At 39.6% G+C, this 110,316-nt stretch overlaps 2 protein-coding genes across 12 annotated transcripts; one reads left to right on the forward strand and one right to left on the reverse strand.

Annotated features, from left to right (window-relative positions):
- Positions 1-31,360: 31,360 nt before the first annotated feature.
- On the reverse strand, positions 31,361-80,914 carry Rimklb (ribosomal modification protein rimK like family member B). Of its 10 annotated transcripts, none has more exons than XM_020181555.2 (9): positions 65,400-65,730; positions 56,066-56,296; positions 49,476-49,706; positions 47,049-47,135; positions 45,803-46,006; positions 42,363-42,508; positions 38,037-38,246; positions 35,215-35,380; positions 31,361-32,029 (listed from the first exon to the last, which is right to left on the reverse strand). In XM_020181555.2, the coding sequence occupies exons 2-7, from the start codon at positions 56,238-56,240 to the stop codon at positions 38,148-38,150; spliced, it is 942 nt and encodes a 313-aa protein (XP_020037144.1). In that variant the 5' UTR covers positions 56,241-56,296; positions 65,400-65,730; the 3' UTR covers positions 31,361-32,029; positions 35,215-35,380; positions 38,037-38,147. The 10 variants fall into 10 exon arrangements, with proteins under 10 accessions (XP_020037144.1, XP_073932214.1, XP_073932213.1 ...); XM_074076113.1 differs by having other exon boundaries at positions 35,215-35,898; XM_074076112.1 differs by adding an exon at positions 35,821-35,898 and having other exon boundaries at positions 38,037-42,508.
- A 12,238-nt stretch (positions 80,915-93,152) lies between these two features.
- Mfap5 (microfibril associated protein 5) lies at positions 93,153-106,807 on the forward strand. 2 transcript variants are annotated; one of them, XM_020181548.2, is made up of 10 exons: positions 93,165-93,356; positions 94,045-94,104; positions 95,050-95,085; positions 98,363-98,398; positions 98,742-98,774; positions 99,225-99,260; positions 101,719-101,748; positions 102,558-102,645; positions 103,156-103,229; positions 104,453-106,807. In XM_020181548.2, the coding sequence occupies exons 2-10, from the start codon at positions 94,047-94,049 to the stop codon at positions 104,563-104,565; spliced, it is 504 nt and encodes a 167-aa protein (XP_020037137.1). In that variant the 5' UTR covers positions 93,165-93,356; positions 94,045-94,046; the 3' UTR covers positions 104,566-106,807. The 2 variants fall into 2 exon arrangements, with proteins under 2 accessions (XP_073932215.1, XP_020037137.1); XM_074076114.1 differs by lacking the exon at positions 101,719-101,748 and having other exon boundaries at positions 93,153-93,356.
- Positions 106,808-110,316: the final 3,509 nt, after the last annotated feature.

The following is a 110,316-nucleotide window of genomic DNA, read 5'->3' on the forward strand; positions in this document are numbered from 1 at the left end:
TTGCCATTGGTTCCCTGGAAGACTCCAAGGGAAAGACTTTTCTTTGTCAAATCTGAAACTTTCCCAAAGCTAAATGCCTGTGTGTGTTGGGGGAGCTATTGTTAAATGTTTTAACATCACAGTTGCTTGGGATGATTTATAGCCCTGATACAAACAGACTAACCAAAAAGCCTAAAAGGAAAAACAGAAATGAGCTATCCATAGGGACTTTGAAAAACCAGAACACTGAAAAGTTATTTTGGGGGACAGAATCGTGGCTCAACTGGAAGAATGCTTGCCTAGAAAGGAAGGCAATGAAAGAGGGAATGAAGGAAGGAAAGAGGGAAGGAAGGAATAAAGGAAGGAAAGAGAGATGAAAGGAGGGAGAGAAGAAAGGAAAGATGGAGGGAGAGAGGAAAAGGAAGGAAGAGACGTTATCATGGAATTAATAATGAATAAACTAATACCGACAACTCTAGGAACAGCAGCAGCAGCAACAAACTGTGTTAATGCCGGGGAACCTGACTTCCTGTCACTTCCCTATTGCGTAAGGGGCTGGGGCTGGGGCTCAAGCCAAAGAGGGCCTGCTTAGCACGTGCAAAGTCCTGAGTTCAAAACCCTCCTGCCAAAAAAAAAAAGAAAAGAGAGAGAAACCTGTTTAGATTTCATCAAAAGTTATGAGCTATGCAAAGAAAAAGAGGGACATTTACTAGATAAAGTCTCAGAATCAAGTATTTTCAACATGGTCAAAAAGCTAAAGGAAGCCATGTCTAAAGAACTAAAGAAAGTGTGAAAACGATGTTTAGTCTAGTAGAGAATATCTGTAAAAAGAGGGAAAAAATTAGAGGAACCAAACAGAAATTCTGAAATCAAAAAGTAAAACAACTGAATAAAAACGTGAGCAGGTAGAAGAATCAGTAAACACAAATAAAGGTCACTTGAAAATTTTCCAAGATGAGGAACAGAAAGAAAAAAGAATGGAGAAAAATGAACAGAGCTTCAGAGACCTGTGAGACATCATCAAACATAGCAACATACTCAAATGGGAGAAGAGAAAGGGGAAGAAAAAAATATTTGAGTAAATATAGTCCCAAATTTCCCATATTTGATTTTAAAAATCCACATCTCTCAAAAATTCAATGAACTCCAGATTGGACTAACTCAAAGAGAATCACATGCAGATACATTATAATCCAACCATTGAAAGATAATAGCAAAGAGAAAACCTTGAAATCAGCAAGAGAAAACAATTTATCATGTACAAAGTATCCTCAATTAAACAAATGGCTGGTTTCTCAAAGCCTGGCACCACTGGCTCACATCTATAATCCTAGCTACTTGAAAGGCTGAGATCAGGAGGATCGAAGTTTGAGGCCAGTCCAGGTTTAGTTCACAAGACCCCATCTTCAAAATAACCAGAGCAAAATGGTCTGGATGTATGCCTCCAGCTGTAGAGCATCTGGTTTACAAGTGTGAAGCCCTGAGTTCAAACCCCAGCTACCCTCTCCCCGCAAAAAAAAAAAAGCAGTGATATGAAAATGCTGACAGAAATAAAGCCTGCCATCTGGAAAAAAATATACCTCCTGAATGGAGAGATTAAGACATATACAGATTTGCTAAGGGCATGGTTCAGGTGGTAGAGCCCATGTCTACCAATCGCAAAGCCCTGGGTTTGAACCCCAGTACCACCAAAAAAAATTTTTTTAAGACATCCCTAGATTTTAAAAAGGGAGGAAGATTTCATTGCTGACAGGAAATATGATAGGGAGACTCTCAGGCTGGAATAAAAAGCACTCTAGAAATAATTTAATCCACATAAAAATGAATAGCACCGGTAAATATAACTATACAGATAAGTATAAAAGTGTAAAAATATACTTGGTTTGTAATGCTTTTCTCCTATCTAATTTAAAAGACAACTGAATAATATACTAAGTCTAAGTTGTTAGGTGCACATATAGAAAGATGTAACTTTTGACAATGACAGCCTAAGAGGCAGAGGCCAGAGCTACAAAGGAGCCCAGTTTCTGCATACTATTTAAGTTGGTATTAACCCAAACTGGATTGATATAAATTAACGTTAATACCCAGAGCACCCACTAAGAAAAAGGACGAAATATAAATTTAGTGTCAAGTCATTGTGAGATATCAATCACACATTGTATGAATTTCTCTTGAACTTGCTTCTCTTCTCTAATGACCGAGAAGTCAGCAGCAGAGATCTCCCTTTGGAAACTTGCCTGTGTGAATTCCAAGAGCATCCCTCTAAAAGAACATCTGCTATTTTGTCTGAATTTATTAGGCTCTTTGGAGAGATTTGGTGGAAGTTTTAAAAGATGAGATTGGACAATGTTTAAAATCCAAGGAATGTCACCAACATCCTAGTTTATGAATAGTAAATTCTACATTCCCAGAAGACTGAGGAAATTCATTGCTATTCCAGACTACTTCCAGTAGGTGGAGGCAGAGTACAGGAGACCCATCCAATGAGGGGGCGGGGTTAGGTGTTAGACTAGGATAAAACAAGTATTTTAAGAGCCATTAGCAGAAATAGGTCACATGCACACAGCTATTAGGAAGCTTCTTCCCAGACAGACCACCTTTGGGCTAGGATACAATAGGGGAAGTAATGGAATCTTTGTGAAATAGGTTTTGACAAATTAAGCTAGTATCATTTTTTATTAGTGTATATTCATTGTACAGAAGGGTATTTCCATACATGCACAGATTGTACTTTGATTGATCGGATTAGCCTCCTTTTATTGCTCTTCCTTTTCCCTCTCCCTCCTCCTCCTATTTATTAACAGATTTTTAGTGGATTTCTTTATGCCATCTTCATACAGACATAATGTACTTTGAGATCATCCCCCCAAATGATCCCATATTTATCTTCATACATACACATTTACTTAGGGTTTTCAAAAACGTGTTTTAAGCTGCAATTACACATCTGCCCACAAGAAAATAACTGCTATAAGAATTGCCCCATAGCTACAAACAACTGAAAAAACAGACAAAATATGTGAAGCATAACTTCCAGCACTGGACAGCATGGAATGGATGCTCAGAACTGTGACACTGAGAAAAGGGAGACAAATCCGATGGACCCTCAGCTTCTCTACACACCCTTTGCAGGAAATATCTAGGCTCCAATATAAAAAGGGGAACTGGAACAGAGTCTGATGATCTTACTGAAATAAAGAGTCAGAGACTGGATTTTATGGAGTCTGAGTGACTAAAATTTACAGGGACAGGTACCAAAAATGAGGGAAACAAACAAACAAATATCTCAAGAATCCTCTTGAGATTGTGTTAGTCATCAAACTGAGCACCCATGAGAGGAAACTAGCCATCAGAATGCAATTAGCTGAAAAATTCAGGGTCAGACACATCTGAGAACATTTCGTGATCCCACCAGTCAAAGTGGATGGCTATCATAACACACACATCCTTGGAAGAGACCTCAGAAGGGCTTTTGCATTAGTGGTATGGACAAATTAAATAGTTGCAGGAAAAAAGTTAATGGACCTTCCCTAACAAAGCAGAAAAGCAGGGTGAGGGCCGTAGCTCAGCGGTAGAGTGTGTGCTCAGCATGCACAAAGCCCAGGATTCAATCCCCATGCCATGCACCCTCCCAAGAAAAGCATGAGAGCAAGACTCAAAAGAATCAAGTACATTCTAAATAACTGTACCCTAAATACAGTGCAACAATAATTTAAAAGCATACAACAAAATCCACTATAACAATAATGCAAAATTTACAGATCTGGTATCAATAATTTCCAGAAATGTCAATAAGCAAGAAAATACAATTTGTAACTAAAAGAAAAGAAACCAACCAATAGAAATAAACATATAGTTGAAAGAGATAATAGAATTGTTTAAAAAGATCCCTTAAGAGAACAATTAAAATTCTTTTAAATACCCTAAAAATGTAAAGAAAACCATAATGAGACAAAAGGAAAATAGAAGGTATAAAAAGGATCAGATGAAATAGTCTCACTCCTATAATCTTAGCTTCTTGGGAGGCTGAGGTCAGGAGGATCTTCTTGGTTCAAGACCATCTTGGGCAAATAGTTTGTGAGACCCCCATCTCCAAAATAAGCAACATAAGACAGGGTTGGTGGGGTGACTCAAGTGGTAGAATGCCTGCCTAGTAAGCATGAGGCCCTGAGTTCAAATCCCACTACTGCCAAAAAAGAAAGGAAGGAAGGAAGGGAAGAAGGGAGGCTCATGCTTGTAATTCTACCTATTCAGGAGGCAGAAATCAGGAGAATCACTTTTTGAAGCCAGCCCTGGGCAAATAGTTCTTGAGACTGTATCTCAAAAAAAAAAATCAATCACAAAAAAAAGAGCTAGTGGAGTGGCTCAGAGTGTAGGCCCTGAGTTCAAATCCCAGAACCAAAAAAAAAAAAAGCTACAGGAATCAAGACAGTGTGGTGTTGATGAAATAAAAAACAGAAAGATCAGTGGGAGGAGGAGAGAGCCCAGAAATATATCCACATCTGTATAGTCAACTGATCTTGTGGTAGTTTCTTACAAAAATAAGATACTCTTACCATATGATCCATCAAATGACATTCAAGCCAGAATTGCAAAGTCATCAAGCAACTGCACTGCAGGGCAGAGTTCTGCTGTGTGTCCTCACTTCTGCATCACTACCTCATCATGCACCAGCCTACAACAGCAGAACCGTTACGTCCTGTAGCCCCTCCAGAGCCCTCTGTGAGGAAGCTCAATTGTGTGGTCACTGTAAAGCAGAGGTGCTTGTGGCCATGGACCACTACTAGTCACGTTCTGTCCATCCTTTCAAGATAATGAAACATCTGATTTTGGAGTTCCAATGGATTCTCCTACTTGGTAAATACCCCTTTCTAACTAATAGAGAGATGCCAAATATAAAGCTTTCAAATCAACTGAAACTTTTTAACATTGTTTGTATGGTATTAATATATGGCTAAAATTTATTTTTGGCAAGTAATTCTGGTTTCCGTTTATGGTAGATGTGGTAGCCAAACTCTAAGATGGCCCCCCAGTGATCTCTTGCTTTTGTTATTTGTACGCTTGTATAGTCCCTTCCCAAACCATACCAGGATTAGTCTGTGACCAGTAAAATATAGCAGAAGATTTGGAATGAGGTTATAAAAGAGATGGTTCTGCACTGGTTACACTCTCTTGGCAGATTTACTACGAAGGAAGCCATACATTGAGAACAGCCCTACAAGAGGCCAAGAGGGTGAGGAGCTGAAGCTTCCCACCCTAAGCCACGTGAGTGAACTTGGAAGTGAATCATCCAGCTCCAGCCAGTACCACCAAAAAAAAAAGTGATATTGTATTTGTTGAGATTTTTTTCTCCCTCTGTTGATCTGATCACACTGATTTTCTTCTTTAGTATAATGAGGTGGTGGACCAGTTTAATAGATTTTTAAAATACAGAGCCAGCCTTATTAGACATCCTGTATCAAGTCAAGGGCGTTTCCTTCTATTCCTAATTTATTAAATGTTTTTATCAAAAAGGTATGTTGGAGCCAGGCGCTGGTGGCTCATACCTGTCATCCTAGGTACTCAGGAAGCAGAGACCAGGAGGATTGTGATTCAAAGCCAGCCCTGGCAAATAGTTCTCGAGACCCTATCTCAAAAAAACCCATCACAAAAAAGGTCTGGTGGAGTGGCTCAAGGTGTAGGCTCTGAGTTCAAACCCCAGTACCACACACACACACACACACACACACACACACACACACACACACACACAAAACAGAGTTAGTGGAGTGGCTCAAGTGGTAGAGCACTTGCCTAGCATGTGTGAGGCCCTGAGTTCAAACCCCAGTACTGTTGAAAAAACAAAAGCATTTTTGCCAAATGCTTTTCTATTGAAATGATTATGTGGGTTCTACCCTGACTTTAGATATCATTCCTGGAATATGATTTAGATTTGCATTCTGGGATAAATCCTATGTGTTCATTGTGTATAATTTTTTTAAGTATAATGTTGCATTCGATTTGCCAAGGATTAGTATTTATTAATAATTTTTGAATCTATAGTCATAAGAAGTGTTTCTTTGTGATGTCTCTGGCTGACTGTGATATCAAGGTAATACTGTTTTCATAGACTGAGTGTGTCCTGCTCTTCTGTTTTCTGTGAAGAATTGGTGTTAATTCTTTAAACATTTGGAGGCTTTATCAGCAATCATCTGGGCTTTTCTTTGTGGGAAATTTTTTATTATTAACTTAATCACTTTGCTTCTTAATATGCCTAACTCAAATTTTCTATATTATCTTGAGTCCATTTTCATAGTTTGTGTATCTCTGGAAATTTGTCCACTTTTCTAGATTATATTTTTTATTATTTTCATAATATTTCCTTTCTTTTCTCTCCTTTCTCCTCTCCTCCTCTTTTTCCTCTACTCCTCCTCCTCCTCCCTCTCTCTCTCTTTCTCTCTCTGTCTTTCATGGTGCACACACATGCTACGCAAATGCTCTCCCACTGAGTTTTACTCCCCAGTACCTCCTTATCTTTTGTAAGATCAATAAAATCAATAGTACATCCTCTAGTTTTCTTCATTGATATCCCTTATTTGAAGAGACATTGTGTCAAACTTTCACTTTTTCTTTAGACATATATTTCTCTTAGTTCTTTAACATATTTTACATAGCTAATTTAAAGTCTTTGTCTAGTAAATTTAATACCTATTCTTCCTCAGGAACAATTGCTAGTGAATGTTTTTTCCCCCTCTGTGAGGCCATATCTCTTGCTTCCTTTCTTCTTTTCTTTCTTTCTTTTTCTTTCTCTTCCTTCTTTCCTTTCTTTGTTTCCTTTACTTTTTTTTATTTTTTTTTTTACATGTCCTCTAAATAGTTTGTTGGAAATGACATTTCAGTGATATAATGTGACAACCCTGGAAATCAGTCTCATTCCTTCCCAGGGTTGTCATTGCTGCTTATTCTACAGGCAGGTTGTTTAGTGACTTTTCTGAACTGATTATTTAAAGTCTTACTGTATTTCGTGTGCAGCCACTCTGGTTTCTCTTCAGTTACTTTAGTGAGAAACTAGAAACTGGAGAGTGATTTCCTTAAATACCTGAAATCAACAAATCTCCCAGTGTTTGCTGAAGGGCTCTGTGGGCAATCAACCAGGCCATTGATAAATCTGTCTTTGCCCCCACATCCTGCTTTTGCAGAGTCCTAAGGTCAATCAGAGGAGAGAGCTTAGAGCCTTCCCAGGTCTTCCCTGGATATGTGTATATGACTACCTAGGTCCCAGGAATATGCTGGAGTTTTCAAAGTTCCCATCGTCTCATTTTTCAATTCAACCCCTGCCAGCTTTTCAGTTAGTCTACTGTTTGCCCCAACTGTTAGGGAGGCTTGGTTTTAAGTTTTGTTGAGTGTGATCAGGCAGCCTTTAGTCTAGGGCAATTTGTTTTCCCTCATTCCTGAGGTAATACTTGGCTTTCTACTTTTTTTGGGTTTTACACTCTGGCTAATGAGAATACAAACTATTCTTGCTCATTGGTGAGTGAGTCCCAGAAACTGGTCGCGTGTGATTTCAGGTGGTTCTTTCCCTGGCCTTGGGTAGTTCTTCACATACTTGTGCTACATCAGTACTCAACCAATACTTCTGGGGATCCTTCACTCATCCTGGCATTCTCTCCCTCTGTGACTCTTTCGTCTCCGGTACCTGATAATTCTAGCTGCCATCATCCTCTGTCAACTCCATTTCTTTCTTTCTTTCTTTTTTTTTGTGGCCCTGGGGTTTGAACTCAGGGCTTTATGCTTGCTAAGCAGGTACTCTACTACTTAAGCCACTCTGCCAACCCTGTTTTGTGTTGGGTATTTTCTTTTTTAAAAAAGCTATTTATTTATTTTTCTTTTTTTTGGTGGTACTGGGGCTTGAACTCAGGGGCCATGTGCTTGCTAGGCAAGTGCTCTGCCACATGAGCCACAGTCACAGCTGTGTTGGATGTTTTCTAGATAGAGTCTTAGGAACTATTTGCCCAGGCTGGCTTCAAACCTCAATCCTCATAATCTCTGCCTCCTGAGTAGCTAGGATTACAGGTGTGAGCTGCCAGTGTGGCCTCAACTCCATTTCTGAGACCACTAAGCTCTGTCTTCCACTGCACTGTGACCTGGCAAATGTCTCAGGTAGTAAGCTGTGGTGAAATGCTGGTGGTCACCCTGGACCTTCTGTAGGGGATCACCACCATGTGCTAGTTTATGTCCAATATTTTAAAAACATTGTTTCATATATCAGATGCAGGGACAATTCAAGCTCTGCTACACCATCTTGTCCAGTCTCCTTTTTTCTCCCTGTGATTTTCCAGAGTCTATGACCGATATTTGGTCATAGACTAAATATTTTGGTCATAGACTAAAAATATTTTTATGTTATGTTTTACTTTATTTTGGCTTTTATTTGAGAGAGGATCTTATTCTTGTGACCCAGGCTGGCCAAGAATTCGTGTTCCTCCTGCCTCCACCTCCCAAGGGCACTACCTCAACCAGCTTTAAAAAGATTCTTTTCAAATGTAAGTTAAACAGTTTTTAATGATTTTCAATGTAATAGAGGGAGTTAATTTTATCAAAGTACATCACATGCATATATGGAACTATAACAATGAAACCACTTTGTACAATTAATACACTCTAATGAAAAAGAGAGAAAGTAAAATGCAAATTAAGCTGGGCACAGTGGCTCACACCTGTAGCCCCAGCTATTTGGGATGCTGATGTAGGAGAATCACTTGAGCCCACAAGTTTGAGATCAGCCATAGAAACATAGTGAGACAGCTGTCTCAAAAAATAAATTAATTATAAAAAATGTAAGTTAGGTTACTATTTTCCCACTCAAAAATGTCCAGTAGCTACAGGCATGACTCAATCAGTAGAACACCTACCTCTCAAGTACAAAGCCCTGAGTTCAAACCTCAGTACTACCAAAAACAAAGCAACCTCTCCCTGAAAAAACCCAACTGTCAATATGCCTCCTGATTTCTCTCAAAATGAACAATGTCTCTTCAGTGATCTTCCCCCTGGTTAATCTGGCCCTTCACAACCTCTCTGTGCTTTTTCTGCTTTTTCCACACTGGCCTCCTTGATGTTCCTCAGACATGCCAGGCAACATCTGGCTCAAGTTCTTTAGTCCCGTTATTGCTCACTGCCATACAGTGAATGAGGGCAAGGTGTTTTGTTTGTAGTGACTTAACCCAGTCACCTAAAATACTGCCGCACATTCAGTAGACATTCTCAACACTGGTTGAAAGAAAGTCTAAGCCAATCACAGTGCATTTAAAATACTAGCAAGGTTACCAAACTCAGCCAAAGGAGGCACAAACAAAATCCAATAGCCAAAAATGAAGTAGAATATCAGAGTCTTGACAGTCACGAAGGTCATTCAGAGCCAAATGCTGCTGTTGAACAAGAAATACTCAATGCATTTTACCAAAGATCAGAAATTAATCCAGACAGTGGGCTGAGGTGGGGATCAAGAAACTCAAAGTATGGGAAGTAATACTACGTTCAGCCCAAAGTCTCTAAAACCATCACTGCAAAAAGGAGTCATGATTAATAACAGAATGTCAGGAGTTTGGATGTGTATTTGGAAATACTAATTTTATCAAAATTCATTAAAGCATTACTGTATAATACCATCATTCCTTTCTTTTAACATCAATTTGTCAAGACTTTTTTTTGTGTGTGGTATTGGGTTTTGAACTTAGGGTCTTATGCTTGCTAGGTAGGTTCTCTACCACATGAGCCATGGCCCCAGCCCAATTTGTTAAGATTTTTTAATGTTGATGAAGATGTGATGGAATGGACACTTTATAAACTAATGACAGAACTGTTGTAATTTAAATTTTTTAATTGTAGTAAAATTCAACAGAAAGCTTACCATTTCACTTTTTTTTTTTTTTGACAGCACTGGGGTTTGAACCCCAAGCCTCACGTTTGCTTAGGCAGGCGCTCTACCACTTGAGCCACTCTGCCAGCCCAAAACCTACCCCTTTAACCATTTTAAAGCATTCAGCTCAGTAGCATTAAGTACATTCACATCCTTGTGCAATCATCACCACCATCCCTCTCCAGGATATTTTTAATACCATCATTCTTTTTTTTTTTTTTTTGGTGGGGGGAAATGAGATATTTTGTCATAGCGGAATAAATTCAACTGAGTGAACATGGAGAAGAGGAACCAAGGCCTTCTAAATGTTTAACACAGGAGAATGGTCAACCAGCTAAACACCAGAGAAAGGAATATTGAAACCAGGACAGAACATGCATCAGACATTAAATCCACAACCCTAAGGGTGGGCAGAGCCCCATAGAGCCTGTGGGGAACATCTACTGAAGGAAACCCCCAGAAATGCTCTCGGGGCCAAGAGTGTGGCTCCATGGTGGAGTGCCTGTCTTGCATGCACAAGAACCTGGGTTCCCTCCCAAAAAGTCTGTAAGAAATGCTCGCGTGCAACATAACTGAGGGCTGTCCAGCAGGTTTGGGAAGACGCTGTATTCACAAATCAGAAAGTGTTCATCGGTATCCGGTCCCACGTGACCTGCAGGAGCCGCAGGCACAGATCCTCCATAGATTTAGAATCATCCTGGACCTGATTCGCCCTCAGTCTGCCATGCTACCTCCATCTTGGTACCCAGGTGCGGATGCAGACCCAGAAGTCTCTGGAAGGCCTCTAGGGCTAAGGGGAGCTCCACAGAGCCGGGGGACAATGCAGTGTCTGACTAGAGGTCAGAGATGGAGAGCCCCAGAGACCACGGTGGGGGTGCAACATCGAGGAAGCCCTCGGGGCTCCTCTTGGTAGAGGCCTCCCGGAGGCCGGGTGGAGGGAGGCTGCCCAAATCGTCCCTGCTACCCGAGTGTACTCTAGCTGCTTTCCAAATACTCCATACAAATGGAAGTATGGGATGGTGAAATTTTTTGCCTTCGGCACTTTACCTGTGGTTGTTCAGGTTGTGCCCTGGTTATCGTTGGCGCTCCAGCGGAGTGTATATGCCTCTGGGACCACACCTGCCAGCATGTTCCTTCAGGCTGAGCCTGGTGGTCGGGCACCCATCCATCTTGAAATGCTTTTCCAGCTCTGGATGTTGCCTGCTGCAGATATTGTCGTGGGGAGCCTGGGGCATTAGGAAATCCAGAAAGTCACTAGGATCCCACCAATACCATCATTCTTAAATGTAAAAAAAAAAAAAGTTGGCTGGGGTGTGTGGCTCAAGGGGTAGAGCACCTGTCTAGCAAGTGCAAGGCCCAAAGTTCAAACCTCAGTACCAGTCATTTTTATTTATTTATTTATTTTTTTTGGTGGTACTGGAGTTTGAAGTCAGGGGCTCACACTTTCCATCTACCACTTGAACCAATCTCCCAGCCCTTTTTTTGGGGGGTGGGTATTTTTCAAGACAGGGTCTCACCAAATTTTTTCCCTGACTGGCTTCAAACCTCGATCCTCTTAATCTCTACCTCCTAAGTGCTACAATTACAGGTGTGAGTCACCAACACCTGGCAGCAATCTTTTTTTTGCAAATAGGTGTCTAGCAACCTATATAATCAATGAATTGAAAGGAAGCTTCCTAAACCAGGCATAGTGAATTGCACCTATAATCCCAGTACTTGGAAGTAGAGGAAGAAGAATCATAAGTTTGATGGTCAGCCCTGTCTCAAAAAAATTAAACAAATAAAATAATTAACCTATTTTAATGACTTCCTTTTCCAGGTGAGATAGATGAAGCCCAAAAAAGATTAAGTGATGTATCTAAAACTAGCTACTTAGTGGCTAAGCCAGCACTAAAATACTCTTTCCTATCTTCCCATCCAGGCCCTTTTCACTATAAAATACTACTGTCTTAAATCATTAACATATACCACACCCCTATTCCTGTGAAAGTTATGTCAAATACATGCTACCCCACCTTCAGACAAGGTAGCAGAATTCTGCCACAAAGTCTGTATCTTTTTAGAGGATAACATATAGCAGATGTTATAAATGACATACACACTACGTATTTTATTTATTATTTTTGCAGCACTGGGGTTTGAACTCAGAGCCTACACCTTGAGCCACTCCATCAGCCCTTTTTCCTGATGGGTTTTTTTCGAGAAAGGGTCTTTCAAACTAATTGCTGGGGCTGGCTTCGAAACTTGATCCTCTTGATCTCTACCTCCTGAGCAGCTAGGATTATAGGTGTGAGTCACCAGCACCTGGCCACAATGTATAAAATATGTGAAAATATTCATATTAATATGTATTAAATGTACCTGATAATAAAGGTATATATCATATATATAATGTGTGTGTGTATTGGTTTGGTTTGGTTTAGTTTTTTGAGACAAGGTCATGTCCAGGCTGGCCACAAACTTGTGATCTTCCCTACAGCCACTCAAGAGCTGGGATGATAAGTGTGAGTCACCATTCCCAGCTATATAAAATTTTAAATATATTGTAAGGAACCTTATTTAGTTTTCTTTCTTTCTTTTACTTTTTTTGGTATTAGTTTTCATTTGGTTTTGGTTTTGTTGGTACTGGGGTTTGAACTAAGGGCCTCATGCTTGCAAGGCAGGTGGGTGTTTACCATTTGAGTCACAATTCTAGCCATTGTATGAATTTTCAATTGCTGTATAACAACCACAAATTTAGTGTCTTAAATCAACACAATTTCATCAACTTCTTGGTCTTCATGGGTCGAGTCTGGGTACAGGTCTACTCATGGACTCATCTGAAGCACCATTCCTCTTCCTGGTTCATGAAGTATTGGCTGAATTCAGTTCCTTGTGATTGTAGGACTGACGGCTTCCACTCAGAAGTCATCTGGTGCCCCCACCACACTGCCCTCTCCTCTTCTTCATATCTTCAAAGCCAACGGGAGTCTGCTGCTTCAAGTTTCTGATTTGTCCTCTCTCTGACTTCTAAATAGTCTTTTGAGGCTTTACCAAGATAATCTCCTTTTTAATTATATCTGCAGAATAGCTTCCTTGTTATTATATAACATAACCTACGCAGGAGGTGATGGTGCATCTTGTTCTGAGGTTCCATTCGAGGAGAGGAGATACAGGGCATGTACGCCAGGGTTTTAGGATCTTGGGGGCGATTTTAAAATTCTACTACTGTAATATTTAATGGAAGATATTGTCATTCTTCTCTCTTTCTGATTACCCAGAGCTATTCCAATTGATTTCTCTTTAGCAGTTCATCACAAAACAGATCAAAATGCTGGAAACTGTCACTTTTAGAGCAGGGTCTAAGAACTAAGAAAAAGACTTTCTTAAAAATCACTTTGTCATATCATGTGACCACTGGAAGATCACATGATATTTCTCTAAATCTATGTCTTGATCTTTCAAATGTTATTTGTCTCCAATCAGAGACTATTATCTGTTTTAATATTCCCCAACCATTTTCTATTCATTATTTCTTCTGAACCCTTCTTTAAAAAGTGCCTTGGCTCTTTTTTCTTGTGGGAAACTCATTCTAGGTGTATCAAGAGGGGCTCACCTAAGCCTTGCTAATCAGTAAAATTCACCCTCCTGGCCACATAGAGCATGGGTTCAGGCAAGGGCGTGAGACCCAATTCAGGACAAACACAAACTCCTTCCAAGCCCCTTCCTAAGTTTTCTGACAAAGAACTCTGAGGAAAATAACTAAAGCTTTAAGCTTAAATGAGGGAGACCAAGAGAGGCCAGACGTCATTTTCCTGCCTAAGAGAAGCCTATCTGATGAGTAAAATGAAGCAGAAACAAGCAGAGCTAAGAAATGGAAAGAGATATAAAACCCTCTGAACCCCAGCCAGGAGTGAACTTAAGCCAACAGAAGCAGATCCAAGACACAGAAAGAGAGATAGATAATTAAATCTCTGGATCTAGATGTTCCTGAAGCCATTACAATCTTAGAAATCTAGATGATACAAACCAGTAAACAAATCCTTTTTTTTTTTTCCCTTTCTTGGGTTTGTCATTTCTAACTGAAAGAGTCCTGATTAATACAATTCATCCATCTGTTATAATTCCTGATCAAGCTTACCATTTTACTGGCAAAAGTATTTACAAACAGGCTGCAGCTGGGCAGGTACTGTGTATGAATCCAGTTTTGGAGTATACACCCTGATGGTGTCAGGAGGGAAAGAGAACAGAGGATACAGTCAAAATCGTGACCAGTGGTTCGTATAGAAGGTGGTAGGATATCTTGGTCATTAACTAATTACTGACATGACCCAAAAATGTGAATATGAAACCTCTTCTCTTAACCATTGCCTCTGCAAAACTGAATCCCTTATTTTCTTTTTCAACCCTGTGTCCCTGTAACTACAGAATACACCAAATTTTTCACTCTGTTCTTTACTTCTATGAACATAGTCTACACAGGTTATAATTACTTTAGAACATACAACTTGCAGTTCCAAATTTCCAGATGTGTTTGTTTGGTTTTTCGTGGTACTGGGGTTTGAACTCAGGGTCTACACCTTGAACCACTCCACCAGCCCTTTTTTTAATGTGTGTGTATTAGGTATTTTTGAGATAGGATCCCTCAAACTAGTTGCTGGGGCTGGTTTCAAGCTGCAGCCCTCCTGATCTCTGCCTCCTGAGCAACTAGGATTATAGGTGTGAGCCACCGGCACCTGGCTCCAGAAGCTTTTTATAATCCATTTTGTTTAACTATTTTTTTGGTGGTTTTTTTTTATAATTAACTTATTTGTGCTAAAAAAAAAATTGAACTCAGGTCTCTGTGATTGCTAGGCAGGCTCTCTACTATGGAAACCACTCCTCTAGCCTACTCCCCATCTTTTAACATCTCTATACTTTATCTTTCACCTGATTTTATACTAAAATTTGCATTAACAGACTTTACCTGATGTACTAGTTTGGATAGTGTTTCCATAAAATTCCTGCCCTTTCAGAACCTCAGAATGTGGCCTTGTCTGGAAATAGCATCTTTTCTTTATTATTATTATTCTTTTATTTACATGTGCATACATTGTTTGGGTCATTTCTCCCTCCTGCCCCCCTCCCCCACCCTCTTTCCCCTTCCCCCCCTCAGTTCCAGGCAGGTCCTGTTCTGCCTTTATCACTAGTTTTGTTGAAGAAAAGAGACAAGCCTAATAAGGAAGACAAAGCGTTTTTGCTAGTTGAGTTGAGGATAGCTATACAGAAGTATTCCTAGCATTGCTTTCGTGTACACATGTTATGACCCATGTTGATTCATCTCTAACTGATCTTTATCCTGGTTATTGATCCCCTTCTCATGATAACCTCTGTTGGTTTAAGGTTTCTATATTAGCTCCTCTGGAGTGGGGACGTCAAACGCTTTCATGTTTTGGGTTTTCTGCCTATTTCTATATCACCCAAATGTGCTTTCCCCTTATCATGTGATCCAAGTCCAAAGTCCAACCACATTGCTGCATTTGCCCTAGTTCTAAAGTCCACATATGAGGAAGAACATACGATTTTTGGCCTTCTGAGTTTGGCTGACCTCACTCAGAATGATGTTCTCTAGTTCCATCCATTTACCTGCAAATGATAAGATTTCACTCTTCTTCATGGCTGAGTAAAATTCCATGGAAATAGAGTCTTTACAGGTGTAATCAATTAAGATGAGGTCATGCTGAATTAGGGTCAGCCCTAAAGCCAATGACTGGTGTCTTTATGAGGCCATGTGAAAGCATAAACACAGGGCTGAGAATGTAGCTCAGTGATAGAACACTTGCCTAGTATACTTGAAGCCCTGGGTTTGATCCCCGGAACCATGAAAAGAAGAAAATAGACATAGACACGCAGTGTAGAAGGTCAAGTGATAGCAGAGGAGAGTTTGGAGAGAGGCAGCTATAAGCAAATGTTCCCTGTGAGGAAGTAAGGAAGGATTTTTTCCTGGAGGCTTCAGAGGGAAACTGACCCCTGCTAACACCAACACCTAAACTTCTAGACTCTAGAAGATGAGAGAATAAATTTCTGTTCTATTAGGTCACTCAGCTTGTGGTACTTTGTTACAGCAGTCCTAAGAAACTAACAAACTCATATATCATATCTTTTTGGATATTTTCACTTGTTAGAAATCTGAAAAGCTTTTTTTCAACTTTCTATAGGTCAGTTCTCATGTCACCAAGTCAATCTTCCTGTGAAATGTTGACCTTTCTGTTTTCTTCATACATTTTTGTTATAAGGAAAAAAAAATCTATCCAAGCTAAAAAAGTAGGATGGGGGATTATTTACTTTGTAAATTGTCTATTGTCCCACAAAACTGTAGGTCCTGATGCAGGAGAGGCCTATTCCACCTTTCTTGCTCTTATCCTGTTCTAGATAAATGGAAGACCTTTCCACTTTCCTGTACACATATGTTGCTTTGATCACAGGGGCTTTCTCCGACAAATGTTCCCGTTCCTCTCTAGAAATCAGGACACATTAATCTACGCTGTCCTATGCAGTTCTGTGCTTTTAGCAACACATAATTTCTCACAATGGCTTCTTAACATGATCCTAATATATCCTTTTTATAGGTCTAATTCTAGTTTTATGTCCCTCCCACCACCACCCCCATACTGGGGATTGAACCCAGCACCTCACTAATGCCAGGCAAGCTAGCTCTCTACCAATGTGGTGACTTCCCTAGTCCTCTTGTCCTTTTTAAGGCTTTTCTATATTCTTCTTAAGGTATTTCCCTCTCCTCCATGAACTCCTGTAATACATTACCACTCAACTTTGCATCTAATTTTATACTATCTTGCAAATTGTGTTTTGTTAACTTTTCACAAGTATTTTCCTTCTCTTTACATACCAAGAGATTTACAGGCTAATGGAAGCAGAAGTAGTCATCAGTGGAGTTTCTCCTATGGTCCTTTAGTGCAAAGGGGGGAGAGAAATTCTAGTCATCCTTAACTTAGTATCAATTTTTGTTCCAAATGCTACTAGAATTACTTAACTCTCTTAAAGAAAACCTGATTACCTTTGGCAGATACAAAAATTGGTGTATGGAGAAGTTCTCTTGCCCACAGTCACAGAACTGGCATGGGCAAAGTTGAAATTTAGACTCAATACCAATTGGAGTTTACCTATCACATACTTAGGCAGTTACTAAAGATTATGGTCCAAAAAGACTTGTTTGCTTTTATTTCTTGGTTAGCTTCACTGTAAACTCCTTGAGTTGAGAATGCTGCAAAAATCTGTTCCAGGGATAGTGAATTTATGTTATCAAGATATAGTTCTGTTCAATCCAGAGTAAAAGCAGTTTATAATTATCTTATAATTATATTTTAGGCTCTTAGTCAGAGATTCCTTATGTAAAGTGGCTAGAATAGTACTAATTCCTCTGCTTGAATGTAATCTGAATTTATGCTCATTGCTTATGTCCCCACAAAAATATATTTTTATATTATATGTTATATAATTATGTTATATAATAAATTGAAATAGATACACATATGATGTTTCTGACTGGCTAATTTTGGCATAGGTGTTCACTCAATTAGATTTTCCTGTCAATTTATGGATGGATGGAATGGGAAATACAGTGAAATAAAACTGATGACTATAAAAATTGTTTTAGAAATATTGAATTATTAAATTGTTGGCAGACTTTCTTTCCTTTGGGCTTTCATTATGATCTCATATTCTAGTTAAACTAAATATGTGTTTTGATTATATTCCCCAAGTATGTGTGTAAATATTCAACTGATTTTATTAAACTAGTGCAAATGACTTTACTACTCTTATTGGTACTTTATGGTCCCCGGATGTTACTTAGACTGGGCAGTTCTTCACTCCTCTGTGTCCCTTTTATCCTCCAGGTATCGCCACTAGATCTAGTGCCACTCAAGAAAATCCATTACTTCTTCCAGCTTGTGAAACCATTGTTACATATTTTTATTAGCTCATGCCTTTTCTCCCAATTTTGATAATGAACCATATGATCAAGTTTGGGGGTTCTTTTTGGATAATCATGGCATGGTTCCTGTGCCTCCATAGCTTAAAATGTCACAGCTACTTTTTAGTGTTCGTGTACAGATACCCAACCCCATCAAAGGATTTCTCTCTAGCTATGATCAATGTGTTCAAGTAATTTCAGTTGGTATCCTAAGCAAATTTGTCAAATAAAGCCCATCTCTTGTTCCCAGTGTCTCTTTCTTTATATTTGTTGTAACAACACACACACACACACACACACACACACACAAATTAAGCAAAGGGAGAAATTTTGTTGGAAGAATACTGGGATATTTCAGGCAATTAAGCCAAGGAAATAAAGTGATAGAAGCAAAAAATGTATTTTTTGTAGTTGTTTACAAAATTGAAAAAGGAGAACATTTGCTTGTATGCCAAGATATTCAAGAGATTGTGAAGGTATGGAACACTGCCCATGCAATGACACTAGTGGGTTAAGAAATGCTTCTAAATGAATGGAAGACAGGCAAGAAAATGTTAACAATGACTGCCTCTTGAGTAGGGATGGCAGGAAGGGAAAAGTGTCAGTGGAATTTACTTTGGTGTGTTCTCTTCTTGAGAATTGCTTGTCTACCACAAGCATTACAGTAGCCAGATTTGTGCCACTAAGACCCACCCGAAAATGGTGTAGGTGCCATGGAGTCTCCTGAAAAACTTAGAAATTACAGCTAGCACAGGAAAAAGTGAACAGTCTTGAAAATTACAAGTAGATTGGCTTAATAAATGGGATATGAGAATAAAAAAGGTAGAGCAAACTAAAGAGACCAAGACTCCTGAATAGGAACATTTGCAAAGTATCAGTTCTCATTTCTCTCAGTTTAGTAAACAGAATCAACTAATCTCGGTTTTATAAGTTCTCTGAATCTGCTCATTGTGACCTTTGTTGCTTACCCTTCTGTGGGTTCTATATCGCCAAATCATGTCCCATCTTTAGAGGTCCTCCGTGTTTGTTAGAACATCAAGTTCAAAAGCTGGATAAGAGTCTTAATCAGATTATTTTTTAATGTTCATTTCTTTGTTGTGGGGAAGAAAGGAAGTTAAAATGTCACAGTATTCAAAATGTCCATGAAACACACTGTGTTGATAACTTGATGAACTGGGAATGATATTTTCTCATTAGATCTTTGCAAAATTTTCTGAATAAATTAGTAAGATAGTGGAGGAGGTATTGATTGATGCATGGTCTACAATAAAAAAGTAGAGCCTGGGGGCATGACTCAAGCGGTAGAGCACCTGCCTAGCAACTATGAGGCAGAGTTCAAATCTCAGTATCACCCCCCCCAAAACTGAAATACACAATAAAAATTGACTCAATTCTTGCAAATTTTTCTCAAAGTATGTCTTTCTCAGTAGATATTTCCAAGCTCTCTGTGAATTTCCAGCTTTGTAAACTCATCATGGTTTTAATATTCTTCTGGATTTCATATGCTAGAGATATCATGAAACCCTGTTGTTTTATCTATTTATGTCACTCATCTTGTTTATTGATTATTAGTATGAAAATTTGTACTTGTGCATATTTAATACATACTATCTCAGGATTTGGTGTACATCAGCCCCAGAGCTTTCATGTGCTAAGGGCTTTTCAGAGAGCTGCAGTCCAGCTGACATCTGAAGAGCTCTGGAAATGGGCACATGGGTGAAAAAGACAGAAAGCACTTAGAGCCATCCTCAAAGAACAACTGATAAAACACTCTTCAGATATTCCTGTAGAGAAAATTAAAGTTTACAAAGGATATTTTTTGAAATGTAACAAAAGTCAAGAGTGCCTGGTTTTCATATCACCTGACAAACGTGATTTTTTTCTATGTGAACATGCAAAGTGAAATTGGAAATTTGATTGGTTATGAATTATCATATATAGACTGGCCTATATATATATATATTTTTTTTTTTTTTGAGAGGGGATGACACTGGAGTTTGAACTCAAGACCTCATGCTTGGGAGATTCCAAGATGGCAGCTAGAGGGAGGAAGCAGAAAGCGAGCTTCCTAAAGTAAAATCTTGGAGAGATGCTGGAGATACACCTTGCAGGAAAAACCACCGAGAAGGGGCAAAACTTTGACTCCTCCACAGCCCCAGCCCATGCACAGCATCTCCCACTCCACGTTAAATGGAGAAACCAGGAGGGCTCCCATGCTGCCACCAAACAGCAGTGCCCAGACCTCTTGGGAAGAGGCAGGCCACAAGGTGAGCTAAGAAGCATGTGGTACTCCCACAGACAACCCTGGACCAGATCAGCATAGCCCCCAGGACAGAATGACCCCCACCCAGGGAAAAGAGAGAAACTGAATAAAAAATAATGACAAAAAAGACATGTAGCAAAGAGGGTGGGGCACCCTGAGTGCCGAAGGGGGGAAGGGGCAATCCCTCACGGAACTGTAAACAAACACGGCCGGCCGGAGAAGGCAGGAGCAGCAGAGGCACCCACCCAACAACCAGGAGCAGGAAAGCTTGTAAAAGCAGTGGTGGGAGGAAAACTCCACAGGAGAGTGGGGAAGACCCACTTCCCACGTGAACTGTAAATAAACACACCAGCCTGAGAAAGCAGGTGCAGTGTCACCTCCCCCAGTGGGCTTGGAAAGGGGAAAGCTTGTAACAGTGGTGGGAGCACCCAGGAGAACTCTAAATAAACAAAGCCTGAGGGGCCAGGTGAGTGTTAAGCTCACTCCTGAGATCTGCATAAATAAAGCTTCCAGCAACAGCTGGTTGTCAGCAGCGGGCAGGTGAGCTGCAGCTTCAGATAGCCATTCACAGAACTGTCTCTAGACTCTTTTTTTTTTCTCCCTTCCTTTGATGAGACAACAACCTAACTACACCTGCATGCTGAAAAACTTACTGAAACGGTATTGCATTTGAACATGGGACACTTGGTGGCATTTGAACATGGGACACTTGGTGGTTTTTTTTTTTTTTTGCTTTGTTTTGTTTTTTGTTTTTGTTTTAGTTTTGGTTTTTCCCCTTTGATGAGAAAACAACAGAACTACTTCTGAGACACCATCTCCAGGATTGGAGGCTGAGGGACTAACACCAAAATTATTAACACTGAAATTTTATTACATTTGAACTTGGAGATTTTTTTTGAATCTCTCTCTGTCTCTCTAATGCCTGTTTAGCTTACTGTTAATTAGTGTACTACCTCTCCCTGTTTATATCTTTGAAACTTTTTTATTTGTTTCTTTGTTTTTTTACTTATCTGTTTTTCCCTTTTTCTTTAACTTCTTTGCTTTCCCTCTCCTTTCACCCTTCCATTCTAAATATCACCATTGTTATTATTACAAGCTAGAAATTACTTAATTCCACACAGTACAGGGACAATAACAACACCAAGGGCAATGAGGGGAAGACAGAAAAAACAGGGAAACCAGTTTCCCCACAGCAAAAAATTAGTACAGGAACCTGAGGGAACTGAAGAAAACAGATACTCAGATCCAGACTCCAACAAAATGAAGATAAACTATGCCAAAGAACCCAATGAAGCCCACAAGAATAATCTAAAAGAAAAAATTCTACAGGTAATCAATGAGAATTTTACAGAGATGATACTGGATATGGTCAACCAAAATGTACAGGAGACACTCAAGAAATTCCAAGACAACAAAAATAGAGAATTTGAAAAAGCACAAGAAGAAATAAAAGAAACCATAGAAGCACTGTACAAACACCAAAGTAAAACAAAGAACATGATTAATAAAGAGATAAATGAACTCAGGACGAAAATAGACAACATTAAAGATGAAGAGACTCAAGATCTGGAAAAACTCAGAAAAAAGAATAAAACAGAATTGCAAAACAAAATAGAAGGTCAATCCAGCAGAATAGAACAAACAGAAGTCAGACTCTCAGAACTTGAAGATGAAATGGTAATTAAAGGTAAAACTGAAGAACTATTAGTTAAACAACTTAAGACCTGTGAAAAGAAAATGCAAGAACTCACTGACTCCATCAAAAGACCAAACCTGAGAATCATGGGCATTGAAGAAGGAGAAGAGGTGCAAGCAAAGGGAATGCATAATATATTCAATAAAATAATAACAGAAAATTTCTCAAATCCAGAGAAATGTATTCCCATACAGATGCAAGAGGCCTCCAGAACACCAAACAGACCAGAACAAAATAGAACTACCCCACGGCATATTATCATTAAAACAACAAGTACAGAAACCCAAGAAAGAATATTGAAGGCTGTAAGAGAGAAAAAACAAATAACTTACAAACATCAAAATCACAGCAGACGTCTCAACAGAAACATTAAAAGCAAGAAGAGCTTGGGGAGAGAGCTTCCAGGCACTGAATGAAAATAACTTCAACCTTAGGATACTCTACCCAGCAAAACTATCATTCAAAATAAATGGAGCAATAAAAGTCTTCCATGATAAGCAGAAACTAAAACAATATGTGACCACAAAGCCACCACTACAAAAGATTCTTCAAGGGATTCTGCACACAGAAAGTGAAACCCAACATAACCATGAAAGGGCAGGCAGCACCAAACTACAGGAAAAGAAAAAGCAAGAAAGTAGAGAGTAACCTCAACTTAGGTACACACAATCAAACCTTCAAACAACTAAGACAACTGAATGACAGGAATCACCACATACCTACCAGTAGTAACATTTAATGTTAATGGACTTAACTCCCCCATCAAAAGGCACCGTTTTATGAACTGGATTAAAAAGGAAGATCCAACAATTTGTTGCTTACAGGAGACCAATCTCACTGACAGAAATAAGCATAGGCTTAGGATGAAAGGCTGGAAGAAGATTTACCAAGCCAACAGCCCCTGAAAACAGGCAGGAGTAGCAATACTTATCTCTGACAAAGTAGACTTCAAACCTACATTGATCAAATGAGATAAAGATGGACATTCCATACTAATAAATGGGGAAATAGACCAAAAGGAAATAACAATTATCAACCTATATGCACCTAATGTCAACACACCCAATTTCATCAAACATACCCTGAAGGACCTAAAAGCATATATTAACTCCAACACAGTGGTTGTGGGAGACTTTAACACCCCATTATCATCAATAGATAGGTCATCCAAACAAAAAATCAATAAAGAAATCCTAGATCTAAAATATACCATAGATCAAATGGACCTACTTGATGTCTACAGAACATTTCATCCAACTTCTACACAATATACATTCTTCTCAGCAGCCCATGGAACCTTCTCCAAAATAGATCATATCCTAGGGCACAAAGCAAGTCTCACCAAATAAAAGAAAATAGAAATTATACCATGCATTTTATCTGATCACAATGCAATAAAACTAGAACTCAACAACAAAAATAAAGGCAAAAAGCATGCAAACAGCTGGAAACTGAATAACTCATTGCTTAATGAACAATGGGTCATTGATGAAATAAAAGAGGAAATTAAAAAGTTCCTGGAAGTCAATGAAAATGAAAACACAACCTACCGGAACCTATGGGACACAGCAAAGGCAGTCCTGAGAGGAAAGTTTATAGCCATGAGTGCATATATTAAAAAGCCTGAAAGATCCCAAATCAATGACCTAATGATACATCTCAAACTCCTAGAAAAACAAGAACAAGCAAATCCCAAACAAATAGGAGAGAAATAATAAAAGTAAGAGCTGAAATCAATGAAATAGAAACCAAAAAAACCATACAAAGAATTAATGAAACAAAAAGTTGGTTCTTTGAAAAAATAAACAAGATCGACAGACCCCTGGCAAACCTGACTAAAATGAGGAGAGAAAAAACCCAAATTAGTAGAATCAGGAATGCAAAAGGGGAGATAACAACAAACACCATGGAAGTCCAGGAAATCATCAGAGACTACTTCAAGAACCTATATTCAAATAAATTCGAAAATCTTAAAGAAATGGATAGATTTTGTGATACACATGATTATCCAAAACTGAACAAAGAGGATATTAATCACCTGAATAGATCTATAACACAAAATGAAATTGAAGCAGCAATTAAGTCTCCCCAAAAAGAAAAGTCCAGGACCTGATGGATTCTCTGCTGAATTCTATGAACCTTTAAAGAAGAACTGATACCAACCCTCCTTAAACTGTTCCATGAAATAGAAAGGGAAGGAAAACTGACTAACACCTTTTATGAAGCCAGTATTACACTTATCCCAAAACCAGGCAAAGACACCTCCAAAAAGGAGAACTATAGGCCAATCTCCTTAATAAACATTGATGCAAAAATACTCAATAAAATAATGGCAAACCAAATTCAACAACACATCAAAAAGATCATTCACCACGACCAAGTAGGCTTCATCCCAGGGATGCAGGGGTGGTTCTACATATGAAACTCAATAAACGTAATGAACCACATTAACAGAAGCAAAGACAAAAACCACTTGATCATCTCAACAGATGCAGAAAAAGCCTTTGATAAGATCCAACATTATTTCATGATAAAAGCTCTAAGAAAACTAGGAATAGAAGGAAAGTACCTCAACATCATAAAAGCTATACATGACAAACCTATAGCCAGCATTATATTTAACAGAGAAAAACTGAAACAATTCCCTCTAAAATCAGGAACTAGACAAGGATGCCCACTATCTCCACTCCTATTCAACATAGTACTGGAATTCCTAGCCAGAGCAATTAGGCAAGAAGAAGGAATAAAAGGAATACAAATAGGTAAAGAAACTGTCAAAATATCCCTATTTGCAGACAATATGATCCTATACCTTAAAGACCCAAAAAAGTCTACTCAAAAGTTCCTAGACACCATCAATAGCTATAGCAAGGTAGCAGGATATAAAATCAACCTAGAAAAATCATTGGCATTTCTATACACTAATAATGAACAAACTGAGAAAGAATATATGAAAACAATTCCATTTACAATAGTCTCAAAAAAAATCAAATACCTAGTTGTAAAATTAACAAAGGATGTGAACGACGTCTACAAGGAAAACTATAAACTTCTGAAGAAAGAGATTGAGGAAGACTACAGAAAGTGGAGAGATCTCCCATGCTCATGGATTGGTAGAATCAACATAGTAAAAATGTCTATACTCCCAAAAGTAATCTACATGTTTAATGCAATTTCCATCAAAATTCCAATGACATTCATTAAAGAGATTGAAAAATCTACCATGAAATTTATATGGAAACACAAGAGGCCACGAAAGCCAAGGCAACACTCAGTAAAAAGAACAACTCTGGAGGTATCACAATACCCGACTTCAAACTATACTACAAAGCAATAACAATAAAAACAGCATGGTACTGGCATAAAAACAGACATGAAGACCAGTGGAACGGAATAGTGGACCCAGATATGAAGTCACACAACTATAACCAATTTGTCTTTGACAAAGGCGCTAAAAATATACGATGGAGAAAAAGCAGCCTCTTCAACAAAAACTGCTGGGAAAACTGGTTAGCAGTCTGCAAAAAAATGAAACTAGATACATGTATATCACCATATACCAATATTAACTCAAAATGGATCAAGGATCTTAATATCAGACCCCAAACTCTAAAGTTGGTACAGGAAAGAGTAGGAAATACTCTGGAATTAATAAGTATAGGCAAGACCTTTCTCAATGGAACCCCATCAGCACAGCAACTAAGAGATAGCATAGATAAATGGGACTTCATAAAACTAAAAAGCTTCTGCTCAACAAAAGAAATGGTCTCTAAACTGAAGAGAATACCCACAGAGTGGGAGAAAATATTTGCCAGCTACACATCAGACAAAGGACTGATAACCAGAATATACAGGGAACTTAAAAAACTAAATTCTCCCAAAACTAATGAACCAATAAAGAAATGGGCAAATGAACTAAACAGAACTTTCTCAAAAGAAGAAATTCAAATGGCAAAAAAAAAAAAAAAAACACATGAAAAAATGCTCACCATCTCTAGCAATAAAGAAAATGCAAATTAAAACCACACTAAGATTCCACCTCACCCCTGTATAACAGCCATTATTAGCAACACCACTAACAACAGCTGTTGGCGAGGAGGTGGGGAAAAAGGAACCCTCTTACACTGCTGTTGGGAATGTAAACTAGTACAACCACTCTGGAAAAAAATTTGGAGGCTACTTAAAAATCTAAACATTGATCTACCATTTGATCCAGCAATACCATTCTTGGGGATATACCCAAAAGACTGTGACACAGGTTACTCCTGAGGCACCTACACACCCATGTTTATTGCGGCACTATTCACAATAGCCAAGTTATGGAAACAGCCAAGATGCCCCACCACTGACGAATGTATCAAGAAAATGTGGTATTTATACACAATGGAATTTTATACAGCCATGAAAAAGAACGAAATGTTATCATTCACTGGTAAATGGATGGAATTAGAGAACATCATTCTGAGTGAGGTTAGCCTGGCCCAAAAGACCAAAAATCATATGTTCTCCCTCATATGCCGACATTAGATCAAGGGCAAACACAACAAGGGGATTGGACTTTGATCACATGATAAAGCGAGAGCACACAAGGGAGGTGTGAGGATAGGTAAGACACCTAAAAAACTAGATAGCATTTGTTGCCCTCAATGCAGAGAAACTAAAGTGACAGAGGCCAATAGAAGGGGACCAGGAACTAGAAAAAAGGTTAGTTCAAGAAGAATTAACCCAGAAGGTAACACACATGCATAGGAAAGCAATGCGAGTCAACTCCCTGTATAGCTATCCTTATCTCAACCAGCAAAAAACGCTTGTTCCTTCTTATTATTGCTTATACTCTCTCTTCAACAAAATTAGAGATAAGGGCAAAATAGTTTCTGCCAGGTAGCAAGGGGTAAGGGGGGGGTAAGGGAGGGAGCGGTCGGGGCGGGGGGGGGGAGGGTGTGGGGCAAAGGGGGGAGAAATGACCCAAACATTGTGTGCACATATGAATAAAATAATAAATAAATTTTAAAAAATTAAAAAATAAAAGACCTCATACTTGCAAGACAGGTACTCTCACCATTGGGCCATTCCCCCAGTCCTTTTCTTGTGATGGTTTTTATTTTTTGTTTTTTTTTTTTAGATAGGGTCTTTTGAGCTATTTGCTGTGGCTGGCTTTGAACCTCAATCCTCCTGATTTCTGCCTCCTGAGTAGCTAGGATTACAGCGGTGAGCTACCAGCGCACCTATATCAGTGATTTTCAAACAAGAACCTGCAGACCAGATCCTCCAACTCCACAAAGACACATGCATCAGAATGAATCAGAAACTTCCTGTTAAGGGTCTAGGAGCCTTTGTTGCAACAGGTGCGCTCCAGATTGTTCTAATGCATAGTAAGGTTTGAGAGCCACAGGTGTGGATTATTATCACCAAATCAGGATCAGTCTATGAATCCATCTTCACTTTGTGGTATAAATAATAAAGGAATTAGTTATGACTTTTAAAAAATAGAAATACAATTACCTTATGATATAGAATTCTCACTTTTGGGTATCTATCCAAAAGAATTGAAATCAGGTTACAGAAGAAATAGCTACACGCTTATGTTTACTATTGATTACTGTAGATAAGATCTGGGGACAACCTAAAGTCCATTAGCAGATAAAATTTTTAATGTGGCCTATACATGCAATGGAATACTTCTCAGTCTTATAAAAGGAAATCCTGTGATATGGAAAATGATGAGCCTTTCAGACATTATGCTAAGAGAAACAAACCAGTCTCAAAAGAACAAATATCATGTGATTCCACTTACAGCATCTAAAGAAGTCAAAAACATAGAAGCAGGGAATAGAATGGTTGCCAGGCGCTGGGGTTAGGAAATAAGGAGGTGATTGACTAGGGAGTGGTTCAAATGTTAGAGTACCTGCCTGGCAAACACAAAGCCCTCAGTTAAAACCCCAGCACTGCCAAAAAGAAAAAAAAGAGTTGAGTTGCTAATCAATGGGTATAAAATTTTATTTATGCAAAAGTTCCAGAAATCTGTTGTACAACAGTATGGCTATAGATAGCAAACATCTCATGCTAATTGCTCTTGGTAGAATAAGAACAAGTTAATGTTAATGCATATATAGTTAAAATTATTTTTAGATCATGCCAAAAAATAAAATCACTGAGAAGTAGTTGGCTAGGATCCACCACATTACCACTCCTTGGATCAACCTAAGTCCCCACACCCACTTTGTCAGGTCCCAAGGCCACTTTCTTCTTGGTTTACTCTGAGCCAATAGATGCACACAGCAGGCATATTAGGTCTCAGGTATATAATAAATGTACAGTCAATGATTTAGTAAAAGTGGACTCTTATCTCAATTAAGAAGGAGAACTGAAATAGTTTGTATCCATGTGGGATAGACAGTATTTAGTTTGCCCATGAGACATGTTACTCTTTGCAACTCCTCTACCCACCCCACTTTTTTTTTCTGATGGTACTATTTTATTTATTTATTTTTTTTGTTGGTGATGGTGATACTGGGGGTTGAACTCAGGAATTTGCACTTGCTGGAAAAGTACTGTGCTCGGCAAACCCTTTTTTGATAAAAGATTTTGCTTTGATAAAGGATCTGGGCCAGCCTGGACCACAATCCTATCTCTGCTTCCCAGGTAGCTGAATGGCAGGTGTGCACCACTGCAACAAGCCATTGGTTGAGCTGAGCAGGTCATATAGACAAAAACAGTATATAAGGACTGGTACTGTATGTAGTTTCAGACATCCACTGAGGTCTTTGAACACTAGCCCTTGGATAAGGGGGATCAATGAAATCCATTACATTGACATCATGCTAATTGGGCAAGATGAGCACAAGGTAGCTAGCACAATAGAGATCCTGCTGAGATGTGTTCCAGAGGATGGTAAGTTAGCTGTACAAAGATGTAGAGATGTCATTCCTGTGAGTTTTGTTAAACCAGTCAGTGGTCAGGAGTATGCTGGAATATTCCCCAAGAAGTAAAAGACAAATTGCCACTATGAATCCCCCCTGTATAATGCATATATCCTAGTAAAAATTTATTTTAAATGTTTAATTAAAAATTTTTTTTAAAGACAAATTGCTACATTTTGCATCATTTGTTACAAGTAAATACCACCTGGGGGTGTCTGTCTAGATTCTCAGAGGTAACACATCCCACCTAGAGACACTGCTTCAACCATATACTGCTCTGAAAAACTGCTAGTTTGGGTATAGTTCTAGACCAAGAAAAAGACCTGTAGAAAACTAGCTGTGATGCAGGTAGTCCTGAAAATATGGGCTGTATGTAGCAAACTCTAAAGTATGGAAGGTGTCAGTGGCACAAAAAGATCCAATGTAGAATTTACATCAGAGTCATGGGACTGTGAGGGCAGCTACCCACAAGTGAAGTGTGTCTGTGGAGCCTTAAGGGGTAGAAAGTGGTTGTCATAGAGATGACTCACCCAGGTCTCTCCACGAAAAATGTATGCAATTAATCTACTGGGCTAACAGCCTCCAGCTCCCACTCCCCGGCCAGAGGCAGCATTCACAAGGAAGCTGTTTTCTCCCCAGGCTGCTCCCCACATACAAGTCAGGCCACTCCTGCCCTACCCAGGACTACTCTAGTAGGAAATCTGCTCTGAGATGCCCCATCAGATTGGAAGATGCTCAAACAGCAGAGGCCCAAGGGTCTTCCTACTCAATTTTCCTGTTTCTATTCTCTTGTATCATAGTTGTCAAACATTGAACACTGGAGGTACTCCCTCAGTTCATCTCTGGCACATCTGACTTCACCTTGATGTTGGTCTTTGGAGGATCCAAGATGACCCTAGCCTGTATACTTTAGCAAACTTGATAAAATAACCAATGAACAAGTGTGGAGTATTTTTTTTTCAAAACCATTCGTATCTCTTGACTTCCAGCTTCCAGGAAAACAGGGTTCATTGCCGTCATCCACTCATGCTCTCTCAAATCTATGCCATGTTAGTTTTACTTATTTTTTTGGTGACACTGGGGTTTGAAGTCAGGGCCTCACACTAGCTAGGCAGGTGCTCTACCACTTGAGCCAATCTGCTAGCACTTTTTGTCTTGGGTATTTTTAAGATAGGGTCTCACGAACTATTTGGCTAGCTTTGAATGGATTCTCCTGATCTCTGCCTCCCAAGTAGCTAGGACTACAGGCATGAGCCACCAGCACCCAGCTTTTACTATGCTTGAATCTTATGAACTCTGAAGGATTCAGTGCCTTGATACTTAGCTATACAAATCCTACTTTAATGTGAAGGGTGACTTTCTGTTCAGAATCTCAGGCTAAATTTCCTAAGAATATCAACTCCATTTTCCACCTTCCTGAATTACCTCACTGCACAGAATTTCAATATATCCATTCTCCTGCCATAATAACCTCAAACTGCTGCTACAAAGTCTCAGCTTAGAGAAGTATTGATCCATGGGTCATTGCATAAAGTGCATGCTATCCTACCATCCTTCTAGAGCAAGAGTCAACATGCTTTCTATAGCATGAACTAAGAATGTTTACATTACTCCAGAGACCACATATAGGTAGCAACAACTAAAATATTTACTATTTGTCCTTTTAAGACTGCTCTTAAAAAGACTGCTCTTTCAAGAGCAGTTTTTGGTTGCTGTTGTTTGGTGGTTTTGTCTGTTTTCTGCAGTGCTGCATACTGAACCCAGGCCTTTGCACCAGTGCTGACAAAACTTAAGGCAGTGGTGGTCAAACACTAGTATGCCACTTGCACTGCATCAAAATGCAGTTTTCGTAACCCAAAGACTAAGTTTAATAATGTGAGGACAACAGAATCTACATTCTAAACAAATAATCCAAGTGATTATGACATAGCAGTTCTAGGACACTGAGACATTTCTCCAGACATTCTCAAATTTATCACTGAGTCAACTTCAAATCATGAAGAGGACTTCTTACTAGACTACCTTTACTGGTCTGTTATTTTAGGGTTATGCTGATCCACACTGTTATCTCAGTATCAGAAAATGTTGTTTGTGGGTTTTTTTTTTTCCTGTTTATTTTGAGATAGGGTCTTGCTAAATTGCCCCAGCTGGCTTTGATCTTCCAATTCACCTACCTTAGCCTTCCAAATGCTGGAATTACAGGGATGAACCACCACCCCACAGGAAACAATGCTTTGCACAAGCAATACATTTGGTTTTACCTTAAGGATGCCATGGATTTTCTAACTATCTTAACAACTTTGTTCCACCTCTTTGCAAATGCACATGCACTGATGACGCATACTTTCAAGATTTAATCTTTGCTTCACCCTATTTCCTATTGTCTTTATCAGGACAAACATATGTAGGGAGGAAAAAAGTTTTTCTTTTACATAAAATTCAGTAGTCAATATAATATGGAAAGAATTTAGCAGTCTAGGAGAAATGCTGCAAACACAGATGTCACAATGTCCCTTCTAACCACAAAATCTTCTGAAAAGAATTTAAATAGATAAAGTGAAAGGAAACCAAAATACCATATAGTCCACATGTAGAATTAAAAAAAAAAAAAAAAAAGATCTAGGAGCTTGAAATAAAGCTCTGACAGCCAAAATTTACAGAATGGACATTATTTATTGAATATTCAACTATGTGCTGACCACTATACATTCTATGCTAGTTAATCTTTACACATTCAATAAGCTGTACAATTTACATTTTAAATACTATATGTTGCAAAGAGGATGATATATCCAAATGCTATGTCACAAAGGATAGAAATGGAATCTGTTATCAGTCTGACTACAAAACCCATCATTTGTTAAAAGCACTCTTCAGACACTTAAAAAAATTTATAGCAATGACTATTCAGCATGAACAGGTACAGTGTGATGAAAGGGCTGGGGAGAAATCCATCAGTACATATTTTAATGCTGCCTGTCTGCCGAAGGAGTGATCAAGTCAGAAGATGAGAGAACCAAAGGACTGGAAAGCTGCATTGTAGAAAAGAATACAGATATTGTGGAGCTTCACTCTTAGTCTAGATGTGCACACTATAAAGTGGATTCAGATAGGATGGAGCTGACACAGCTCCAAAAAAAAACAAGTCATACTCCAAATTATTCTATTTCCAGTTCGTGTTTTTATTTTAGAAAACACTAAAATAGGTTAGAGTTATAGCTTTCTTGTTCTGTGTATTTCTATTCTTCGCTTGAAAAAACAGACTCAAATCTTCTTCATCCATCCTGTTAGCGAGGTAAGCAAAGGATCTCTTCAAGAGAACCTGGGGAGGAGAAACACATGTAACTCACTTAAATTACAGACTGAAAGTCTATAATCATGGAAAAAAAAAAAAAACTAATGTTATATTAAAATATTACAAATCAGCTACATTATCAAAAACCACACTCAGTTTTGTTATTACCATTTTCTGTCTTGGTGATCATGGCTAGTGAAGTCTAATTCTAACCTGGAAATATTTAGTGTTCTTGTCTACAGAAAAAAAAATCAATGATACTGTTTAAGAGCAAACGTCCTTCACAACCTTACTGGATCCTCTCCAGGACAGACTCTTCATCTCTGGAGTTTGCTCCCTACAGCAGGTGAGTCACTGGTTCAAGTTATAGGTCCGTAATGGTGTCTCTTCATTAAGATGCTGCCAACACATTAGCTTACACTTTGCTTTTTTTTTTTTTCCTTTTTCCTGAGTTTTACAACCTATTTTGGACAGGTATCTAATTAAGGGATTAATTTAAATTGCCCATACAAATTTCTAAATTTTTTTCTTACAAAAATCAACCTAATTGCAGATATTAAAATTAATAATTTTAAAATCATGTAAAGATGTTTTGGTAGTACTGGTCCTTTAAAATTCTGTAATATAGATTATGCTTCATTTTATTCTTAAAAACTGTATAAAAAGGGAAAAGCTAAGAACAAAACTTCTTACATCAGGAAAAATAAAATTAAACTAAAAGAAGCAAACAAAATACAAATTAAATGCTCTTATTATAGTGTTCTAGACTAAATTTTCAGCAAATTAAGATTCAAGTTGATCTTGTTTTCAGCTCAAAAATATTAAAATTTCTACATACTAACCAAAATTCTTAAGACAAAACTGTTCAAGGTAGTATGTTCTTATGTTGCATACTAATATACATTATGTTTTCACCATTAGGACTTCTTTTTTAAATGCAAGGAAATTCCTTTTACAGTTTTAAACAAAATCCAATGCATATTTAGACAATGTCAGTTATCAGTGTCATTACTATGCATCCTATTACTCCAAATAAATGCAATTGTGTTATGTAACTATTCACTTGCCCCTGTACTAGCCTAAAAATCTATAAGAAAAACATCAAACCCTGTAAATAATGTACACATAATATTGTTTAATGTATATAACAAATTAATGGACAGAGGAAACTGGAGCAATTATACATGCAAAAACATCTAAAATGATCACCTACAGCTTGCCTTAATATCCATTTCGAATAGACTCCCCGGCCATAGAGCACCACAAGCATAAAGAATGACTACTTTCTGTATGACATTACAGTTCACACTGCAGAGCACGTGCTCAGTTACTACCGATTTTGGAGAATTAATAACACACAATGCAAAGACACTAACAAATAGACTTGGATTTTTGTCCTGGCTCTGTAATCTTGGGCAAGTCACTTACTTTTAATCAACTTTAGTTTCTTATCTGCAAACTCAAGACTATCTCAAAGAACGAAGTTTCCTAAAACTTCTCTGGTATGCCTTTGTAGGCCATTCAATCTACTACTAGTATTAACAGAAGCCAGGACTCACTCTCTTTAATAATCACGTCTCCCTGGATAGCCTATTTTTACCATGATAAAACTTCTGTGCTTATGACAGCTAATAGAGGCAAGGTACGATGGTGAACAACGATGACCCCAGCACTCAGAAGGCTAAGCCTCAAAAGTGTGAGGCCAGTTGGACACTAGTGGCTCATGCCTGTAATCCTGTCTACTTCTAGCTATTCGGGAGGCAGAGATCAGGAGGATCATGGTTTAAAGCTATACCCGGACAAATAGTTCAAGACCCTATCTCAAAAAAAACCCATCACAAAAAAGGGCTGGCAGAATAGCTCAAGAGGAAAAAGTGCCTGCCTAGCAAGTGTGAGGCTCTGAGTTCAAACTCCAGTGCCACAAAAAAAAGAAGTGTGAGGCCAGCTTAGGTTACATAGTGAAGCCCAGTCTCAAAAAAGATAGATAACAGAAAGGCTTCTGATATGTTCACATATATATCCGGGGGGTGGGGAGGTGGGAGATTTAGGTTAAGTCAGTTAGTTTTAAGCTTTATTTAAAAGGCTGGTAATTCATCATCTCCAGTACATATGTCTCTAAAACATGGCTCCTCATCTTCTGATTTCATTAGAGACTTAAAAAATTAGTTAGGGCTGGGGTCATGGCTCAAATGTTAGAATCCCACCCCAGCAAGAACAAGGCCCTCAGTTTAAACCCCAGTATAGCTGAAAAAAATTTCTGTAATTCTAGGGAACTTTAACATACCATTTACTTTCTTCCATTCACCCTAGTCAAATTCTAAAACATAAGGAATGACAACGTTGGTTCTCTGATTCACATATCTAAAATCAGTGTAGATGCCTAGGTACATATACACATAGAGAATTCAAATGAAAGTGGAGAGGAGAACAAAACATACATTCTCTATCCTAAGAGATGAAAAATGGAAACAATGGATAAACAAACTTTGGAAGGTCTTGGTGAGGGAACAAGAAAAGCACTCAAAGAGACCAAAGAGAGTGTAAAAACAAGGAGAGAAAATGAGGGGAAAGAAGGAGAGTCAGAAAAGCGAGAGAGGGCCAGGAGGCAGAAATCAGAAGGATTGCGGCTAGAAGCCACCCTGGGGCAAATAGTTCAGGAGGCCCTACCTAAAAAAAAAAATCATAAAAGGGGCTAGTGAAGTGGCTCAAAGTATAGGTCCTGGGTTTAAACTCCAGTACAAAAAAATAAAAAAAGCAAAACAGAAACGTGAACCAGCAAAGTAGAACTTTCAGACATGCACAGTGACAAGGAAAAGAGACTAGATCAAAAAGACAGCCAGAGGAAGAATAGATCTTATTACTCGTATAACTTTTTCAAATTACATTCTTTAATTATTCCTCCTGTACTCCTACTAAAAGAGGGAGGAGTCTTCTTAATTTCATAAAATGATCAGTGTATATTTCTCAGATTTAAAAATCAGATTTACTTACAAAATAATTTTTGCCAGCATTAAAGGTGATAATATACTAGGTTTAAAAAATATTTTTTATACACTGCTATTCAAAATGAAGAATGACAGTATACCAATTAAGTGTATTCACTCTAGGGCAAAAGACTTATAGAGGTCTATGGTTATACACCACAGCATGACATCTTAGCTTATGTAACATGGCATCAAATTAAAAACATCTCTGGGTTGCAAATAACTTACCATTTAGAGTAAAAATCCTGGTGTCTGAGGTCTTGTTTCTACTTCTGATCCCATTCCTTCACTTGGTATGCCATACTCTATTTCTTCTCCTATGCAGATTTTATGTCAATAGCCGTCAATCTGAAGAATTCCTTTCTCTGCTGCCACCTACCAGTTTATTTCTCTGCTGCAGCAGAAGGGTATATAGAAAAAGTTCTTGCTTACTGTTTAGATTAAACAGAAAAACTTTCTCTTCAACAGTTCCTATCTTCACATGTGAGCCAACTTTTTCATGTCTACCCCAGGTCTCCCCTTCCTCAAAACTCAGGGTTAAAAAAAAAATCTCAACCACAAAAAATCAAACAATGTTTGATCAATGCTCATGCTAAGCTAGGAAAATTAAAACTAGAAAGAAGAAAGAGCAATTATTTAAACACTGAGCCATTGCCATCTCAAGGAGTCATTTTCTGTTGTTTCCTTCTCTACCTATTCCTATAATCATGAATACATAATTTTACAACCTTAACTAGACAGCTTGTAAGCCTTGCAAATTTAAAGTTTAGAGATGCATCAATATAAAAGGTTCTTTAAGTAATTCTAGAAACTAAGGGTTGTGAGGTGCTTTACCTGCTTGAGTTTTCAATGTTCTGGACTGCTTATTGCCCAATGGCTCTGAATACATTAAAACACGAACACATACGCCACCTACATTTAAAATAGGGTAGCATTTGTATGCCCATTGCAGCAATGGGATTTTTTTTTTTTTTTTGGAAAGAGTAATAAATTCATTAAGTCCTTTAAAAAGGACTGACCATGAATGCACATTTCCTCAAACTATATACATACATAGAAAAATAAGGGTTAGGGGAGAATGGGAGACAGAATGACAAATGTAGTTCAGTTGTAGGCGAACTGGGAACTAACACAGCATAAATATTTTCTGCTTGCTGAAATACAAGATTCATGTCTATCCCCATTCAGTTTGCTATTGGAGTCTGCATTTCATATTTATTCTCTACAAGATGTTAAGGAACTGTATCCAGTAATAATAGTAATGGCTTATTTTCATTCCACCCTCCCACTACTTTCACCCCCAATAAGTATGTAGTTTGCCAACGTTAAAAAAAAAAAATCAGGAAATAAAACAAACACTGACATAAGCACCAAAAGCTACTCAACAGTGGCACCGCAATGACATTGTTTCTACTTTCTCATTCCTTCCCCCGATCTCAAACCCCACCCTTTTGACCTCTGTATATGGGATGCGCCTGAGCAGGAGAAGGTGGTGATGCCAGGACTGCGAGGTTCCCACGGATGCTCCTAGAGGCCTGCTGTGCTTCTGGGAAGTGGGGCACAGGGATGTCTGTCTGACTGAAACCTAAAACAACAACAGTTCACCCCACCCCTCATGTTCCCAAATCCCACAATAGCATCCAGGTATATATGCTATATAAGGTCCACCTAGTAAGTTTGAATATGACAAAAATCTAAAAGCAAGATTATTCCTTACAAGTATTCAATGGGGACAGTTGAAATGGAGGTTCTTAAACTCTCCGTACACTATGCGATCACGTGCTCCAATCATTCTAATGGTGGCCATTCTCCTCAGGAGGAAGACAAGGGTCTCCTGAATGAGCCCTTTAGTATTATGCAGTTGGAATTCCTTCAGTAGTAAATTTCAGTTTAACAGAAAATTATTTTGTCTTAAGACACTTAGGGACATGACAATCCTTAAGTCAACTGAAGTACAGAATGGCTAATAACCTTTTACATACCCCCTTTAGCTATAGAAAGAGCACTCTGGGCCAGGATTTCCTATTCACTAGTGAATCCACTAGTGTTAGACTTACAGCCTCTTTGGACAGCACACATATAATTCAAGAATAAAATCATGCAGAAGCATATGTAAAAGAGGTTCTAGCCACTTTCACTGGAACTTACTAGAAAGAGGATTAACTCCAAAAATTGTAAAAATATGAGTTTCAGCTCTCATGTTAGAGCTAAAACCTTAGGAAAGACAGGAGACAGGATAGGTTGACTGGAAAGAAAAGGAAAGGGAAAGTCTTCTAACAGGAAGGCTATCAAAATGGACAAGCTGTATTCCTATTCTTCCACTAACTCTGTTTTATGATCTTAACCTAGCTAACTGTACTGCACTTGAGAAATGCTCTCTGTTCAAAACTATAATTTTTGAATGCTTAAAATCATGATATTTACAACAATCCAAATAGCTCACATCTACCGCTAATGGAACTTGTGTGTCAGAAATACTAGAACAATTAGTTCTGATACCACATTATTCCTAAAATAACTAAAATGCTTTCCATTATCTGTTTCCCCATTCACTTTTAGAGTGATGTTAACAGAAAGAGAAGCACCAAGGTCACCTGACCACTATATGTTTTTACCATATAGCCTAGAACCTAATTTTACCTTTTTACCACTCTAGTTTTCCATACCTGTCCACTCCTAATTGATGTCTTTATACTGTGAGCTCACTGTGTATTCGGAACACCAACCCCTGAAAAAGCTTAAGCCAGAGTAGCACAATGGAAGAAACAAACCCAAAACAAAAACAAAGCCAAAAGTCACACTCTGAAGTACTTAATTATAGACATATATGCAAGGAATGGAATCATCTGAATGGTTAAGCAAAATCCCCAAAGTCCTGAGTTCATCTCAATCAGCTCAAACTTTATCCCCAAAAGCTCTTTAATCAAATCATTACTAGATATTTTTTTTTAAACTGACGAACTCATGGTTGTCTTTAAAGTGCATAAAGAAAGGAAACTTTAAAGAAAGTAAAGTTAGCCTGGTGATGGAAAAAAGGAGAGTCAAATTACCTGCAAACAGGCCGGGTTGTGCCTGAGTCCAAACCGCTGCATTTAGCATTCATTATACAGCTGCATTATTGGGGGGAGGGGAGTTTAGAAGGGCACTGACCCCGAAAGTTCTCAATACTTCTCACTCATCATCAGGAAGGGGGAAGAAGGAAAGTTTTTTCTCTGGGTATTTTTGTTTGTTTGGATTTGGTTTTTTGGCTCCTGAAAAGGCTGGCAAAGAACAGTAATAGTGCAAGCAGTTAGAATATATCTTCAAAACAATTTTTAAAATGCAAACATTAAGGAATTTTAAATCCCAAACTTTGTTAATATAGAAAAACTCTCACTAAAGTTAGGCAGCCACCACAAATGGCATGGCAAAAGGGCACTGGTATAAAAGAAACAAAATACCACACAAAGATCCAAAACAAAACTAAAACATTTCAAATTAAACCTGGAAGACTAGAAGATTACAACAGATTTCTGTCCACTACTCAAACATTCCAAATCCAAGCTTCAAAGGCGCCTAAATTGTACTTTAAATGAATTTTTTTAAAAGAAAGAAAACAAAGCAGTGAACCTGGTTATAGTCCTGCAATATATTACATTTTTTAAAATCCTAGTACAATAAAAACAAAATTTAAATAAAATCAAACGAACAAACAAATAAAAACAGTAGCAGCAGAGGTTACCTGTCTGAGCACCTACATTTTCTTAGGAGGGGATCGTGTCTCACCAGCCAAATAGCCCATAAACCTTCTCAAAAAAAGCGAGCCAGGAGAAAAATAACACAAGATTTGATTTCACAATGTCTCTAAGCCCCCCAAGCCCCATGTTAGGGGTTCACTGAATGAAGAGATTGTTTTCCATTGCTTTGCTCTTGAGAAAAAGAAGAGATGATTTTGAAAGTCAGTGGCTTTTTTCAACACCTTCAGTATCTTTTCTTAGAGTCCAACAAAGTGCTCGGTGAAAGCCAAGTCTCCTGTTGGATTTTTCTAATGTTCCAGGGTAGTTTTCTTATGGATAACATATACAGAAAGATTTCAAAGTTCAATGAAGAAAAACCAGCAGAAATGACACTTATAGGCATCAAAAAGAAAAATGACTTAAAATTTTAAGTGGAAGAGTTCATATGTATAGATATATTAAAAGTCCAATTTTCATCATGGATGACATAAAAACAATACCAGAAAGAATTATTTTAAAAATACAATTTATCATTACAATTTTAACATATACAAAAAACTTTACAGCAATTCAGATTTTGGCATAATTACATATATTTGACAAACACATTTTCTCATGTTAATCAAGATTATACAGGTTATTAAACAATTATGAAAATAAGTTCAACTATCACTTAAATATCTAATGCTGTTCCTTCTGAGTTCTTTCAGAATAATCTGATCTTATTCTTTACCTTAATGAGAGAATTCAAGAAGATACCTGTGTTTAAAGATGATAGTTCCTGCCCTTTTCATTCTAATATGTGAGTGTAAAACCCAGAGAAAGATTGGTAAGCTGCGTTCTATCTAATATACTGTGAGTGCGCAGAAGATGGAAAAACAGTGAGTGAAACTATAGAAGAGATAATTTCAGGTATTTCTTATAATTGGTTAATTTGGTAAAAGTTTATAGACCGCTAACTACATTTTTCCTAGACACTTACCCCGCCAACACAAAATGAGTTTTTTCATCACATAAAAAGGATATTCTATTTGTTTTGTAAATGCATGAACCTATAGACATGTGATATTATGGTTCAAAGAATACGTATCAGTGTGTGGCAACCAGATGGTCTCTACATGAGCGTATGGTAATTTAATAGCCAGTTCATCATTTATTTCTCTACACCAAATAGGATATACCCTCCAAAATATGATCCTTCAGCAAAATTACCAAGTATTTCTTTCTGCTAATGGTCTGAAGTACTTATGTGGGTCCCCCAATAACCCTGTGAAGTCAAATTCCTTTAGATGTGATTTGAATATCCTAATGGTAAATTATAAACTCTTTTTCTGAGGTGAAATGAGACAGTTCACAGATTAGAGATACTATTCTATTTGTCAACAATCAACCTTTCACTCAATTTTAATATTATTTAATTCTATGGAAAAAAAAACAAATTTTATTACATTCCTTTTTAAAATGGGGCAAAAACTGTACAATTAAGCATGATCCAATCTGTCAGAGCTGGTTAATACTGATCTTTTATTATTGCCTCGAAGTCTCTTGAGTAGTGTCCAAGAAATAACGTTAAGGTCCATCTGAAGGAATATAGCATTGAAGAGGCAAGAATGGGCTTCGGTAAAAGCTTCAGAGGATTTGTAGGGAGATGGAACTTGCTGCTTAAAAAAATTATGCTGAGTTCTGTAGTGCTTCCATTTCTTAACATACCTTCCAAACCCATCGTTGGGATACTTTTACCCATGTCTCAAAGGCTCATATTATATGCAGTTTTGGGGCTTTTATAAATTCCGAAAAGTAAAGGAATATAAAGAGTGGTCAGTATTGAAGGCTTGCTTAAAGGTAGGGCTGTATGAGACTCAATATGGTTAAATAAACCCCCAAACAAAAGCATCCAGTTCACCCCACCCAAAATCCCATGTGTAAAAAGAGCAAATGCATAGCCATAAGCATTGAAGAAAAGCACATAGCCTTGAATAAATCATATGCTGAACAGTCTCGAAACAAAGAAAACAAACACCCACACACAAAAAGGTCTAAAAAACAACTATATTCCTTATGTCTTTAGGTGACTATCTCTACCCCAGTGGAGTCTAAGTCATGAAAACAACTCATCTTGTGTTTTAAAGTAAAAAACTGTTTCCCATCATGCTCCATTCGCTAGAATCTATTCTTTTTGTTTGGTTGTGTAAACAAAAAGCAAAACACATACACATGCATGCGTGCACACACATACATATATGCTCCCTTGTAAAATGTGAAAAATGAAATGTATAATGCTGACTTTAGAAAACTACTTCAGCTTTATACTTAAGAACTTAAATGACTTTGATGTGCCTTCTAAACAAGTTTTCCTTGTCCTTATTCTTTAAATGTCCAACCCACCAAAAGAAAAAAAAAGGAAAAAAGAAAGCTTTTAAATATACATGTTTCAAGTCAGTGTCTTGTTAACAAAAAGGGCAGCACTTTCTTCACTTTGGCCACTACTAAAGATGCAGGCATAGAGCAGGGAATGTTAGACTAGCATGTATTAAAAAAAAGTTGCAACATTAACAGAGCATAGCTTTCAAAAAAGACTAAAACACTAACAAATACAAGTCAATGCACATATTTTAAACTAGTGTAACTTTATCTACATTAAGTAAATGTTATTTTCTATACCAGACATTGCAATACTGTTCATTTCCCTTCCATCATGCAAACATGCCAATTCTGTCATTAAAAAGCCTTTATTGAGTTATAGTCATTTTGCCCACCCACCCAAATTAAGGGAAAAAAGAAAGACAAAACATAAAAATGAAAAATCCCAATAAAATAGCCCCTTGAGATTTAATAAACTACGAGCTTTAGCTTTAGCTGCTAGCCAACAGGGAAATGGCAGAATTTTCAGATTTGTATTATTAAAAAATTTCTGTAATATAGGCAGATGTTTTCCTCTCTTTACAAATTTTACAACACAATGTAAAGTTATGCTATCAGATATCTGAACCAAAATAATTTTGTATAAAAAAAGCAAAGGACCATGAATACAACTGTCATGTTCCTCATGGCCTGAGAGCATAACATTTCTTAGTGATTTAAAAGATTAACTACAAAAGCCTGCCATATTTCTAAATCCCACCTCTTCTGGCTTTCTGTAGGATCTGTAAGTGAAAGTCAGTAACATCTTACTAGCAGATGTCTCATGTGTTTCCCCCTTCTTCTAACCAATCCTACTACTTTTCTATTTCTCCTGAGCATCCTCCATGAACAGCATTGCAAGTTGGTTAAAAAAGAAAGGGTGGGGGGAAGAGAAAGGAAAGTTTTACAAGAGTTTTGTTGATTAATTATTTACCGGTGGAGTCACTCCACCAGGAGTTTGATTTCATTGGCTAGCAGCTGGTTCATGTTGAACAGGCCCCCTGGGAGCTTGGTAAGCAGCTCTCGCTCCGTGCTTTCAGGGTCACTGTCGACAGAGCTGGAACTTGCGCTCATGTTGTCAACAGCAGTGTTGGCTGGGGGACCCAGCTCCGGCTCACTAGTCTCACTGGCTGTGGACACCACGGAGAGCAGGGACATACGCCGGGTGAGCCGGCCAGAGGGCAGAAGGGAGGCGGCATAGTCCGCTATGATACCAGCTACATCTAGATTACAAGCCTTATCAAAGGCGATGAAACCTACATTTGCATTGGCCTCGCAGACACAGAAGGAGCCGTCATCTTTCATCAACAGGTCAATGCCACACACATCCATGCCCAGAATATTAGACACCTGGATGGCTAGCTGCTTCCCTTGTTCACTCAATGAGCACATCATCCCCACACCACCTGTCAAAAAGAGAGACAAGGTAGGGGAGTTACCAAAATGATAAACTTTTTGGGTTAAAATTAATGTTAGCCTCCATGGCTAATCCTATCTTCTCAATCAGTATTAAAAACAAGAGTGCTAGTCTGGTGTTAAATTGGGATTCTGAAGTGTAGACGTCCTTTATTAGGAATCCTCTTCCTACCTAGACTCAAGGAATTCATGACTAGGTAATTTAATGTATAATCTACACACATCTTCCTGTATATGCTAAATTTGTATAACATTTAGAATACCTAATACAATGTTAAACTATGTAAGCAGTTATTATATTGTATTGTTTTGTACATGTTTAATACCAATGCAACCATCGAAGACCTAACAACATAAAGCAGAGAAATTCGAAGTGAACAATGTTCCAACAAGAAGTGCTTGGGAGAGACTGAGGATCAGCAAGAGGCTAGAGCATAGTCCAACTACAGATCACTTAATTCATGAAGATTCAGTGTAGTGCTTGGCACAGAACTTTCTTGAATTTTTCTTCTTTTTAACATTTTTTATTCTTGATTAACTCTCTGGAGGCAGAACTAGCAGATTTGCAGGGCTTTTGTATAAATTCAATCAAGTCATTCTATTTTACATGACAAAAATGTTGATTTTGATTTTAAAAATAGAGATGCAAAATAAGGACAGAGGTTGGGATGGATTCTGGGAATACAGTGACCTGAGTAATCATGATTCTCTTCCTTTGTAGGCCCTGTGCCAATTTATCTGACATTCCTAAGAGAAAAGGGCTTCTGGATCTTTAGGTAACTAGCTGAATGTGATGAAGTCTTAAGCTTTGGTAGTATCTGAGAGAACGTAAGTAGGATTACCTCCTCACTTGGAGACTAACTTCAGTAGCTGAATTAAGACTAGAAAGGGTTGTGAAAGTTTACTCAGGCTCTCTGAGTCACGAGTTGTAAATATAAAAATCTCACACACAAATACAAAAAAAAAAGATTAGAAAGCAAAGAAGCTTGAGAAGAGTTTGGATGAAACAACTACTAAAAAGTAACAGAACTGTGTGAGTATGACTACTGTCTGTGACTCCAAAGAGGCCCAAAAGTAGCTGGACAGGTGAGCTGAGTCCTTCTGACCATGAAGGCTGGAAAAATAAGAGGTACAGGAAACAGGAAGAATCCCAACAACTCTAGGACAGAGGTCATAAGGAATGTTCTATATAACCAAGCGAGCCCTGATGTGCCAACAAAATAAAAATCTACCCCTCAAATTAAAGAAAGAGGACATTTTAAAGAAATTCAAGTTTAAAGAGATATTAGTTGTTATTTCTTCTGAACATATAGGTGAATTTGGTGAATTCTTATCTTTTAAAAATGCCTCCCTAGGAATAGAATAAGAGGACATTCAATTTTGATAAACAAAGGGGCTCTATCAAATATACAGGCATAATGCCAGAGGAATTAAGATTGGTACACACTTTTAAAAAAATCCATAACTTCAAAAGAGATGCAAATTAATAACAGCACAATATAATTTCACACCAGCTTGATAAGAAATCTAAAATCTATTCGATCTTATAAACTGGCAAGAAGGTAAACAAAATAAGCAATCCAAAAACTTCAACTGTGCGCCATTCTAAATAATGTGAATAAATGTTGCGCCATTCATGCTGTCCTGCTACACTACAAGAAGCAGTATTTAGAGAGGAATCTTATTTGGAGAATCATCTGGCAATAGTCATAAAGTGGAAGTTTTTATGTTTTTGGTATTAGGGATTGAACCATGGGCCTCACACATGCTGAAGATGTACTCTACCACTGAGCTAGCTACATCTTGTGCCCAAGCTGAAGTTGCAATTACTCTATGACACAGGAAACCCATCTGGACAGTCCCATTTCTATGAATGAGCTAATCTAGAAACATTCTTGATACAAAGTGTTCACAGCAAAGTTGCTTATAAAAGCCCCAAAGTGGAAAACATGGAGCATATGAGGTGTGAGATCAAACAGCAATGAAAATGAACCAAATGAATCTCAAAAATAATGGGTGTGTGTGTGTGTGTGTGTGTGTGTGTGTGTGTAACAGTGCTGGGATTAGACCCAGGATCTCGGGCATGCTTGGCACTCTGCTGAGCTGCATTCTTCATTGACATTATGTTTGAAATTCACCCACATGGTTGTAGATCTTATAGATAACCAGATATAAATCATGTATGATCTGGTAGCCACTGATATGAACTAATGGTTTTCTTGGAATAAAATGGGAAGCTCCTGAAGGACTATGTAAAAGAACTGACTTGATTAAGCTTGCAATATGAAGGAATCATCCCTTATCTGCAAGGGATATGTTCTAAGAACTTCCCCCAGTAGATGCCTGATAATGTGGATAATCCCAATCCCTAATAAAGTTTAATTTATAATGCCAGTAATGGTAAAATATTCACAATAATAACTAATAATAGAACAATTATATACTGTAATGAGACTGTCAACATCATTACTCTTCTACTTTGGAGCCATTATGGAATGGCTGGGGAATGTAAACACACATACTGCGATACCAAAGTCAATCAGATAACAGAGATGTCCCAGGTGGTTTCTGTATACAAAGGCATGATTCATATTCCAGGTAGGATGGAGAAGGACAGCAGAGGATGGCACAAGATTTTAACTACTCAGAACCATTCACAAATTATGGATTGTTTACTTCTGAAATTTTCCATTTTAACATTTTTCATAGTGTAACTGAAACCATGGAAAGTAAAACCATGATGGAAGAGGAAGGAGTACTACTGTTCAAGGAAATGTAACATCACGGCTGTGTTGGGAAGAGATCAAGAGGGCAAGAGTAAAAAAGATCCATCAAGGGGCTACTATGGGTAGTTCAAAGATGAGAGATGGTTATAACTATTTTATGTAAAGTAGTGGAGATGGTGAAAATAGATGGATACATTTTGAGAGTGTAGCAATTTCACCCAGCTTGAGAGCCAGGCTGATTATACACATTTTAGTCTAAATTGGATGAATAACGCTATCATTATATGATAAGGCTGATACTGTGGGTAGAACACATTTGTGGGGATAGGGAGAGTGAGATTAAGTGTTCAGCTGTGAAGGTACTAAGTAGGCAGTAACTTAGGAGAGGAGGAGGACAAGGAAAACAGAGTAGTACATTGATGGAATGTTTATAAATCATTTACATGTGAAAAATATTTTTCAATTTATTAAGAAGATCTATAGTTGTATATAGAAATATTTACTGTGGACAAGCTATAGTATTATTTTATACTAGAAAGACACCTGAATTGTTTTTACCTAATGAGCAGTTGCTTTGCATCCTCCCGTCTGTTGAGCAACGTAACATGGTGCCAACCACACGGCCTCCCACAACAATGACACGCACGTCCCGCCCATGAGACTCCTTAACATACTTCTGGAACAGGTATGGAGCTTCATGGCGAATAAGATGGCTTAGATCAGCCAAATGGTGCTTATCCCGTGCCAAAAAGACAGCTTTGCCTGTGATTGAAAAACAAAAAATATGGTATGTATAAAATCATCTGCTATGCAGTTGATATATTATCTGCTTTTCCAAAATTTTCCTTGTTATAATAATTTCAACCAAAGTAGCTACGATAACTAGTGAAATACAAAAAATATATAAAGACAAAATTAATAATCTTCTATCACTCCTAAACCCAAACTCATATGGTGAACTAGAATCCATTTTGGGATATGTTGTCAGGTAAGGGTCTACATTTGTACTCCTCTAAGTTGGCCAATAATGCCACCCTCACTTATTAGTGAATCCTTTTCCCTCTGAGTCAAAGTCTATGTGTTATATGTTAATACTATATTAGTGCAAAGTAACATAGCAGAATCTTATTACATGCTTCAATTTATTTTCGAATTCTCTAGTCTCTGTTTCACTGTTTTATTTATTTCTGTACCAATGCAGGCACCTCTTTTTAATAAATGATTATAAATTCCTCACTTAGAGAAAGAATCTATATTCCTTCCTATCAAATCTAGGAGGACTTGTGATTGCTCCAATAGAGAAGCAACTGTATGACTTCTAAGGGTAGGTCATAAAAAAAAGTTATGTAGCTTCTTTGTTTACTGAGCATTTACAGGAGGCCTGAGACTTGCCTGCAGTAAGAGAAGCCATATAATCAATATTTCCAGCTGAACTGTCCCTATCAAGGTAGTACACATGAGCTATGCTCGGGCTTACTAATTACTTTATGCCTTAAAAATTCTTCCTTAATCTGAAATCATCAAGAAATTTACATATTACTATCTTAAAGTTTCATAGTTTTGCTTTATATATTCAAATCTTCCAACTATGTAAACTGAGAGGAAGATGATTGGACCTTTATTCTTTGTATTAAAGAGGAAGATAAAAACATTAACTAAATAAAAATAGCTTTAGGCCAACCTGAACTTACAGTAACCTAGAAGTTTGAGGTGTCATCAGGCTATTGATTGCTCCTTAATTGTTCTTTTGAAGCTCAGCTTACTAATTTCATCATTTTGAACCATATCAATAACTCATACTTACCTCTATGACCCCTCGTATTCTTCACTACCATTGGGAACTCCAGTACTTCTGCTTCATCAATCATTTTAGCAAAATTTTCATGGCCACCTATTAGAGCATAAAAGAAGTTTAAGAACAGCAACAGAAGTACATTGGGATCAACTTTTGTCTATACCAAAGCAGCAACACAAGAGAGGTAGGAGGTAAGAGCTTAGACTATTATTTTTCATAGACCAAACAAATTAGTTGAAAGTATAAATTGTATACATTAAATACATCTCGGCTAACCAGTTTTATTCCAAACCATGTTTCTTATTTTTCTTATCTTTCACCACCTAAATAATAGAAGCCAATATTACCTTTAACATACACAATTCCCTAGTCACAAGAAATTGAACAAAAGCCAAGGTATGGTGGTACACAACTATAATCCCAGCACTTGAAGATGAGGCAGGAGGACTGTAATTTCACCAGCCTGAGCTACACAGTGAGTTCCAAGCTAGCCTCAACTAAGTGGGAAGACAATGTCTCTTTCCTAGAAATGAAAGAAACTGAACAAATTAGTTAAGATTTATCCAGGGTTGAAGAGGTACTACACTCATGTTCACACCTACCCCTCTTTATGTTCACACCTAACCCTCTTCTTTAGAATTCTTTCTACACTGAGGTACTCAGAATTCTTAGTTAGGTCTTGATTCTTACTGTCTTACAAGATATGGCAGCAATATTAAAGCAAAAAATAGACTATAGTAAAAAAAAAATCAGCATGAGATAAAAATTAAAACCAGAAGGTTCATGAAATCACTGCAATTTATAGAAATTAAAATGATCAACCCACTAAATTATAATCCATTAGCATTTGATTTGTTGGCCTTTTTCTCCTTCACATTCTCAAAAACCAAGATTACAGAGCCATGATATAAGCTAATATCCCCACAGCATTAGAAAGTCACATTAATTCTAACTTATTTGGGCAACTGCTAGCTGGAACAACTGCATCCACACATGTATGACTTCTTTTTAAAAAGCCTCACTAAATCTCTAAGCATTCTACTCACATTTATTTGAATACCTTTGAAAAAAAACTCAAACTTTATACTGATCTTTTCCAAACTAGCAGGACTGGAAGGATAAGAAATGCATGAACATAACACTGTCTACAGCAGTGCAGTCTTATAAACTGTGGCTACTTGTGACTTGCTTGTTAATGAAATGTGATCAGATAAATATGAAAAGACTGAGCACTATAAGGTTTTATAGCAGCTTGGTATTGTTGTGACATTTGTTATATTTCACATAAATATTAATCCACAGCAGAATGACCTATTTCTTAAGTAAAAAAAAAAAAAAGAAAAGAAAACACAGCAGGCATGAAAGGCTCACACCTGTAATCCTAACTACTTGGGAATCTGAGATTGGGAGGATCATGGTTGAGGACAGCCCAAGCCGAAAGTTTGCAAGTCCATCTCAACAGAAAAAAATCCAGGTGAAGTGGCACATACCAGTCATCCTAGCTACAGTGGGAAACATAAATAAGAGGCCTATCTTCAAAATAACCATAGCAAAAAGGGCTGGAGGCATCGCTAGTGAGTGCCTACCCTCACAAGTTCAAACCCTAGTATTATGCCACCCCCCCAAAATTTTGAGTTATTATGAAAGTATCAAACAGAAATATCATATTTTGTTGTCTTTTATCTCAATCCTAAAACCGATAGGCCAGATTTGGATTACCACCAATTTTTCTAACATTTTACTGGAACAGAGCTATGCCCATTTGTGCAATCATTGTTCAGAATAGCTTTCATGCTACAACAAACAGTATTACTGAAGGTCACCACAAAGATCTTATAGTCTGAAAAACCAAGTATTTACTCTAAGACCTTTCCAAAAATGCTTGCTAACATACCACCATTCTACACTATATAATACTTCTGCCCAGTTTGTTAATACTGAATGTTAACTCTCACAGCTCCACTTTGGTTTTTTTGATACAGGGTGTCACTATGTAGTCCAGACTGGCATCAAACTTGGGAACCTGGCAACTCTGTAATACAAAATGCTGGGATGACAGGCATATGACACCATGCCCAGCTTGAAACTGACTTCTATAAGAACCTCTTTCACACCAGGTGCCAGTGGCTCATGCCTATAATCCTAGCTACTCAGGAGGCATCACAGTTTAAGCCAGTCACAGGCAAACAGACCCTGCCTCAAAAATACCCAACACACACACACATACACATATATATATACACACACACACACACAAAGGGCTGGTGGAGTGGTTCAAGTGTTAGAGCATCTGCTTAGCAAGCGTGAGGCCTTGAGTTCAAGCCCCAGTACCACAAAAGCAAAAGAATCTCTTTCAAAAATCTACCCTATTAGTTTAATAGGTATCTCAAAACTATCAGTCTTTCTAAGACTTTCTATTGTTATCTGTGATCTCACCATAAGAGAAAGTATCTGGTAGAGGAACTCCATGGCCAGCTAACTCTTGAAATGTCCAGAATTTATTAACACAGTTCAGGATGGCTTGAGGTCGGTTCATCAACCTGCATCCCATCTTCTCTAGATGGCGCAAAACAGTGATGTCACTATCGCTTTGCACCCAAGGGGTTGGAACTCTCACTACCACCACCTGGGGGTAGGCAGAGATTAGTTCTCCATTGATCCGTAGACCTAAAACATATGAGAACAAAACCATTAGAAGGGAATATGCAATAAAATAGTCTAGGAGTAATATATCATATTGGATTTCTCTTACAGAGAACTATGTAGGAATCCCTACACTGATTAAATTTTGGTATAGGCCAATATAATTAATTTCAACCTAGTCATTAAAAAGAATGGCATGAAACATCTATACTCAGAAATGAAAAATTCCAGATATGCAATGACTTTTTGTGTATGCATTGTGTATACAATGCATATAAAATGTCTGAAAGGATAAAATAACTGACTTCCTCTGATGGTGAATGGGTGGCAGGCAGGAAGAAAACTCAATAAGAAACTTCAGTGTGTGCTCCATGCAATTCTTTCTCCATGATAATCCATCCATATAATATATATCTGCATATTTTGCAAAACCACACATTCTGAGCTAATGGGTTTATATCTGTTCTTAAAGAAACAGAGAGTGTGCACATATACACTGCCTATTCCACACCATCCCCGTCTTTGAATCCCTATCCCATATGGCAGGAAATTAGAAGCATCTCCCATATAGTTCCCTGCCATCAGAATTCCATTGTATTGACAATCACACAGGCTTTTGAAGGTGAAAGAAAGGAAGAAATCGTTCTCTCATAGGGCCTATGTACAAGCACATGGGCAACAGTACATGTGAGTTTGCTGGTGGCTTCCAGGCACTCTACTTACAATTGTTTATTCTGCTTCTATAGGCATTTTGAGATCATGGACATCAGATTTCTATGCTTCTATACTTCCTCATTTCTTAAGATTTAGAAATGGCTTGCCTCAATGGGCAAATCTAAAGAGCATTGTAATTGGAAAAAAGCTACCAATCAAATTAAGGTTTGGAAACAAGGATACAGAAATTAAGAAAGTTGAAAAAAGAAAGTCATTGTGGGGCAGATGTTGAATTTGGATATAGATAAGAAAGATTTTCATTATGACATAGGATGTCAAATGAGAAATATACAGTCTATGTTGATTGAAACAAGCAAATTGTAATGGATTATTGGACCTCAAATTAAGAGACAAGACAAAGGGAGAATATCAGTCAAAAAAAAAAAAAACTGGAAAATTCTAGCTGGGTGTTGGTGGCTCACACTTGTAATCCTAGCTACTTGGGAAGCTGAGATGGGGAGGATCAAGCAGTTCAAAGCCAGCCTGGGCAAGTGGTTCATGACACCCAATTTCCAAAATACCAGCACAAAATTGACTGGAGATGTGGCTCACATGGTACAGCACCTGCTTTGCAAGCACGAAGCTCTGAGTTCAAACCCCAATCCTGCCAAAAGAAAAAAAAAAAAAAACCCTAGAAAATTCTAGTACTAAGTAATAGCATGAAAAATAAGACAATATTATGAAGAGAGAATAATCAAACTAATTAAATGGAAAAAACTCATTAAATGAAAAAAGCAACAGTGATCAGTAACTGCCAAGAAAAATATGACCATTATCATCTTCTCATTAAGCTAAAGTTAGAGGCAACTCTCACCTCGTAACAAAACAAAACAAAACAAACAAAAAAAAACTGGCATAAAAAAAGCAGAAAGTCCATACCACTAGTTGAATTGCCCTATCTGCTGTCACCAAAACTGGGGGTACTTTCCAAAAGCACAATCAAATCTGCACAGTACACTCAATATGAAATTATTGAGGATGGGAGGAAACCCAATGCCTTCTGTAACCACTTTAGGTCATTCTAGGCAAGCAGAAGGTAATCCAAGACTGGAGAACCAGAGACAAAGTGACAGCTCTTAGGATTCTGCCTTTTGTGCTCTGAATCTTTTAGGGACTATTACCAAATGCCATACTTATCTTTAATGTAAAACTTAGAAAACTGAAATAAAAGGACTGCAATTTGAAGCCATCCCCGCCTTACAAATGTGAAGCCCTGAGTTCAAATCCAAGTCCCCCAAAAATAAAAACTCATATACCAATTATCAAGCAGCAAAAAAAAGGAAGTTTATAATATAAGAATATAACCACCATGTCTATTTAGCTGCCTCCTCTCAAGACATCTGCTCCCTCTTTAACACCTCCTACCTAGCTGTTAATTCAAGGCATGGACAAAATTTTTCTGTGAAGGTATGCTCTTCTGAGAATTAACCAGAGCCAGTAAAATTTCTTCCCTAGATTCTTCATCAGTGGTGCAGAAAGAAACAAAAGGAAGATTGTTCCCACCTCATTATCACCGAGCACTGCTGCATTGCAGCTGACAGTCTTTGAAAAAAAGAGAGGTAAAAGTAAAACAGAAGCATCATCAGATTGTGGCTGCTGCTTTAAAACCACCTTTTATTCAAGATAAAGTACTTTTAACAAAATTTGGAATCTGAGATAACCAACTATATACCAAAGTTGAAAAAAAGGTTAAGACGTATCACATGTAAAGAAATGTGATGCTAAAATAATGCAATTACATCCATCTCATCAAATTTTGTAAATGCTTACATTCAAACTCTGACTTTGAGAACATTCTCTTTAGCTTTTCTAAACCTAGACTGCAAAACAAAACACTGGCTCAAATATGATTTGAAGTTGGCAAAAGAAAAATTTGCTAAGCACCTATTTTATTAAGACATCAGCCATGGGATAAGTCCCATCTTTACCTAAAAGAGCATGTACAGTACTTAAATGATTAGCACACAGTAAGTGCTTAATAATTATTAGTTGTTGTCAATTAATTACTCTTAACACAGAATGGTCTCTTGAGAAAGGTTGATGACCTATGTTATCTCTTACCAGTGCAGCTTTATCCCTTTTACTCTTTCTTTTGCCCTAAACTTACCTGGGTATAACAGTTGATGAATAATAGACTCAGTACTAGAAACAAGAAGATACATGAAACAGTAAAGAGAAGCTATATAGAAACTAAGTGGAAAAATGTTTAAGTCACTGATAAGTCACCATGAAAATGTACTTCAGTCTTCCAACAGACTACTAAAGCATCCCTCCCACCCCAACACTTTGAACCAGGACTGACTTCCTGTTTAAAAGTGGCTCCATGTTTAGTCAATTTTTTTAAAATTCAATCTATTCTATCAACTTTTGGCAATCAAGAAAAACTTACACAATTTCATTAATACCTTTAACTTTCTGAATGCAGCTATAAACATGTGATAGCCAAAGTTTGACTTCAGGGGAATAATTCTTTTCTAGTTCAACTTAGTAGTTGCTACTCCCATGACCTCTTTGGTGACTTGCCACTGGGATAACTCTTGGACAATATCTTATTACATCAGATCATCCCAATTTCACAACTGCCAAATGTACTGTACATAAACAAGTGAATACCATCTTTTTCTGAAAAGTTATTAAACAGTACTGTTTACTGAGTATTATGTGTCAGATACAATCCCAGAGCATTTTACATACATAAAGTAATCAATCCTGAGCACATTACAAAGTAAGCATTTTGTCCCTCATTGACAAAGGGATTATTTACAGATCCAAGTTAGCAATAAATGAGTCAAGACCAGTCTGCCCAACTGCAAATGTTTGGTTTAATAATCAGGAACTGTGTATTTGTAAAACTGAAGCTCTTATAATGTCACACACATTCTTCCCAAAACCCTAGCTGTGCTAATTTCCTAAGCAGCATAATAACTGGAAGACTTCTTCTAGCAGGAATGTACTCTAATAGGTTAGACCTACAGCCCCAAATATAGGAAAGCTCCTGAATTCCATTAGTTGCCTGGAAGAACTGTTCATTCATTCTCTTGTTTTAAGTTCTCCAATGCTGTTTAAACAGACATTCTAGTTTCCCAACTGCAAATTCCCAACACTAAACTTTAATATATTCTGTGGCAATAGCTATGGTTCCAAGAGAATAAAGGTGACGGTTTCACTACTGTGTGTACCATGCTGTGTCAGGTAACCTATTCTGAGGGTCTACTGCCTGCAATTTTTTTTTTTTCTTTTTTGTAGTACTGTGGTTTTGAACTCAGGGCATCATGCTTGCTAGGCAGGGCCTCTACCACTTGAGCCACTCTGCCAGTCCTACCATTTGCAATCTGCCCTCTAGATTAACTGCTATCAATTGAGGTTATTTGATTTGTAAGCAACTCAAACATCTCTGGTTAATTTGGTCAGAAAAAAATCAGATGAACATAAGAATTCCACACAGAACCAATAAAGAATACGGACAGCAATGCACACACTTGTAACCCCCCAGCACTTGGGAGGGCTAAGCTGAAGACCAGCTGGGCTACATAACACCACCCTGTATTTAAAAAATATTAATGATAATGAGAAAATAAGGTTCAGAGAAAAGATGAAGGGCAATTCTAGGAATCCAGGAAGCAGGAAACAACATTGTCTTATCAAAGTACCATAGCAAAAAGATTAATTTCCACCTTTTTCCTTCTGTCCTTGAGTCAAACTGCTCAAACTCAAAGAGGAGACAAAAGAAATGTTCTAACTTATAGCCTACCTTACTAATAATAATAAAAGCAGAGCACCTTGCCTAATAGCCCATCAAAGCTATAATATCAAAGAGAAAATTTCTCAAAACAAAATCCATATGTTGTTTATAAAGGGAGAGGAGATGCATAGCTAAGAATAAGAGTTTACCACAGGTTAAAAACTAAGCAAATAACTTTATCCACATTAGTGTAGTCTTCACAATTCCCTAACATTTGATGGGATAGTTTTGGTTATCTGCAATAACAGCATTCAAGGGGCAAGGTCTAGGGACAACAGATGTCTTGTCATATGTCATCACCATCTCATCCCACATCATAACGAAGGGAATTACTCTAAGCCAGGTGCCAGTAGCTCATGCCTGTAATCCTAGCCACTCGGGAGACTGAAATCAGAAAAATTGTGGTTCAAGGCCACAAATACTTCATATGTAGACCCCATCTCCAAAAATAACAAGAGCAAAATGGACTGGAGGTATAAGTGTGGTTCAAGCAGTAGAGTGCCACAAATGTGAAGCCCTGAGTTCAAACCCTGATCCCACCAAGAAAATAAGTAACTGACTGAATTATTCTAAAATCTTTTAATGGATGTTAATGAAGATGTCAAAGTGATAGAGAGGAACAACCAATGTGAAAAAGAACTAAATGGCTGCTGCAGTCATTACAATGAGGCCATGACAGCCTGACCCACAACAGTGAAAGGAAAATAAAATAGTTATGGCTTACAAGAAAAACAAAATTGTGGCAAACTGTCGCTCAATAATTTAAAAAAATATTATGTTGGCCGAAGTCAGGCTAATGGGACAAAGGTGATGTTATAAGCAGAAAGAGAAGCTGACTGAGATAAGATAGCTTTACAGGTAAACTTTGACAAACTGGCATAGAATGAAATGGCAGTTGAAAACTCTGTGAAAATGTCCAGTGGGCAACTGAGGGGAAAAAAAATCAAGAGCAATGCTTTTCAATCCTAGCTCTTTTTGAACCTATGAAATATTTTACTTAGTTATGAATGGTCTATCCACCTTCCAAATTTTGCATATTTAGCAGACACTAACTAGGTTTTCCTTCCTTCTTTTCAATAGTGAGCTTTGAACTCACTCTGGGCATTAATAGCAAAGGTCTACAACTTTAGTCACATCTCCAACTCCATTTCTTAAGGAATCTTGGCTGCAGCCTTTGGTTTTCTAACGTTTACAACACAGAAAGGTAGACCAGAAGCATGTGGGAGTGGTGCTGAATGAAGTAACATAATCTGAGAAGGTAGGTATATGCTGAAAATAGAACTGGACTGAAAATAAAGTGGGCATAATCTTCATAAAGGCAGTAATTATATCCCAAGAGGCCAGAAATACTTATTCACTACATAGAACCAATAGATGCTCAAAGGTACCGTAGATAAAATATTAAAAGAAGGCTGATAAACACTGGTAAGTAATTCTACTTATTTAAATCTATAGCAACATTTAATAAGTAAACAAATTTTCTGGATATATTAATCAGCCTATCAAATTATCCTCCAGGGTTCTGCAAACAGCTAATAAAAAATAACTTCTATATGATCCAGCTATGCTACTTCTCAATATATACCTGAAGGAAATGAAGTCAACAAATATAAGAGATGCTGGCCTCCAATGTTTATTGCGGCACTGCTCACAATAGCCAAATTATGGCATAGCCTAGGTACCCATCAACACATGGAGCTGATGGAGTGCCTCAAGTGGTAGAATGCCTGCCTAGCAAGTAAGAAACTGAGTTCAAACCCTAGTAATGCCAAAAAAAAGCAGAAAACCAGAGATTCCTGAAGTCAAACCTATATATAGATGTGTGTCTGTGTATATATAAGTATATATATAATGGTACTGGAGCACTTGTTAGAATTTCCCTCCCACTATCCTACATAATATGGTTCATCACACAGCATAGACTTACCCAGGTTTCCTTGCTCAATTGTCAACACCACCTCATCCATCACCACCGCCCTGAAGTCCAGCTCCTCCTCACAACATTTGGCCTTCAAAGCTCGTAAGATCTCTTTTTGGGGATAGTCTTCCCTGATGCGACGATCTGTCAAAAACCACAACCTGGCGGCCACAGAGCTACACATCTTGATTTGTTTTCCTTTTCTGGATTATTTCCTCTTTTCTTGAATGTAAACTTTATCTAGGTGGAAGAGAAAAATGCATATATAATGTGCAAATACTATAGAAACAGGACCATGTAGAGATATACTATTCCTTCTTTTCATTCATTCAGAATTAAAAATTGTATACCACTAAGTTTAGAAACTGGCACTCTTTCCTGAAACAAGATTTCTCCATTTTCCCAGTTTCCAGTACAGTCTTAATAATTCAACAATTACAGCAGGTCACACTGCAGAGACTTTCAATGTCATTCCCTGCATTAGTATTGTCTAGGAATATTTTAATCATCTACTCTCCACTGTTTTACCCCTTTCCTGAAAATGCAAATTCTTTCTTAATGAGATTCCAATATCAACAAGATTCCATTTTCCCATCACTATTTTTGTATCTATTAGTTTTATATTCAACTTTATTCCCTTGCTTTATAATTATGTAGAAATTTAGACAGTGTCATCCACAGTACTAGATAAGCAAATGCTGACATCATTTATGCACTATCTGCAGAATGAGTAAGTGGACTTTAATTAACCCAAGTAAATGCCTTGGTCCATTCGCTAAATAGTATACCGCTATTTCAGGACAGCATGTTCTTACTCAGTGTTTGTATTCCTTAAATAGAAATTTTGAAACAGTTATTAGAATGCAAAAAAAAAAAGAGGACTTTTCCCAGAGACAGAGTGCCACTTTGCTGAGTCTGAATCATACAGTAAGACAACAGTTGAGAAGCAAAATGGTTACAAGTTTAAGAATGAGAGGGGAATTTTTTTTTTTCTTTCAAAATCCTACAAAAACTTCAAATACAGCTGACCCTTATTCTTTGTATCCAAGGCCAGGGACGAGTGGTTCCAGAAGTCTGACCTCATTCCTCATCCCTGTTTCGGGCTCACTAAAATCCATGCATGCTCAAGTCCATATGAAACAGTTTATTTTCACATTACCTGCATGCATCTTCCTGTGTACTTTAAATCATCTCTAGATTACTTCTATTACTGAATACAATGTAAAGGCTCTGTAAACACTTGTTATGCAGTACTGTTGAAGTAATAGCAAAGTCCATACGTGCTCAGTACAGATACAATTTCCAGATGTTTTATTTGGGGAAGGTGGGTGTCCTTTGTCTTGAGCTAGGGTCTCACTAAGTAGCTCAGGCTGGCCTCAATCTCAAGATCCTACAGGAATGTTGGCCATCACACCTGAACAACAAATGTTGTTGATAAACTTTTCTCCCACTAATGTGTTCTGATAAAGATTTTCACTTGGACCCTAGTTGTGGGAAAGGTACAGTAAAAGCCTGCACAATCTTCACCTTAATCTTAACTTAAAGAGTATCTTAACTTAAAAAAGGGGGCTTAGTACTATAATCTCTTCCCTGTGGACACCAGAGGGAAAGCCCAAGTGTATCCCAACCAAGCCTTGTACCCACAGAGACCCTGCACATGGTACAAGTGCTCACTAGGAAGACAGATTATCGTTACACAGGGCGTTCCAGGACCTGGGGAAACAATCGAAAGGCAAAGCTCCACAAAACAAATGGCTGTACCAGAGGATCAACAGAAGATCCTTACCTTCCCTTGAGGAAGGAACTGTAAAAAATGTTTTGCTGGGCCCTAGTTGCTCACTTCTATAATCCTAGATATATGAGAGGCTGAAATTGAGAAGATGGTAGTTTGAGGATAGCCTTGGGGGAAGGGGAGAGTTTCCAAGACCCCATCTCAACCAACAGCTGGGTGCTCTGGTTCATCCCTATAATTCCAGTTAGGGGAGAGCTTTGGAAGAGGATCACAGTCTGAGGCCTGCTCAAGGAAAAACACAAGGCCCTATCTGAAAAATAACTAAAAGGGTTGGGGAGGTGGCTCATAGTCATACAGCTCTTGCCTTGTGAGCAGAGGCCCTGAGTTCAAACCCCAGTTACCACAAAAAATATTCTGTCATTAACTTCCAATACTCTGGAGCCAGGTCAGTGCTTCCCTTGCTTTTTGAACCTCAACTCTTCATGGATGATTAATTTTATTGCATGCTAGCCTTCCACATGAGTGACAGTTCCTGCCCAATAGCAATCAGAACAAGATGTTACAGCCACTGGCACTTGGAAAGCAAAAATGTTCTGCTGATACTGACATCAGCTGTTGGAACTGCACAGGCTACAGATGTAAGCAACATCATTTTTTCAGGGATTCTGTAATCACACAATTAAAACTCCCTTTTTGAAGGGTTACAAAACTTTGTCAACATGTTTTGCACATGAAACCTCTGACAGGTATTGTTAAGATATCTGACTCATAGTTGAACACCCCATTCAGACACCTGTCACTCAGGTTGAGTTTCCAGAATGACACCTGGCAGGTGGCCCAGGAGCAGTCCTGGTACAGGTGGCAGGAAAGCTGGAGGCAAACCACCCACTGTTGGAAGGGCAGTACAGGGATTCTACAAACTCAGCTCTCTGGTCAGGCATGGAGCACGAGGTACATAGGTCATGGTTTCTTTGTGGGAGACACTCATAATCCTAACAATGACCAGTGGTGCATATACTATCACCATTTTAAACAAAGACCACCAAGGACACAGCAGTAAAGCCAGGACTGGAGTAGGATTTTCTGATTTCTTTTTGTATTGTTTCCACTATACATAAAAATACCACCACAGGGAATGCGGATAAAGAAAACGAATTCACATTCTGAGTGATTTTATGTACCAAATAATGTTAGTTTATTCTAATGTTTATAGTCATCCCTTTTAACTTCATCTGGCAGTGAAGTTCTAGCACAGGAGCTAGGATTGTATAAAGTCTCAATTTGAAAGTGATAAAGTTCACAAGAATGACTTCAAAATCCTCACATTCTATGACAGATATTGCCAACTGTCTCCCAACATCCATTTTCTACCTCTTCCTCAGTAATTTAATACCTAAAACCTAGTTGGGTGTAATGCCATGTAAATAAAATAACGCATCCCACAGAATTTCTTGCAGCTAGATACAGTCATGTAACTTAACTTTGGCCAAAGAGATTTGAGTGAAAGTACTACATTGCAACTTCCAGACCATACTTAAGAGGTATACTCTTCCATAGCTCTTCCTTCATCCTATACCTGAAATATGACTGTTATGACTACAGCTCTAGCAACCACGTGGATGCTGAGGACACAGGCCAACCCTGGCAAAGACACAGGTATGTGTTAGAAAGAACTTGGGTTTGGGGTGTGGGTCAGGTGGTTAGAGCACTTGCCTAGAAAGTATGAGCACCTAAATTTAAAAGACGTGAACACTGACAACTGTACAAAGTTCTAAATGTCTTTGATATATCGCTGATGATATTTAAGGGTTCTCTGTTACAGGTCACTGGATCTAATCCTAACAATTATACCTTATACCCTGTTCAAAAACTGGACTTTTTAAAATGTCACAATGTACCCCCAATACCATAATAAAAAATAAAACAAATTAGAAATTACTCCCTTGACATCACTGAGTATTGCATGCAAGCAAGGAATATTAAGTATTTAAATAGGACTCTCTTCACACTAGCAAAAAAAAACACTTTTACATTTTTATCATGACTCTTAGTATTTCTACATTCTAATAAATACTAGAACATGATAAAGCGAGAGAGCACACAGGGAGGTATGAGGATAGGTAAGACACCCAAAAAACTAGATAGCATTTGTTGCCCTCAACGCAGAGAAACTGAAGCAGATACTTTAAAGCAACTGAGGCCAATAGGAGAAGGGGACCAGGAACTAGAGAAAAGGTTAGATCAAGAAGAATTAACCTAGAAGGTAGCACACGTGTACAGGAAATCAATGCGAGTCAACTCCCTGTATAGCTATCCTTATCTCAACTAGCAAAAACCCCTTGTTCCTTCCTATTATTGCTTATACTTTCTCTTCAACAAAATTAGAGATAAAGGCAAAATAGTTTCTGTCGGGTAGCAAGGGGGAAGGGGGGTGGGGGGAGCAGTGGGGGGGTATATGGGAGGGGGCAGGGGGAAGGGGGGGAAAATACTAGAATTGACTAGCAAACTATTCAAAGTTAAAAATTAGTCACAATTCCAGATAAGCAAAGTATGAAAACAGTAGTACTAAGTAGACAAGACTAAGTAGTCAGTTAAGTAATTCATTATTTAAGTGCCTATCTTCACTACACCTGAAGATACCAGAGTTCAAAAAAATTAGACATAGTGTTACCACAAAGGTAAAAAGGATCTGATGCTAAAATGTCATAAGGAAGAAATTCAACATAACTTGTTAGTGAAAAGCAAATCAAAATTACAATGAGCTGTGTATCTCTAATCCCAACACTGAAGAGGTTGAGAAGGTAAGACCTGATCTCAGGCCACCCTGGTTGGCCCTCTCACTCACACACACACACACACACACACACAGCTAACCACCACCTCACACTCATTAGGATAGCTACCATTTAAAAAAAATAATAATACAGCTGGGCATGGTGGTGATATACACATGTAATTCCACCACTGGGGAAGCAGAGGCAGGAGGATCAGGAGTTGGAACCCAGCATGGGCTATATAGCTGAATTCCAGGCCAGCTTTGACTACATATTAGAGACAAAACAAAAGAAATGAAACCAGAAGCCAGTGTGAGGACACAAAGGCAACCCCAGCGCTAAGGAGGATAAGATGGAGTTTAAGGCCAGCTTGGGCTGTATAGTAAGACCTCAACTAAGTAAATATTTGGGTATAAACCCAAAAGCACTGAAAGCAGGGTCTGAACAGACATTTGTACATCCATGTTCACAGCAGCATTACTGGTAACAGCCACATGGCAGAAGCAAACCAGATATCTACAGATGCATGAATAAGCAAATCAGGATGTATATACACACAATGGAATAGTATTTGATACATGCTACAGCCTAGATGAATTCTAAGGACACTGCTAAATGGAATAAGCCAGTCACAGAATGACAAACATTGCATAAGGTACCCAGACTAGTCAAATCCATAGAGATAGACAGTAGAACAGTAGCTGCCAGAGGCTGGATTAGGGAAATGAGGATTTGTTTACTGCATGGAGGGTCAGTTTTGAAGTCAGTGGTCACACAACATGAATGTACTCAATGCCACTGAACTTTACATCTTAAAATCATTTCCTGTGTATTTTATGACCCTAGAAAAAAATTTTTAAAATCCATACATGAACTGCAAATTTTTTCATTTTTCCAACTAGAGTCATAAAAATGCTTTTACTTAAATTATATGTAGCTTGATTACTAAAATTCTCCCAAAATTTGGACTATAGTGTAAAAACCTACAAAGCATTATAAAAAGGCAAGGCGGAAAGGCTCTCTGAAATCCAAGTAAAACTGCCAATGTTTTTAATTAATATAGAAAAGTTACAAATAGGCCTGGAACATGGCACACATTTTGGAAAAAGTTCCTGAGATTCAATGCATAAGTGCAGCTCAAAGTATATAACATAAATATCAGGCCTGTCCTCGTATTTTCTTTCCAGATATTACTGTACTTTGAAAAAGGGTTAAAACTCTACTCATTTACTCAAGCCCAAGGCTTGACTAACTAAATTACAGGTCAGAGAAATAACCTAACAGCTGAGCACCCCAAATCACCAAGGGGAGAATTCCAAATCACTATGGTCAATTTTTATGAATTTCAGATGCAGTTTTCTGATAAAAGTACCAAAAGCTCAAATGCTGCCCAAAATGGGAGCGCAAATTAGCAAAAAAATGGTCTCTGATCTTACATAGCAATTCTACATTGTATTTGAGAAATTATGTCTAAACTTTTAAGACATGAAGCTAGTGTCAGGAGAAAAAGAAAAAAAAATGGAATACAAGGAGCTAATGTTTCACAGAGTGAACACATTTAAGGGATGGATAGTTTTGAATTTATTATAAACTCATAACATATGGTTACTTTGGGGGGGGTTAAAAAAAAGTAGTAAAATTAATCAGGCACATAAACACAGGTTTTTGTTTAGTCAACTTGTCAATCCACAAGATGGTACACATTTCATGAGAACTTAGTACACTTCTCCAGACACTAATGGGAGAACTAACTGATTAAAAAGTACAGTGATCACTGAAACTTGACTGAAACCTCCATGAAGACAGAACCCAAATTTGTGTTATTCTCTGCTGCTATCCCCAGTGGGCAGCAGAGAACATAAACTGACAAGCTAAGGAATTACTGAGTTGGCTATGCCAAATCAATACTAAATACCAGGCAAATTTGTGTCCCCTTAAGATCTAAATGTAATTGTCAATTTTTTTTTAAAGTTTCTCTGAAAAGTACATGGGGTGGGGGGGAGTTTTAGGGGTATAATTGAGATAGCATTTGCCTAACATGCACAAAACCCTGGGTACAATCCCCAGCACTACTCAAAAAACCTAATGCAACTTTCCATTATCATACCACTGATCCTGAAACAGGTGAAAACAAAAAAAAAAAAACAAAAAACAAAGTTTCAGTAAGAGGAAAAAAGATGTAAAAGATATAAGCAGATGAGTTCCATGCAGACCACCTTCTAAGGGAAAAGTGGCTAGCTGTGGCTTTGTCCTCCTGGCCAGTTTGAGAGAGAGACCCCCCCCCCACTACCACACATACCCTGGAAAATTAAAATAACAGCACAGCATTAGTTACTATGAAGTTAGAAAGTCAGTCCTTTTTCTGCAAGCCTAGAGTGTACAGACCCATGGCACAAGAATCTAAAATACATATGTGCAAGATATTTTTGGAAGTACTATTTTATTTCTGAACAATCCTAATATGACAAGCAGGAAAACTCCAAGTAATGAAAGACAATTTCCCCAACATCTGTACCTAATCCCTCTACTCAACCTCTCAAGACAATTGCACATGTCAGCACAGCTAATATTTTTAAGTAATACCTGTATCACTGATCCTATCACAATCATCTCCTTTGGGTTTTAGAATAAGTATCATAATTTCTAAAGATTATTTTCTCTTACACTTGTTGACTTAATCCCACTTTCAGAATATTCTGCAAACTCACCTGCTGTAAAAATAGTCTCTTTAGGAATTTATATCACTAAAGTGTCCCCCAAAACAGCTGCCAGCAAGGAGCAAACAATAAGCTATCCTCCTTACTCTATGTTTGGCTTTTCTCATGGGTATAGAAGTTCTTCCTCCACCTATTTTCACTCAGTACAATGTCTCTATGCCTGCTTCCTGGAAGATGAACAACTCTCTGCTCTGTTCCTTTCCCTCAATTCCTACTAGTGGTCATGGTCCATCAGTCATCCAGCTCACAGAAAAGGGAGCTTTAAGAAAATCTACTGACTTTATGCTCAATAGTAAGCCCCAGAGAAAAGGGGGAATAGAGAGGTACCTAAAAGATGTTTTGGTTGGGAGCATGGCTCAAATAGTAGAGCACCTGCCTAACAATCCTGAGGCCCTAAACTCAATCCCAGTACCACCAAAAAGAAAAAAGCAAATCAAAGATATGCTTGTCCATGTGTCCCAAACTTATGCCTGACACTTGGTTCATGTTCAATGATCAGAAGAAAAAAAAGAATGTCCACTTTAGTGTGTTTCTTCACAATATGGCTGAGAAAGGGGTAGACAACATCTAAGACTTTGCTAGTAATTTCCGAGAGCAAATGGAGACTGAGAGAAAAGAGGGAAGGGGAGGGCTGTTACTCTCACCTGTCTCCAGGTGCAACTCCTGAAGTCATTGTATTCAATGGGAACTCTAAAGAAAGATAAGAAAAATACAAAAACTATACACTATAAACTTAGGTAAGTAGAATTACAGCTGAGCAATGGGCTCTGGCTTAGATGCTCAGCTCTTACCCAACTCCCTCCCCCCACACTGCATGTGACTGAATTTGCTCTTCTCCCTTAGCTCTTTCCTCAGAATCAGACCGCCCCCCTCCCTGACAAAGGACTCCAGCACCTGATGGAGTTAAGAGAAGACATGAAAGAACAGGGAGACAGAGAAAGATTGATTAAAAAACAAAACAAAACAAAAAAAAGCCATTTGCCAAACTAATAACTGAAATTAATAGCACTGATGAGATAGGTTTCTTTCTAAGAGTACTTGAAAACAAAATAGTTTTCTCCTTTCACGAACTAACCCGGTAACACACAGAACTATTAGGAATTAACTATGACTTCTTAAAATTAAAGTGACAATTAAAAATTTTTAACATTATATAGCCATAACTGGAAGTTGTGTTTCATTCCAGATGAGTACCTTAAAAGTATTTCTGCCAATTAACTGTTTTTAAAGACTTAAAACAAAATAGAACTGATTTTTTAAAACTACACAATATTGTGAAAGGGAGAAAGATTTAAATAACATTTGCGTCTTAATGGTTACAGTTAGTAATAAAATAACAAAGCTGACAAAAGGAAAATCTTCCTTATTAAACTGGTATACTTTCCACACTGACGAAGAATTTAACCCAACTCCACAAAGACTTGGGGAAGATGTATGCAATTAATGAAAAAATTGAAAGAATTTACATTCTAGTTTTCCTCAGCACAGTTAGTATAATAACGCCATTGATAGAACAGAATTAACGCCCCACCTCTATTCACAAACAGGATCAGATCCTGGGATTACAAATCTGGGGTCAAAGATAAATTAATAAGGGTGACGTTATCCTCTATATGGGACTGGGGGAGAATAATCCTATGGACAAGCAATTATTTGGTCACCCTCTTCCTATCCAGAAAGCCGTCAAAGGAAAAGGGAGAATGACTCTCCAAAATTTTCAGTTAAGGACAGCAAGCGCGGGGTGAACCACACAGCCACCACCACCCCCCACCTTTCCATCGCGGAATTCTCCCGAGAGAACAGGGACCAAGCGGAGCCACACCCCTGGGGACAGACAGGTCGGCCACCGCAGGTTCACTGCCGCCAGCATCCCCGGGTCACCACACCCCCCTCCTGGCAGGAAACCCGACCGGCGAGGCCTCTGCCTCCCTCACGCACGTCCCCGGCCCCCCGCACCCGGGCGACCTCGGGGCTCCGCCTCGCCTCCCGGGGCCTCCCGAGCCCCTGACGGGCCCGACGCGCTCCGCCCGCCCCTCCCGGCCCGGCCCGGCCCGGCGACCCCGAGGCGCGCCCCCGCCGACGCCCCCACGCCGCCGAGGGACCAGCGGCCCGCCGCTCACCTGGTTCGGCGGCCTGGCCGGGCCGGGCTGCGGCCTCGGAGGAAGCGCGGGCCGCGGGTCCGGCTGGAAGTCTGCTGAGGCGGAGGGGGAGGGGTCGGGATGCCGGGAGCCGCCTCCTTTCTCCTCCGCCGCCCGCGGCTCCCGCAGCCAGGCCGCGCGTCCTCGCCCACTTTCTCACGGCCTCGCGGTCGGGATGCCTCTCTCTCACCCCCACTCCCACACACACACTCACTCGCTCGCTCAGTCACTCACTCTCTCACTCACTCACTCCCACAAGCTCGCGCCCGTCCGCTCCTCGTTCCCTCATTCGCTTGTCGCGCGCGCGCGCGCGCGCGGCCCCGTTTACATACACAGAGAGAGAGCGCGCGCGCGCGCGACGCCAGCCGAGGCCGCCCCGCGCTTCCCCCAGACCTAGGCGTCGCGCGCGCCCCCCGCCCCGCCCCGCCCCACCCGCGAGCAGAGCGCACGCGCGCGCGCCCCGTCCCGGCCCCGCCCCGCCCTCTCGGCTTCGCAGCTCGGCGGGCAGGGGTCGAGGGCCTTGGAGGAAAGGAGGAAGCCAGCCCCGCGGATCTGACACCTGTATGGAGACCCGCCCGGGTCCCGGTCCGCGGCCACAGCCATCGCTGGCCTCCCGAGCTGCAGAGCGACGGACACGCGCGCGCTGGAGTAGGGAGCTCGAGAGCGCCCCGAGCACGCGCTTTCCCACCCGCCCCAAACCGTCCTCGCTGAGAAAGGGAAACGGGTGGGGGGCGAGATTTGGTCCCAACTCGAAATCGCGAGATCAGTCCCTTCCGTTGTGCGCCCTCCCGGTCCTCACAGTCCCTGCTGAGGCTGCAGCCCTCTGCACTCGACAAGGCCGCGAGCCTCCCCCATCCCCTTGGAGCTCCACGCAGTGTCCTGCCTGCGAACCGCGCCTCCTACCCGGCCCTTCTCGGCCTCCTCCAGTCCTCTTCCCCTGGTCCTGCCCTCCAGGAGGCAAAGATCTGGGGAGAAAGATCATTGATGTCTGTAACATGGTCCTTATCCATGCATGGATACGGACAATGTCTTTGTATAGGGAGAAGCAAATTTTAAAACTACATCCCAGCACTATGGGGGTGGGAGGGAGGAAGGGGAGAGCTGAGGCAGGAAGATTGCAAGTTCAAGGCCATCCTGGGCTGCATTGCAAACTCCTGTCCCAAAGACTATGTCTATAACGCGCAGATTTGAAGCTATAGATGCAACCAGCTCTGCCACTTACACTTACAAACCAGTATAAACCTAAAAGTCTATTCGAAGGTTACTGTGAGAATGAAAGTTGTTATAGTAAGCATTTTGTAAATTCTAAAACCCCATGAAGAAGTAAAATCATAATCTCAAGGACGCTAAGAATTTGAATATGTTCAGTTATATTACTACCTTTTTCTGGACCTCCTTTACCTGTCTAGAATTATTTTCCAAATAATTTTAGTCATTCTGGATGTGAGCTACAACAATGTCCTAACTAGTTTTTACAGGTCACATCCGCTTCTCAATAACCTCACCCAAACAACTTCTACTCAGCACTTCTTTCCCAATAATTTCATCATCTGTTAGGAGTGTTTTTGCTGACTTCCTTCAGGGTACTGAGAGTCCTTAGAACCTGATATAGGAGTTAGACAGGGGAGTCAGAAGACCTGATGACTGAGAATGACGTTTTGGGTGTTCATTGAAAAAAAAAAAAAATCACATTCTGTCTTGCTAACTCTAAAGGAATAACTTGTGTCCTACAGCAGGGTCTTGCTGACCCTGGGCCCCTGCTGCCTGGGAAAAAAATGACAGCCCTGGTCTGACCATCCAAGGCCAAGAACCTTGGGTTGTACTAGATAGGGAATATCAGACTATTAACTCTCTGTGCCAGTTGAACTTCAAAAATGCTGTCACCCATTAAACTACCACAAACATCCCAAAATATTCTTGATGAATACAATACTACCTTTGACTTACATCAAGGGTGGGGGAGGGGACTACTTTTTAAACAAATCCAATAAGGCTTATTCACTATGTTGATAAAATAAGGTTCACGTTAATAATGATCATTTCACTCTCCATATTTTTTTGTATAAAGTAATGAGGGAGCTGAAATTTTCACCATTTCCACAACCAGAGCCAAGAGAGGCTGTACATAATAGATTCAGTCTTAACCTTTAAGGCTTCATGATTGATGTGTACACAGGTATGGTCTTTTATTTCCTTTGGATAGCAACATATGCTCTCAAAAGTACTAAGAAACTTGTTTTGGCTTAATCATCCACCATTTATTTTTAACCAGTGAATTATTTGTCAGAAGGCTCTAAGGTCAGTTGAATCCCTTGGGAAGTCCTATAAGTAACTTAGCATCCCCCAGAGTCAAATAAATCTGATTTGAAATCCCAGCTTTACTTATTAGCTACAAGGGATTGTTGCTTAACTTCCATAAATCTCAGTTTTCTCACCAACAAAATGAAGAGCTCATTAGCACTACTCTATTAAGTGATAAGGATTAAGAAGGTAACTCAAACATAATGCATGTAAAATGGTAAGTGCTCAATATTCATTATTATTCAAGTTGATGCCAAAATAGTCACATGGCAATTACAGAGAAATTACACAAGGTTTAGGTATGTGTGGTAATAGCAATATATATTCATTGCATGTCCGTGAATGTGGGAGCATCTCAATGGGTGAAGTCTTTGAGACAAATTCAGTCTATCCTTTCTCTAAACCACACCAAGTTTGCTTTTATCCCTAGATACATAAGAGCCACAGAGCTTCCAAAAATGGATGAGATTAGGTGGCACTGAAATCCAAGGACTTTTGCCTGTCCTCACCAGCTTTCCTTGTAGGTTACGTCCCCTTCTCAGTCACCTCAGCTAACAACTTCTGTCCATCACTCCTTTCTCATTCGGTTACTAGTATAGTTTCATCATATGTCTGCTGCCTGGTTTTTTGTTTTGTTTTGTTTTGCTGATTTCCCTAAGGATACTGAGAGTCTTTTAAGAGCTGAAGTATAACAAGGGCGAAGCTGCTGGAGCCAGGCTGTCTAGATTGGATTTCCTGTTCCACTGCCTGTGTGATCTTCTATAGTAACTTAACCTCTCAGGTTCTTATTCTACTTACCTGCATATTTAAGGATAAATATTTAAGCTACTTCTAAATTGGCATAAGTTATTCATGAATTAATAAACACAGGTGTCCCTTGGTATCCATGGGTGATCAATTCCAAGGGAGCCAAGAGGTTAGAGCTCTTCAGGGGATTTTAATGTGCACCTAAGTATAATCCAACAGAGATGTTAGAATTAAATTATATTTGATTGTGTTGAATGCACATGATATTTGCTCAATTCAGTTGTTCAGTCACATTCGCTGGTTAGAATACAATGGCAGCACAAAGAATTTTTAAGTTCCTGGTGACAGAACATCAAAATACCAGGAAGATATATGAAAGCAAAGGTTTGATGAAAACAAAATCTACCTAACAATCTTGCCCAGGTCCAGCCAGCCAACTTTTTATAAAGACATAGTCTCACTATGTAGCCCAGGCTGGACTCCAACTTTTGTGTGTGTGTGTTACTGGGACTTGAACTCAGGGCCTTCACCTTCAGCCACTTCACCAGCCCTATTTTTGTGAAGGGTTTTTCCAGATAGGGGCTCACGAACTATTTGTCTGGGCTGGCTTCAGACTGTGATCCCCCTGATCTCTGCCTCCTGAGTATTTTAGGATTACAGGCATGAGGCACTGGCACCTCAGCTGGACTCCAACTTCTGACCCTCCCAATGCAGGAATTACATAGGCATGTGTCCCCACCCCTGGCTCTCCTTGGCTCTTGATTCTGCTTTTATTAGGTGTGTATATAGAAAAGCATAACTCACTCATGGAGCAACACTAAGTTTTTTCTAGATTGCAGGTCAATTGAAAATCTTTTAGATGCCCCATAGGCACCACTGTTGCAAATGTTTCTGAGTTTAAAGACAAAAACAAGCTGGGATTTGGTCAAAACTGAATCAGGAGAGTTGTAAACATGAATTTAATCCCTGAATCCAGGATGGTTTATCAGTATCTTAAAATAGTACTATTTGTAGAGTATCTCGTGTGAGTATTGCAAAAATCACGTGGCTAGAAAAGGTGGTGGAGGTCTGATAGCAGAACCTTCAGCAAGAAAAGGAACAGCAGCTGCAGTAAATGTAGCTCTGGGCACCGCTTCCTCTCCCAGAGCCAGCCGGCTAGAACCAGCCAGCAAGTCTTCGCAGTTAGAATAGCTAAACACTGCTCCAGCTTTTCCCCTCCCACGTCCCTCCTCCTTTCCCTCGACTCCATTTCTGCACATTAAACTGAGTGCCTTTAACTCTGCTAAGACAATGCCATGCCAGACACAAAGAGGGATGGGGTGGGGAAAGGAATGAAGGATCTCAAATTGGCTGAATCAGAGAAAGGTGCGATTGAACGAATAGAAAAAGTCTTAGAGGGGCAATGTGGGTCTCCCCTCTCCCCCACTGTTTAATTGCATCTGGTTAAGATTTTTTTTCTCTTCCATAGTAATCACCTGGGAAGCTTGTTTAAAATGTAGATTCCGTGGCCCATACCTCTGACCTTCTAAATCACCCTGTGTAGCCGCACTTCATGGCAGTCCAAAGCTAAAATCATCCCTAAATCTGCATTTTTAATTAATAAGCATATCAAGTAATTCTTAAATGCATTGAAGTTTGAAAACAGTGTCCTAAGGAGACTGAAATAGATATCTGTAGAATGCTCCTTGTTTAAGGCACTCACATTTATAAAATTGTCACCTCAAGCAACCTTGAACAGTTGAGCAAACATTGTTAGTCCCCTCAACAGGAGACAATTGAGACAATGAAATTAAATCACTACTGACAATTTCCTGGTCTCCTGATTACTCATCCATGGGAGTATTTAAAATACCAATTTTGGAAGAATAGAGGAAAAAATGAGATAAGTAAATTTGAAAAGGCAATATGTGCTTCTAAATAGCAAGAGCCAAGTAATAAAGTGGGTGGGGGGAGACTGGAGGCGTGGCTCAAGCCATAAAGCACTTGCAAGCACAAAGTCCTGAGTTCAAACCCTAGTCCCACAAAAAAAAAAAAAAAAAAAAATATATATATATATATATACCAGGACCAGGTACCCGTGGCTTGTGCCTATAATCCTAGTTACTTCAGAGGCTGAGATCTGGAGGATTGAGGTTCAAGGCCAGGCCCCATCTCCAGAAATAACCAGAGCCAAAGCAGACTGGAGGTGTGGCAGAGAGGTAGAGTGCCTGCTTTGCAAGCATGAAGCCCTGAGTTCAAACACCAAAAAAAACAAAAAAAGTGATGGTGGGGAACAGAAGAGATGAAAGTCTTGGAGAAAGATGTAGGAAACTTCATCAAAGGCGCAAGATCCCTCACTTGGTGCAAGGAAGCAATTTATCCATGAACTCCAACCAGGGGACTAATATTCAAATAACATAAGCATTATGTGGATCTGTCATCCATTTATGTACCAGCAGCACCCTGACAGAGTTAATTAATTCAAACATCTCTAAAGGGTGGGAACCATAGCCATGGTCTTGGTCCTTTGCTATCTTTTGTACAATGAAAAAAAATAAAGACTAGGGAGCACTATTTGTTAAAGTTCGTGTAATTATCCTACATGCCAAGAAATAGCAGTCGTCTATTCTGCTCAAATTCATACCTGCCCTATTTCTTCATTTTATTTTAAGTCATTTCTACTCTCTTGGTTTCAAGCCCATATTGGTCATTGAGCTATTTGTTTATTTATTCATTTATTTATAGCCTTCTTTGTTTTTCTTATTTAACCTCTCTCCATCAACCGGTGAATCCCTCAACTCCCTCTTTTTTTGATTCATCTTCTCCTTCAGTGCCTTTCAATTTGGGTTTTAGCCTTACAAATTGACACAGTGAAGAAAGAAAAAAAGGAAAACAAGACCAATGGGAAATGACAGAGAAAGTACCAGAAGTGTCTCTTACTATACAGGTCCCCATTGGATTTGCTACTTCCCAGAACTTTTCTGGACAACTGGCCCGCTTAATAAATAAATGGTGAATTTAGACTTAGGCATGAAGAAAATATCACAGAAATGTTTGTGTTACATAGTTATATCTCCATCCCTTGTCTCATTTTAAGCCGAACCGACTTTAGATCATGGAATATACTAAGAGCTTTTATAGTATATAATAAGCTGTTTATTCCACAATACTACTGGGTTTGAGTATCATTACAAACAAGGAAACTGAGGCATGTGTTAAGTAGCTTGTCAAAGTCACAGAACCTCCACTAACTGGTGGAGCCAACTTGAATCCAAGTAACAAAGTATGTGCTGATAACCACTTTGTTCCAACACTTTTTTTTATTTTTTGGCAGTACTGGAGTTTGAACTCAGGGCCTTCACCTTGAGCCACTCCACCAGCCCTATTTTTGTGAAGGGTTTTTCGAGATAGGGTTTGGTGAACTATTTGCTCAGGCTGGCCTCGAACCATGATCCTTCTGATCTCTGCCTCCTGAGTAGCTGGGATTACAGGCATGAGCCACTGGCTCCAACACTTCTTATAACCCATGAAAAGACTGTAAAATTAGTTGGCTACAGTTTTCCCACTTCTTGTTAAGTTTAATTTAGATATCAATGCCGGCTGTTTGGGCTATTAAAAATTTTTAAAATAATGGTACATGTTGGAATTTGCCACAAAGGATCTAAGAATCCATCTAACAAATGTCACCCATAAAGATTCAACAAAAAAGTTGCTAATGCATGCATGATTCTTCAATTATGTGTAGATTGTTTTGGATGAGTAAAGCAGAGCTCCATTTAAGTCTAATGAATTTGCTAATGTCATAAAAGCTTTTCGTCTTTGTTTTTTCTCTTTAGATATGAAAAATAAAACTGTCTTAAGAAAGTCTGTAAAATAACAAGATTTAAAAAGGGACCACTGACATACTGGAGCAACGAGGGTCTAGCAGAAAACCAGTTTAATGGAAAACCATGGTTTAGTGCCTAATAAAAGAGGGTAAAAGTGGGTCAGTGTTCCTGACATCACAGCTGGTAGAGAATGATGTCACTGAGAAAAGGGGTTTGGGGATGTGGAATTTCAGGTGGGGAGGTGGAGAGACCCTCTAAAGGCAGACTGGTGGGGCTGTAAGTCTGGCTTTTATAGGTTGGTTGTAGAAACAGTCCACTTCTGCCTCCTGCCTGCTTTCTCCCAGACCTGGCTTCCAGGCCTGGCTCTCAGACCTGGCTTCCAGGCCTGGCTCTTACTGTCGGAGCCCCTCTGCTGGAGACAAAGACACCATGAAAGCAATGGGGAGAAAGAAAAATCTGAAAAAAGAATGATTTTGATGAAGAAGAGAGGAATGAGGAAAAAAAAGTGAACCTTAATCAAATCCAGAGAAACCTGGAGAGGAAGAAATGACAAAGGAGAAAGGCAGATGAAAAAAAGAAGAAATGGAAAAAATGATGTCTGAATGAAACAAAAGACAGATTAATGAATAGAGCAAAGGTATCTTGGGTATATAATTGTAATTCTTTCTAATTATTTAGGTCTTAAAAAATGAAGTGAGCAAAATTCTGAGAAAAAGACATGGCGGTGGTTGTAACTTGAAATTAATATAGTTACTGTTTTGGCAACAAAGCAAACTGGGATCTTCCCAATTAGGACTTTTCTCCTCAGCTCACAGCCAAGTTAAAAGTTACTCTGTTTCTGCATTTACCTGTCCAGATCTAGAAGAAAATCTCACGACTAAGTTAAATATTCCATTCCAGGTGTGGGTGGTCCCTGTTAAACTTTAAAAGGTAATAACAATAATAATTTTTGGAATGTGGAGTTAGGGTGCATTTCAGTATCCTGCTTTTGAAATAAGTCATGCGTCTTACACATTATTTTAATTACCAAAATAATTTTCTAATCCTGTTCAATGAATCCTTAGATCCAAACTAATATCCTCCCATTATGTCCAAAAGCCCTTGTATAATAACGGAAAAATTATTTTTGTTTAATCATCTAAAACTGATAATGCTTCTTTCTGGATAATTGTTAACAGTTTTGAATACCTCCTGGTATACCAAAATATACCTATGATATGCATTTCAAGATAAACCATGTCCAGAAAGAAAGAAGGAAGATGGAGACCTATCTCACAGAGGTACTAGGAAAAAACTTGGAGTGTCCATTGTCTCTGTGTTGCTTTTCTTTGGCACATCCTTGGAAATTTCTTTCCTTTGTAAATTTTCTTTTCCTTTGTTACAAAGGAAAGAAATTTCTATTACTTATCTTCCGTTTCTTCATCCCCCCCCCACCCTAAATCTCCTTTTATCTCTTGTTGCAACAGTTTCTGCTTCCATCTCATATTGCTCCCGTACTTCCTTCTAAATTCTGACTATGTTGTGTCTTGGCTTAGTCTGCTAGACTTCCACTAAACTTTCAGAGCTGGAACCAGAACATCGCATTTGGCAAAAAGTCAATCACACATGCCACACAACCACAAACAAGCACTCTGACTGCAAAAGCTTTTTCAACAACCCATTCCTGTCTCTTGCAGTCAGCAGTTCGCATAGACCCCTGATCTGAAAGAACCACCACATACATTCGCATACATGTGCATGCACATGGCCTCTGCCAACAGCTCACAAAGAAACAATGTCTGCAGAAAGATCTTCCAGGCAGCACACACAGCAGTGCATTCTCCACCCCTTTCTGAAGCCCTTCCTGACTGGCTCTTCCTTCCAGACACCTCCTCCCCTCAAGCCGCCTGGCAATGACTCTGCTCCTTTTCCTGCAGTTCTCCAAGTCCTGACTGCAGTGCCATCCATCATTCTCCTAGCACATCTTCTAGCACAGCAATTGTTTCTTGTCCCTGTCGCCCTGACTGGGAACTTGCTCTACCAAAAGGACAGAATAGAATCTCCTTTAGGAATACATTCCTGTAAACTGCTTCCTCATACCCTAATCTGTTTCTACGGAGTTTAATTTCGAAATGGAAAGCTTGGGAAGAAAGAAGGAAGGACAGAGGGACAGAGAAAAGAAAAGCACAAAGGAAGAAAGGAGAGAAAGGACGAGCCCTAGTAGCAATTTCATTTTGTGAAGACACACTTGCATAAAAGTAGAGAAACAGAAGGAAGCAGGAGGTGAAAAAATAAATGCAACAAGATGCATGAAAGTAAAAGGAGAAACAAGGACTGGAGAGATAGGTCAGTAGTAGCCAGCATGGGTGAGGTCTTGGGTTCTATTCCCAGTACAGAAAAAAGGCACTTGGGAAGTTGAAACATTAGGATCATGAATTTGAGGCCAACCTGGGCTAAATAGTGAGTTACAGGCCAGCCAGATCCTGTGTCAATAAGTAAAAATAAATAAAATAGGAGAAACAAAGAAATGAGGTAAAAGTATGAAGAAAGATCAATTATATTACTTCTCTGGAGCTTTTTAAAATTTTCATTTTTTGGAAGTACTGGGGTTTGAACTCAGGGCCTCACTCTTGCCCGGTGGCGCTCTACCACTTGAGCCACTCCACCAACTCACTCTGGAGTATTTTGTTTCTGGAATCAGTAGGAGAATTGGTCATGCAGAAAAATCATCTGATGAGATTATATTTTGAAAATTCCTAAAAAGACAAAATACAGCATCAAATTAACTGTCACAAGGGAAACTTAAACTATTAATCTGAAGATATTTACTAATGCTTAGCAAGAAGATACATTTGGATTTTAAATAAGAGGATGATTTGTCTCAAATATTACAGTATTTAAATGGGACACTTAATTCCTAAAAGTTATGTTGTTTACCTGACATTCACATTTAACTAGTTATCCTATTTTCATGTGGCAATCTTACCTTGGGGAGTTAGTTTACATGCTGAAGTTTGAGAAATACTGCTATAAAGCAAGAAAGCCTGCATTAAGTCTGGTTTGAGCCAGAATCATCTGAAGATGGTTGTGAAGGTCATATTCTTATCCCCACCATCTTACAGAATTGCAACCTCCAGGGCAAAGAGTTCAAGAGTCTTCATTTTGATACACATTGGATGGTTTTGATGCAACAGTTTCTTTCTTTTTTTTTTTTTTACAAACACTTGTTTTTCCACAGCTCCTCTGTGGAGCTCTCCCTAAATATGCATTGGGTTTAACACCTCAGCATCCCCAGTGCTGCGATTATAGCTGTGCACTACCATATGTGGTCAAAACTGCATTTTTATATGCATCAAGTCACACTAAAGAGCATTAATTTTACCTTTTTGTTGTGGTGTTACAGGTTTCAAGGTTTGTATACAAAAGTTAATCACTTTGGGGCTGGTGTAGTGCTTACCTAGTGTGCCCAAGGCCCTGGGTTCAATTCCCATTGTCACACACACACACACACACACACACACACACACACACACACAGAGGTTAATCATTACATGGAGAATTTGAAATTTAAAATAGAGCCTGATGGGATGGCCCAAACCTCTGTAATCTCAGCACTTAGAAAACTAAGGCAGGATGATAAAGAGTTTGAGGCCAACTTGGGCTATATAGCAAGGTTCTGTCTCAAAAATACCACTTTCCTTAGCAACCCAAAAATCAAATACATAGGTATAAATCTAACAAAAATATGTACAAGATCTAGATGAAAAAAACTTCAAAACCTTAATAAAATAATATTAAAATAATAAAAATATCAAAGAACTAAATAAATAGATATTACATGTTCATGGATAGGGAGACTCAATAATGTCAAAACCTTCCCAACCCGATCTACAGATGCAATCCCACTCAAAATCCAAGCAAGCCGTGGATGCCAATAAACTCATTCAAAAGTTTATATAGAGGGGCTGGAGGTGTAGCTCAGTGATAGAGCACTTGCTGACCATGCACAAGGCCTGAGGTATAGCTCTAGTGCTTTCAAAAAAGTTTACGTGGAACAAGAAGACCCTGAATAACCAACCTAGTATTACAGAAGAACAAAGTCAGAGGACTAACATTACCCAACTTCAAGATTTACTATAAAGCTATAGCAACAGAGACCTTGTGGTATTAGAAAGAGTAGACAAATAGATCAATGAAACAGAAGACTCCACCAAGAACAAGAATGGACTTTCTTAATAGTGATCTTCCCTGTGTGGGAAAATCACTGGACAGCCACCCAGTCTTTGATTTTTGCCAAGTAAGGTAGGTCTTCAAACCCACTTGTGGCCAACAGGATTGGATGTTAGGGGCAGAGCTTTCCCATTGCCGTGAAAAGACTGAATGGAAGACAGCACAACATTGCTTCCTGCTTTCTGGAGGCTGCTGCTGCTTCAGTCATCCTCACCTGATGTTGCCTCAAGGTCTAGAAGCAGTTTGGAGCACAGTACCTGCAATTCCAATTATGGCCACAGATATGCCCACAAGGCTTGCTGCCTTTCTGCAGCAGTTGCTATGCAGCAAAAATGGAAAGATTCAAAGGCCCCGTGCTCCCTGACCAAGCTCTTTGTTCCAGAGGAACACTTTGCTGTCTACAATCAGGCTTTATAGATGTCTAAGGGTTGTGGCCACCTGAAGGATTATTCAGTATATGCAGAACTACACAATCCAAATTCTAGAAGGCAGCAAATGAAGTGATGAGTATACTGATCTCATCTGAAGCCTGCTTCAGGTAGTAGCACCCACATTTGCGTGTTCAGAGTGCAACTGCAATTGATGTTGAGTGTTTCTATGTGGGCTGCTGAGTTCCACATGTACCTGAAGGGATGAGCTTCTCCTGTGTTGGCTCTTGACTGCAGAGTCCTTAATAGAACTGGAAGAGCTGCCCTCATGAGATCTGTTATCCTGTTTTCCTAATGCCAGAAAGATGACCAGTGAATGAATATCTGATTCCAAAGTCTTGTCTTGGATCTACATTGTTTTGATTTGTCTGCATTTTTCTGGCTCATTGGATTCCTCTCCAAGGGGCATGAGGCTTCCACTGAGACTTCTATGGCATAGAGAAAAGCTGTGGGGAGGGGAGGGCAGAAAGCATGCCCTGTTGCTGTTCTCAGCTCTATAGTGGAGGTATCCCAGCACTCCTCTGAATGCAAATCAGAATAAAGTGAGTAGCTGGGAAGCTACTGCTAAGCTGTGATTTAGGGTGAACCTCCACTTTTGGGCTATCCACATAAAGGGCTAAGATTATTTGGAATTTTGAATATTTGGTAATTTTCCTTCTTCAAGAAGCCTGTGGTAAACTGGGCACCCATGGCTCATGCCTGTGATCCTAGCTACTCTGGGGGCAGAGATCTGGAGGATTGGCATTCAAAGCCAGCTCTGGGGAAAGAGTTTGCAAGACCCTATCTAGAAAAAAACCCAACACAAAAAAGGGCTGGTGGAGTGGCTCAAGGTGTAAGTCCTGAGTTCAAACCCCAGTACCACATACACAAAACAAATGCAGTCTATGAATGGTATTCAAGATTTCTATTACCATTCCTGAATATATTTTATCTGGACTTTTGTTTCCTCTTTGGAGTTCTTTTTTTAGGTTTTGGTCTTATTTTATTTATTTTGGCAAGACTAGGATTTGAACTTCACACTTGCAAACCAGGATTTCTACTGCTTGAGTCATACCTTCAGTCTTGTTTCTCTTTTTAAATATTTTTGGTCACTACATTGATAAATAAAATATACCTTCTCTCTGTGGTCTCCACTTCTACTGGAATTGGTTTTCATTTTTAAAAAAGTGTGTTGGGGGAGGAAGATATAGCTCAGTGATAGAGTGCTTGCCTGGCATTCGCAAAGCCCTGGGTACAATCCTTAGCCCCGGAGAGAGAGGAGTAGGGAGAACAGAAAGCCCAAAAATAGACCCCCATCACCCAGTGCCAGTGGCTCATACTTTTAACCCTAGCTACTTGGGAGGCAGAGATTAGAAGGATGCAGTTCAAAGACAGCCCTGGCAAATAGTTTGTGAGAAACTACCTTACAAATATCCAACACAATAAAAGGGCTGGCAGAGTGGCTCAAGTGGTAGAGGACCTGCGTAGCAAACGTGAAGCCCTGAGTTCGAACCCCAGTGCCAAAAAAAAAATACACCCATATACATATGGTTGATTGATATATTCCAAGCATACTGAGATGTGATTTACAAATAAAACTATATAAATATAAGGTGTATAATGTAATCATTTAATATATGTATACTATACATATATATTATGTATACATTACATATATATTGTGAAATGATTATCAGAATCAGTTAGTTAGCACATGTATTACCTTACCTAGTTACATTTAAGATCTACTCTGGGGACTGGAGGCATGGCTCAAGTGACAGAGCTCCTGCCCAGCAATTGTGAAGCCCTGAGTTCAAACCCCAGTCCAACCAAAATGATCTGTTCTAGTCAACCAGCTCTTTAATGAAGGAGTAAAGGCAATACACGGTGGGGGTAGGGGGGGAAGGGGGTGGAGCGGAAAGATAGTCTTTAAGAAATGGTGCTGGAACAACTGGACACCCACATGCTGTATTCCCCCACCTCACCAAAAAAAGTCTAGACACATACGTTAAACTTTTCACAGAAATTCACTCTAAAGGCATCATTGGGCTAGGAGAATGTATTTAAGTACTCATAGGTCCTAGATTTGAACCCAGCAGCACCACCACTGACACACACTGGATTGGATCATATAGCTAAATGTAAACCTCAAAACTATAAAACTCACAATGGCACCCACCTGTAATTCCAACACTCAGGAGGCTGAGGTAGCAATGTCTCTCACCAGCCTGGCAATAGCTCAAGACCAGTCTGGGTAAACAGTGAGACTTCATCTCAAAAGAAAGAAAAGCAAACCGTAACACTCTTTGTAAGTAACAGGAGAAAATCTGTACATGATCTTGTATATTGTGATGCCTTCTTAGATGCAACACCAAAGGCATTACCTGTGAAAGAAATAATCGAGGTGGGGCTCAAGTGGTAGGAATCCATGACTAGCAAGCACAAGGCCCTGAGTTCAAATCCCATACAGAAAAAAAAACTGAAAGTCATAGATGCCTACTTTACAAACAAAGTCAAGAGACCGAGAAGACATGGGCTGGTGGCATGGCTCAAGTGGAGCAACAGCCTAAAAAGCACAAGGCCCTGAGTTCAAACCTCAGTATTGTCAAAAAGAGAGAGAGAGAAACACTGAAAAGACAAACCACAAACTGGGGAGAAATATTTATAATGACATACCTGAAAAAGGTTTATTATCCAAAATATGCAAAGAACTCTCAAAACAATAAAAAAAAAAACCTCAATTTTTAAAATGGGTAAAATGTTTCAATTGATATATTAAAGACATACAGATGGAAATTAAGTTTACAAATAGGTGCTCTAGTTTTATTGATATCCCCTGTTTCATGTCAGGGAAGATTTTTAAAAAGCAAAACAAAATCACTCATTCCTTCCCCACCAAGTTCTTGACGCCTTGAATGCAGGAGCTATGACTAATATCTTTTTTAAATACCAGTACTTCATGAAGGGCTTAGTATTAAGAAAACCAGACCATAAATGATGCACAGGTCTTAGTCACCAGGACGCTCCCACCGCCAGGCACAGCTCAAAATTCTTGCTGTGTGAACTACATTCATTATGTCAACTGGCCGCTGGGATGTTGCCCAAATATAGAGCCTGCCTAGCAAGCACAAGTACCCCAGTACCACAAAAAACAAAACAAGCAATACAGCCCCACTACCAGACCACCAGTCAAAGGGAAAAAGAGCTCAACAATAGTTCCTAAGAATGGAGAACCCAACATTTAACTGGAGAAGTTATGTTGCCCTCTCCTGACCACTTTTAGGAAATACAGCCTTTCCCCTCTACACTCAAAATTTTGTGTTTATTTAATTCTGAGAAACACACTATTTCTGAATAAGCTCACATAGAACAATCTTTAAGAGATGGGGTCTTTCTGTGTAGCCTAAGCTGGTCTCGAACTCCTAGGCTCGGGAGGTCTTCCTGCCTCATTCAGCCTCCCGAGTAGCTGGGGGCTACAGGCATATGACTGTGCCCAGCTCACACAGAACACTTTGATACCAGTTGTGCAGGTGTTTTCCCTCACATCAAACAATTCTGACACTAGCTTAATGTTCCATAGTTCAATTCAATACCGACACTACCCAGACTTAATGTCAGATCCTGCAAGTTGAGGGTTCAGTCCCACAAGATTGCCCTCTTCAGATGCCAACCAAGTTCAGGCCTCCAGTGCTTCTGACTGATCAGTTATCAGTTGAGACTCCCACAGCCCCCTTTCTCAATAATTTGCTAGAATGGATCACAGAACTCAAGAAAACACTTTACTTTGGCTGGCAGAGTGGCTCAAGTGGTAGAGTGCCTGCCCAGCAAGCATGAAGCCCTGAGTTCAAACCTCAGCACTGCCAAACAAAACAAAACAAAACAAAACACTTTACTCACCAGTTTATTAGAGAATGTTATAAAAAAATGATTAACCAGATGGAGAAGTAGACAGGGCACGGCCCCACCAAGTCCTGAGTGCAGGAGCTTTGATCCTGGTAGATGTGGAGTTGACGCACACCAATGTCCTGGAGCAAAGACACAGTTTACCAAGCTTCATTTGTTCCAAAGCTTTTATAGTGTTCTATCTGTCTCCAGCCCCTCCCAGCTTCCTGGAGGTCAGTGGGTGGAACTGAAAGTTCCAACCTAATCACTTGGCCTTTCTGGAGTGCAGCCCCATCCTGAGGCCTTCTAGGGCCATACCCTAAATCATCTCATTAGCATAAATCCAGGTATGATCATTATGCAAGATAGGAGCTTGTCGTAAATAACAAGACACTCCTAGCACTATGGAAATTCCAGTGATTTTAGGAGCTAAAGATTTTAGCTAAAGATTTTAGCTAAAGATTTTAGCTCCTACCAGGAAGTAGGCATAAAAACAAATTGTATTTCTTATTACACCATATTTATTCAACAGATCTTTGTGTGTGTGTGTGTGTGTGTGTTGTTGTTGTTGTTGTTTATAGACAGTCTCTGCTATATAGCACAGGCTGTCACATGTTATGTAGCCCAGGCTGGCCTTGAACTTGTGATTCTCTTGACTTACCTTTTCAAGTGCTGGGATTTCCGGTGTGTGCCACCACGCCCAACTCTCAATATATCTTTTGATGCACAGGACTCCTTGTGCCCAGTTTGGGGCATACAATGATAAGTAAAGCATCTATTCATAGTAGGTCAATGTTGTAGCCAAGACGTTCAGAAAAATAATCAGGAGACTATAACTCAAATGGAGTTATAAAGGATAAGTAGAATTAGCCATTGGTCAGAGACGTGGTTCAGTGTTCCTAGCATGCACAAGGCCTGGAGTTCAATCCCCAACACCACAAAAATGAATAGATAAATGATTAATAAATATTAAATTAAATTTAACTTAAAATAAGAAAAAGGAGAGCTGGTGGAGTGGCTCAACATGCCTATCAAGTGTGAGGCCCCAAGTTCAAACCTCAGTACCACCAAAAACAAAAGAAAAAGGGAAAGAAATTAACCTGATGAAAGGAAAGCTTGTGGGAAGTTAAGGACCTCATACAAGTTGGAGGTATTCCAACTAGAATGTAGCATGGGAAATGGGTCATGAGCAAGAGGGAATTGGACCTTTCAAAGAACTGCAAAATGAAAGGTTTTGGGGTGGGTAGGCTAGAGCACTGATGTGAGACAAAGACATTACAAATATTGTGGAGAGGATGTTAAGGGATTCCGTCCATATCCTAAGGTAGTGAAGAGTCTCTGTGGGTTTTAATCCAGGAAGTGACTTAATCTGATCAGTGCTAAAGAGATTGTAGTAATCTCTCTCTGCTTTGCATTAGGAATGAGGTGGAGAATCACTGCTCTGCTAAGGCGTTAGCACTTGAAGGCAGTGGTGGCAACTGCCTGTGATGTCACTGCCAGCTCCTTGCAGGCTGGGCCCTTGAGGACACATACCTGCCTCAGCCACCTGTCTCCTCAGTGCCCCAGCCTAGCTCTGTTCATTTGTCCAACAGAAATTTGTGGAACATGTCCCTGGGCTGCTCTGCACTGAGGTTGCAGGTGCATGTGTGCACACAAGTACCTCCAGGAGCTGTGGAGGAAGAAGCAGTCCAATGCAATGTACTTCTTCTGATAGTTCCCTGCTGGTGGTACCTCCAGCTCTCAGCTTTGCTGGTCTCCCTGCTCCACCCACCCAAATAAAGCACACAGACTGGAATACAAGGCCAAGCAAGGTTATCTCATATTCGGCATTTGTGTGCACCATAGTAGCAGAAAACACCCAGTTTTTAAGGATGCAGTTTAAGACAAGCCTGTCTATCCTGCTGTTAACCATTTAAAATCTGCCTGAAGCTTAAAAGGAGTAAAGCAGGTGCTCCTGCAGGACTCTCAGCATCCTGAATTTCTACTGAGAGGCAGTGGTTTAAGCCTATAATCCTAGTGACTCAGGAGGCAGAGATCAGGAGGATCAAGGTTGGAAGCCAACCCTGGCAAATAGTTTGTGAGATCCCATCTTGAAAAAACCCTTCACAAAAAAGGGCTGGTGGAGTGGCTTCAAGATGTATGCCCTGAGTTCAAGCTCCAGTACTGCAAAAAAAAAAAAAAAAAAATCCACATCCAAATTCTTTGAGATTATTCTCATTGATACATTTCATAAGGCTATCGGAAGAAACCATTTTTTTTTTGTGCAGTGCTAGGGATCAAACTCGGACTGGCACATGCTAGGCAAATGCTCTACCACTGAGGCACATCGCCAACCCACTATCAGAAGAAATCTTGACACCCAGTGGATGATCAAACCAGTCCACAAGCACAGGGAGATGCTTGGGCTGATGTCTGCAGATGCCAGAGCCAAAACCTTGGAAAAGGTCACAAATTCCACCACACTATTGGTGCATTCTCTGTGCAGCTTGGAGAAGCTGCAATACTCTTCAGATCCAGTTACCACTAATATAAGTAATGTTTGTACAATTCATAACTAATAAGCAATTTAGGACAGTCAAAAATAACACAAAAGAACTAAGGCAATGATTGATGTAAAATGATAGAAAAAATAGCAAGAATGACTGGAGCATGGCTCAAGTGATAGAGCACCTGCCTAGCAAGTGTGTAGCCCTGAGTTCAAATCCAAGTACCACCAAAAAGAAGAATGGATGGATTTGAAGATCGATTTTGGTGACAAAGGGTGGGTGAGTGATGGGACTCAAAATGAGGGAAAGAGAAGTGGAGCATACTGAGGGTAATGCACATGGATGTCAACTGGGTAGTGGCAGTGTAGCCTCAGCTGAGAGTCAGGGTGGGTGGGCTCTGAAAGAAGGCAACAACTAGGTTTTAGACAATACTGAGATCCTATGACTTAGTGTGCTCAATATCGATTCAAACTTCTTTCTTATGCTCCTTCTTCTATTACAGATGGTGGAAGTCTTAAAAACTATTCTTATAGCTTGAATGTGATTTAGGTCCTAGCAACAGCATACACGGAAACAGGAAAGGACAAATTCTGGGACCTTAACCTGTTACCCATTAAAAGCACACTTCCAACAGCTTTGTCATAAAACACCATATTAGGCCACAAGGCTGGAATGTTTGCAGGCTAAGAGCCCCTTATGAGTAAATCAAGCTAAAACCAGTAAATTTTGAGGTGGCCATACAAATGACAAACACAAGAAGGAATTGTTGCTGAAGGGGAAAAAAATGAATAAGTCCTCTAGCTTCACTTGTCTTTAGTTAACTTAAAAATCACTAATTCTAGAGGTCACACAGTCAAATACATTACTAGATTCCCACCAGGCAACTGGAGAGAACACCTCTGACATGGGAGTTACAATACCATTTACCTAGGTTCCATTTACTAAGAACATTGACTGTTGAGCCAGACATGCTGGCATGTGCTTGTAATTCCAGCACTTGAGGGATTGAGGTAGTTGGATCACGAGTTCTAGGCCAACCTAGGTTTCACAGTGAGACCTTGTTTCAAAAACAAAACAACAACAAAAAAATTTGACTCTTTACTAAAACCTCTACACATCTGATGGATGTCTAAAATGGGAGAAAAAGCTGGGCACTGGTGGCTCATACCTGTAATCCTAGCAATTTGGGAGGCAGAGATCAGGAGGATTGAAGTTCAAAGCCAGCCTGGGCAAATAGTTTCAAGACCCTATTTCAAAAGTACCCAACACAAAAAAGGACTAGTAGAGTGGCTCAAGTGATAGAGCGCCTAACTCAGCAAGTGTGAGACCCTGCAGTCAAGCCCCCATACCATAAATATAAACAAACAAATAAATAAATACATACGTAAAATGGGAGAGAAGACTTGGCATCTCTGTGTTCATATTGTGTCTGTTCCCTTTGCCACCTCAGTATCTGAGTCAAACGCTACTCAGCTCTGCATATATAAATGATGATCATGTGTGAAATGTTTTGTGTAAGATGATAATACAGGGTGAACTTGGCCCATGGGAGCAGATATGTTTCTTCTACCCCGCCCTCATGCTTCTCGTCAACTCAAGCACTGAAGGTCCCTCAGCCTTATCTCGTGACGCTTATGCAAGATGATGCTATTAACAGAACTCAATAGCTCCTGAGCAAAGTTAATACACAAGTACATGGCCACGATGTTTGTGCACAAGAAGAAGACCACCTTTTGCCAGGCACGGGCTAGTGCCTGCTATCATAGCTCCCCGGGGGCTGAGGCAAAAGGATCCCGGGTCCAGGCTAGACTGAGATACATGTAGCCAGACCCTGTCTCAAAAACTCAGAAAAGAAGAAAAAGGAAAAATGAGAAAGGAGGAGGAGGAGAGGAGGAAGAAGAAGAAGAGGAAGGAGAAAGAGGAAGAAGAAGAGGAGGAGGAAGGAGGAAGAAGAGATTTTTTAAAACTGCCCATGACTAAGGGACAATTACCAAATTTTAGTGCCCTATCAAAAGAGAGGGAGAGAGAGAGAGAGAGAGAGAGAGAAAGAAAGAAAGAAAGAAAAGAAAGAAAGAAAAAAGCCAGCTACTTCCTTTGTTCAAGTGAGCAGCCTATTCACAGCCCTCTGCTCCACAGGGCTCAGTGAAGGAGCCTTCCCTGTCTTGTTAGTAACATGTGGCTTGATCTCATTGCCATTGTTTTTATGCTGGAAGATCCTGCTGTCTGGTATCAACATGAGACTTGAACCAAAAATGAAGCTAAGTGAGAAGAGAGGCAGGAAATGAGGACCCATTTTCTTGGTGTGGATTATAGCAGAGCCCAAGTGGTGACATCCTAATTTGGAAGGTGGCCTCAGAGGATGTGGGCAACAGAGTCTCTTGGTAGCACCCCTGGAGGCTCAGCCTAGAGAATGTTTCTTTAGCTTCCCCCTTTTCTGCTTCAGTTCCACTCTCTGTAAGGATGTACTACAGCATATTCAGATCTAGAACTGAGGAGATAGAAATAGATTAGACTGAGGTACAGATCTGGATGCATAAGCCAAGGAAGGGAAGTGAGGCCATGGGGATGGCTGGACTCAGTACATGAAAAACAGAGGCAGAGGGCTGGGGATGCTGCTCAGTGATGGAGTGTATGCTTAGTGTGTACAAGGCCTGCAGTTCAGGTCCCAGCACCAGAAAGGGAAGGAAGGGGAAGGGGAGAAGGGAAGGGAAGGGAAGAGAAAGAAAAAGGAAATAGGAGGGGAGGGAAGAGGTAAGAAGGGGTGGGGTAAGAAGGGGAGGAGAGGAGAGGAGAGGAGAGGGAAGGGAAGAGGTGGCTGGAGCCAGAACCTTGAAAATTACCAACATTTAAGAGTAAGCAGATGAAAAAATAAAAAGGAATGTAAAATCACACTAGAAAAAACAAGGCATGTTATGTCACCAATGCCAAGGGAAGGGGACATTTCAAGAAGCAGGATCTGGTGAACAGGGCCTAACGTTAAAGAAAACGAGACAAATGTGTCTGTGCCATTGAGCAACAAAGAGTTCCTTGTGAAACAGCTTTTCTTAGAATTGTGAAAGGGGTGAGTTACGTTTCAGCACAAGGGCAAAACACAAATGCTGCTTGTTTGGCACTTAGCCCTCATCTGTTGGAAAGGTCTGGCTTAATTTCAGAGGCCCTCTGGTGGGCCCGTTTTTGGTATACTTCTCGCCTTTGCTTGAAAGTGACCTTGTGACTTATTTTGGCCAATAGAACTTCTGAAGCTGAGCCTTGAGAAAGCCAGCTCACTTCATTGTCTCCTTGGAGTGCTCTCCTCAAATCATAGCTGCGTGAGAGACTGAGACCACTGCCAGAAGCCTGCCCTCAGCCAACTAGCACCCACTAGCCATTTAAGGGAGTCATTTGTTTTGTTTTTGGTGGTACTAGAGTTTGAATTCAGAGCCTCACACTTTCTAGGCAGGCACTCTACCACTTGAGCCACTCCCCCAGCCCTTTTTCTTTTTAGTTATTTTTCAAATAGAGTCTCATGTTTATATCCAGGCCAGCCTGGATCACATTCTCCTGTTCATCTTGTCATCCCATGGTGGGATGACAGGTGTACGCCACTATGCCCAGCTTTTTTTTTTTTTTCTTTAATTGGTTAAGATGGGATCTCGTGAAACTTTTCACCTAGGTTGGCCACCAGCTGTAATCCTTCCAATCTCTGCTTCTTAGATAGCTAGGATTATAGGTGTAAGCCATACTGCCCAGCTTGAAAAGGATCTTCAAGTGGAAAGATATCTCCTTGGGTGCCTGACAACTATAATCCTGGCTGTTCAGGAGGCAGAGAACAGGAAGATTGCAGTTCGAAGCCAGCCGGGGCAAATAGCTCTAAAGACCGTATCTCAAAAAAAAAAAAAAAACTCATCACAAAAAAAGGGATAGTAGAGTGGCAAAAGATATAGGACCTGAGACCAAGCCCCAGTAGCAAAAAAAAAAAGAAAAGAATTTTCATAGCTTTCCTTAGAAAATTCAAGGAATGGGGGAGAATGGGGGGGGATTCAATGATTATGTATTTGATATATTGAAAGAACTTTGGTGAATGTCACAATGTACCCCCAGCATAACAATAATAAAGAAAAATAAAAAAAAAAAAGAAAGACAAAATGTATTTTATTTCTGCTATATTCCAAATACTTATAGCAGCATGGCTGGGATATAGAAAGTTCTCCATGTTTGTTGAATGAATAAAGTGATTTTAATTACCTATAGTCACCTGGGAGGCATTCCAAGATACAACTTAAGCTCTGCTCCAAATTAAACTCTCTTCCATTCTTTCTTTTTTCCTTCTTACTCTCTCTTCCTTCTTTTTTTATCTTTCCTTCCTTTTCTCCTTGCTTTTATGAGTGCACTAATGTGAAAAAAAATCTATAATTTATGCAGCATAATCATACTTAGCTTTTAGCTAGTATAACTTTTTTTTTCCTTTGGTGGTACAGGGGCTTTGGGCCTCATGCTTGCAATTCAGGTGCTCTATCGGTCAAGCCACTCTGCCAGCCCTGTTTTGTGTTGGGTATTTCCTTTATTTAAAGTTTTCTTTGTTTGTTTTTGGTGGTACCAGGGTTTGAACTCAGGACCTCACACTTGCTAGGCAGGTGCTCTTACCCCTTGAGCCACTCCACCATCCCTTTTTTTGTGATTTTTTTTTTTTTTTCAAAATAGGGTCTTGAGAACTATTTGCCTAGAACTGGCTTTAAACTGTGATCCTCCTTATCTCTGCCTACTGAATAGTTAGATTACAGATGAGCCACTTGTGCGTGGCTTGTGTTTCAAGATAGGATCTAGCAAACGATTTACCAAGGCTGGCTTCATATCTCAATTCTCCTGACCTCAGCCTCCTGAATAGCTGGGATTACAGGCGTGAGCCACTGGTGTCTGGCTGGAGCATATGCTTAATGCTTCATAGACAGTAGCTATTACCGGGAGTGGGAGAATAGCTTGTCAGAAAATACTTGCCCAACATGTGTAAGGCCCTAGCACCATAAAAACAAAACACCCAACGTTAACTACTATTAGTAACTAGTTTTATAATAGTTAATATGTAGAACTGGAAGAATGGCTCAAGTGGTAGAGTGCCTGCTTTGCAGACCTGAAGCTGTGAATTCAAACCCCAGTCCCACCAAAAAAAAAAAAAAGAAGCTGCTATATTATAATAGCTAATTTATAGTATTTCATATTAGTTATTTGTTTACCTATTTATTTAGAGGCAGGGTCTCATTATGTAGCCCAGGCCGGTCTCAAACTCAAAATCCTCCTGCCTCCAGAATGCTGGGATTGCAGTCACGCACCACCATATCTGGCTAAATTATATACGTTTAGAATATAATGATTTTACAATCTGACTTCCAAAATTCCTTTGTTTCTAGAACAGCTGTTGCCCAATTTCTCTGCCTTGGGTGGCCTATTTCTTTTTGTTCTTTTCCCTTCGTATCACTTCAAAACATTGGCTACCTGTTCCACTTGCTGGACTCCCTGTAATGGTTTACTTCCCTAATGCTTTATCCTCTTTCATTTGACTAAACTTTTTTTTTTTTTTTTTGTGGCAGTATGGGGGTTTGAACTCAGGGCCTCACACTTGGTAGGCAGGCGCTCTACCACTTGAGCCACTCCTCCAAGCCCAATTTTTGACTAAGCTTTTGAATGTTTATTCTCAAAAATGGGGAGTGACTGATTCAAGTCTTCATCTCAACTCAATTCAGTTGACCAAATTCTGAGCTCTCTTGTCCAACCATTCTGTCATCTAGTAATGAGTAAGACTTAGCCTCTGCCATGAAAGGAACTCAGCCTAACAGAGATTAAAGATATGTAAAAGAGTTTAATAATGATGATGAGATTATAAAAATAAACAAACCAGTCACTCAGTAGAGAGAATGATTAACTCTTCTTAAGTGTGGTGGGGGGGACCAGGAAAGGCTTGAAGGAGAAGACAAACTGAATTTTGAGGGACAAACCCAAGTTTTCCCAGCCCAAGTTTTCTAAGGACATATGTCTCTGGCCTCTAACTCCATCTTTTGCATTTGGCCCTTATTGCTAAAGTGCTCTACACACCACCCCCTCTCCCTCCCCTCTCCCTACCTCATATAACCCTCCTCCATCTTTTCTTTCCTTTTATGGGAATTTTTTTTGTGTTTAGCCCCTGGATTTAATTTAGTTGGATTTGACTGTAATAGCATTTCTGTACATTTGCCCAGTGGCCCTCAGTAATGGGTGTATTCTTTATGGGCCAATAAACAGATGAATAAAGCCAGCTTGCTGTCTCCTATCTCTACCTCTCTTCTTTTTTCTTTGCATTTTATCTGTCTTCCAAGGAACTTTAAAAAAAAAAAATGTTCTGGGTAACTCAAACATCAATTACCTTTGCCAGTCAGTTTCATACAGGGTTTTCCTTTTGCTGGCAAATGTGTTCTCCACCCTCAGACCTACCCTATGTGGGAAGGAACAAGGGACTGGTGGCCAACGAGTTCTTCTCCACAGTCAGAGAGAACCTCAGAAAATCATAGGCTTAAATCACTGCTGTGGCAAGCACCTGTAATCCCAGTACTGGGGAGGCCGAGGGAAGAGGATCATAAGTTCCCAGCCAGACTGGGCTATAAAGCAAGACCAGTCTGAAAAAATAATTTTTTGTTTTGTATTAGTGGGACTGAGGTTTGAACTCAGGGCTTCATGTTTGCAGAGCAAGCTCTCTATAGATTGAGCCACACCTCAAGTCCATTTTTCTCTGGTTATTTTGGAGATGGGGGTCTCACCAAATATTTGCCCAGGATGACTGAACCTCAGATCCATCTGATCTCAGCCTCCCAAGTAGCTAGGATTATAGGTGTGAGCCAAAGCACCTGGTTGGAAAATCTTTTTAAAATTCTTTTTTTCCAGCAGGTGGTTCATGCCTGAAATTCTAGCTACTTAGGGGGCAGAGATCAGGAGGATCGTAGTTTGAAGCTACCCTGGGGAAATAGTTCAAGAGACCCTATCTTGAAAATACCCATCACAAAAAAGGGCTGGCAGAGTGATTCAAGTGGTAAAAGCATAGCAAGCATGAGGCCCTGAGTTCAAACTCCAGGGCCACCAGAAATAGTAATAATAATAAAATAAATAAATAAACAAGGTTTTCCAATTGTGGTACTGCATGGCAAGGATTTTGAAATCATGATGTTCATGTGTCCCACTGCACAGGGGAAAGGTCTCAAGGAGGTGAACCTGGGTTCCTGGCAATGCTGGAGCTGTGCACGCTGCAACACAAGTTTCTGGAGCCTGTTCTGCCTCTGGGCAAGGAGCGGTTTGCAGGCCTGGACATCCGCATCCCTGGGAAGGGTGGTGGTCATTTGGCCCACACTTGGCTATCTGTCAGTCCATCTCCCAAGCCCTGGTGGCCTGTGACCAGAAATACATGGATGAGGCTCCCAAGGCTTCCAAACACCCCCTCATCCAGTGTGACAAGACTCTGCTAGTGGCCTGCCCTCTTCACGGCAAATCCAAAATTTGACGCCCATGGTGCTGGTGCTCACTACCAGAAATCCTACAGATAGACCCATCATGAGGATCAGCATTCACTTTTGCAATAAGCAATGTGGGATTTTAAAGTTTCAAAAAGAAAAAGAAAATTCTATGCTTTTATCTTTGGATGGCATGTGCTCATTTCTGGCCATTGGGGTTGATTTTGAGTTGATGTAATTAAATGATAAATTGATGTTGCAATTGAACAGAGCTGACCAGTTCACCACGAGAAAAATAAACCTGATGGTGTCCAAGTCTGGAAAGCAGAGTTTAGGTATTGAAAAAGAAAAAAAAAAAGGAAAACTGTACCAGAAAAAAAATGGCCACCATGAAGAAATTAATTAAGATAGTTACCTTAAAACAAACTAGATTGCTTTTTTCCTTTTTCTTTTTCTTGGGGGGGTGGAGGGCAAGTTGGAGAGACAGGGACTCTCTATGTAGTCCAAGCTGGCTAGGAACTTGTGATCTGCCTACATCAACCTCCTGAATGCTGGCTTTACAGGAGGCACCACCATACTAAGCACAAATTCTTGAAAGTTTCTGAAGCCCAGCAAGATATGGTTGTTTCTGCTCTTCTGCTAGTTTCTGCCTGGCTTCCACTCCCTTCCTCCAAAGGTGCTGCTCCCTGCCTACCTATCCTTGAGCCCTGCTCTGAACATTCTGTTCTATTTCCACTGCCCTACTTCAGATTTCTCCCTGTGACCCCAGGAGAGCACCCCCTCCTACTGCCTGGGGAGGTTTTCCTAAACTATAGTCTCTAGCTAGGCCAGCACACTGAGGTCATTGGTCTCTCTGCCAAATGACTGGCCTGAGTTCAGTTTCCCATCTGTCTGAACTTCATGGAAAACATGACCATTGCTCTAGGCTCTGTATTCTATGCCTCCCTTAGTCTGCTCTGCAGCTGCTTTTCTGTTTCTTCCTCATGTCCTGCTGCCCCCCACCCTTTTCTTTCCCTGACTCTCCCCAGACTAGAATCAACATCTGTTTTCTAGCCTCTGCCCCCTCACTGGGAAGCAAATGGAACAAGGGTAAATTCTGGGCGAGGCAAATTTGCAAGAGCTGGGTTTTGTCCTCAGATTTGCTATAGGCCCTGACCAGATCCATGTGATGCAGAAACAGAACACTACAGCTCCCTCAGAGGTGTGAGGAGTGCTTAAGAAGAATAATTTATTTCTGACTAGCATCCATTCTTTCTCTTCTTCCCTCTCTTTCTCCTTCCCTCCTTCCCTCTTCATTCCCTCCCTCCCTCCTTCCTTCCCTTTCTTTCTCTCTTTCTTTACTCCCTCCTTCCTTCCATATTTACTCTTTCTTCTTTCCAGTCTACAATTTATTAATACTATGTGCTCCCTGTGTACCTTCACTTTTCTCTAATTTGGCTGATCAAGGATGTTCATAACATAGACTAAAGAAGCTAGCTGATAAATTGAAACTTCCATGTTTGTGTTGCATCATAGGTCAAATATTCCTCAGACTTGAATTTCCATACTTCAAATTTACTCCTTCCAAAGTTGGGATGTTTTAGTGGTCTAAGAACTCTATGAAGAAGAGCAAATAAGAAGTGTTTAAAATTCCTGGATCTGAGATTGTTGTCTACCTATTACATGATCTGAGGAAAAATACTGATAGAAAATGAGGCAAGAAGAAGGAACTTCTCCCCCAATTTTCTTTGGGTTTCTTATGGCATTTTGCCCTTAAGATTCCAGAATCTAAGATTTTCAGAATCTTAGATTTAGTTAGCATAAACTAAAACCAGAGCAAAGGCAGAATCAGGCTGGCAGCTTCTCTCATGGAGCTTTTCCACACTGGAACAAGATTCAGAGAGTTCTGAGTGCCTCAACTTTTTATAAGGCTAAGACAGCCAGCCTTTCTCTTGGATAAAACTCACGTAGAGTCTGTGTTTGCTCGGATGTGAGACTAAATAGGATATTCCCAGGAGGGAAAACAAGAGTCTGATGTGTGGGTCAAGAAAGAGGCAAAGATGGAAACAAAAAATACATACAGGAATACCAAGAAATTTATTGGTGGTGTAGAGATGAATTTTTTAAGAAGAAAGACAGGGAGAAAAAAAAAAAAAAGAAAGAAAGACAGGGAGAATGGAAAATGATTCCGATATGGAAGAAAGCCAGAGAGATAGAAACAGAGTCTGGTAAGGTGCAGTAAAGCATGAGAGGGAACTATTTAGTAAGCAAGAACCCAAGGAGTAAAGGAAGGCTGAGGCCAGAGAAGGAGGGTAGGGGGATGATGGCAGAAAGGCAGACATGAGCTGGGGCCAGTCCTTCCAGGGAGCAGCAAGCTTTCTCACCAGTGTGGTCATAACCTTTGGAATGAGGGTGTGAGTGACTGCAAATTCCCAGCTCCCCTCTTATCCCTGCCTTCTTGTAACACTGCCCTCTACGCCTTCAGCTTGGCTTCCTCTCTCTCCCTCTCTCTTGCTTTCCCTCATCTCATTGTTTCAGAGTAGGCCAAATCTGAAGTCCTTCCCAGGGCGTGGCTCTGTTCATCTTTTTCTCCAGCCCAACTGAAACAGTGTGAGAAGGACAGACACATTCAGCAGCCAAAGGACACGGTGGAAAGAGCACAGCATTGTAGACAGTGAGTGCTTTGATTGTAAACCTGTAAATAGACAGAGGGAATGTGTGCATGCATGTGTCTGCGTGTGTGTGTCTGCGTGTGCGTGTGTGTGTGTGTGTGTGCATGTGTGTACTAAAGGCTAGAGAGGGGCAGTGGGGAATGTCACTGAATTTATAATTGAGCAGACCCCCCTCCTCCAGTTATCCATGGAATTCAAGATGAGTAGATGATATGAAAAAGACAGAAATAAACAAAAGGAAGATTAGGTACTAGAGGAGAAAGAGGTCACAGAGTAGGATCAAGTATGGACTACAATAAAAACTTCCTCTAAAAGCCAGGCACAGTGGCACGTGCCTATAGTCTCAGCTAATCAGGAGAATGAGGTAGGAGTATCACTTGGGCCCAAGAGTTTAAGATCAGCCTGGGCAATAGACAACCCCATCTCAAAAAAAAAAAAAAATTCTTCTGACTTGGTAAAAAAATAGTAATACAAGTGAGAATTATAACAAGTGACCAAAAAAAATAGATTTGGGGGAAGAAATAAATGTTGGGTGAAAGATAAGAAAAGAAAGGATTCGAGTTATAAGGGAAAACAGAGAAAGCACCTGGGGAGACAAAGGGATAGGGCTGCAGAGGTGTCTTTCCCTGTGAGTGAAACACCTGCGTGTCTCTGAGCATCGCACTCTGCTTTCTCCATCAATCCCGTCAGGCATGCTGCTTTCGGGCCCCAACGTGCTGCTGTTTCTCGCTGCCCTCATCATCTCCTCTGGTGAGTCCTACTTTGATTCTTTTCTCTAAAATGTCAGCTCCTCAGCTACACCATGTGTGCGGGGCTGTGTGTTCGAAGGTAGAATGGACCAAGACTGAAGGGGAATGAGAGGTGAATGCTTGGTATTGAACTCTAGAACTCCTATTAAACAGAAGGAAAGAACAGATTTTTGTGTCAAAGATTTTTTTGTGTTAAACCTGGAGGAAGGTATCCTGAAAGTGATGAAACTAAGGTGAAAGTAAGATGTGCACACACATATCTGTTGACCAAAAGGAAGTCACACACTTAAATTACAAGTAAACAAATACTAAACGAATAAGAAGCTATTATATAAATGTATGTACAAACAAATAGAGAACACCTAGTGAGAAATAGGAGCAAATTTAAATCTGGAAGGAAAGCAACAGGGACACTAACACTAACAGCTAACAAATATGGCACAAGTATACACACAAGTATATTCATATTTGTGGAAGAAAAATACATACAAAAGAGCAATGATCTTCACAGATTTTACAGAAACTAAGTACGAGATTGGTCATAAAAAGTAACCTCAGACTTTAAAGAAATTCTACTGTAACTTTTTTTTCTCTTTCTGCTAGATACAGAATGAGAAAATACTTCTGCCTCTTTCAGTAGTATAGCTAATGAAAAGCTGTCTGGCTAAGACAGGACCCACTCCTGGTTTGTGAGAGCAAGAGGGCGCCCTAAGTCAGGGCACAGCACAGCAAGGCTTTGTTCTCCGGAACTTGTCTTTCTTGAGTGTTTTATTCCTATCAGATTGTGCATAGCACTGTGGTCTGAGTAATTTTGTGTTGAGTTATATGGGAATAAATCACAACTATGGCAGGCAACCGTTTCTCCATGAAGCTCCAGTTCACTTAATAAAGGGTTGTGGGGTGCATAGCTGGAGTCGCTCACGTCCCTTTTCTTCCTTTGCTACAGAGTGGAAAAACCTAGGGGTCAGTGGTCAACGAGGAGGTAGGTGAATCCTTGGGTATGGTCTCTGTCCGGGTTCTTATCAGGATAATGTAAGTGAATAGTAAGAGTTAGAGTCTGCCCTAAGACACAGAGATACATTGCCAAGGTGTGAGAAATAGGAACTACTTCACCAGTTTCCATAATCCTATTACCCCATTCATAAATCCTTTCTGTCTTTTCTTTTGTTTTTTGGTGGGACTGGGGTTTGAACTTCCTGTCTTTTTTGTTGTTGCTGTTCCACGACTGAAGCATCTTTCTACTCTCCTCTACACAGCTCTCATCTCACTCAAGAAAAAAACCATTAATTACTGGAGGTGTGGCTCAATTGGTAGAGCGCTTGCTTAGCAAGTACAAGGCCCTGAGTTCAAACCCCAGTACTGAAAAAAAAAATACCCATTAATCCTTACAGAAAACATTAGTCCTTCTTTTTTCCTTTTTCTTCTTTTCAGTACTGGGGATTGAACCCAGGGCATTGAAGATGCTAGGCAAGTACTCTACCACTGAGTTACATCTGCAAATCTTTTCTTTTTTAATGTCTGGGGAAGTCTATTTTATTAATTTATTACTTTTTGGGGTGCTGGGGATTGGATCCAGGACCTCACTCATGCTAGATAAGCCCTTTACCACTGAGCTTCCCCCGCCAGCCCCCAGGAAACATTATTCTGTCCATGTAACCATAGACAACTAAAATGCAAACACAGAGCATGAAGACATCCTAGTTCTACAGTGAAATTGTGGCACAACTGGACAGAACCCAAATGTTTTGGCTTCTAAAGGTCTAATTCCTTCAGTCTGATGAAGGAAACTCCACCCAGCCTCAAGGCATTAAACATAATTCTAATTTATTTATTTACTTTTCCCAAGCCATGGGAATTAAAGAATAGCGTACTGTAGTTTGCAAGCCATTAATGAGTCATAAAATCAACTTAATGGGTCATGACTGATATTTTTTAAATAAACTAAGATAAACTAAAACAAATCTCTCAGAATGCACCTCATGTATTTTTCAAGAATTAAATATTATTTTATAAAAATATTTCAGTTTTATATATGTATATATGGCACCAATATAATACTTATTTCTTGCAGGTACAGAAGATAAAAATATAGAAATAAAAACCTTTTTGAAGCTAGATGAATTTTTAGCACCAGCAAAACTAAAACTGAATTGATTTCTCTAGGCTGGATAAGGACCAGTCTTGGACTGGAGGTGTGGTTCATGTGGTAGAGTACCTGCTTTGCAAGCATGAAACCCTGGGTTCAAACTCCAGTCCCACCAAAGAAAAAAAAGAGAGAGAGAAAAGGACCAATCTGTTTTTCCAGCAGAACAAATACACATTATGATGACAATATCTCAAGGATTCTTTTTTAGGAACTCCATGAATCCTAGAGGAAGCACTTGTATGATGGTGGTTCAAGGAAAAGTTGGGTAAACTGAGAAATACACAGAAAATGGTACTATGGCCTGAAATCCCAGAAACAGCCATGATGTGTAATCAAACTCCGTTCCCGGGTGACTTCCCTCCTTTTCTGTGCGTGGCTGGACTGGAATGTAGTGAGGCCTCTGGCGAAAGGGAATGAACAGGAGGGGCTGGGCTCCACCCTCTCTCAAAGTCTCTGCAATGGTTGCAGTCAGTGATTTTTCAAATATCCTATGGAAGTGGAACAAACGTGATTTCTTTTATCAAAACTTGTATTGTAAGAAGAAAGGTTATAGTGTTACAGATAGAGACTCAGAGCTGGGGCTTGCCTAGCTTGCGTTCCATCCCCAGGGCACAACTCGTGCACACACACACACACACACATACACACTTGTCACATCTGATTAATTTCAATCTGTCATATCTGGAATTTAGGGAAAAAAGGATGAAGTAAGCAGAGGAAACACCTATGAAATGCCTTATTTGTATTTCACCTGTCCTGCACTTATGCATAATTCCAACATGCTTTATAAAAGTGTTGATTCTCACTGGATTTAAATCTGACATTTAGAATCTGAAGTTTAAAAAAGGGGGGGGGGTGAAGTAGCAAACTATGTGAATTTGCTGACCTCTACTGGGCAAGATGGATAAACTATAAACTACATTGAAGGATAATTGCAAACTTACTTGCTAAATACAGTATTCAAATGTTATTTGCAAAGAAAATAACTTTCAGATGCTCTTGTCATAACACACACACAAGGTAATTATCTGAGGACATGGATATATTAATTTGACTCTCTGTAATTATGTAACTTTGTATAGGTACATCAAAACATTATGCTGTAGGGTTGGCTCAAGTGGTAGAGTGCCGCCTAGCAAGGGTGAAACCCTGAGTTCAAATCCCAGCACCACCAAAAAACCCCAAAACAACATGTTGTACAACTTAAACACATGCAATTAAAATGTATGCCCTTAAAACCTTTTTATGGAATGGCAGGCACTCTACCACTTGAGCCTCTATGCCAGCCCTTTCTTTTGTGTTGGGTATTTTTGAGATAGGATCTCTCAAACTATTTACTGGGGGCTGGCTTCAAACTGTAATCCTCCTAATCTCTGCTTCCTGAGTAGCTAAGACTACAGGTGTGAGCCACTGGCACTGGGCTGGGACTGGGGGGTTGAACTCAGGGCTTTGCACTCACAAAGCAGGCACTCTACTATACGTTTAGAAATAAGATGTGTGTGGAGGGGGAGTGGAAAATGATGGAGGGAAAGAATTCAACTATGATATATTGTAAGAACTTTTGTAAATGTCACATTGTATCCCTAACACAATAATAATTTTTAAAAATCCTGGGGAAGAAAGAAAAGAAAGAGAGGAAGGAAGGAAAGAAAGAGAAAGTGAAATGTTGGACTGGGATTGTAGCTCAGTAGTAGAGAACATGATTCAATCCCCAGAACACACACACACACACACACACACACACACACACACACACCACACGTGTGTGTGCGTGTCAAAATCACAATGTCAGCTGGGCCTGGTGGCTTACACTTATAACCCCAGCATTTGACAGGCTGAGGCAGAAGGATCTCGAGTTCCAAAACAACATATAGAGACTCTATTTCAAAAAAAAATTCAGAATGTCTTTGATGGCATAGATAACTTTCATTTTAAAGAAGTATTGCTAAGAGATTGTCAATCCATTGTTAACTATTATAGGCAGGCAGGGAAAAACAATTTTGGGTAGCTAATGATGTGTTGGGTGATGTGCTAGACAATTTCATTTACTGATAGTACAAGAGCGAAGTGGGGCAGAGAATGGTCAGAAATTGTTTTCTGATTTTTTTTTTAGATGATGTGACTCAAGAAACATTCACAGAAGATCCCAGTAAGTCACTCTTTTTTGTTCATTTATTTGAAGTCATACTGGAGATAGAAGGATTGAGGATGATACTTGCCAGGAAGGAAGGAAGGAAGGGAAGGAAGGAGAGCTGGAAAAGGGTTGCTGGGCACTGTCAGCTCTCTTGCCCATCTTAGATGCCACTGTCACTGCAAACACACTGGTCTTATTCCTTCCATGTCTTTCTGTAATAGCTCCTTATATTTTCCTAAGTCCACAGACCTTCCTTTCAGTCCTTCTTGTCTCCCTTTCAGTCATCATCCGCTTATCCTTCTCCCTTTAGCTACTTTTCCTACCTGCCTTTTTCATTCCATGTTTTGTTTCTTTGCAGATCTAGTGAATGAGCCTTCTACAGATGAAACAGGTAAATTCTGCCAAAGTTCTTTTAAAATGGCCTGCCTTTTTAATATCACAATATTTGTTCCAGCTCCTGAATTAATCCTATGTTTTTTAGCTCTGAATAAAGGAATTATGAGAATGTTATTCAGAGACTGTGAGATAAAAGGAAAGAGAGACCTTCTAGTCCTCAAAAAAAGAGGGAACAAAGTGGATTAATAGCTAAAATTTTAAAAATAGCTAAAATAAAGCATGGGTAATAAAAACTTCCAAAAATTAGCTTAATATCCATAGGATCGATATTTTTTCAAAAAAGATTCCTGATTAACTTCAGTGAATTCTATTTCCTTGAACATAATACACAAACACAGCCACAGTCTTGACCTTGCCATGATATCTCCATGCTCACTTGTCCTACTCTGTTTTTCCCCTGGGAATTCAAAAGCATCCTCACACCTGCTGTTTTGTGCCTTTTCAGTTCTGGCTGATATCGAGCCTTCCACAGATGACCTGGGTGAGTTCAGATCTGGGATTCCAGGGCCATGAGGGCCAATCCAGACTTTCCACAGAGCCTGTATGGAAGGCAGTCCAGCTGCTGAAGCATCCTAAACGGAATTACAATTTAGGTCGCACATTCGTCCAGCATTTCAATTTAAATTAATTATATCTTTGAAACCCCTACCATGCAGGAAGCTGTTAGGTGTTTAATATATAAAATATCAAGATGTGATCTTTCAATGTTCAAAGACTTGGTGGGTAAAGGCAAGACAAATATATAAACAAATGTTTAGGAAGATAAAGGAAAGGGCTGGTCAAGGAGAGGACAGGTACTCCAGCCAAAGGAACAACATTGGCAAAGACCTGATAGCAAAATTCAAGTGGCAGGAAGTAAAAAGGAGACAGAAGCTAGATTTTGTGGGTTGGAGGGTGGCTGAGGATCTAACCCAGGGCCTTTCAAAAACCTAGTTTTTGAAAGCTGCTACTAAGTACCAGGGATGTAATGTTGTATGAACCTGAATTCTTACTGCTAGGCATCTTTTGTCTAACAGATGCTTTTGTTTGGTTCCATGACATGCAATAATCAGGTGAGCAAAAAGAAGGTATGGAGAACAGAAGGAGTCCATGACAATATTCAGTATTGGGGGTTAGGAAAGGCTTTTCTGCAGGCTACGTTGACTTAGCTGCTTCCTGAAAGACAAGTCAATCAAGTGAATAGAAGGGGAATAACTTTTAGGCAAAAAAAAAGAATGGGGGCTGGAGGGCCTGGCTCAAGTGGTAGAACACCTGCCCAGCAAACATGAGGCCCTGAGTTCAAACCCCAGTATTTTCGGGAAAAAAAGAAAGAAAGAAAACAATATGGGTAAAAGGCTTAGGATGGAAATGAAGACCAGTCAGAGAGGGGTTTTCATAGGGGAAGGTTTGATCAGTTTTGTGCAAAGGAAAGATCCACTCCATTCCCACTCCCTTTGCCCTACCTCCAGCACAGTGTGGAAAATTGATTTGACCATGTCAGTCTAGAACTGAGACAACCAGAAAAGATGCTATGGCAGTAGTTCCCCCAAAAAGATGATGTCTTAAACCAAGGTAGAGGTAATGAAAGTTAAATGTGAGGTTGTAGAAAGAGGAATTGTTAAGACAATGGCTGGTTTCCTAGCTGTGGCTATGTGGTAGATGGTGGGACCATTCACTGAAGAACAACTCAAATTGGTAAAGGAAATTAAGTCAGTTTGAGATATATTGGATTTAAGGGGTCTTTGGAAAACTTAATGACCATTGAGTAAAATGGCAGTTGGAACTATAGAGCTGGAGTTCAGGAGCAAGATCCTGGCTAGAAACATCGTTTTGGGAGTTATCAGCACAGGGACCTGACATGAAACCATGGGGTAGGTGAACTCAGCTAGCATACTTCCTAGTCTCCCTTCAGCAACTCTTCCAATGACATTTTCCCAGATAACTCCCCTGAAAGTATTTTCCCAACGTTATATAATTCCTTGGCCAGTTCTCCATTCTGCAAACTAAGCTCAAATTAAACTTCAGGTTTGTCTGTTATTTTGTTTGTTTGTTTTGGTCTGCATTTCTTTTTTTTCTTTTTTTTGGCAGTACTGGGGCTTGCACTCAGGGCCTCACACTTGCTAGGAAGGTGCTCTAGTACTTGAGCCACTCCACCAGCCTTTTTTGTGTCGAGTATTTCCAAGATAGGGTCTTTCAAACTATCTGCCCTGGACTGGCTTTAAACCACAATCCTCCTGATCTCTGTCTCCCAAGTAGATAGGATTGTAGCATGAGCCACCAGCACCTGGCTGGTCTGTTTTTTTGAGACAGGGTCTCACTATGTAGCACAGGTTGGCTTGGAACTGGGATTATAGGCATGCACCACCATGCCTATCTAACCCTTGGTATTCTTTACTCACCAACTCTCATCAAAGAACCTGTGATGATGTATCTAATCTAAAAAGAAGAAACTTTGTGAGGAGAAGCTCCTATAGAACAATAATGTGTTTTCTCCTTAAATCTAGAATGAAACTCTTCTGGGCATAAGACTCTTTGCCTCATGTTCCTACTAATATTGCTTCTTTTGCTGAGTGTGACAGTGATGCTTATAGTCCCAGCTACTTGCAATGCTGAAGCAGGATGATTGCTTGAGCCCAGGGGCTCAAAGACAGCTTGGGTAACATAGTGAGACCCTGCCTCTAAAAAACGTAAAAAATTCTTTTTTGCTTTTTATCAATACAATGAATTCCTCAACTTTGCAAGAGAGAAAGGTGAAAGACAAAAATCTCACCTTAATTCCCAGTCTCTTCAGTTGTGTGGATCAACTCAGCCCAATAGGGGTTGCTAAAAGAGTTATTAATTCATCTGTCAATAACCTATTTAGGAGTACATTAACTAGGTCCCAAGTGAGGCAACTTGACAGTCACAGAAGTGGTAACTTCTAGAATTGGTAATAACTGAATAAAATTTCTGCTTTCCAGTCTCATCCAATGATAAAAACGCCACAGCAGGTATGATTACTTCTTCCATGTCTTTTTTTTTTGTGGCACCAGGTTTTGAACTCAGGGCCTCCTGCTTGCTAGGCAGGTGCTCTACCACTTGAGCCACTCTGCCAGCCCTTGCATGCCTTTTTCTTAAGGTTTTTCTTCCTATGGATTCTTTACCTCCTTGTTCCTTGGTGGTACATTCCCTAGTTTATTTCCATTTCTATGTCAAAAAGTGCTCTTTATTCCTCTCACCCAATTTTTTGTTTGTTTGTTTTTAATGAGTCACAAGGAAAGGATGAGACAACCACTATTGAATGGTCTCCAAACCACCCTTTCCCTGAAGTACTTTAGGACTTTATTTAGTGATTAATGGGTGGGGAAATAAAATCAACTTGACTGCAAGAACTCCATATTACCATAGACGTCATGGCTAGAATTGCTTTACCTAATGTCCTGGAAATTCTGATCTGCAGCTGAAGTAGAGACATTTTCATTCTTCAGAATGAGCTTATCAGCATTTCAGTTTAATATTTACTATTGTCACCCAGATAGTCCTAGAAAGACTTTCTTTTTCCTAGAAGAGTTCTCAGAGATTATTTTATCTACTTCTGCTTCCAGGTAGGGAAGCACCTAACTTTCATTTGAGTCAATTTCCTCTTGCTATGCTTTTAGTAAGCAGGAAGAGCATGCCCCAACTTGCAATGATCTAGCCTTTGTAGAGACCACTCTGTTTTTCCCCATTCTATCTCCTTTCCCCAGCCTTGTACCCTGTAATCCTATGTTTATGATGCTCCCATTTAGACCTCCCTGCTTTTTGTGTTGGTCTTCTTCAGAATGCCGGGATGAAAAATTTGCTTGCACAAGACTGTACTCTGTGCATCGGCCAGTCAAGCAATGCGTCCATCAGATCTGCTTCACCAGGTACGGGATGCACAATGTCCACAGAGCACCTCCCCTGGTAGTGTTTTTGAATCAGCAACTATTTAGTGAGCACTCACTATGGAATTGCAATCTTTGATGGGGCAGAAGTTTTTAGCATAACTCTTAGCTACTCCTGTAGGTGCTGCCTAGCATCAGGGGTCTGTGTTGAGGAATACTGAGAACAGACCAGTAGATGCCAAAAAGTAAGTAAAGATGAGAGTTGGAGGAAGATGGGTCACGAGGGAAACACTGGTGTATTATGAAAGACCCAGCTCTGAAGGCTGAAAATACTGGGAGTATTAGGGTTGACTCTAGGTGGAATGTCTCAAGTGCCACTAAGAAGAGTAATTAATACATGAAATCCTTATGCAAATCCAGACAGGGGAGGAGAGAGGGGGTCGGGGAGTGGAGAATACAACAGTTGAAGAGACATCCATGACCTTCACTAGTCCTCCCTCTCAAGACTTTTTTCTCTTTCCTTCCTTCACCATGACATTGGGACTGTGGCAGTTTACGACGCATGTACATCATCAACAATGAGATCTGCTCCCGTCTTGTCTGTAAGGAACATGAAGTTATGAAAGGTAAGCTGATGTCTGGGAAGGACAGTTATGACAGAGGTAGACAGAGTCACGATGCTCGTGGATCCAAGGTCTGGTTTTGGAGGCGGGGTCTAGGTACTGCCTTAGCTTCTATCAGCTCCTGCTGAAAGTTTCCCCAATCTAAGTAAAGCAGCAATATACAATCATGACCCTAACAAAAGTACTCCTAGATCCCTTTCCAAACTAGATCACAGTCCCCCAACTTCTCCTAAGTAGGGAGCTTTCTGAAGCTTAAGAGTAGAATTCTAAGGAAAAGAGCAGGTGAGCCAAGACAGATAATAGACTCCACAACCATGTGGCTTATCAGCCATGTTCATAGCTCTGCAAAGAAAGCACACACACACGTGAACACACACTCATTTGGAGACAGTAAGGTTTGGATAAAGTCCATAAAAAATAGATGGGACATTTAGCTACATTATAAACAGTTCGCCAATTCCAGGAACAATTTACATTGCTGGTAGAGGTGGAAGAAGGTAGAAAAGTATTATAAGAATAACTCTACAAAGGGCCCAAAATGTATGGCTACAGACCATGCATGGTGGGAACAAACACGCTTCTCACCTTCCCCCTGGACAGCCCCAAATGATGGCTGTGGTTAGTGACACCACCACAGATACAGCCACTTCTGACTCAGCAGCCTGCTTTGCAATGAGTGCCTGAGTAAGAGCTGTAGTTAACTTCGCAGAAGGAAACTTGCTGCCTGCCCCCATTGTCTTTGGGCAAGCCACCTGCAAGGGAAGCACCTTGACATTGAGGATGAGTACTTGGGACTCTAGCAAGTATCTCAGGGGATTTACTGCAATTAGCTAGTTGTACAAAATAAACACCTAAATGCAGATGGAATGGTTGGACTTCATTTTTCTATGTAATAGGTCCATGAGTAGAAGAACTGGGAGTCGGGTATCTAGAAGAAACTAACATTTTCTGGCCATTCATGCTAGGTACTTTGCATACATTATTTCATTTTAAGACTCACAAATGTACATCGAGGTAGTTATTTTAATGCTACTTTACAGAGATAAAAGTTAGGTTACTTTCTAGTAAGTGGCAAATAACTAGTAAGTGCCATGGCTGAGGTTTTAAACCAGATCATTTTCTCCTCAGAGTTTTTACTACAGATATAAAGTCTTCTCTTTCCCTTAAAACCAGAGTCCTCCTGTTTTCCTGCTTTTTATTCCCATCATACTCTGCTTCTTCTCTAGATGAACTTTGCCGACAGATGGCGGGTCTGCCCCCAAGGCGACTCCGTCGCTCCAACTACTTCCGACTTCCTCCATGTGAAGATGCGAATTTGCAGAGACTCAATGGTCTGTGATCATCAAGGAAGAGGGAAGAATGTGTGGGTAGGAAGAAGGCAGAGATCCTCCTTCTCCAACTATCAGCTCTTCATAGACATGAATATGTCTTAAACCAATTCCTCTGCAATGTCCAGCTGTTGCCCCTTCTCCTTATAATTTCATGGAAACTTCTAACATTTATTTCATTTTTTAGTACTTAAAATACAAAGTCTATATTATTGCATGGTTTTGCTGCTTTCCAATATCATAGGCATAGTGGATAAATGACCATGTGACTTACATACAAAAATTTGGAGAGAGAATAAACTTTAGGTTAATCTCTCTCTCTCTCTCTCTCTCTCTCTCTCTCTCTCTTTTCCGGTGCTAAGGATGGAACCCAGGGCCTTATGCCTGCTAGGCAAGTGCTCTATCACTGAGCTACAACCCCATCCCCTAGGTTAATAATCATAATTATTAAATCCGATAAAGGTATATCTTAGGGTAGAAGGTGCTATCTCCTCTATTTAGGCTAGCTGTAGAGCTACATTTATTTTCCTTCCAAGAGTTTCCTACATTAACTCACATCATTTACATATTCCTCTGTACTCATTTTATTTTGCTTGAATTATCCTAAAATTTGCCTGGCAGGTCTTCTTTTTTTGGATGGGGTGGGGGATGCATTGAGAGACAGGGTCTCACTGAGGTGGCCTGGGCTGGCCGCAAACTTGAGGTCCTCCTGCCTCAGTCTTCTAAGTGCTGGGACTACAAGAGTGAATCACCACACCTGGTCTGACAGATCTTCTTGACAAGAGGGTCATGGAAATTTTTGTAGTCCTAGAAGATTCAACAACAGAGCCAAAAATTATACAATCCTACTAGCAATACATAATGTCCTCTGCTAAGCTTAGAGTCTGGGGCTAAAGAGAAAGGACTATGTCAGGTATAGAAGTTGGACTCAATTCTCTATACAAATTTTCATGCAATTGTCCAATCAGGAAGTAGGGCTGGAAAGTAACTCTCATATACTTACCCATATATGGTAGTACTGGGGCTAGCTCACCTCCACAAAGCAAATTAGACAACTTATTGTGAAACTATACCATTGGTCTGAGTTTCTTAGAGTTGTTGCTACTTAGGACATGCCCAAGTAGAGCTTATATTTTGCAAATTGTTTCAAGAATATTCTCATTTGGGACATGCAGGTATGAGTTTTAACAGACAGTTGGAAAGCTTCCCTAATGTCTAAAATGAAGGAGTAAAGGAAGCACCACATGCAACAACCCATGTACTGGGGCTAGCAGTAACTATGCATCCTCAGATAAGTCCTTTTCCTTCATTAGGTTCTAGTTTAATTTCCTCACCTTTAATTAAGAAAGCTAAATTTCTGTTAATTCAAAGGTTTTAATTCTATAATTCTCTGGATTTTTTAAATGCATTGTTTATATTTCTTGGGGCCTAGATGTTTTCACAATAAGCATGTCTGCTTTATCCTAGATGTCAGTAGACCACAATGGTGATGGAACAAATTTCTTTTTTTTTTTTTTCTTGATAGTGCTAGGATCAGGACCCAGGGTCTGGTGCCCACTAAGCACAAGCTCTATCACTGAGTACATCTCCAGCCCCCAAATTCTATATTATTAAGTGACAAATTAATATATTATGAACCCTTCTATCTGACTAAACCAATAACTTCCTGTAAGAGCCAATGAGATTCTAACAAGAACCAGGTGACAGCAAGTTACATGTGACAACAGGAGCTGTATTCTTTTCATACTGCTGGAAAAACTAGCCAAATGAGGGTTGGAGTCTTGCTGTTAAGAAACCATTTAACTTAATGGAATTCACACAGTTGATTAAAGAGAAACACTAGGAAAAGCCTCAGAGCATGTACTCTCCACTGCACCATAGTCTCTAGAATTAAAATCACTCATGTTTAAATGCATATTGCAGCCACGACAGAGAAACCCCGAAGGCACAGTGTTTCTAGGAGTCATCTTAAGAATCTCTCTGTAAGGCTTCAAACCCAAAGTAATGACAAGAGATGGAAATGCTAATTGCCTTGATTCGATCAGTGCTTGTTGTATATGTGTATTGAAATATCACTCACAAATATGTATAAGTATTATGTTCTTTATTGTTCAAGAAAGGGAAATGCTAACTACTCTGATATGACCATGGCAAACTAGGTAGATGTATCAAATTATCACATTATATTCCATAAATTTGTAGGATTGCAATAATAATAATAAAAGTATCCATACCTAATTTTTTACCTTAGAAGACTGTGAAAAGTCATTTTGTGCCTTGAAGCTGGGAAAAATAACAATTTAAAAAGATCTCTTCGTGAACGTGACCCTCTCATTACACAGAAGTGACTTTCTTGCCAGGCGGCACTTGAGTCCTCACATTGTATCTGTTGGAAATTAAGCAGTTTAAAATGCTTTCTCAGAATTAAGTAGCTTTTGACTGGATTATTGCTTTTTCTTTTTCATTAAACAAAAATAGACCTGAATTAACGCTCTTTTATCCCACTTTGAAAACTGAGTACCAATATTGGTTGGTCCTGCTCTTCTCTATGCTGTCCTTCACTCTACTGCTTTACCGTTGGTTTTCCAAAATTCTGGGGTTTGAACTCAGTGCACTCTACCACTTGAGCCACTCCATCAGCCCTTTAATGTGATGGGTTCTTTCAAGATAGGGTCTTGAGAACTATTTGCCTGGGGCTGACTTCGAACCACGATCCTCCAATCTCTGTCTCTCAAGTAGCTAGGGTTGTAAGTGTGAGCCACCAGCATTCAGTTTGCTAGTGAGTTTTACTCTCACTTCTCTTTTGCATGATCAAATTCCTGTGTTTTGCCATTGCTCGGTGTTCTAATGTTCTCCATGCACCTTTTTTTTTTCTTGTGGTGCTGGAGATGGAATCCAGAGCCTCACACATGCTAAGCAAGTGGCATTCTACCACGGAGCTATACACTCCTGCTGCTTATATTTTAACAAAAAGCAATTTTTTAAACCAAAATTGTGAATCTTTAATGAGGAATGTAAGGATTTGGTAAAAATACTCATTAGGGATTGAATATTTTTGGTTTTTTTGGGGGGTGGTACTGGGTTTTGAACTCAGGCCCTCATGTTTGCTAGGCAGGTGCTCTACCACTTAATCCATGTCTCCAGCCCAAGATTGAATACTTTCTGATGCCCAGAATAGACAGCAGCCTCATCTGCCTACCCACAAATTCACTTTACTTTCTCTTCCTGAATTGAATTGAATTGATCCTACTCTGAGTCTAACTTTTCCCATATTTCATGATTGTGATTCAAGAAAATTCTCCTTTCTCCTGGAATGAACAAATTCTGAAAATGCAAGTGTGCGCGCTACTCAGTAGAGTTCCATGCACACTTTCTCTTAGTATTCTTTTGAGTCACAAGCAGATGGGGCAAACCCCAGCTGGCTTCCCCACCTCTGAGTCTTACTTCTGATGACATCAAGCAGTGAATGTTGCTAGCCACAAGCTCCAACCCACTCTGCTTCAAGGTGTTTGTGGCAAAAGTTGGATGTTAACCAAATACTGTACATCTGGTCAGAAAGCACAAACAACTTGTGAACCTTAAGGTTCCTCTTCCTTTTGTACTGAAGCAGCTGTCACAGTGGAAGAAGAATGAAGTCTGAAAGAAATGGATGCAAAGATGGATGCATAGCAGACAAGGAGAACATGAGATGGGAGGCAGTGACAGAAGGACACCAGGGTGGGGAATGCAGGGGGCAGGCAGATGGAATTCTCAAATTTCACATTCAAAGGCAATTTGGAAAGCAGAGTGAACTGGGTCCTGAGAGAGCTGGAAACTTGGATTGAAATGACGGACATCAGGAGCACAGTGGGGCGAGGCAGGACCTTCCTTGAGATTTTGTCAGCTCAAAGGAAGCTTTGGTTAAAATGCAACCCTTTGCTGGCAGTGTGGCTCAAGCGGTAGAGAGCGTGCCTGGGTTCAAACCCCAGTACTGCAGAAATTTATTTTTATTTATTTATTTTATTTTAAAACCAACCCTTTGATTAAAAAAAAAAATGATGTCCTTGTAGCTTTTAGCATTTTCACTAACCAGACATCAGGGAAAGTGACATGTTAAGGTTCTCTACAGGAACAGGTAGCCATAGGTCTGATTTTTTTTCTTTTCCCTTTCTTTCTTTCTACCTTTCTTTTTAAAAAAGCAGTCAAGCACAGCCAAAAGTAGCACTCAGACAACAACTTCTGGGCAGAAACCAAGACGGAAAAAGCAAACGTTGTTTATATAAATAGACACATAGAGCCCAAAGCTTCCTGTTTAAAAAAAAAAAAAAAAGTGAGACTTGCTTTACCTCAAACCCTCACGTTTTTGGTTTTTGGTTTTTTATAAACAAGTAACTGATAATGGTTTTGTGCTTTTTTCCTCAATTTGTCCAATCGCCCTGAGTAAGGTTCTAGTTTGTTTTTTTTTTTTTCTAACCCCTAGATCCTGCAGTTATTTGCCTGTCTCTATACTTACCTCTTTCCTCTTTTTTCTTTCTTCTGTGTGTTACCTGGCCATACATCTGTACTAGATAGCTGTTAAATTTATATAACAATGCACAGGGATTGATGATCTCATAAATTTATATGAGATTTGCTTCCCCCACACACAAAAAGTAATAGGTGAATTTTAATAAATATTAGGATTTTTGCTGGGCTCCATTGGCTCACACTTGTAATCCTAGCTACTCAGGAGGCAGAGATCAGGAAGATCACAGCACTGGGGAAGTAGTTTGAGAGACCCTATTCTGAAAATATCTACCACTAAAAGGGCTGGCATAGTGGTTCAAGGTGAAGGTCCTGAGTTCCAGTACCATAAAAAAAAAAGCAGGATCTTTTTATTGAGTGTTTGTTTGTTTGTTTGTTTTGTGGTACTCATGATCATGCCCAAGTCCTGAGCATGCCAGGCAAATGCTGCACCCCAGCCCAGGGAAGGTCCTGCAGTGGAAAATAACAGGAACTATACTTACAGGGTTGATATGCCACTGAAAGGGTTAATCTTTCACTTTGTCTCAAATGTACAAGCACAAGAAGTTTCAATGAAAGGTAGTGAGAACTGCACAGAAAGGCATTTCTTGGGCTGGTGGAGTGGTTCACGCAGTAAGAGCACCCACCTAGCAAATTTGAGACCCTGTGTTCAAACCCCAGTGCCACCAAAAGAAAGAGAAAAAGAAAAAAAACATTTCTTCCAATCATATACATATATCTATCTTTTTTCTTTTCTCTTTTTTTTGTGGTACGGGGTTGAACTTAAGGCCTACACCTTGAGCCACTCCATCATTTTTGTGAAGGGTTTTTTTGAGATAGGGTCTGGCAAACTATTTGCCTGGGCTGGCTTTGAAACACAATCCTCTTGATCTCTGCCTCCTGAGTAGCTAGGATTACAGGCACAAGTCACTGTGCCCAGCTATATCTGTCTATTCTTAAAAATGCATGAGATGTCACAGGGAAGAGAAACAAAGTAGTATCAATACAAACAATCTTATGAAAATGTACAATAGTAACATCAAAATAAATAGGTGTTGAAAATAAAAATTCCTTCAAAAATGTTCACATAAAATGGGCACTAGTGGCTTATATCTGTAGTCCTAGCTACTTGGAAGGCCAGGATTAGGAGGATCAAAGTTCAAGGCCAGCCTGGGCAAATAGTCTGAGAGACCCCATCTCCAAAATAACCAGAGCAAAATGGACAGGAGGTGTGGATCAATCAGTAGAGCGCCTGCTTTGCAAGCTCAAAGCCCTGAGTT

The sequence above is a fragment of the Castor canadensis genome, chromosome 6 (assembly GCF_047511655.1).
Source record: "Castor canadensis chromosome 6, mCasCan1.hap1v2, whole genome shotgun sequence".
Classification (NCBI taxonomy): domain Eukaryota; kingdom Metazoa; phylum Chordata; class Mammalia; order Rodentia; family Castoridae; genus Castor; species Castor canadensis.

What these genes read in the sequence shown, in the direction of transcription:
- Rimklb (XM_074076111.1), bottom strand. Translation starts at nt 56,240, where the DNA reads ATGTGTAGCTCTGTGGCCGCCAGGTTGTGGTTTTTGACAGATCGTCGC. An exon ending in ACCAGATACTTTCTCTTATG is followed by an intron (nt 47,136 to 49,475) that starts GTGAGATCACAG and finishes ATGCTCTAATAG; the next exon opens with GTGGCCATGAAAATTTTGCT. An exon ending in GCAAAGCAACTGCTCATTAG is followed by an intron (nt 42,509 to 45,802) that starts GTAAAAACAATT and finishes TCTTTTTGACAG; the next exon opens with GTGGTGTGGGGATGATGTGC.
- Mfap5 (XM_020181548.2), top strand. Translation starts at nt 94,047, where the DNA reads ATGCTGCTTTCGGGCCCCAACGTGCTGCTGTTTCTCGCTGCCCTCATC. An exon ending in TGCCCTCATCATCTCCTCTG is followed by an intron (nt 94,105 to 95,049) that starts GTGAGTCCTACT and finishes CCTTTGCTACAG; the next exon opens with AGTGGAAAAACCTAGGGGTC. An exon ending in GGTCAGTGGTCAACGAGGAG is followed by an intron (nt 95,086 to 98,362) that starts GTAGGTGAATCC and finishes TTTTTTTTTTAG; the next exon opens with ATGATGTGACTCAAGAAACA.